The following is a 142,291-nucleotide window of genomic DNA, read 5'->3' on the forward strand; positions in this document are numbered from 1 at the left end:
GAGAGAACCTGCTGTGAGAGCGATGCCCTCTGTATTTGTATTGCGTGGGCAGGGCCGGATGAAAAGGGGGGGGGGGGTCTACGGGGGCTGCAGCCCCGGGCCCCCAGCTGTCAGGGGCCCCACTCGACCATATGAAGAAAAAAAATTCTTGAGTGTGTGTTGAAAACCAGGAAGCAAGCGAGGGTAAGAGGACGCCGCTTTATTGACGACGTTCGAGCGGCTAGCGTTCTTCGCTTGATGAAGAAGATGTCTCGAGCCTCGCTTCTCGTGCGGTCGCTGCTCGTCTTCACTTCGGTGTCGTCGTCTTCCAACCAACCAGATCACATTTTGTAACAGGCTCCGGGTCGGCGCAATAATATGGATCTGGTTGGCTTCAGCTGGCTAAAATCTTGAACCTGGCAATGGATTGGCGATTGATTGGTGCTTCCGTAGTCGAGAAGAACTGGAGACTTCATTGGAGTCATTTCCGCAGGGCTCAACAAGAGCAGGTCTTTGTTCCGGCGGCCTAATTGCCATGGTCTGTCAAAAAGGTGCTCTCCATGCTTCCATCTTGCACAAAGTGCCTCAGCCGATGAAGCTTCAGGCGCTGAAGTGGAGCATAAATATTCTGCTTTTCGTTCGTTTTCGGTGAGGACTTGTGAGGCCCGTGGACGTTCTTTGGAACATCCTCCTTTGTCTGTAGTTCTTGGTTGATCCACCTCCAAAGAAGCCTTTTCCTGCTCAAACACTGGCTCTTCAGTTGCTACGTGCGAACATGTCACTTCTTTTGAAAATTTCGCGTCTCCAGGCACTGTAAACCCAAAAGCCGTTTCCTGGGACGTATCTGATTCAGCCGTCGATGTGGACATAGTCGTCAGTTTTTCTGGTGTTGGTCGTTTCCAATTTGGATCGCACAAGGAAGTTATGTGGCGTCCTTTGCAATTCCGACATGAGAGGCTTCTTGCATTTTTGCAATTCTTGGCGCGGTGAAAGTGCCTGGCGCAGCGAAAGCAACAACCTTGTTTTCGCAATTTCGCTTTCTTTTCTTCTAATGTAATTTGAGCGCGGCAGTCTTCTGTGAGGTGGTCGTTTGATTCGCAGAGAAGACATCCATGGCGGGATATCGTTAACGTTATTGCGGAAGAAGAACCTTGCATGTTTTCTTTGACCTGGTTCCGGTTGGTTTTGTCCTGGCAGGCATGTCTGATCCCGTCACTGGTGAAGTGATCTCCCGACTTCGCACTTCCAGGTTCAAAAGTTCAAGTAACTTCGATACTTCACCAGCCTGTTCTTTTCCCTGTGCTTGTGGTGTCGTTAACGTTAAATGGTTGAACCTGAGCACGAGCTCATAGGGCAACTTCTGCAATAGTGCAGTCTTCAACATAATGCCGTACGACTCAATATGTACTCCGAGGTTCTTAAGTGATCTAACATGAGTGTGTACACATTCATGAAGCGTCTGAAGGTCGCTCAAGTCTTCGCAGGAAGTCACTTTCAGGAGGTTTAGCAGTTTGCTCATGTGGTCGTTAATTATGAGGGTTTTGTTTCCAAAACGTTGCCAGTATGTTCAATCCCTCGACCCGCTGCCTCCTCCGACCACGAAGACGACGAGGCAGTAGTAAAAGGGACGAGAGCTCGTGCATCGAATCTGGCAGGGAACGGTTCGGAAACTGGCAGCATAACCAATAAACAGTTTGCTTACGCCTTGAGTTTCGCTTTTCGGCACTCGTGGCTCAACATTTTTTGGTGCCGGCACGTCGTTTTTTCTTCCGCGGAGGGCCACATTCAACGTGGTCTGCCGTTGCACCGGTTCCGCTCCGGAGGCGGCAGCCACCGTTACAACCACGCGCGCCGGCGCAAGAACTCTGTCCAAGGAGGAGATCGACAAGTTGCGCGACGTGTCGCGAATCGTCCCGCGCAAGTACGCCCGGGGTGTCAAGCTGGAGTACACGTTCCCGCAAATGGAGCTCGAGTAGCGGATCAGCTACATGCGCAAGGACTACGCCAAGTTCGGTCGCGCCACGGGCATCAACCCGGGCATCATGTGGCCGTCCAAGGAGGAACTCGCAGACTTGGTGTACATCGAGAACAAGTTCTACCCGACGCTGCAACAGTTCGATGGCTAAGGGGTAGCTGTCGTTAGTTGTAGGCAATCCGCTGATTACGCCTTGCGCTTTCCCCTTCAGGTAACTGCGAAGATACTTGAATTTGTCAACGTCTATTAGGCACAGGTTCTTATGTATCGTTGACTCGAACTGGTCTCAAAATGCAGGCCACCGTATGAATTATCCGTCAAAAGGTTGGATCTCAAGTTTGGGCAATTTAACTTGAACTCGTTCTTGAGGTGACGTTGCGGCCTGTACCACACCATTAGTCGTTAGAGTGCATGCGGCTGGAAGATGTCTTTCAGCGCGGAAGACCATGCGTGCAATAGAATCTCTGTAATCTTCTACAGTTGCCAGTTCATCGTCTAGTTCGTCATCGGGAACGAGGTCCTCTATCTCTTTGTCTAGTTCAGTTAAAGCAGCCTCTTTCCGTTTAAGCATATGAAGTTGCTCAGCCAGCTCACCGGTCGGTAGTGGAGTCACCTCCATCATGGACTTCATCTCGCTGATGACCCTTGTAGTCGAGGCGCGAAGCACATTACGCTTCCGTTTCGGACGATCCATGATGGGGCTCGGTACGTAGAAATGGCTCTGGCGGGAGGTGATTCGATGCGCCGTTCGTGACCGTTGTGTCCTCTTCAATGGGCCTGCTTCTTCGGTAGGGGTCTCCAACGGTGTAATCCTTTCATCCTGGTCACGGCACCAAATTGTTGAAAACCAGGAAGCAAGCGAGGGTAAGAGGACGCCGCTTTATTGACGACGTTCGAGCGGCTAGCGTTCTTCGCTTGATGAAGAAGATGGTGGTGGTGGTGGTTCCAGTGAAATGGCGCGTACCCACTTAGGGGGATTGGCCAGGAAATGGGCGCCTTACCGAAAAAAATTAGGTAATTTTTGAAGGGAAAGAAAAAATTTTAATTATTACGATGGATTAGCAGTAGATGAGATTAGAGAAATAAAGAAAAAAGGTAAAAACGAACACCATTTAATGAAAATTGGAAGTAAGAAACAAGAAGAAAGTGGTACAGACGAAGCAGTGAGCTTGGCGCGCATATTCTTGACAAGAAAATCCAGTTCAGCTAAATGCTGTCTAGCACGGCAGACGGCCTGATTCCAGGATGAATGAGTGCAACGCACTGCAAAGATCCCCGTGGCAGAATCCCAGTTCCTTCGCCCCGAATGACAAAATAACTGTAGCAGACAGCGGGAGGTTTAGCCGGCTGCATGTACTTTCTAGGTATCTTCGTCTTATCGAGGAGAACCGTCGGCAGGAGAAGAAGAAATGGTCGATTGTTTCCGGTTCTTTGCAAAAGGCGCATAACGGCGACAGGGCCAGATTAGAGCGGTGTGTTAAGTTCGGGCTCCGCATGTAATTAATGAAGGCCGCCGGTGGCCCATGTATTGGCGTCGCCTCCGCTGGTGGCTACTTTCCCGTGTCCCTTTCATGTAGCCGCGCGGACGCCAAGTTCGGAGCCGCGGAGAGCTGTTGTGCTCGTCCTTTTGTGTGTCAAAGGATGGGGGCGATTAGCCTGAGTGCCTCTGTCGCGTCGAGGGTGGCAGGGTCATTCGGCATAACAAGCTGACGGGCGGCCAGATGATCGTATCTCTTAGTGTTGAAAGCGCGCGCGGTGTAAGTTTGGAAAATCTTCGACTCCTGCGGTGGGCGCTCTTCGTCGACGGGTCGTTCGCCTCGACGATGGTCGCCTCGGCTGGCGGCGTCTTTCCCCGTGGTCTGTTCAGGTGGGCGGCGGCGCCCTTTAGTCTGGGAGGGAATTAGCAACCCTCATTGTCCCGCCGCTCGCGCAGACGCACGCTTCGTGGGAGGCGTCGCGCGGAGGGAGGTCAGCCGCGCGGGGACTGCTCTGGGCCCTCGGCTTGGCTGTTGTGCAGATGCCGCCCGCTGAACGTAATGTGTGTCCACTTAGGCCACATATGTACTGTGTTTGCTTGTCGGGTGCTATGGCGTTCGCGGGAAACGCACTATGAGTGTGTAAGAGAGAGCGTTAGGTCACGTGACCGCAGGTGGGGACATGTATGTGATTGGCTGTTTCCTGTGGCCAATCAATGGTTTGTAATAATTGTTTTGAAAGGTTTTTCTCTCTTTCTTGAACGCCCCCTTTTTGGAGGCGGAGTTTTTGCTATCAAAACCAGAGTGTTGGGTTTTGTCGGGGGTCGGTCGAGAGGGGATCTAGTTTAGCATAGATCTCGGCCGAACAGGCTGCTGCAGTCAGAGTGACAATGTAACCGTCACTCTGACGTGATGTAAACTTGGAGTCATGTAAATAATGTAAATAAACCTAATATCCAGCAAGGAAGGCAGTCCTCATCCCTCACCCGCTCCAAGCATCGGTCGTCGGTCATCGGAGCGAGTCGAGATGGTCCTCTCGGCTCGCACATCAAAAGAACATCACTATTTCGCCTCCATCAGTTCGCCAAGAAGATGGAGAGGCGAAATTTAACTGGCGCAGTCGACAGGATGACCACGACCATGGGCTGGAGCTGGTGGGGCATTCCGGAGAGACTCCTTCAACGCAAGGTTCGGCTCCGACCAACGACGAGCCAGACTCCAAGCATCGACGGGGCGACACCTCAGCGGGAGGCCTCGTGAGTTCCGGCTCAGTGCGGCAGCAGCCGCGATTCTACGGCAACGGGGCGACACCTCAGCGGGAGGCCTCGGGGGCTTCGGCCCAGGGCGGCGTAAGCCGCGGTTCAACGGGGCGACACCTCAGTGGGAGGCCTCGTGGGCTCCGGCCCAGGGCGGCGGAAGCCGCGGTTCAACGGGGCGACACCTCAGCGGGAGGCCTCGGGGGCTTTGGCCCAGGGTGGCGCAAGCCGCGGTTCAACGGGGCGACACCTCAGCGGGAGGCCTCGGGGGCTTCGGCCCAGGGCGGCGTAAGCCGCGGTTCAACGGGGCGACACCTCAGCGGGAGGCCTCGGGGGCTCTGGCCCAGGGAGCACGGCCCCATCCCGGCGGCGAGAGCGGCGCATCGGGTCCACGAGCTGCTGCACCAGCGACACTGCGACCCGGCCGAACCCGGAGCGGGCACAGGTGGGCCCTGATTTGTTTTCTCCGGGTTCACCATGGCCACTATGCTAACGGGATGTCGCGGCACCGACCGGAAGGTTAGTGCCATTGTGCTCGAGATTGAAGAGTTGAGAGCGGAGTTAGCTCTCAGGAATGCGCAGCACGCTTTCGAAAAAGCAAGGCTGGCGGGTAGCAGGGGCGCGGGTAGCTGGTCCGAATGGACAGCTGAAGAGCTTAGCGCTCAGTTAGCCCAAGGGAGAGCGGAGATCGCTTATGAGAAAGCGAAGCTCCGCAGGATCGGTAATCTCGAAGAAGACACCAATGTCTTCACAGTGTTCGTTCCATCATGGGCGTTTCGAACGCCACAGGATAGGGAGAGTAGCTCCGCCCCATGCGCCGACATAGACCCCGCGGCCGACCGCGAGGAGCCCCTCGTGGATGAGCTAATTCCGAGATCGAGCGAATCTGTCGAAGGCATGGTCATCTCGGAGGAGGCGGAGGTAGCACAGCCGTCATGTGAGGGCAGCGGAACGGCGGGCCTAATTGTTGAGCCTGCGTGCGCGAAGCAGGAATGTGCAGGCGGCCCGCGGCGTCTTGCGCGTAGGTCGATTCCGACGGGCGCGAGAACGCGGGACGCGGGGGCAGGTTGGGCGGCGCAGGTGCGACATCGTCGTACGCGCTACCGCCGAGTAGGGTGTTCCTTCTCTCCCGGGAGCACAGGACACCGCGAGCCGAACCAGGGTTCGTGTAGGATCAGCTGGTGGCGCACAACACGGAATCAGCTTCCGTGCGACGGTCGGTGTGTGCCGCCGCGGAAAGGGGCGTTAGCGCTGAATAGTGTGCAGTGCGAGACAGGGACGGTTCAGTGTTGTTTGCCGCACACTTAGTGGTTGGCGTTTTGCGTTTTTTTTTTCTGCTGTTTTTTTTATGTGTAGGGTTCGCTCCGACGAGCGTTATTCTTAGTTTTACCTGTATTGTAGTTCTCCCCCTTGATTTTAGTTTTTTTTATTGTGCATGTGTAGGTTGCGTTCAGCTGTCGTAAGTCGTGTGATTTGCGAGAAGCGCAGCCTGGCGGTCTTAACGCTGTCTTCCTGAGGAGTAGAGCCGCTGTTACAGCACGGTAGGGAGTTTACCTTTGGGGTACAATGGCGAGTGCCTTCCTTTATTTGCGCTCGTTGGCATATGGTCATGGTGGGCCATGGAATGTGCAGGTAGGGCCCACTTGTGGCGCTTGCGTGCGAACTAGTGTCTGAAGTGCTGAAAAGTGAACTTTCAGAACATCGCATGTGGACAGCAAATGAACCGCAACCGGGATGAACAATCTGGTGCATTCTGAAAGAACAGGCGTCTGCGAGTGCGTGAAGAGGCGCTGAACTTCCTTAAACGTTTTTTTTTATTTGTACAGGAGTAGCCTCTTTTGGTACGTTTGGGTTTTGTTCGGGTGTTGTTTTTTTTCTTTCATTAGAGTGAAAGAATGTTTCTACATGCGCTGAACGGTTAAGGATGGATGGTGTCATTCATCCAGTTGTCAAGTTGTAACATTTATACCCTTCGTGGGGTTGGTTGCCTTTAATGGTAGAGGGTGCCACGAGTTTGTTCTCACGGGCCCTGTAGTTGAGCGTCTTCGTTTATTGTTTGATGTTGCGCAAGCCATGGCTAGGCCAAGGCACTGAGTATGCCGTGTTGTATCCGTTTTTGGTGCAGTGTGCCGGCGCTTTGTGCTGGTTGGGTTGGTGTGTAGCGGGTTAATTTTTTTTTATTGTTGTATTGCATTGTATTTTGTAGTGTACCCGCGTAACGGCTTGAGCGCGTTTCGTTTAGTTCTTGCTCTGCAGTAAGACATAACGTGCAGTGAGAGTTAATGTTGTACGTACAGCTAGTGTACGGACAACATTCTTAGTGCGGAGGTGTTAAGTTCGGGCTCCGCATGTAATTAATGAAGGCCGCCGGTGGCCCATGTATTGGCGTCGCCTCCGCTGGTGGCTACTTTCCCGTGTCCCTTTCATGTAGCCGCGCGGACGCCAAGTTCGGAGCCGCGGAGAGCTGTTGTGCTCGTCCTTTTGTGTGTCAAAGGATGGGGGCGATTAGCCTGAGTGCCTCTGTCGCGTCGAGGGTGGCAGGGTCATTCGGCATAACAAGCTGACGGGCGGCCAGATGATCGTATCTCTTAGTGTTGAAAGCGCGCGCGGTGTAAGTTTGGAAAATCTTCGACTCCTGCGGTGGGCGCTCTTCGTCGACGGGTCGTTCGCCTCGACGATGGTCGCCTCGGCTGGCGGCGTCTTTCCCCGTGGTCTGTTCAGGTGGGCGGCGGCGCCCTTTAGTCTGGGAGGGAATTAGCAACCCTCATTGTCCCGCCGCTCGCGCAGACGCACGCTTCGTGGGAGGCGTCGCGCGGAGGGAGGTCAGCCGCGCGGGGACTGCTCTGGGCCCTCGGCTTGGCTGTTGTGCAGATGCCGCCCGCTGAACGTAATGTGTGTCCACTTAGGCCACATATGTACTGTGTTTGCTTGTCGGGTGCTATGGCGTTCGCGGGAAACGCACTATGAGTGTGTAAGAGAGAGCGTTAGGTCACGTGACCGCAGGTGGGGACATGTATGTGATTGGCTGTTTCCTGTGGCCAATCAATGGTTTGTAATAATTGTTTTGAAAGGTTTTTCTCTCTTTCTTGAACGCCCCCTTTTTGGAGGCGGAGTTTTTGCTATCAAAACCAGAGTGTTGGGTTTTGTCGGGGGTCGGTCGAGAGGGGATCTAGTTTAGCATAGATCTCGGCCGAACAGGCTGCTGCAGTCAGAGTGACAATGTAACCGTCACTCTGACGTGATGTAAACTTGGAGTCATGTAAATAATGTAAATAAACCTAATATCCAGCAAGGAAGGCAGTCCTCATCCCTCACCCGCTCCAAGCATCGGTCGTCGGTCATCGGAGCGAGTCGAGATGGTCCTCTCGGCTCGCACATCAAAAGAACATCACTATTTCGCCTCCATCAGTTCGCCAAGAAGATGGAGAGGCGAAATTTAACTCGGTGCAAGTAATAATTTAAATTTGGCACGCGACAGCGAAAGCTAGTGAGGGTTACTTCACAAGCTCGCTACTGGATTATGCTGCACTTCCATGAGTACCGGAGGTGCTCGAGCTCCGAGTCGTCGTAGGTAGAGTCAGGCAGACTTTGGAGTAAACACAGCCTTCGGAAGCGAGCCGAAGTAATGAGGGAAATGGGTGGCAGAACCTCCACTACTGGACCGCTTAATGCCATTCCCGCCAGAGCATCCGCCGATTCGTTAAGCCAGATACCTGCATGTCCAGGTACCCAGACCAAGCGAAGTTCAAGAAGGGAGGAAGGCGCTAAAGAAGCAAGGACTCGACGTAGGGGGGATGAAGTTGAGAAGATGTCTCGAGCCTCGCTTCTCGTGCGGTCGCTGCTCGTCTTCACTTCGGTGTCGTCGTCTTCCAACCAACCAGATCACATTTTGTAACAGTGTGCTTGCTGCCCGCATCGAAAGTTGAAGCTTAAACCTCACCTTCACATCGAAGCTGACTATCTCGTGACAGGTGATGAGGAGCGGGGGGACTCTCATGTTATGGTTGACAACCTTCGAGTCCATTTCAATTCAACTTAGTATTCCTACTCCTCCTCCTTGTTTTCCCGAGGTTTAAGTACGCTGTCAATGTTCATACTTGTTCATACGTTCATACGTTGAACGTTGAACGTTGAATATTCATACGTTGAACAAGAACAAGACATTACGCAAACGTATAGGCAGAACATTAATACATAAGTGATATTTGCAGGGTTCCTTTATTAAAAATTCACGGATGTTTGTTTTTTTGCAATAGCAAATGCAATACTGCATCAGCTGCACAAAACCGTCGCCTGCTGTTGCCCGCGATCCTGGCGGCATTTGAGAAATCACACGGCGACAGCAACGAAAGGTTCCACTAGATAGGTTCCACGCTCTGCTTGGAACGCACGTGGAGTATGGAAACGTGGTTCTATAAACGTTGTAATATATAGGGTGCATCAATTCACTCACGTCTCCGCCGTGCTGCAGCGCTGGCATCGAGGAACCCGGCCCGCAGCAGTGGAACGGGGTAAATTTAAATTAACTTGAGGAAACCTCTAGTGTGTTTACCTTGGGAGGAGCGCGACGGAAGAGGAACAGAACGAGAGGTGAGCGGGAAAGCAAGGGGAGGCCCCCACGAACAGCTGATGTAAAACGCACTTATTTGCGCTGGCATTGGCGGGCACGGGTAACCAGTTTAACCAAGTTGCAAAGGTGCACAACTCAAATAACCGTCCGCGTACGCAGAAGCCCCTCCAATGGTGAATCTAATATGGCGGGGGCGACTTCCTTCGCCTCCCCCACCTTCAAAATTGGCATTACCCAGTAAACGACGCGTGCCACCCTTCCCCTCCTTCCTGAACTCATCATCATCATCCGCCGCCGCGACCGGGGCGGCCAGTCGGTGTGCGGTCACGAGGGCCGGTTTTTTCCTTTCGCTCTTCACTTGAGAAGTTCACGGATGAGACAGCTGCATGTCGCCCTTCCGGTGGAAGAATTTCACACGACTCTTCACCTCACCACGTGCCTTCGCGAAGGTGATTTTGCGGAGCGGCAGTGTGTGTCACGTAATTGGCGTCCAGGTCAGCGCTGGTCGTCAGTTTCACCCACAGCTCTGGGAGAGGAAAAGGGAAGGAGTTTACAGGGCTGATTTCTGAGCACACCCGACCATGATGTGGCTAACGGTGAGCAGTTGAGAGCAAAGTCTACATTCTGCGGGGTATGCGGTTGAATATAGTCAAACGAACCGAGGCATTCTCTTTCGTACTCCATCCACGCGGGGAAAAAACGAAATGAAAATAAAATAAAGGATTCATAAAGATTTCCCATGTTATACACGTGAGGCAGTTATCTTGCCGTAGAACCAATATTCCCGGCGGTACATCTACCGCGAAATATTCCACGTAGTGCGCAGCCGTGCGTATTACCGCTGTATACGTATACATATGCCGCAGCATGTACACACCGCGGAATTTTGGGTGAACTAGTGCGTGTGCATAGCTGAGCGAGCGACGCAGGCGGAATGCGCCTGCAGGTGTCGCAAGACCTTGCTCCTTGCTGTTCGCAAAATTGTGACGCACGACACGCCAGTGCATACGAATAAATTTCCAGGCGTCGGGCACACCATAAATGCAGGGCACCGAATACCTAAGCAGGCTTGTACTGCTGAGTACGCGCATGGTGTCGCAGCACGTGGAATCTCCTCGCAACACGTATACAAGCGTAACGGATTGTGACTCTGCAACTGTGCCGATAAAATGCCTTCGCTCTTTTCTTCGTTCCAGTGGAAGCATTTCGAAAGTTATCGCTCGCACAGAGCCGCACTGTGTGATTTGCTGGCAGCAGCAATATTAATATCATCTGCTCCGCGTTAGTCGCGATTTTCTTTCAAGTGGCCATCGAATGCGTTTATTGCTGCGACTGAAAAGACGAACGATTCATTTGCAGTAGTAGTAGATTAATGAGCGTTTATTGACATAAGGTTGAATTGAGGGTAGGGATGTGTGTTCAGCCTCTTTAGTCGTAGAGATAAAAATATATTGCTGGTGTGACGTCATTGAAGCACGCCAACAATGGCTGGGCGTGCCGAGAAAAGAGAAACAAATGAACGAGTTTCAACGTTGCACCTCATAAAACAGCATAACAGTTTGCTTGAATATCTGGGGGGTACGGGGTCTAAAGAGTGGGCGCGCCTATTGAACACGCTCTAAAAGCATTTAGGATGTTAAAAAAAAAAAGTGTTGCGGGGTCCATTTAAAATGTAAGCGACGCCTGCCCTCGCCGGACTTCAAGAAGGTGCTGCGTCTGCAGTGATGCCGCGGTAAAATCCAACACGCAGCGGAATTAAGCTGCTGCACCCACTCACGTTGCTTGTTTTCACCGAAAGTGAACAAATAATCATCACAACCATTACTTATCATCGTCACAGTAAGCCTGTTTGTGTACAGGACGAAGGCCTCTCCGACAGGCTCCCAAGCGCTCAGATCCTGCGCTGTCTGAACTCATTCATTGCTCCCGAATCTCTTATCTCATATCTTCTTTAGGTAGTCTGTTTCCCCCATCTACTTATATAGCCCCTTCCTGTGGCGTAGCCAGAAATATTTGCTGGAGGGGGGGGGGGGGGGAACGTTATACCCTGCCGGTAAAAAAGTTTAAAAGAGATAGTGTGCGTGCAAGCAAAATCTTATCTTTGTTTTCCTATTTTATTCCTGTTTTTACATTTAAATTTAATGTATAGATGAAGCGTGTAAAAAGCGTGAGCAAAAAAAAGGCCAAAAGGGGGGGGATGCACCACTTGAAAAATTTCAGGGGGTGGATCCTGACACCGACCCCCCGCCCCCTTGGCTACGCCCCTGGCTACGCCCCTGGCCGCTTCTCTCGGTAGCCATTGTTACCCTGATATACATAAGGTGCATTGGTCGTCACTTCTCCGTCTTACGTGCTCCGCCCGACTCCTCTCATTTCCTGCATGCGAGCTAGGCAGTCTTCCACCCGAGTTTTTTCCCCACGCAAGACGCTAAGCTGCTAACGCAAGACGCTAAGAGAACAACCTATTGCAGAAAGACATCCACACTTGGGCGAATTCGAACTGGTTGGATATCTTGATGGGGCAGCGCAAAAGACAAACACACACGAGGCAAGAGGTCGGCGCCGCCCTGTGTATATACCTCCTGCATGCCTCGTGTATTCGTCTTTTGCGCATGCCGCAAAAGGTCTTTTGTGCGTTTGTCCTGTATTTGTCTTTTGCGCAACGATCGGCCCATTTTTGACGTCTCTGCTCAGAATCCCGTATTTTTTTAGGAAATTGTATTCCTCGTATTTTTATGCACACAGGAGTTAACGGAAATTGTCGGAAAGTGTAAAAGGGTAAATAAACTTACTTTTAATAACAAAAATAGCGTTTGGAACGTGCGAAAAGCCGTAGACGTCGGCTGCTTGGAAGGGGGAGGGGGGGGTCGGTGGTCCCTACTGAAATATTTCGGAGGAGAGCTGTGTACACTTCAGTAATGTCCATTTCAGGGCCCTTTTAACATCCATGTCGTCTGCTTTCAGCCAATCAAAGCTTGCTCAAAATACATACCCTGAGACGGAAAAGAAATGTTATAAAACTGAGTTTACTCCGCCCAGGCTAGAATAATTCCTGTGGGAGTGAAAGTCTCTTCGTGGCAGGAGCTGCAGGTCACGATGGTTCGCCTTTCCACTGCGCGAAAAACGGGCGCGTGCAGCTGCCCATGAATGCATGGTGGACCAGTTCCTCTTTCAGCCCGATAAGCGATGTACAGTCATGCACGACTGAAATACGAACCGCGGAACGTACGGCCGAAGATACCGGTGCCGTCACCTGGCAGCGAACGCGGAAAAGACACGGACATGCGCAGTTCCGCAAGCATTGTGTGGGCTGGGATAATTACTGGCAGAATTCTAATATTCACAAAAATTAGGAAGCAGCTCCAACCATTCTATAGGCCAGTTGCGGTTGCACAACAATGTTGGCGGCCTGATTTTTTCGCTTTTTTTTTTCTTTCGCAGGCGCCTCATTGCTTGTAGAACCGGAGTCGCGGGCAGCCCTGAACATGATTTCGGGCGTGAGCCAGGTGTCTATCGTTATTTTCTCAGGTTACTGCACCACACGTGCAAAGATACGTCGGCAATGTGACGCCGGCACAGACGGTGGGCGGGCGCTCGTGTGCGCCGAGCACGCAGTGCCCGCAGTTTCCTCGCGCCGCAACGTGTTTTCGGCGCTCTTGCTTTCAGGGACACGGCGACAAGACAAGCACGGGAGCGAGCAGACGCACCCTCGCTCCCGACATCTCAACTGCGCATATCCGTGTCTTATCCACCGCCGCTGCCAGGTGACGGCACCGGTATCTCCGACCGTGAGTTCCGCGGTTCGTGTTTCAATTGTCCATGACTGTACGTACAGTCTTTGTCAGAGTTTTCTAGGCCAAACCAGAGTCCTCCAATGCTTTACTCTGGCCAAACCTAAGCCTTCCGGAACACAAAGAATTCAAAAAAACAAGCTTATCCTTTAACATCGACAAAATTATTTTGTGAAAGGTATTTTCTTTATCTTTCCGGCATAAAACGTTCAGCTTAGCTCGCTAGAGACGTAAGCTTGTACATTGAATTGTTTGCGGCTTGTGCACTTTAGTCTTGGCCTAGAAAACTTTGACAGAGACTGTTCGTGCTGGTACAAGTTTTTAGTTGATGGGTGGACGGGAAAACGTTGCAGGGGTGGCCCGCCGCTCAAAGTCAACGAAAGCACGGGTAAAAACACGACACCGGTCCTCATCGGCCTCCCAATCGTCTGCTTTGGCTGCGACTGAGCGTGGCGCTCGGGTATCCGAAACTGTATCGAGACGCAGGGGAGAACTCCCTTCATAATGGAAACCTCAACGATGCCTCCGCAGCACGACAACCACCGTATACAGCAGCAGGCTTGCCGGCTGTCACCTTTTATGGTACGCGCACTCGTCTTTGACATGTGGCATGCGGATGTGATTGCTCGATCGAAGGGCTGTTTTTTTCTCTTCTTTTCATTCACAGTCTGCTCCGCGCTCGAAGCACCTGTGTTTTGAAGCATTCAACGCGCCGAAAGGTCTGCGCCCAGCTGACGTTATACAGACGACTATAATAAATATTCACAGTGTTACAACAATTAATGAGCCCGTGGTACAGGACGTACACATGTGGTTACTTGCTTGATTTGAACGTGTTTAGTATGATGAGTGTGACATCCCTAATAAAGTTACGTAGGCCTAAGAATCTGATTTTTATTTAGTTGTTATTCTACAAAATGCAGTACATATATAAAAAAAAATCCCTTTATATATAAAGGTATATTGTTTTGCAATAAGCATTCTACGCCCGTACAACAGCTTCCAGTGTAAGGCCAATCGAGTTCATTCTGTGCAGTCTACATCAAATCTATACACTTACGGTAAGTGTAGCGCAGGTCTTATCCTAAAGAAAACGACAGGCTATGAATCATGCATACAGGAAGCGTTATATCAGTAGCCATAATTTCAGCAAATACCAACCCTAAACACGCAGACATCACGCACAATAACAGCGCTGTTAACGGCGAAAATAACACGAACATGACAGGATGAATTCTTACGGAGAGCGAAATAATCCAGCCATCGGTATTTGTCAAGCCAAGCCAGTAGAAAAAAAAAATGCCAGTTGACATTTCCTCTTTTGTTTTCAGTCTCCAAGTCCATTCGTAGCTTCTATCAGGACTCCGGGCGGACTCGAGAAGCTGGTGCTTTGTAACATCGCCAATGTGGTTGACATTTCGATGCGGCGCAAATGTCGAGCCTGCTGTAATGAATTCTCCTTTGGTGTTCCGTTAGGAAAGGGCATACTTTTTAGCGAACGTGCAACATTAGGAAAGGACATAATTTTTAGCCGACGCGTGCGCTGCCATTGTTCAGCCGGTTGTTCAGCCGCTGTGCCATTGTTCAGCCGGTACATACTGCCGGTTTTAAAGCTAAACGATAAAACAACCCTTTTCAGTGTATGCTCATTGGCGGCTCTGGAATGTATAGGGCGCATAGAAATTTTGTAGTTTTCGTTAGTGACACGGGGGATGATATTTTTGTTGGGAACCCCCTTGGCCAACCAGAAAGCAGGGAGCATTGGGAAATTGTACAGAGCCGGCATGACCTTCGATCGGGCGTGGGTCGATGCTCAATGAGTCAGCATTTTGTTTCCCAAAGTGCACCAAGAAAACTTGCGTAATGGCATGGCCCGGCATACAAAAATACTGCAGGCTACCGTGTTTGTACATCAAACGTAGAGTAACCGCACAGCTAAAGCATTCCCTTATTTGACAGCGACCGTGCTGTGCACTGACTGAAGCATGGTTTCAGGCTACGATGCATGATAGGTTGAATAAAAATTGAAGCGTTGTTCACGGTGATGATTCCTCGGTCCTTTTTCAGAAATTCCTCCACGCGGAAGAGAAAACATCTTGGAATGTACTCAATTGTGGATTCACGCAAAATCACATCAGCGCGCACCCGTGTGGGGGGTGGGGGGAGGGGGGAGGGGGGGGGGAGAGGAGGGCAAAGGTGTGCTGGTGCTTTTGAGAGGGACTGTGGTTTGTAGCCTGTTCTTCTTTTTTAAAATTACGACATTCGTTTGTCACGCCAGACTGATTGAGCAATGCACCCAATTGCGCCTACAAAACTTCAAAGAAGGCCAGGAAGAGTTAAAGGAAAAATCTACAGGAAAGGCACGCTCGTTTCCTTGCCACCAGTACGAAAGTTTTCCACTTGCGCACGCTGCTATGATAATTTTAAAATTTAGTGTAACAATAGATGCACGCGTCTGTATGAAACGCCGTAAGTGCAGATAACAGGCACACCATGCGACAGCGGCTACCTCACATGGAGTAGCGTGCTTGTAAAAGCAAACTACTAAAACTGCAGCGAGAACAAATATATTTCGAACTCTTCATGTTGTGACACTAACTCTGTCCCGAAACACTCTGAGTAACCCTCTCCAACAATGCGCATAATAAAATATTTAAGCGTTTCTATGAGTTGAATTCATGTTTTCCCTCATTCAACGTTACCTATCCGCTTCATTGCAGGCGGTTCTTTCAACAAACAATTCAAACGCAAATACCGCATTCGACTGACTGATTGATTGTGGGGTTTAACGCGCCGACGCAACGAAGGTGATGAGGCGCGCCGTAGTGGAGGGCTCCGGATTAATTTTGACCACCTGGGGATCTTTCACGTGCGCCGAAATCTCGCACACTCGGGCGTTTTTGCTTTTCGCCTCCATCAGAAAAGAAGAGGGGGGGGGGGGGATGATACTAAAGCCCAGCCAGCCCCTTCCCCCTGGCTACGCCACTGGTCTGCGCGGTGGCCGCAGTGTTTGAATGCGTGAATTTATCCGAGATTTCCGGATATAAGTTACCATAGGCCACCGGCAGTGGCGTAGCCAGAAATATTTATTGGGAGGCGTTATACGCCGTAGGCAAAAAAAATAAATAAATAAATAAAAAACGTACGATTATTAGGAATGTCGGTCGAGATCCGCTTTCGCGATCGTATTATCCAATTTTTTGCAAACTGACTGACTGACTGCAACGGCTTACTTGCACGAATGCTTTGCTCTGTGGACAGCCAATGCACTCGCCATTTGTACAAGTGCGGCACGCACACACACAGCTGGCTGGCGCCGCATCTTTTCAAAGTGCTACGAGTTGTGCCGCGCCTCCGCCAGATGGCGCCACGGGTCCCGCGACCGAGAGAAGACGCAGTAAAACATCCCCCCCGCGAGGGGCACGATCAAATGCAGAGCATTTCCGGGGGCGCACGACGTTAAGTAGTTTGTTACGTTAATGTTGTTGCACTTGTGGCAACTGCTGACGAGAGAGCGCTCGTCAGCAGTAATTTGAATGAGTCAACGATATAAGGCGCGTTCGTAGCATACCATTCTGTGTCGGCTTTGTGGCGCAGTGGGTAGAGCACCATGTACATTGCGTTCCGCCCGCAGGGTCGAGGGATCGAAACCGGGCGCCGGATAGTATTTTTTTTTATATAGTAGGGACAACGACGGTGCGGACTACGGACGTCAACGCGAGTGACATCGTGAGTTACTGAAATGCTCTGCATCTAAAACAGAAGGAAAATAAAAAAAAAAGGTGGAATTGAGGAGGGGACAAAGGGGAAATAGAACGCCGAGAAGATTTCTGGGGATGTTGTGGCACCGAACACCCCCTCCCCGCATTTGGCTTACGCCGTTCGCCATCGGGTTCGGGTAAGTATTGGTTTGGAGCTGCATTCATGCCTTGCTTGGCCTGTGTAGCGTTGAGCGTGCGGTGGGAAGCTGGGAATTCGCACCTGCTATGTCTGTAATAACTTCTTATCTCCTTGTACGAGTTGAGGGTGTCAAACTGTTGCTCTGTTGCCGCTGCGGGGAGGTGGGGGGTTGAATTGCTGTTCGGTTGACGATCTCGCAAGCAGCTGTGTGGGCCTGTTCGTTGCCCCGTAACCCTTTGTGTGCAGGAGTCCAGTTTAGTTGTCCCGTAGTTTGGTGCTCGTAGCTGTTGGAGTATTCTTGCGGTGACTTGTGAAAAAGAGAGAGAGAAACAAACTTTATTTGTCTCTGGTATTAGGAAGAGGGGGTGGCGGAGGTCCATAAGGCTTCCGCGACGTCAGCAATAGTTGATCGGAGGTGTGCTCCCGGGCCTGTTCCCAGGTGGCACGGGGCGAGGGAGTGGACTTCGCCTCTCCATCTTCTTGGTGACTGATGAAGACGAAATAATGAGGTTCTTGAAAAAGCTCGAGCCGAGTAACGATCTCGACTCGCTCCGATGACCGACGTCCGATGCTTGAAGCAGGTGAGGTATGAGGACTGCCCTTCGCGCTGGATATTAGGTTTATTTACACTATCTACATTACTCCAACTATTTACATCAGGACAGCCTGACGGTTACATTGTCACTCTGCCCGCAGCAGCCTGTTCGGCCAAGATCTATACTGAACTCGATCCCTCTCTACCGACCCCCGACAAAACCCAACACTCCGGTTTTGATCCCAAAAACCACGCCTCCAAAGAGCGAAAACCCCTTTCAAAATAATAATATGAAGCATTGATTGGCAACAACAGCCAACGAATCCCACACAAGTCCCCACCTGCGGTCACGTGACACAACTCTCTCTCTCATGCACTCATACTACGTTTCCCACGCACGCGTTGCAACCGACCAGCAAGTACAAGACATCTGCAACTTAAAGTCGCTGACCGCGCGGAGTGGACACACCATTACGTTGAGCGGGCGACATCTGCTCAAAAGCCAAGCCGAAGGCTTAGAGTGGTCTTCGCGCGGCTAACCTCTTCCCGCGTCCTCGCCTTGGCGCCTCGTCTGAGCGCGCGCCGGGACAATGAGGGAGTCGTTGCTAATCCCCTCCCAAAGGGACGCCGCTGCCCGCCGCCTGACCCACGGTACAGTGGCTAGAATAGAGAAGTGTGACCACAGAACAGGGAGGATTTTAGAGAAGCAAAGGTCTAGCTTTGCCTGTAGTGCCAGAAAAAGCGTAGTGGCGGCGTCGTGAACTACCCAGTACGCCCGCTTGATGGCGCTGTAAACACGGCTTTGTAAACATGGCGGATGCTTTTTGCACAGGCCGCTTGAGCTCCTTAATAACATGGCTGCCCTCGCACGGCGGCCGCCGGCTCGCTGCTCCACGGCCGGACTCGACTCTCCTCCTCCCGCGCGCGAAAGGGGCGTCGAGTCCGGCCGTGGCTGCTCCTGCTGGCTCCTGGCTGGCACGCTGGTCGCGTGTTTACTTGCGCCGCGCTAGTGAAGTGATGTTACGCCAGGTGACCAGATGGCCTCGACTGGCACAGACCACAGTGAGCAGCAAGTGAGAACAAATCGTTTATTGACATCCGCAAGTTTACAGAGGCCAGGACATCATTTCATTTCGATCGCTGCAATTGTACGTCGCTTTCGTGACAACATTTTTTTTTTTTGCCACAACAACTCGTTCACTTGCGCTAAGATTTCGAACGAAGGGCACAAATGAAGTATTGACGGCGACAACGGTTTCCTTTGCACCGTCTTTCTAGCGGAGTGCATAACACTCACCTTCTGTTTGAAGAATCGAATATTCTGGCCTCGACAGCTGCCTTCCGATGCGGAATTTCCCACATTTGTCATTCCACAAGCACTCAATTCTCGTGTTTTGCCAGTCCTCTCAACAACTGATGGACGCAAAAGCACATAACAGCAATAACAGTCACGAAACCGGTGCTCCGCGCACATTGAAACGGTCGGCCGTTGCAGCGGTTTCAATTTGAATTGGCGGCTTTGTGGTTGCGAATTCAGAAACAAGGTGGTGCACCAGTCGGCTGTTCGTAAAAAGTTGCGTACATTTTTGCTCAACGGATGTTTGATGCGGAACTTGTTAATAGTATTTTTAAATAACACATTGTAAGCGAACTGTGTGGGCTCTTTGAGTCACGGAATGAATGTTTTGTATTCTATACCAAAAGTAACATTTTGCCTGCGCCGTCTGGTGGGCTTGATGGTCGAAAACAGCGCTTTAGGTTGGTCAAGGTTGGTCACGTGGGGCGTCGATTTTTACGCCGCCTATAGGGAAGACAGGGAACGTCCAAGCTTGCGAGCCCTGGTGTGACGAAGGCGCCGCGGCTCGCGTGCGCTTCTTGGATGCAACCGCGCGGTGGCGCTGACGCTCGTTTTCACGTCGCCCGACGTGCCGGTCAACGCCGCGTCAGTTGCAGTCCGATAAGCTCCGTGGTTTGCGACGCATTTTTTTTTTACCTCAGATTATTTCACAATTGCAGCAACTATATAATAATATACGCTTCCTATTACAGAACACGTTATTTGTCTCAAAATATATGCCGTCTTGAAATGCTCTCGCGCAAGCGGCCAGCCGGGAAACTTCTGAGTTTCGCTTCATTACAGTCGCTTTTCGCGCACAAATGTAAAGGCGCAGGCACAGCCCCCAAACAAAAAGCGGTCCGTGAAAGGGAAGTTGCAATTATATTATTGAATTCTTTGGCATGGATAGTCACCTTGGGTCACTGAATATTTACATTTCTGCACAATTTATTGGACAGTTTTCTATGCCGATTATAATTTAATGAAACGGGGTGTAGTTATCGAAATGTTACAGCAACGGCTGAATGTTTTATCAATCACTGTACTTTCCATACTGTCGGTTGTGGCTGCATTCAGCTAAGAAAACACATTAGTTTCGTGCTCGTTTCGTTTTTTTGAGACAGCAATTAACTAAAACACGATATATTTGACAAGCATAAAAGGTTTGATTGAATAAATTCATATTAGCAAAGCATAATTGACAAGACCAAAAGAAACCCCTTTAAATTCAATTTGTTTTATAAATAGGTTTGCCTGAAGAATGAAGAAATTCATATTACGATACGTAATTGAAGAAATGATAAAACCAACGGCGACGCTTAATTGACACCTGATAATTGTTATGTAAGTAATAATGAGAACAATAAATGTTTCGTTTCGCATACTTCTCCATTTATAATTACCAGAAACAATAAGCAAAAAGGCAGTTTGACGAATCCTCACCGCTCACAGTTTTTCGGAGAAAGCATTAAGATTTTATATTCACCTAATTACTCTTCAATTCCTCATCCTAATTTAACCGAACCCTTTCATTTATGCCCTGCGGTGAAATAAATGTTAAAAATGTGCTTGCCTGACTTGGAATAATGACATTTCGGTAATCTAGAGAGTTGGCGGCAATATGCGCGGGGGCGTCGTTTAATTCGTCCAGTGACAACCCTTCCATATTCGCGGCATATTTTTGTGGAGGCGCAACTTTATTTGTTTTTCCAACCTTCCCTTCCGTTCTCTCTTCTTGGGCACTGGCTTTGAGAGACAATGTGGCACGTTTGGGAAGATCGTTGGGCTCGCATCCGGCTGGAGAAACGGCATGCACAACATTCAAGGTGAGATGGTGCACCAGCGCAGCATTTTACCTTGGGTGTTGCGTTCAAATTGACGCGCGACGCTAACTGCGGATCGAAATGCTCGAGCGGCTTGTTGACTCGAGGTGTGTTGCCCTGCCACTTTAGCCACGTTTACTCGCCTTCCGACACCCCGAAAAGCAACTTCTGGAACCATGCATTTATTACCCGTCGTGCAACCAAGCACAAAACAGTGACTCTAAAGGCAGCGGCTTATCCCAGACAAAATTTCAGCACCACATCTAGCATAACTCTGACGAAGCGCGATAAAAATTAGAACGAAAAGATCGCAAAACGCGCTTGCGGCCATGTATCGCGCGCTCAGATCGACGTGTAAACGACCGCTAGCGCCATCTCGCGGATGCATGAAAGGCGGCGACGGCGGTGGCCATAGGAGCCCACCGGCGGTAATCACACTTCCCTCTTCTAGCCACTGTACCCACGGGAAGAGGCGCTCCAAGCCCAGGCGACCATCTTCAAGCCGAACGACCCATAAACGAACAGCGCCGACGCCGGCTTGGCAAATCCTCAAAAACTACACCGCGCTCCTTTTCGACACCAAAGCCCCGTGTACATGAGCCCCGTGTACATGGACGCGACGCGGGCGGGGTGAGTTGAGTGGCGGGTTCAGCTTACCTCGACGCGTCCGAGTTTATATGAGCCCCGTCCAAAGAATCGAGGTGAGGGGAGCGGCGGGGTTCACGGAAAAGGGGCTACCGTATTTTCACGATTCTAACGCGCACCCTCTTTTGCTAGAAGGTAGCTTAATATATGTGCGCGCGTTACAATCGGGCTCAAAACCGAAATAGGCTTTAAAGCGACCAGCAGCATTGCCATGCGCAACGGACACGAAGTACCCGCGAAATCCAACTCAATCCAATAAAAACAATCCATCAACACCACGTGAGTGAATTTCGGTGCACTGATTCCTCAATGGCATGCCGCATACCCTGGTCAGCTGTTGCACATTTTTTTTGTGCTTCTGCTTAGCCCCTAACGCTTAGAATTATGAAGATCAAGGCACTTGAAATCGCAAGCAACTTGAAATCGCAAGCAACTTAAGTGTTCCCCGCTATAACTTTATTTCCAGCAGCAGCTGGATAAGCAACCTTGTGAAGCGCAATTCATTTTTTGCTTCTAGAGCTGCATGCCAAATAAAATCTCCCTCTTCCAGGTACGTGGTGTCATGTCTTTCCATCTGCGCAGTACCGTCAGTGTCACATTTTTTTTTTAGAATTTTCCTACGCGAAGTTACCCACGCGCTACGATTGGGGGCGCGTTAGAACCGCGCAAATACGGTATTCTGCTCCCCGCGGCCCGCCGACTCAGCCCGACGAGCGAGCTAACCCACCCCCTGCCTCCGAGTTGACTGGACTCGCCGCGACGGCTCTCTGACCCACCCCGTCCGCTTATACATGGGGGTGTCGAGTCCAAAAAACCTGTTTATTTCGACTCAACGCGCCCTCGTCGGGTCAATGTAAACGGGGCTCAAGAGACGGCACCCTTTCGCTTCCCGTCAGCTCGTCCGAACGACCGCATACCAACAGAGATACTCGGGCTAAGCACCCCCGTCTTTTGCCACACAAAAGGAAGGATGCACTCGGCGGCCCCCAACTTCGCTTCCCCGCGGTTGCATGGAAAGAACGCAGCCTGACAGCTACAAGCGGAGGCGACGCCGATACATGAGCCACCGGCGGCTTTCATTAATTAAATGAGGAGCCCGAACTTAACAGAGGGGGAGTGTGGGGTAGGGGAATCTGGACACTCCCAAAGGGAGTGGTAGTGGCCGCACATGCTGAGCAATTAGGGGATGTGAAAATGTGGGGGGGGGGGGTGTAGACCAGCTGGGCGCAATGGGGAGAGGTGTGTGTTTGCAGAATCCGCCACATGTGAGCTGCAGCGGGGGTGAAGGAGGGGTGGGGGAAGGCAGAGTTCGGCGGGGGAGGGGGTGGTGCAGGGAAATATTGTCCCTGTAAGTTAAAAATATTTCAGAAGCCACTGGTTTGGGGGCCCCGTGGGTAGCCGTAAAAGAAGCGGTAGCCCGGAGAGTCAAAGCTCGAGCATGGTCATATACCGCCTCGCTAGCGCGTATGCCAGTGTGGGCCGGAGTCCATACCAGCGCCACGGGGTCGGAGTAGAATTGGTGAGTAGAATTTTGAGAGCAGCATGGGGGGAGGGCGGGGAGGGAATGCGTCCTTTAATGTAATTTGGAATTGCCTGCTGCGAGTCAGAGATCACATGGGACAAGGTATGACTCTGGGTGAGAGCAAAAGTAAGGCGGCTTTCTCTGCCGAGGGGGGGATGCGGTGCGCATCGTGGCAGAGCTTACGGGGGAGTGGCTGACGTCGCCAACAGCGAAAGCAAACGCTTCGCCCGCAGGGTAGGCGGCTGCGGTTGGAAGGGGCGTAGCGTGTCGCAAATACTGAGCGCGGGCCAAGCGGCGGCGGTGGTAGTAAGAAGGATGCATGTCATGAGGTAAAGTCTGTGGGCTAACGTACGGGATAGCAGAGAACCCCGGCTAGCTTCGCTAGAGAAAGTGCTACGCGCCGTACACTAGCCCTAGCGGAATCTGAAGACTCGCGCGCGCACTGGTTCGGGTACTCACACGCGGTTGGCAGACTCCGGCAATACAAAGTGAGGCTTTATCGCCTGGCAGATACAGGGCATATACCAGACAACACGACTATCGCTTGCGGGGAGACACTGGCTCCGTTTGCTCGCTCAAGCCGCGGGACTCAGACCTCGATATTCGTCATCACGGCCGTGGGAGCGGTGGAGGCATCCCTTGCGACCGATCAGGGCAGAATCTCTTCGCAGAGTCCCGTGGAGCCAACTGGGTTCTCATCGAGTAGGCACAACCGAGCCAGCTGCAACCGAGCCAGTCCGACGAAATTGCCCGGTCGACCTCCGGGCGGAACGCGCGTTCGTCCCGCAGGTTGGCTCGGGGGGAGAGGAGGTCTCCCCCGGATTGGGGAGAGGGTTGGCGCGAAGGAAGGCGACAACGTAAGGTAAAAAAAAAAAAACACTGCGCAATCTGAGATAGCCACAAAAAGGGAGGAAACACAGGACAGGCGACAAGCTGGTCCACCTTCCTCCGTGCCCTCACGCATGCGTTTGCGGCGAGCCGATTCGGCGCGTCGCACGGGGTGACGAAGAGGTCACGACTCACGTGACGCGCCGGCTGCCAAAAATGGCGGCTTCCGGCTCGCCAAAACATGTGCGGACGAGGCCACCCTAGCGTAGGGAAACAAGGGTCCCCACAAGGGCGAACTCGGATGAGGTCTCGGATCGGTGGGGGTATGGGCAGGCTGGGCTGGGTGTGTGTTTGCGGGTTGATGCGGAGGTGATGGAGGATGGGCTGGCCTGTGGGGGTAAGGAAGGGGCGGACATGCTGGGCGGTGCGATGAGCGGCGAGGAGTTCCGTGATGGTGTTGTAAAGGCCGAGGCTGGTAAGGCGAGAGCGGGATGCTGAGGGCGGGAGGAATAAGGCCGCTCTGCATATTTTCCTGAGGAGGACTTCCAGGGACTGGGTGTGTGTAAGAGTGAGAGGAAAGTAGGGGAGGTGGGAGGTGAGTCGACTGAGCAGGAAGCTTTGCACCAGGCGGAGTCGCTTTGTTTCAGTCATGCCGTGGTGCTTCTTAGCGACGCGGCGGATGGTATGAATTGTTTGGGTGGTGTAGTTAGGGAGTTGTGTGATGCTGTGAGACAGGAACGGTTTGATTGCAGGTGTAGCCCGAGAATACGAAGTTGGGTGGCCATCGTGAAGGAGTTGGATGGGAGGAGTGGTAGGGGCATTAGCGCGGGGAGTAGGGAAAACGAGCAGAGCAGATTTGGAGGGTGAGCAGGAGAGGCCGAGTGGGGTAATGGCTGAGGTAACTGCGTCCAATCCAGACTGTAGGGTGTGTTCAAGGTGTGCATCACTGCCATCGGGAACCCAGAGGGTGATACGTGCGGAGGGAAGTGATGCGGAGTAGTGTTGAGGCAAGAGACGAGGGGGTGAGATTGAAAAGGCGAAGTGGTGGCGTTGGGTGAAAGGACTGCTCCCTGAGGCGTAGCGCGGTCGGGCATTTTGAAGACTTGGGATTGGAGGGGGCCAAATCTGAGGATGGCTGTGTGGTTAAGGAAATTGGAGAAGTACCCAAGCCGACCTTGAAGCACCCGCAACGCTGGCGGAGGTGTCACGTACGCGCGGGGAGCGAACAATGGCCGGCCGGACCTCCTTTGTTCCCCAACGCGCCATCCCTTCTTTCCACTCTTCTCCACCCGACGCCAAGCGATCCCGCCGGAGGAAGCCGCCGTAGGAGAAATCCGATAGCGCGCTCCTGCATTCCGGCCCGAGAACGAGACGGGGGAAAAACGCCGCTCCCTGCACCTCCCGCCAACACGGACCGGCGGTCCCGCAGCTGCACTCCGAGATCACCTCCAGAGCGCAGCGGAGTACGCGTTCCCCGGCTCGACAGCTCGAGCCCCCGATGATCCAGTGGCGCGCCTCCCGTGCACTTCGGCGCGAGAGCGAAGGATCTCGCCTGCACGGCCAGGAACCTGCCACCCGCCTGACACGCTTCTACCTGGCCGAGGAACCGGACGAGCGCCGACGCTACCCTGGCCTCGAGACCGGTGAGGGAGCCGGCACCGTTTAAACACCTATTATTTAAACTTAACTGTTATCTGTTGATGTCCGTTCGTGTCTGTGTCTCTTTTTCCTCTCAACTCTGCGAGAAACCCACCCGAACGGGAAACAGTGACCCAGCCCGTTATGGGCTCGTCACATATGGCACGAGTTAAATTGTAGTCTGGTATAATCTCCATTGTGCGCTCGAGGCAAACATCTGGTCTATAAGATTACTTTCTATAGGAGTCCTTTCTAAGCCCACTGAGAGAAGTAGCGCGAATGTGGAATGCTGCAGCATTTTAGCCGTTGTAGTCAGGGGTTTCCCCAGGCATCGAATCAAGGGGGGGTGTCTCAATGGCTCGGGGGGGGGGGGGGGGGGTTGTTTCATAAACTAGAAAAGCTGTTTTTTTTTATCCCACTAGTTAAATAATAGACGTCTGTTAACCAAACGCTCATCCCCGTGACGTATGTTTTTCATTTTCTATATATATATATATATATATATATATATATATATATATATATATATATATATATATATATATATATATATATATATATATATATACGCACACACAGACACACCTGAGAGGCGGTGCTCTCTATTCAATCTAAGAAAAAAACAAGTTTAGAGAAATTCATTTTTTACCATGAAAGGTCCGTATTCAGTTTTTTTTTTTTAATTTCTCGCCATTTTTCAACGTATAGGGACATTTTCGAACTTGTTACCAGGGCCAGTGACGAAATTTGAGTTCTTGAAACAATGTTTAGGTAGTACACGAATTATGCAGCACTTATAAATCAGGCGTAGTACACGAATTATGCAGCACTTATAAATCAGGCACCGATTGTACGCTCCCGCTTTATTAAAACACCAGGATTAGCTTCTGTAGCGCTTCGCCTCGCCAAATTTCCCATTTTAAATGTACATGCTGAAAGAGCTTATGCAAATATTACGGTTGTAAACAAAGAACGGCATCAAATCAATGAAGAAAGTAAATTATATGTGTGTTTACTGCACCTAGTTCAAGTCAAAGGCGGCCTCAGTCGAAGTGAAAAAGGTCCATACAAGGACTGACAAGAGTGAAATTTGGGGATTCAAGGGGGGGTGTCCAGAAAACCTAGGGGGGTCTACACACCCCCTAGGGGGGGTGTAGGGAAATCACTGGTTGTAGTGGTTGTAGCCACCACCATTTTTGTGCGAAGTTTAAAATGCGCGCCGTGGAAGGGAAACGTGACATGCCAGTAGACAGCGGCGTCGGATTAAAGCTCTAAACTTTGCACTAGTGAGAAAACAATTAAGCAAACGTTTTTTACTAATAATTTTAGTTTTTAATGTATACCAAATGAGAAAAATCCCGTGATGCTTTCGACCAGCGCTGTAGCCATTCAGTCTACGCAGCCGCAGCCAGTGAGCGGCCGACCGTGTTGTGTGCGCGTAGCGAGCGCAGCCGCAGCTGGCGCGATTCATTTCCTAGTTTCGCGCCGATCGAGTCCTTGCACAGAAACTGTCCTTAAACGGGGAACATATAATGGGTACAAGGCGCCTCTAGCAGCTGGCATGATGCTGGCCCCCGAGGTATTTGCAGCACCGGCTATATTCACAGTTTCCTAGGGCTCCAGACCAAGCAGTCGCACTCATGGGTTTCGTCTCCGTCGAGGTGCCGTCCACGACGGTCGTCGCCTCTGCCAGTTACTGGGCCGACGACAGCAACTGGCTACTGCGTCTTCTCGTGAATTTGCTCGGCTACGCGACCATCATCGGCCCCGGCGCCCTGCTCATATGCTACGTGCGGAGGACGAAGTGCTTGGAAAACCAGGGTGAGTGATTGACCGCCGGAGGCCTTGGTATGAACGGTGCCGCCGGTTTCCGCGCTGAGAAAAAAAGCTGGCGGTTCCTTGGAAACTGTGTTTTCTTTTTTTCCACGCTCTAGTGGTCACGGTTGCGAGGGAGGTGACCAGCGCAGCGCCCACTTTCATTGCCCCGTTTTCCCCTAGGCTGTGCCATAAAAGGCTGCGGCAGTAAAACTCGATAGCCGTGCATGCGACGACGTCGTTCGACACCTGCAACTTTCTTTCCAGCTCGTTATGATTGCACGGCATTCACCACGAGCGAAGCGCCAGTGTCGACGCATCGAGCTGTTCTTGTAAATCAACCGTTTGCGAGTAATTGCCTCACGGGTTATTTATTTCGATTTGCCGAAAGGCATTTAAGGGCCGGTTGTACGGGTGAGGTTTTTTATTTTGATTATTCAAGCACTAATTTACGACTACCGTTTGCTTTCGTTTGCGGCGCAAGCGTGGTTTTCCAGCCTCGCGTGTGCGCGCGTGGCGTTCGCGAAAGTGACAGCTGCTGCTTCTGTGCCGGCATGTCCGTCGCGCGAGGGCCGTCGTGACGTAGCGATGGGTGGTGCGAGCTCTACAATGCTACTTGTGCAAAAAAAAGAGCTCGCTGGCTGGCCGACAAAACGTTAAAAAAAGAAATCGTGTGTGCGACGCAGACGTTTGCTTTGAATGGTACACGGACGTGGCGTGGGTTGAACAACGTGTAAAGAGGGCTCCCCTCCTTTTTCTATTGATACCAAGTTGTCAGCGATTCTACCGTATTTACGTGGAAGCGCAGAGAGAGTTTTCGCACAGGTAATCCCCCCCTCCCCCGCTTTTTTTTTGTTTGGAGAGTCATTATTTTTTGCAGCCTGCAAAAAAGGTGCGAACTTAGCCAGTTATTGTTCCCTGCAGTAAAAGTCAAACTAGAATGGCGTTAAAGAAATTTCAGGCAGCTAATTTAGGCAAGCTGCACTCAAAGGATTGACGTGCCTTTCCGGGACACCTGACATTTTGCACGGAGTCAGCACTAAGTTGCCAAACATGACGATGGGTTTTTTTGATAAGCTATCAAAGGATAAAACTATTTGCAGTGTTTTCCTCATGGGCAATTACGTTTGCACAGTGTGGGTAAAATCACCGAAGTGCTGACTAGTCGTGATTGTAACCAAACAGAATGACGTGCCAAATCGCAATCATTTTTAAGAGGCCATTTCGTGCATACACATTGTATTATATGGGCAGTGAAACTGACAAGGTTATAGTCATTAACGTGGGGCTGCCAACAGAATTTATGTGCTGTGTTCCTGGGGCAGCTCCTCTTTGGGTTCCGGTACAACATGCATCATAGCCCAGCTCTAGTTCCGGTGTGTTCAAACACAATTATGGTGTGTTCAGTGCAAGAAACTAATTAGTCACAACACACTCTGATTGAAACTCCTGCGTGCAGGTGAAATCTTGAGATTAGAAACATTCTATGACATTGGAAGAAAAGAAAAAAGCTATTTCTCACAAGATATGTACTGCAGGCTTGCGTTAGTATTGTCCGAGTTGACCATCCAAATCGGAGACACTTTTTTGAATAGTGAACACTGAACAAGCAGAAACGAAAAAATTAACTTGCATCACTCATCCACCACTCATCATTCACTTGCATTACTCATTCGCTCAAGTAACTTATTCCCTCTGAATCACTCATTCACTTGCATCGCTTATTCACTCACCCACTCCACCAGACATCACTCATGTCACTCATTCACCTAACTCACTTGGGAAGCTCTGGAAGTGCCCAGAGTTCTTGTCAAGTTACAGGAATGATCCCGTGTTTGCGTGCGATTCCGGGTTTTGCGACCCTGAGCCACAGCATCAAAGCCCCTTCATGCAAATGCCAATTGAATGCACTGCTTATGGTACTTCTCAGTGAACCACATAAGCCGAAGCACCGACATCAGAGTGTGGTGCTCTCAGCATTGAGGTGTCTGCGCTCCAGCAGGTTATTTCCAGGGGAACTTTCTGAAACATTTGCACGAACCGAGCGCCTTACAGGAGTCCCTCAGCCTGCCTGCAAGAGCAGAATTGGTTTCCAAGGAAATGAAACAATAAGTTGATTTTATCAATGTAGTTGAAACTACCCGTGAAATGCAGTGGCTTTCACGGGTACAATATGTTCTAAACTGTGTTCAGTACTGGAGTACTTGTACGTATTATGTAAAATAAATGTTGAATGTGTTCAGGTACTGAATCAGGTAACAAATAAACACTTGATGGTCCAAACTACTCAACGGCATCTTCAAATAAAAAATGAGCCGGTTCACGCTTCCCCCAGGAAGTTGTTGAAATATGAAGATGAGCCTTCGCAAGCCTGCACGCGGGCAAACGTTCTATTCTGTCTGTCTGCCTGTGCCACAGTACAGGAGCCTGTGCATGCATTCGCGCACACAAATCTGAAAATAAGTTGGACACTGTCACGCCTCATAAATGCATAAAACAAGTTGCTTCAATCACACGAGCCAAAGACTAGCCAGGATGCAACCGTTTGTTCTCTAAACATGCCGAACAAATAGTCCTAATCATTTTTGGGTGAAATAGTTGACTTGCATAATTAAGGTCAGTTCCACGCCACATATTAACGCTGTTCCTGTCATATGGCCTGGCCCCACTTGCATGATAAGCAATCAGTTTTCTTTAGTGACAGAAATGTCGCACTACGAGGGTCATCCTATCTTCTCCTTCAGTTACAACCAGCTAGTGTCCCTCAACCCAAGCACGTTGGGATCGTTAGGCAAAGCCTCAAACACTTACGGCCCTAGCTGCCACTGCTACTGGAAATGCGAGTCGCTATTATAGGCTGCTACGATGAGTGGCCTAAGACGTTTCACTCTTTGCTACCATGCCAGGTTCTGCACCGAGAAAAGCAAGTAATGTCTTTTATCATGCCACATTTTATAATGCTGTCTAGTTAGTTAGTCAAAGTATTCTACTTCTTTATATCCTAGGTTCTTAAAAAAAAAAAAAAAACTTTTTGACCAAATTCCAATCAGACATGATTCCTGGTTGCACCAGTGCAGTCTGAACTTTGTAATGCTGCACTAATCACGCCTGAATAAAAGAAATAACACCGTTTCTGAAATGTCTCATAGGCAAACATGGCTCATGGAATTCTCGCGGGGGGAGAGTGGATTTTAAATCACCATCAAAGCTGCAAAGCGCAATCAACACTCTTCTGAGTAAGTCCTATGATTCAACATACTTATTGGTATTTCTGAAAGCTGGGATTGTAAAACCACTTGCTGTGAAGTTAAGGTTTTGCATTGTGCTTTCTCACACCCTATTTCTAAAAGATGAATAAGTTACGAAATATGTGGGAGAAAAAGGTCTCAATAAGTTTGGCATTGTTGTAATTATGATACTGCATCAGATATACCCTCGGTCGTTAGTGGCCACATAACAAGAAAATTGTGTCAAACAACCACGCCTGGGCATTTTGGCTAACTGTGATGTTCTTTGCAATTATATTAACATTTTTAGTGTGCCATGATTAACGTTTATAGGCTGCATATTTACACCCTAATTTCATATTGTGTAATGGTTGTAGGGGGTGTGCAAATAGTGATTTTTGATTTCAAAGCAAATATAAAGTGAATAATGGTTTTGTTTGAACAGCTGCGAGTTTTTTTGAGTATAAGCAAATATTTAGCGGCTTACAATAAAAAAAAAACCTGCAATATCTTACGAGTGCTTCAGTAGCTGCAGCCCGAAGGGAAATCGAAGGCTTGCATAAAAGGGTTTGCAATTTTTTTCTGTGGCATAAAACAAATATACTGAGGCTATTCTGTTGCTTTTAGTTATATTTATGATATATTTTATACGGGGGCAGATGTCATCTCATGTGTTGACTTCAACCACAAGGCAATTACTTGATATATCCCAAAAAACTGCAGTTTACACACGTCTCCTTTAAAAAAGACGTAAAAGGCAGTTTCATGAACGTTCATGTTAGTTCTAGGGAGAAAACTCTTTGTATGGGGCAACAAAAGAAAATTAGGCTCAAATTTAAACACTCCCAATTTCTCTGCTTTGCACTTTACCGCGGGTGCGAACATTTCCCATTTTTAACAGTTCTTTTATATATATACAAAAAACACTTGCGCCATGAATGTCCCACATGCACGCACAAGGATCTTAATCATAATTATTGGTTTAGCAATATAAACGTGTAAAGTGTTGAGTCCAAAGTTGCGTGATAACGAAAGTTGCATAGGCAGCAAACATTGCTAGTTCTGCGGTGTCGATGTCATCTTGTCAAGAAATCATTATCTCGTTGTCTAGGAGTGTGAAATATAGGACTTCATCACTTATAAAAGCAGGAACATTAAAGGCTTACAAGAAAAAAAAATCACGGAACCGGAGACTCTGTGAGTACGCAGTTAGGCTTTTTTACCCCGAGTGCGTTTAATGGGGCGTCCTGAGAGGGCATTATCAATTTGCGATAAGGGGGGCGCAATGCGAAGGGATCAGAGGCGCTCCCCCAAAGCGGTTCCCCTCAGCCGCCAGTCACCTGTGCATGGTGGGGAAAGCCTGTCGCCGCTAGCAGAGGAAGCCGACGCATGTTTTACTACTCGGTTCGCAGGCTCTTCAAGTGCATTACGTGCACTTCCCAACTAGCTAAAACTCGTAAAAAAAGAGCACATTTTCGCATGTTTTTAGTGGGGCATTCCTAAGTTTCAACTAGGCATGATTCTATGTAACCAGATTCCATGTAACTAGTATTTACAGAACGGAAACAACCTTTCTGTAGTTTCCAACCTTTGAATTCTTAAAAAAAATATCCGAGGCTTTTAAATGATGCTCGTTGATTCTAAGCTGAGGTGAACATAGCATTGATCGCTGCGATATATGAAAGTTTTGAATATTCGCATACCTCTAATTTATTGTGCCCTCTTCCACACTAGAGAAACTTTACTAGAAGAATGTGTTGCTTAGCGATTTGGTGGGTACCTCAGGACACGATCTTAGTACTAAGAGGACACACATGAAAGGTGACAGGACAAGCACTACAGACAAAGGACAAGGCAGCACTTGTGTTGACATACGCCCTCAGGTTTGCTATAACCAGTGTCCAGCAGCGTTGGCTATGGTGCTTACGAGAGCACACTGGTCTATTGCCAGGCTGTGACGCCGTACACCACACCGTTCTGCGCATCGTCCCTTCTCAAGTGTAACCTGGGAAATATCGAACACGTTTGCTCAAAGTGTTCCACACCACATGCAACATGTGGAGGATACAGCGAGAGAAAGGATGGGGGGGTCAGTTAGAGAGTTGGAAACCACTGGCCTCACCAGTAATCCGAACAAGCTGACCCCGCCCCCTCAGAAGAGTTGCGGGTTTGCCTTTGGCCAGGCATCATAATGTTGGAGGTTGGTGGGAGTGCTCCAATCATGGTGACGAGAGAAAAAATGTGATACGATCAAAACTGTTATTGTTGTAGGCTGCTTAATTCATCTGGTTAGGAAATTTTCGTGCCTTGTCATTCTTGCTGTGCTAAAAGAAGAAAATAAAGATATATGGGATGATGCATAATCATTACTGGTATGTGTTGCGTTGTACTGTTCTTTTGTGACCATCCCATTGTGCTTACCAGTGACCATTGTTTTCTGTACCCTATTCATAACAAAACTGTTGCTGTAAGATTGCTGAATAACTTCTAAGAGGACCTTGTGTATCCATGTAAAATATTCTTGTACTTTACGCACTTTTTCTATTTTGTGTGTGTGTGTGCCACGGGGCACAGGCCCACCTAGCCAAATCCTTGGGGCTGTTGTCCGTGCCCCTGGCATTCGTAACACCAATGCCGAATGAAGTTTCTATTCAATTTGGTGTTGGCCAATGAGCTTGTTACACACACGAGCAGATGTGGGGTGGTTGGTCGATGGGTAGTAGTTTGGACACCCTGCACAAGGTACTTTGTGCGAACACGCGTGGCGACACTGCGGGTCCCGAGCTCTCGTACTGCAGCTGTGTCCAGCTGCGATGGGGAGCAGTACTGGGCCTCTGCTGACAGCGGCCTTCTTGTGGGCAGCAAAATGGCTGGCCAGAATGCCACTGTGGCCACACTGTTTGGTAGTGTAGGTGTCTCGCCGAAAACCTTGGACACACAGACAGGCAGCAAACTGCACGTTATGAGATTCCCCTTAGTTAGACACAATGTAAAACAATTGAAGCAGTTCTACTCTATGTGGAAGCTGTGAAGTGCAGAGCAGTGGCTGTGGCATCCTCTCTTGACCAGTCTCAGCATCAGCGTAGAATTGGTACCACACGTAGTTAAGAGAGGGTGCTGCAGCCCCTGAAATGGCCCGTAGGCACTGGATAGAGTTTCATTAATTTGGGGTTCATCATCATCATCATCACCAGCCTATCTACGCCCACTGCAGGGCAAAGGCCTCTCCCAATATTCTCCAATTATCTCGGTCCTGTGCCAACTGTGACCAATTTATCCCCGCAAACTTCTTGATCTCATCTGCCCATCTAACTTTCTGCCGCCCCCTGCAACGCTTGCCTTCTCTAGGGATCCACTCTATTACCCTTAATGACCAACGGTTATCTTGCCTTCGCATTGCATGCTCTCCCACGTCCGTTTCTTCTTCTTAATTTCTACTAATATGTCTTTAACACCAGTTTGCTCCCTGACCCACTCCGCTCTCTTCTTGTCCCTTAATGTTACACCTATCATTTTCCGCTCCATTGCCCGCTGAGTCGTTCTCAATTTAAGTTGAACCCTCTTAGTGAGCCTCCAGGTTTCTGCCCCGTAGGTGAGTACCGGTAAGATGCAGCTGTCATACACACATACACAATTTGGGGTTATTGGTACGTTAATTTATGGTTTCTTCCTTATTTTATATTGTGTACAGTCATAGACAAATGGAATGTGAACACGAAAATATGAACCGGAACATGCAAAATTCAAAAGTACCGTTCATTGAGGTCCAATAATGGTGCAATATTGGTATGTGTATTTGGAAAGCCACATTCCCCAACTTGAGTGATTGATTGATTGTAGGGTTTAACGCGCCGATGCAACGCAGGCGATGAGGCGCGCCGTAGTGGAGGGCTCCGGATTAATTTTGACCACCTGGGGATCTTTAACGTGCGCCGAAATCTCGTACCCACGGGCGTTTTTGCTTTTCGCCTCCATCAGAAAAGCGGCCCCCGCGGCCGGGAATCAAACCCCCATGTCCTTGTGCTCAGCAGCACAATGCCTCAGCCACCGAGCCGTCGCAGCAGGGACCAATTTCCCTGTTTTGTTTTTTAGCTAAGCCTTGCGTCATCTTGACTTGCATGGAAAGAAATGGAGTTATTTGTGTGCGGTGGTTCATATTTCCGTGCTCGCGTTTCATTTGCCCGTGAGTGTACTTCTTTGCGGCCCAGCAATGGCAACCGCTGTGGCAACGGCGCAGCACAGAGGCCGCCCCCAACAGTTTGCGTGTGAGCGTTGTGTGCCTGCGTGGTGCAGTGGGATTGGCATCGGCTTTGTAACACGAGACGCCCAGGTTTGATGCCGACAAGGGGCAGTGGCGATTTTTGTGAAGCCTCCGTTTGGGTATGTGATGCTGCATTATTGCAACGGTGGCTGGATATGTGTGGCCTCTGGATGAGCTACGACGACGAGCCAGGCCCTGAAAGTGTTCCACACCTATCTTTTAAACAGGACACTACAACCAGCTTGTGAGGAGTGCAGAAAATGGTTTTTAATTGTTCAAATTTTAGTTGACAGTTTGGCTTGCAACAATGCAAGAAAGCAACTTCTTGCTGTACATTGCATCCTTCAATACCTTTTAACCTGCTACTTTCGAGGCATTGGATGCTTCAGAACTCCTATCATGCCGTGCGTAACCTCACACCCCCTTAGGAACGAGGGCGTTTCTGAGGGTTTTCTTGTGTGTGCCGGGACCCTCACTACCCTCACAGGATCCTCATGTAAGGGGCACGATTTGAGGCTCCTGGTGCTTTGCAATTCTTGCCACTGTCATTGTCATCTCTTAAGGCAATCTTGACACATTTCGGATTGAGGGCTCTAGTTTGCTTTGACACTCCAGTTGTTTTGAGCGAATGTCTGAAGACCACCTCCTGGGGACATGTCCAGGACTCCAAGCAGCCCAAACCCGGCACATGCTCATCGGTGGACGCATGGTCCTCTCTACCAGCAGCTGTTGAACTTTCTTGCTGAGACCGGCCTATACAGAGTTCTATAGTGTGTGAAGCCACTTTCCCCTGTCACTTCACTTTTTTTTTTATCCTTCCGTTCCTTTGATGGCCTGTGGCGAAATGGCGCAATAAAAAAAACTTTTATTCAGCCTTAGTAGCCCAAGGCTAAAATCGCAGGCTTTGGATTGAATAGCCTGGTTTGGGCCAGCAATGCTACTTTTTTTTTAAGGCTTGGGTTTCTTTTACTGTACAATGTTCTTAGAACAGAATACTGTTCACCATGCACACTATCTTGGCAGTCTTGGCACAGGCACTCTTCTACTGGCCGTTTACAATGGAACCAAGAAGCAGGCCTGGGCATTTGGCTTTTTGATGTGATCACTGAGCGATATTTGACGAATTGTCCGGGAAACTAAAACTCCTTATTTGCCCCTGTCCCCGTACCTTGATAAAAAGTTGTGCATGCTTTTTGGCTGTAACACTTGACAAGTCCTTAGAGGTGTGGGTCACTGTGGTAAGCCCTGAACTTACACAAACACATGCAGGATCATTCTGCACAGGCATTGAAAAACGAAAGGGTGAAAAGAAAAGAATAGGAGGGTAGTGTATTTCACAAATGAGGTCTTTCTACAGCGAGGCCGTCAGCTTCTTGTTGGTTGGAAAATGCTGTGTCGTAAACAGCGAACCCGGGCAGGACCCAGCATTTCCTGCCAGCGAAGCAGAGTGCAAGCGACAAGCCCACTGAGGCAGTGGGGAACATCTTATGCCCTCTCCCATCAGCACGTGTAGTGGTTTACGACAGCTGCGCTGGGCATCCACTTTAGCAGGGCGGGATGGTGTCCGTATTTCTTTGCGATCTAGTGTTTTTAATTTTGAGGCACAGTGTGTTCTTTGAAGCTACATAATGTGTTGCTGCCAATGGGAATTTTTCGCCGATGTCAGTTTTTTTGTTTGTGAGCATCTCTTTTTCACATAAAAGCTGGCTGCATTGTTTGGGAATTCCAAGATAGCACACTAGGTGCGGTGGCATTCTTGGGAATTATCCTTGAATGTTGCTGAGGGGGTGAGAAGTGGAATTTGGAAACAACTTGTGCCAAAGAGAGAGATACTGGCTGTAGACCCACTGCACGTCGCAAGGTCACTGAGGCATGGGGGCACTGGTGGCAGCTGCTGCGGGCAAAACAGCGGCGCCTGCAACCCTGGGGGAGCCGCAACAAGTGCCTGCTGCTTTGTCAGTGAGTGCGAATCATGCACGTAGGCTATGGCAGGCGAAACCAGGGAAGAAGACTTGCCGGCTGTGAACCTTAAGCACCCTGTCCCACACCTGACATTTTGTCATCCAGCCTGTGAAGCCCTGTTTCCCTCCTTCGCGATTCCACCCTCTGTTACTGGTGTGGACCAACACAGGCAGCCTAGTCTCTCTGTTACGGTATCGCCGTAGACACACGTGGTAACCAGGTTGTTAAAGGCTCCTCTCTCCCTTGTGCTTTGCCGATGACGGTGGTGCAGTTGGGCCCGTGAGCCGAGTGCTGCGCCTGCTGGTGCTGGGCCACGAGCAGGAGAGCAGCAAGCCCAGCCTGGAGCTGGGCGGCCGCACCGAGTCGCCCCGGCCCGCCCGCTCCCTCCTCTCCGAGGCCTTCGTGCTCGCCTACTGCTTCCTCGGCCTGCAGGTAATCAGGGGGCCCCGAATGAAGCAAGAAAGAAAGCCCAATGGGGGCCGTGCTGAGTGGTGGGAGCTGCTGAATTGGTACACTTGCGATGCTGAGAATGCTATCGCGCTGCCCTTGGCACGAGTACGCAGTTAGCACAGTGCTTACAGTGCCAATAGTGCAGGAATTAGCATAGCCTCTGTCCTTGTAGTACATCTGTACACACTATGATTTTTGTAAGGTTACAAATTCCGAGTGGCGAAAAGAGATTGGCAGAGCTTGTGCAAGGGCTTTGTCGGAAAGAGCCTAAGCTAAGCTAAAGAGCCTAAAATGAATGTATCTGGGTATTTTCTTGAACTGAAGTCCTTGAGAAGACTGGCTGCGGCTGGCAAGCGCGACCACACAGGCTGCCTTGCCACTGCAGGCTGTACATCCTGCTCCAGCTTAGTTCTGGGCCAAATGATTTACAGGGGTGAATGGGAGAGCTGTTGCCCCTCCCTACTAGGACGGTACATGCATGTGTATAGCAGTGAAAGCCCAAGATCGCCAGCACACTGTCTAGGGGCTGGTTTCAGTGTTCACACACTGGTAGATTGCGCGGTACTCTCCACATATTCTCCTAGGTGGCAGCATTGCATAGCTTTCTAGCTTTCAGTTTGCGAGACCCGGCGTCATATTGTGAAAAAGTCTGAGGGAGAAGGGGTAAAGAAATTCAAACTTTCGTAATATATTTTTGAGCTAACCAATCATTTATTTTTGAATGAAAGCTTGTTTCGGCAAGTTTGTGTTTGGTGTGCGATAAACAGCCACCGGATGGCACCAAGTGTACTGCAGCACTTATGTCTGCTTAAGAGACTCGGTGACTTACTGCGTGGCACCGTCTGAGCTTTTTATTTATTATTTGGATAAGTGCCCATAAACAGCATGATTCCCTCAACGTGGTGCACAGAAGAAAGGAGAGGAAAGGGAGCTGTGTACAGTGGAGAAACAAGAGCACAAAAAATGGAAATAACAGCATTGCCCGTAATAGAACTATATAAACAGAGATGTCTTCGTTTGTATGGGCATGTTACGCCTGTGCTCTTGCTCGCATTACCTTTCAATAAACAGGATGGCAGCTTGACGGTCGCTTGTCGCTTCTTTTGGCTCCTTGCAAAGCTGCTGCAATCTGTGGCCGTCACACATTGGACATGGTGCGCACTCCATGAAAACTAACAGTTTGATCGTGTGGTTGAAAGAATAAACACTGTGTCGGAATTGGAGAAGAAAGTACCTGGCTTCCCAATCGTGCTCCCCCTCCCCTGATCCCCCCCTGTGGTGCAGGTGTCGTACCTGACGTGGGGCGTGCTGCAGGAGAAGATAATGACGCAGCGGTACTACACGGTGATGCCCTCGTCCCCGCTGGAGGACGGGGGCCAGCGCTTCGGGGACTCGCAGTTCCTGGTCTTCGTCAACCGGGTGCTGGCGTTCTCCCTGAGCGGCCTGTACCTGCTGTTCAGCCAGCAGCCCCGGCACGTGGCCCCCGTCTACAAGTACTCCTACTGCTCCTTCTCCAACATCATGAGCAGCTGGTGCCAGTACGAGGCCCTCAAGTTCGTCGCCTTCCCCACGCAGGTACCCCCCTTGGCCCCCGTCCCGCTCCACTGCATGCATGCCTCTCGCGACGGGCGACATGTGCTGCCTCCTTTGCTCCTCTTTGTAAATGCGAGCTGCCAGGGTGCGTTTTGGTGCAAAAGCACTATTGCCCTGCCTTTGTCGGTGTTGTGGGAAATTTGTGGAGACTGCCGTACTTTCCGGCTTATGACTCACTTCCGCTAATGGCTGACGTACAGGAGGTGGAGGGCGTTATGCAGGCATGCCACGGCCAATGTTAGGCCTAATGTCACGCTCTGCAGCCTATAGCCATAAGCTGGTACAGTGCGCAACACCCTTGTCTGTAACACCGAGTTCAACTTGAACTGGTTACCTCTCAAAACTGCGGACTCAAACTTGTCGCAAAAAACGGTGAGGTCAAAATACATGGTCAATACTTCAGAATGACACAATAGTTTTCTTCAAATGTTTTTCGGCCGAGGCAAGATAAGGCTACAAGTACGAAACCTGTGTTATGGACAAGGGTGTCGCCCTCTGTTCATGCCGCACAACCTGGAATGATGTTGCTCGGCAGGTCGTAAGGCTCAACTTGAAGGATGCCAAACACGAGGCCTAAGCATTGAACATTAGGCCTAACACGGTGCCTGGAAGTTCAGCATTGGGAACCACTACCCATTGGAAGAGGCACTCCATCCTTGTCAAGCTGCAAGACGTCGAAATGAAACGTTCCGCACCAGCGTATACCAAAAAGTTGCTGCTGCTTTTCTAGCAGAGTGATACATTTCTACAGAGTGGCGTGCACTCGCAGTGGGGGATTGGCTGTGCTGCTCTCGCACAATATTGCATGGTTGGTGCAGCCATGCCGTCCCTCAGTTTTTGTTTCTCAATTTTCTGGCGGTGCACACGAGCCCATTCTTCTGCAAATTTTCTGCTCTTGACGTAGTAGTTACAAAGCCTTGGCAAGCTGGTGTGGATCTTCCCTCTCCAATAATTCCGATGCTCGAAGTAAGCCAGGTAGGTTCTAGTAACGGGTTCCCCTCCGGTATATTCGGTTAGAAACAGCACCAGACAAAAAAAACACAGTGGGATATGGAAAGGTTAAATTGTTTGACTAAGGTGCAGTTCAGATTCATTCGATGAATAAAGGCACGAAAAATACAGTGGTAGTATCCACAGCATAAGTAATTATTACCGTGTTGGTCTGTTGGTGACTAAAAAGAAGACATCACATGACTGCATACCAATCGTAAGATGTTGACAGGCATCGAGGATGATGTCCTTGGTGCAATGCTGATGATAGATAATAGATTCTTCAGTTGTCATTTGAATGCTTGGTTGCAGTTGCGTGAAACACTTTGTGTGCAGGCCCACGTGAGGCTGCGGTATGTTGTTGTCCAACCCACCGGAATGCAGCCTTGTGGTGTGTGTGCTTGGGTGTGTCTCCTCTCCGGGCAGCAGTGTTAATGCGTATCAGCTCGTACTGCTGGGGTGTCATCGAAAAGATGCGAAGACTTGGCTGGTGCCCCCCTTGCTTCAAGGGGCCACAAAAATGGCTTACGTTGGCAACAGCCCATCGCATTAACCAGGCTCTGTGACGATGTGGAGAAAGTGCCAGAAAGCGGTTGAGGCGTTGCCGCTGCTTTATATGTTTTCTTTAATATCTCGAATATTTGTTTGAAGTTTGTCGTAGAATTGGCATCGCTATCGAGACGCAGCAGTCTGTTTACTGTACCCACCTTGTATTTTGTCTTCATGGCCCCTTTCATTGCCTATCCTACTGCACCTCGTTTGCAGTGAATGTTACCTGGCTATGCCAAACAGGCTATCCCAAACGTTGGTTTCATCAGTGACTTTAAAAAAGGGCAGACACCTTGCAGCAGCAGAAAAAAAACAAGAAGGGGGCCGATGTTTCTTTCCCCCTGAAAGTATAATGATGCATGCCACATTCTTCACACACTTTGCTAATTGTATGAAACTGGGTTGAACACTGCTCGATTTCTTTTATACCAAACGAGAGATGTGACATTCGAACAACAACAAAAAAGGGGTGAGGTTCCCCTCTGGTTCATCACAGTGGCTTGCGCGCAAAGCTTGCTGCTTCCTCTGGGCCGGCCCGCGTGCAGGTGCTGGCCAAGGCGTCCAAGGTGATCCCGGTGATGCTGATGGGCAAGCTGGTGTCGCGCAAGAGCTACGAGTGGCACGAGTACCTGCTGGCGCTGGCCATCTCGCTGGGCATGGGCCTGTTCCTGCTCTCCCGCTCGTCCGGCGCGGCCGCCTCCTCGTCGGCCGCCGCCAGCAGCAGCAGCAGCAGCCTGTCGGGGCTGGTCATCCTGGTGGGCTACCTGCTGCTGGACAGCTTCACGTCCAACTGGCAGTCGGAGCTGTTCCGCACGTACCGCATGAGCTCGGCGCAGATGATGTGCGGCGTCAACTTCTTCTCCTGCCTCTTCACGCTCGTCTCGCTGCTGCAGCAGGGCGCCCTGGGGGCCTCGGTGCACTTCATGTTCCGCTACCACGCCTTCTTCTACGACTGCCTGCTGCTCTCCCTGTGCTCGGCCACGGGCCAGCTCTTCGTCTTCCACACCATCGCCCAGTTCGGCCCCGTCGTCTTCGTGGTTGCCATGACGGTGCGCCAGGCGGTCGCCGTGCTCCTTTCCTGCCTCATCTACGGCCACCGGCTGGGCACGCTCGGCATCGCCGGCGTCCTCGTCGTGTTCGGCGCCGTCTTCGCCAAGATCTACATGCGCCAGCGGGCCGGCTGAATGAATCTCTCCGCTATGTGGCGCTGCTGTCAATGTCAACAAAGCCTGGCCCCTCAGGCACAGGGAAGAGAGAGAGAGAGGCTGGAGCAGTGGAGCTCTGACTCATTTCTGACTTTGTATTTTTGTGCTCAAGACAACGCTTTAGTTCTGAACACCCCGTCGCCATGATCTACCCATCCCGCGACTGCCCAGATCGGACGAGCTTCCCCGGTGAGAGGCAGAGCCACTGCAGGGCCGAAGACGCGGCCGTAGTCGTGCCATTTCCCTCCGCGTGCGGCACGTGCCAGCCGCACGTGGAGCTCCCTTGCACCCGGTGCGAGACAGTGGGTGTGGTGGTGCCGAACTCTTCCTGGTGCAAGTGGCGCCAGCGCCCGAAGAGCTCCTGGAGGTGTGCGTCACCCAGCCGGAAGAGGTGCTGCCGCATCAGGTCTCGTGACACCAGCAGCGTGCCTGGTCCACCGTGCAGCGCCGCGTACAGCACAAACGGATCGTCGTGCGACCTGCGACCACCGGTTGAAGAACACGTGTTCAGTATTGCGAAACGCATTTAATATTTATCGTTGTTATTGTTATGATTTCTCCGATAAACTGTTCTGTGTACACTGAATAAGAGCCAGTGCTGAGCTAGCGTTTCTAATTGGCCGGCGCCCTGGCTTGTGGTTTCTGTGATGCACCACCGGTGCGAGTCAGTGTAATTTTGCGACTGCACTTGCGAGGTAGTGTGAGCTCTACGCACAACGAAAGGCTTTTGAGCACAGAGAGGGCCTGAGGATGACGCTCTTTCTAGATTTCATTTTACGCATTTGCTGAAGCACCAAGGTGTGGATTGTGCTCCTCAAACACTAGTTTTGTATTTCATTTTATGCATTTGTTAAGCCACCCAGGCGGCTCCTTTTGATTTCGGTGAAAGTCCAGGTACGAGCTTTTCAAATGCTCGTTCCAGGCTTCGTTTTATGCACTTGTTGTGGTTCCTTACCACTTGCAGACTATCCAAGACTCAAACTCGTGAGAGGTTCAGTGGAACTAGTGAGCACTGTATAAAATGTGTTATAATTATAACAAAAAGCTCGCCATTAAGCGAGCTACTTTTCTAGTGAAAGAACACCGACTTGATTTGAATGCTCCGAATTATGAACACTCCAAATGCCCGCTGAATTGAAACTCCACGCATGTGAGCGACAATAAACCGGTTGTCGACAGCACAAAGAACTGAACTCTGCAAATACTGGATTAAGGATACAAGCACACTCTGTAAGGGAGCCCCTGGAAAAACCTTGCTCCAACAGACTGTCGCAGATTATTCAAATAAAATTACGTTTTTGGTAACATGCTGTTTGTGTGATGCCAAAATGGGGTTGACCATGTAAGAGGCAGCTGAAATCCAGTTTTTGTTAGGATGATTTACTTACATTTGCACACAAGATACTGCTCTCTCGAGGTGAATCCCCTCCCCCACAACATTCAGCTTCTGGTCTTGTCCTATAGTAAATAGCTTTTTTGTGGGGTTTTGCAGTATTTACTGTTATAGCAGCAGTACCGTCATTTTGCCAAAATGAGATGACGTCTTGGGGAGAGGGGGAAAGGTGAATGTTACTCAACAAAAGTCAGTGACACAATTGGAATTGCATTGTTAGCACAAGTCCACTACATCAGTTGGAATGGTCACCCGCAAGTTTCCATTTTTCGCTGAACATATGTTCTGCATCACTAATTTCTCCCTTTCATACTTTCTAGTGCCATTTGCAGCCCATACCTTCCCCCCTCCTTTCTTTTGTTTTATATGAAGCGTGTTCTGTTCCTTAAAGGCCAACTGAACTCAAATTTTCGACAACGTAAAAATAATGTCACCTAATAGTACACATAACAAGGGTGTGAAATTCAAAATACTGCGTTTCAAAGATCAACGCGCACGACGCAAACGGCTCGCGAAATTGGCGTTTTCGGAACCGAAACTGAATAGAAAAGGCGGCCATTACCGGCGGCCGGACGTGACGTACGTGAGGGAACGGAAGCGGCCGCGCTAGCTCCGGTGGCCGCTCAGAGCCGCCCTCAAATGCGTGTGGTAGCGTCGCGTTTGGCACTGTTATTTCCACGGAAGAACTTCCACCAACGTTTGTACATGATAATGGAGTTATGCCCAATTCCGGCATCGCGTTGCTATCAATCGAGATGAAGTAGACCGTCCGTCAGTAATTTTTTTCATCAGAATGACTGCGGGAGTGGCGATTCTTGGCATTGCGAGTAAAAAAGTAGACCCTGATTTACAAAGCTACCTGATCCTACGATATCGAAAAGTAGTTTTCGTTAGCCGGCGCCTCGGAAATCACATCGATCAGTTTGAAGGGAACAAACTGCAAGCGGGCAAAGATCAATCAATATTTTTACAATGCATTAGGTACAAACAGCTTCGTGAATATCGGCCCAGTATTTTTCACCTTGCTGCACATCGAGAATCAAATTAAAAAAGTGGTCTAAAACTATAATCAGCTTCCACAGCTAAATGATGCACTAAAACACTAAAAAGTTTCCAATATGTAACGCTGTTTTCTACTTCCAACAGAGGCATGTGCTGTTGAAAACACTTTACTTTCAAGTGATCTAAATCTTACGCTCTTGAACTAGTAAATACTTCACTTGAGAATTGAACAAAAAATCTAGTTTATTGTTTAGGAGAGGAGAAGTTTCGTTAGCTTTCGCACTTCGCGAAGACGACGGCCGATATTTCTGCGGATGTATTTGTTACTATGACAAAGGCTCATTTTGGTTCTTAGCGAGTGAGGCAAAAGACGCACAAATGTCTACGTGTACAGCAACTCTAGTTAGGTCGTGAAACTCTTGGAAAGGTTTAAAAGATGGAGGTGGCGTTGGGCCAGCCCAAATATGGCCAATATTGGACGCGGAAGTGCAAGTGGTCAAGAATTTATAAAATATCTTTCTGTGGTAGGTGCAATAGAAGTGACAAATGTAGGGTAAGTGCTCGTATCGCGCTATTTGTTTCCTTGAGTAAAAATATTTTCAAGTAAAAAAAGTTTTGCTAACTCCGAAACGTTCGCAAGCGCGTGAATAGTTTGTAGGCTTCTAATCTCTTTTATTACATTGAAAAAAAAAAAATCGTGGATATTGCTACCTATGCGGTTAGTTTTAAACATGTGATGATGACGGCGGTACAGCGCGCTGGTGTAGCAGAGATATCCCGGCCGAACGCATCCCTGCAGCCGGCGTATCGCCATGCAAGTGGCCGGAGAAGCGCGAGCTTCACGGGACAGGTTACCCAACCTCCGTCACAGGCCTCTCGGAACTGGTTTCGGCGACTCTCCGCCAGGTGCATACGTCGTCTGCTCGGGGGTGCTTTGAACGAAGGTACCTGGCGTGCTCTGTGATACCGAAGCTAAGGATTTCGCCATGGTGATTTTAAGAGCATAGACTGCTTATTTGGATCAAATTTGGACAAGCAAAAATTTGAGAGCAGTCGGCCTTTAAACCTTAGGCTTTTTTTTTTTTATTTTATAGCTACCTTGCTAGAAAACGACTTACTTAGTCGCCATAGAAAGCCAAATAAAGCATATTTGCATTTGAAATCGCTCTACTAGAAGTCTGTTTTTGTTAAGTGCACTCAACCCACAGTAAAAACAAATACTATCGTTTTCGCCATAATACCTAGAAAAATTGCCTCCCCAAAAGAGGTCCCTGGCACCTCCCCAAAGCACAGCAGGCACAAATAAGGTCGCGTTGTGCATTACTTGTACCATGCATGTGCTTCCCTGGCGACAAATGTACCTTTGGAAAGGTACCTCGCACGCGTTGCAATCCAATACCGCAGCACTGAAAGCCAGGACAAACACCAGCTGTGCAAAAGCTGGTCATACGATAGCTCAACAAGACGTCAGTCTCGCACCTAGGCAACTGCTGTTTCCCATCGTGGGAGCCCATCACAAATGGTGCTGAGTACACCAGCCATGCAAGTACATCAAATAAATGAAAAACACAGTTCTTTGAAACAAAGGTGAACTGTATTGCAATTTTGTAAAACGGATTGGCTTGATCCCCATTGTATTGTATTCCCAAGGCTTGTGAAAGGGACCTACGGAAAAATCTGCACTCAAGGTTTTGTGATTGACCAATGCTACACCTGGCCTATGAGGTGAACTGCAACAGACTTCTCTGGGTTAGCTCAATGTGCAACAAGTGCTGTTCACATGGGCACTTTTGTGTCTGGCTTCAGTTTAAAAATGCACACACAGCCATGGCAACTGGGACCCTGTGCATGCAAATCAACAAAACTGTTTATGCGGCCAGGACTAAGTAATACGCAAAGGCCAGCCTTCAAATTTCTGGAACTTTAAGGGGAGCAAACTGCTCTTAACCCTTTCACCGCCCCTCCCGAGATAGCTCGTGCAACCACACACGTTGTGGGAAAAATGGGGGTTCTTTGGGGCAACCTGGCCAGTGCTCCGGCGTAGGCCACCGCACCAGCTCCTGGCGTGTCAACCACGCGGGCTCCCATGCCTACGACAGCCCATCGAGGTGCACCGATATGAGAACACAGTAGACAGCAGTGCCGAAGCACCGCCGTTCATTGGGGGAATCCCAAAGCATGCGAGCACAAGGAAGGCTCGACGGCGTTCACGAATCACCCCGTCCGGGTCATGACCGCGAACGGGAGGCAGGCACTCACGGCGCGCGACAAACAAAGCTCCCACCTAAGATACGTGTATCTGCCACCGCCGCCATGTTCCACCGAACCAGCCCCAACCGGGTCTCCAACGAGACTCTCCCGACTCCCGCGTGCACACGTTCGCACCGCACGGACCGGTGGTGCCATCTCTCGGGGGACGCCGACGAAGCAGTGGAGCGCCGGACCGGTTTCAGTGCAATGTGGCTCTCCCGAAGCGTGCGGCGTGCTCGGGATCGCGGGCCGCGGTTCTCGACGATTCCCATAGCGTCCACCCCCTGCCACACCCGAATATACTCGTGTTGCCTCTTTACCTACTCCCTGCCACTCCCGAGTCAACTCGTGTGAAAAAATCATTGTGGGCATGTCGTGCCATCTGGTGAAAAATCACATAAATGCACAGATCGTGTTGGATAAATTTTAGACAACAGGTGGAACGCATGTTTTGCACAAAACAAACATGAACTTGCACAGAATGACCAAGAAAAAAATACCCGGCAGGGAGTGAGGACCAGACGCACAAAAAAACTCGGCAGTGAAAGGGTTAAAACAGCTTCCTTTAATTGTTAAGTAAACTCTGAAGCTTGTCAGACTTGCTGCTTTTTCACCACTGATTTCGAATACGGCATTACTTTTAGAGTAAGTCAATTAGTTACCAAGATAATTACAGATAATTAGCCATTTTTGGAGGAACAATAGACAAAACCGTGTTAGTCGTAAAACTGTAATCTTTATATTTTCGAACACTATGTAACCTGGTGAGTGCAATAAGAGAACCAGTTTTTCGCTGCACTGCTTGGAACTAATTTTGCGGCTCGTTAAACTTAGGTGTTTGAAATGGGTGTTCGAAATGGTTCCTTGCCACTGGTGCCACCAAGGTTTAATGAGCCGTGAAATTAGTTCCAAGCGGTGCAGCAAAAAACTGGTTCTTATTGCACTCATCAGGGTTCATAGTATTGGAAAATGTAAAAATTACAGTTGTACGACTAACACTGTTTTGCCTATTGTTCCTCCAAAAATGGCTAATTATCTGTTATTATCTTGGCAACTAATTGACTCACTCTAAAAGTGATGGCATACATATTTGAAATCAGTGGGGAGAAAAAGCAGCAAGGCTGGCAAGTTTCACAGAGTTTATGAAACAAAGCTGTTTTAAGAGCAGTGTCCCCCCTTAACAGGCCAAAGCTACACGTGGGCTATGAAGTGCGCTTATTGGAGGGCTAGTGATTGACTGTGACCACCTGAGGATACTCGGCAAAAGATGGACACACGGGCGTTCTCACTCTTCGCCTCCACCTGACGACCAGCCACTGCAGCTGGGATCGAAGCCATGTCCTTGGGCTTAGCCTTGGCCACTGTGCCACCGTGGTGGGTCCTTGCGAGGCACTGCCAACCTTCTAAGCCAAGGCAGAGCACATTCTGTGCTGTGCTGCTCTTAGTTGTGCGTGTGGAAAAATGGAAGGCCTGCTGCTGGTGTCACAAGTCCACTGTCACTACAGTACCTAATCTAATGCGTGTATGACTGCAGTTACATAAGTGCAAATAGACAATGTCTTATTTCCGGGGAACTTCAGTAAAGTTGATGGGCAGCACAATTTTTTCACTCTCTGAGTATTAGTAAAAAAATGATCAAGTCTGCAAGTGTACTGATCATTATTTTCTAATATTAAGGAACTCAAGAGTTGCTAACTGCGAGACCTTCGTTAGTGAATGGACACCGCGGCTGACTTGTTTCAATGCTACCATGCAGCTGTGACAGCTTTTGAGACGGTTTTTCCTTTTTGCTGTGACAATGGTGTATGGCAGTGGTTCTCAGCCATGACTGCCCCGGGGACCCCTTTTGGGCTTGCGAAAGTGATGGGGGACCCCACGATGGAGCATATGTTGTTGGGTGTCATAATGTCAGACAATTTCTACTTGCAGCTTACGTAGCCCACACACTTATTCGATGCCCGCCTTTTATGGTTGACGCTAATGACGATGCGCACCATGTTAAACAATCTGTTCTTGAATTTAAAATTCTTCTAAACACCTATATATTGCCTCTTCTGTGTATGCTTTTTTCCTTCTCATAGCTGGCTTGTCGTGCAAAAAGCAGTTGTTAAAATAGGTGCTACGCGGAGAAACTAAACGTACATGTAATGCGACAAAGCTACATTTTTTGCATTGCAAGAAAGTGCTGGCAAAATCGAGAAAGGCTTTGAGTAAAAGCTTTGAGGTAGGCTTCGTGGACCCCTCAAATGCTCTCGCGGACCCCCAGGGGTCTGCGGACCCCCATTTGAGAATCACTGGTGTATGGGGACATGCTTTTTGGTTTCAGCCGCGGCGGCCGCTTTTCTGATGGAGGCGAAAAGCAAAACTGCCCCTGTGTACGAGATCCCAGGCAGTCAAAATCAATCCGGAGCCCTCCACTATGGCGCGCCTCATTGCTTGCGTTGCGTCAGCATGTTAAACCCTGCAACCAATCGAATCACACAGTAGATGCTTTTGCCATGTCAGATAAACCAGCACACACAGAGATGATCGGTGATGTCGCACCTGATGTGGTAAGCACACAGCATAGGGCAAGTGAACCAAATTCACCGTCCTTGCATGCCCTGTTGGGTGCCACCAACAGCATGGCCGGTGTGATGGGGAATCAGCGAACGGTGACGCAGGTTGTCACAGCTGAAGGCTACCAGCCAATCGGAATTGGCGAGTGTGGGCTGTACATGGTCAATGCAAGCCCCTACAAGGGTGTGCTTTCGTTTCGCAATCCTGTTGCACAACGATGGTCCGAATGATGCGACTATTGAGCATTAGCGCAAAGCTGGTAGGAGATTCTGCATTATCCAGCTCATAGTCCCCGCGGGTCATCACGGAATTTTTACTCCTCTCCTCAGAACTTTAGGCAAAGTTTTAAAGGGGCACCGATTCTGATCGGGATAAATGAGCTGGTCGAATAGTTAAGCAACAACTACCACTCTTTCTTGGAGACTGTATCTGCTGTGTTCCGAAACAGTGAGACGTCCCTAAAGGCATTGGCTTCTCCCAATAAAAAAGCCGAAGTGTCTGGTTTCCTTACACGTTTCTTTGTTGAGCTCTACCACACCCACGAATACTAGGTACATTTTTGTTCAGCTTGAAAAGGCACACCAATGCATTTCACATGACCATGCCTCGTAGGTAGCTTCAGGTGACTAAACATTCAGTTTTGGTGAAGACACTACTCACCTTAGAAGCTGTACCTCACCATGATGTTTTTGTTTAATCAAGCGTAATGTCCCCCTCTTCTAAGAAGGTCCGAAGTAGCAAAACGCTGATAAAGTAATTTAAATTGACTACACCATTACTGGTTACAGGCATGGCATAGGACAGAGTATGCCTTCTAAAGCAGTTAACTGTCCATTAAAATTAAATTTGAGGAGTGTTGTATTACACCAATCAATACCTTCATTTAAAGTGCGGTTTGTTTTGAGGTAGGTAAGGTCTGTCACCTGATTTTTTTGTAATACACCTATGCTCTCCCAATTTTAACATGACTCAGTACAGCACAGTCGAAAAAACTGTCAGGATACTCCGCAGTTCAAAAACAATGACAAAGGGCATCTTAATAAACATGCCAATTTTGTGCTCCAAGACTACGACAGTCCTAAAGGTCTTTGCTAGACATTTCAAATGCTTATGGTAAAGCCCCAATATCCCTTTTTGTTCCATTTTGATTGTATCATCAAGCAACCCCTGCCATTCGATCTGGAAAGAATGTGTATCTAATTACAGTGTACAGTCAAACCTCGTAACGAATTCCGTACAATTTATAATTTATTTTGCTACATTGGAATTTGCGGATAAAAATTAGGGGTTCAGCGCATGAATGGATCCTGCAAGCAAAAATGTGATATGCATACATGGCTGGCACACTGACCCCGCCATGGATGCCACTCATGCGATGCAGCAGCCATGAAGTGAAACGGAGTTCCAGCGACTGCTTCTAACTGCTCGGTGAAATGTGACACGATAGGCAAACGGTTGCTCATGCAAGAAAGAAGCTGATAATGTGGGTGAAAACTGCACTAAACGTCGTATGCGCTGCTTAAAAAAGCGCCCATCAAATATCCGCCGTGGTGGTAAGCATAATCGTCTCTGGTGGGGCAGCCGGTTGCCCGGAGCGCTTTGAAGTTCCCGCCTAAAGAGAGCGTGCCTCCCCATTGGTGGAAGTCCCCAGGCTTCCCCCACTGTCACGTGTGGCGTGAGTTCTTCTCTGGTCGATGCAGAAGCTGGCGGCGGCATGGAATCGCGTATGCGGGCATGAAAATAACGCGCGCGAGGCTCATAGCGATCCATACTTAAAATTGCGAATGCTTCGCTGCACGCTCGCTTTGACGACGGAACCCATCAAGCACGAGCAAATGTGAATGAAAGACAACGCCACGGCATGTGGTGGCGCAGATGTTCGCTAGTGGTCGTTCTGTAAACAATGCTTTCCAGGGTCACCAAATCCTAAACAGTTGGTGCCATATGCAGTTTGTCGGGAATGCGCTTGTAGGCACTACGCTCGCTCACCGACTCCGTGGCTCGCTGCATCTGCTGCATTGGGCGGCCCGTGTCGCTGTCTGCGATTTATTAAGACCCCGTTTGAGCGCTTGCGTCCCCCAAAATCTACTTTTACAAACAACATTCCGTGCCTAATTGTCAATGAAACTTCGTTACAGTGAAATTTTGGAAAATGGGACTTTGTTACACAGAGGCTGAAAATACATGGTGTACATACATTTAAAATTACAAAAAATTACACGGTTCGTTACATAGGGGGTTTCGTTATGCTGAAGTTTGTTGCATCGAGGTTTGACTGTGGCTACCAACACAGTGGGTGCGAAATGGGCCTTGCCGCCAAAAGTGGCACTCTCTGAAGCTCCACAATTTGTCCCCCACAGAGTCTGTTCGAAAGTAAGGACACACCAGCTTAGTGGCATGGTATTAGCTTTCCTTTCTGCACGTGCTGCCAGCAAACATCTCGGACAGTTGACTTGCTAACCAGTCAGACTCAACTGAGAAAACGCAACAAGGTGGAAAGACATCACGTTACCCATCTTAATAATTCGAGAAAGAAAAACCGTGCCAGAATGTTGAAGGTGCGGCTGCACGCTGGGTTGCCGTTGGCACGAGAATCAACGCAGAAGCGTGAACTGGACGGTGGACATACATTTGTTGTGACGTAGTCTTGCAAAAATTGTCCGCAAAATTTCTCCCTCTTGCACACTGAGCAGCCTGGGCGTTGTACACACTGCAGCACGTGAAAGTTTTTCCTTGCGGAGAATATACACATGGCTGCAAAAGTTGTTAAAGTAACAAGACACCCAAAGGATGGGAGCTTCCTGATGACTGAAGCACTCGAGCTATGAAAACGACATGACTTTGCACACCATGACGAGGGAATCACTTTTCCGTGGAGGCCGACATGCAAACAGGCCAGAGGTTTTACTTGGAAGGAAACCACAGCGCTCTGCACACACACGTGTTTTCTTGCATTTCTACACTTCCACTTCTGCTCAGCATTAACTGCAGTCTGTACCCCTCTCAACCATTTCCCTCGTATACCTCTCACAGACCTACTTCACCTCTATGAACACGAGAGAGAAAAATGCACGCATCTGTCGCCAGAACCTGTTGCAGTGTTGCCGCCAACACCGGTTGTACTGCATCTCTGCGACACTGCGCAGTGAAGTAAGCCTACCAGCACTACTTCCTGCAGGGAGACGGCCTTCGCCACTCCCAGCCACAGACAGGGTGGACTCACGTGTTGTTGGTCAGGTAGCGGAGGCAGTGCTGCCACACCTGGTCCATGGCCTCTGCCGGCCACTGGAGCATGTGCTTGCGCCCCACAAGCAGCACGGAGCGGCCCTGCTTCACGGCATAGTGCTGCACTGCTCGCAGCAACTGCAATGCAGGGGTGATAAGGATGACAGCGTGAGGAGGCTGCATTCCTACACCAGAAGACCAGGAGCGCTCAAGAGCGCCCAGTTCGCACTGCCAAGTCGAGCAAGAGCAAAAGCGGGACGCGGCATCTCCTTCGCTCTCAGTGTTTGCGAAGCAGCTGCCGTCGATTGCTGCCTCTGGACTGCTGTGATGATGGTTCCTTTCAGTGGCATGTACCCTCTCAAGGACAGAGCTGACCACACTCGGTCTACTCACATGTGAATGGTGCTGGCAACAGAGTTCCTTATTATAATGGTAACAATAACAATAATAATAATAATAGTGGTAACAACAACAACAAATACAACAAAATTTCTAGAAAAAAGTGTACTATAACAGGTAGTTATTGCCAGAAGGTACTGCTAGGCTCACTCAATCCTGACATGAAATCCAGTGGGATGGAGTGTTGTTCGACCAGATCCAGGGGAAATCCCCAGGACAGATATCCCCACAGTTGCCAGAGTGGATGCCAAATTTTCTCTCTCAGCTGAATAGAGTTCAAATCTGAGGCATTCCAACACCCACGATGTCAAACAGTCGTTTCTCAGTGCCAGATTTTCTGGGCTCTTAAAACTGCTTTTGGTTCATGTTTGGCTGCTTAGCCGGTCCGTTGGGAGGGTATGTTGTACTTACAAGCAACAACCCAGACAGGTTTGTGTGTTTAAATGCTCGTCCTAAGCTTGCGTTTCCCTGACATTCAACTTCACGGCCCATCCCCCCTTCCCCCCCCCTTCGGTGGCATCCAAGTGCTCCCTTCACAGACAACAACACTTGGAAATTTGCAGGCTGAAACGCTCTTGCGAAAAGTACTTTCGCTTTACATTAAGCACTGCCACGTCCACCTCTGTAAAGCTGGCTTTTCCTCATTAGGGACACGCTCGCGGCAAAGCACCCTTTAGAGGATATTTTACAGTTCGGACAGTGCGCTACCAAGGTAGCCACTGATAAACAGCTCCTGCTGAAAACAAGCACACGCATGCAGTGTATGTATATAGACACCCACTCCAGTAAATTCTCGGGAAATCATGCATGCAGGGAAAAGCACTAGCAAGGCACACAAATGTTGCAACGGAATCAAGACATCACACCATATCTTTTTCTAACATCAAAAAACAAAATTCCCAGAACCCATCCAAGTAAGTTTTCTGAAGTAGCCAGATCTTAGTTCCAGAGCACCGTATCTCCCGCCATTCTCACCCCAATGCCGTGTACGTCCCACATACCCTGACCACAACTTTTCAACGTTCCATATTTTATCTTCACTGCACATGAACAGAACAACCTTCCTGCCAACATTGCCACCATTACCAGTAATGTCAACTTCAAGAGTGCCATTGAAAATGCTTATCTCGACTAATCGCCTTCTTTGTGTACGTTGCCATGCTGCTGATGTGTTTGCCCACCCCTCATGTAATACCCCTCCAGGGGCCTTTGGGGTACTAATAAATAAATAAATAAAATAAAATAAAATAACCATACTGCTATTAGGCGCTGCAGCAAAGGATCCAGTTCGATGTCTGAAAGTCGACTACTTGGAATAAAAAGGGCACAGTTTTTCAATTTTCATTCATTTACACAGTACTGCAGACATAACTCCCGATCAGGAGATAACTGGATAGCCACTTGAGGAAGTTACGGGGAACTTAGAGGAACCCATTACTACTTCCCTTTGGTTGTGCACGCATGGGGTGAAGTCAAACAGGGCCAAGCAAAATTGGCCATGCTCTAACAAGGGGTGCAACAACAAGGTGAAGGAACCAGATGCTGTGTCCTGTCCCTTGCTCACTGTTGGGACACAGGCGAGCAGCACCACCACTCAGAGCGCAGTTTCCACCACAGCAGAGCGAGCAAATTGACTGCGGTGACCTGCCTGCCTTGCCCGTTCCTCATTCCATTATTGTCATCGTCATCACAATAATAAATCACCTCCACTGCAGGGCAAAGGCCTCTCCCAATTTGCTCCAGCCACCCCTTTTTCGCAGAGCACTAGACCATTTTTTTTCGCTCCAAATTTCATGACTTCATCCCTCCATCGAGCTAATGGTCTTCCCCTGCTTCTACAGGTTTTCCCGCTCAATTTAATCTAGGTGCCATCCAATTTAATCCAGGCGCTAGCCAATTTAATCCAAGTGCAATCTCATTTTCACCACACCACACGCAACGAAGTCTGTAAAGCTATGTTTAATTTCCCACAAAACACCCCTGAACAACCTTCTGGCAGTTGGATTAATTTGCTGGCCCCTGGATTAAATTAGATGGCACTTGGATAAAATTGGCTGGCGCATGAATTAAGTTGGCTGGTGCCTGGGTTAAATTGCATGGCGATTGGATTAAATAGAGTGGGACAAGCTGCAGTCCAGCCCCAAGGTAGCTGCCCAGTTGCCCCGGTGGTCCACCTTCTTGTTCGCCCGTTCTTCTCATTACGAGGCGCCCAGCCCCAGCCCACTCCTTCCCTCTCAACTCGTGCCCCACCTGGCGGGCCTTGTCCATGGGGCTGGGTCCCGCCATGAGGGCCACATTGAGTCCGTCCAGGACCACGTCATAGGCTGGGGCCTGCGCCAGGAACTGCCGGAAGTGTGCCAGCTCCCGGGGGTTGCTGCCCAGGTAGGGGTCGTCACCCTGCAGGCAGCGCTCGAGCACGCCCCGCCGCAGCTCCTCCCACTCGCCGGCACTGAGCCGGTCCGAGTCGAGCCGGCAGCCGCAGCGGCTGCAGCGGCCGTCCCTGCCGGTGGGAGCAGGTCAGCGGGCTGCAGGTGGATGGCAGCGAGGGAGGGAAGGGGAGTGCGAAAACACCGGATTCCGGTTCTTCTGCAGGCAAATGCCTTTCACTGGTGGCAGAGAGTCCTCAATCACGACACGTGCAGTGCCGAGAACTAATTTCGTCCTGGGTCCATGCACACACGCTGACATGGTGAACATGTTTGGAATCTGTAGCTTTACCCAGTGCCGATACACACATGGCAGGGCACACATAAGTGCAGCGGACAAGAAAGAGCAATCCGAGAACCCATTTCGAAGTGCTTTGTCTTCTTTGAAGTGGTTTATATGTTTCAGTGGTAACCCAAGTGGTTTTCTGCAGTGCAGTAACACTGCTGGCGTGCTGACATGGCAGCTATGATTTATGAGCACCAAGGAGGTGAAACACATGCTTCATTTGATTCAAACGATTGACATGCCAGAATAACTTTCATGCCAGTTTCAATGCAAACTTTAAAAAATGAAAAAGAACACAGACGAAAAAGTGCCCACTGCACTGCCCCTATGACCTCGCGAAGCTCACAAAACTGGTGGCCACTGAAAAAAGCTACTGCAAATGTGAGTGTGCGATTGTATAGGCGCCTCTGGTTCAGTTTGATCAAGCGGCCTTAACACACCCGTGTCACCTCCTCTTTTCTTGAGGCCACACCAGATATCTAGCCCCCAGGAAAGTGATCAGGGTTGACCCTACAAAGGTGCGGAACTTAAAAATCTTAGGTTATGCAAAACTTTTCCCTTTTGATAGCAAACAGACCCACAAAACTGTAGCTGTAATTTTCAAGTATGAAAAGAGACGTTATAAATACGACTCCATGTTTTCGGAGTTTATTTTTTAGCAAGAATTCTGTATTTATTGCAATTTGTTGATTCTATGAAATCTGGAGCGTTCTCAATACTCCAATATATTTGATGAAATGAATATGAACATGAACACATCGCTATACACAAAACACATTTAAATTGCCTGGAAGGTATGAATGCACACACAGGCCCGCCCCAGTGGCTCAGTGGCTAACGCGTTGTGCTGCTGAGCACGAGGACGCACATTTAATTCCCGGCCGTGGTGGCCGCTTTTCTGATGGAGGCGAAAAGCAAAAATGCCCGTGTGTCCGAGATTTCAGCGCATGTTAAAGATCCCCAGGTGGTCGAAATTAATCCGGAGCCCTCCATTACGGCGCGCCTCATTGCCTGCATTGTGTCGGCGCGTTAAACCCCACAATCAATCAATCAATGAATGCACACACAATCACAAACTCCTGGATACAAAAATGGCTGCGGCTCAGCCCAGCTAACCCTGGATACGCAAAGCGAAAAGCACTTGGTTAACCTTTGGTTCAGCTGTAATTATTATCAGGTGGTGACTCAACCATGGAGAGCACGTGCGCTAAGCCGGAAATGCCAGTGGCAAGTAGCGCATGCGACGGCGGCGGAGCTCAGCGGTGAAATCAAGGTCAAACCGCTGGCGACAACAGAGCTCGGCTCGACTTGGTTGGTAAAGCTTTGCTTTAAAACATCCATGTGTGCACATGTTACAACCTTGGGGCTCGTTGTAACAGACGCAAGCATATTTAAGGATGTTTCCGTCGATGCTGGAAACATGGTCCTTTTGACGTTTGCACTCAAAATTTGGGAGCGAGCAGCATCATCACGCAACAAGAAAGCACTGGGCACTGTGCATCTCTAAAACGACAAGGCTTCGGCAACGTTGATGATTTTTCGTAGTTCGAAAACTCACTTTTGAGCTGGCTCAAGTCGCTAGTTTCAGGAAACACCAATTTAAAAAATGGGTGCCGAGGTTTCGAATGCAAGGGGCAGCTGAAGTTTCCCATTTATTTACACAATTTGAAAGTGTGCCAAAACAGGGGAGATAAAATACCCCTTTTTTCTCAAGCGTGCTGATCTTGAAAGTTGGCGCTGGCTGTTGGCCATCATCGCCCATATGTGGGAATGGCCAGCGTTCTCGACAAGTTATCAGACATTCTACTTCTACCTTAATTTTTTTTTGTCAGTGCAACCCCTGCATTGGGTGTCTTCCAGAAAAACCTGAGTTGTAGGAAATATTACTGGTGAGTATTTTTTATTTTTATTTATTTATTAATTATTATTTTTATTATTATTATTATTTTTTTTTTTTTCAGATTTATCCGGAAACAAGGAGCTCTGCTTTTAAATGAGGCAGACTGCCAATATCACCATTTTAGCTCTCTGGCCTGAGGAAAACGGCGCAAATAAATGTGAAACTAATCGAAAAGCTGCCAAAGAGTTCTGGTTGGTTTATGCTACCGCAAAATAAGTCTGGAATCATCACAATCATCAGCCTCAATGCTGTTAGGTACTGGTGAAGTAACACCAACAGCTTGAGCTTAAATGAAGACTGCAAAAATGTTGGCAACAGACAAGCGGTATCTGCTGTAGGTGTGAGTGTGCACTTGAGCCAGGCAGCCGCATTAGCTACACTCACCTGGAAATTCTGGCGCTGCCACTCGTCCAGCCAGCTGGGGCCCACCTGCAAAGCCCAATTAAAATGAGCAACCTTGCACGTTCACCAGACCAGGGGCTCACAAGAATGTTACCGCAAACGACGTTTTGGGACTTGTTTGTTTAGGTTTTGTTGCCAGCGCACGGTCACTCCTAGCTATTTTATCCTTGTTTCAAGGGGAACGTGCGTTTGTTCATTTTATTGTTACTCCACTACCCCGCTTGATACCCTGCATGCAACCCTCTCATCACTTGCCAACGCTGTTCTAGGCTGGTTGGCAACGTCCTCAATCTGATTAGTAGTTTCCAGAAAGAATTGCATCTCAGGATAAAAGCACGCAGATGCAACGACACAGCGTTCGGTTCGCTGAGGCTCGAGTGTGCATGCCATCTTGTTGACTGCCTCTTCGACATTTTGGTGCTGTTTTTTGCGGAACACAAGTGTGCTTCAATAAAGTTTATTTACCACAGGAACCTTTCTTCATTCTTGACTACGTGACATCATTCTCACGATACCTAACAAGCCATCAAGTATGGCCAACACTGCCCCCCTATTCATCACTGCCCATGGTACACTTTATACTGATGGCCCTTGAAGCGTAGGGTAAGTTTACTGCACTTCTGAAGCAACACAAACAGTAAATGTAGACCTGGGACAAACAGCACAACAAGTGTGTATGCAAGCACATTTACGCTGAACGGGGCGGGGGATAGACATTACGGGGAAGCCTGTCCCAATCTGAGTTGCTTGTGGAACTCTAAAGAGCAGTTTCCGAGAATGCCCAAATTAAATAATTATATCTGCAGCTGTGCAGTGTAAAGCGATAACTAGGGTCAGGATCATCAGCCGTATCATTTGCTGCACTCTACTGAATGTGACCTAGCTCTCTTGTTTTTAATCTACTCAACTTTTTTTTTTTTTTTTCATTTACGAATGAATCAGTTCTGTCTCAGAACATTCTTACAGAGGCAAAATTTTGATGTAATGTGTCATCTGGTCCGCAGTTTTCTGTGTCGCAACAGGGGCACCAAAACAGAGAAGCAGTTGTACCCTAGACGTACCATTTTTAAATTTTATGGCGTGGCACAAATCAGGCTATTCCCAGTTTTCATTTTCCTTAGTCTTGACCTTTGAGGCCTTGATGAGAACTCTTCAGGTGCAGCAGGAAAGCTGCCACCTACAATGTCTTGGATGGAAACTTCCACCACACAAGTGAAACACCGTGCTTGGATATCTCCGGAAATATCCAGTTTTCTCTTTTCCCCTGGTTCTTGTCCCCAGCCACAAAGTGGTGGATTGCAGACCTACGTCTTTTTACCACATGCAACAAATTACATTGATCGAGGCTGACACTGACAGTCTCTCGGCCTTCACTGCGCTTAGCACCCTTGGTCACAAGTCCCCGACTCAACTTGTCGTAGAAGCCAGCCAGGTCAAGTGCAAGTGCCGAAGGCACTGGCCCCTTGCTTTGAGCCAAGTGGGCAAGTAGCCGATCCACTAGCCGACGTCCTTCGTCAGGTCGGTCACTCTCGGCCAGTGTGGCCGCTGCGCCGAGGCAGGCTTCCAGGGTGGCAGGGAAGACACGCAGGGGCGAGGACCCCCACAGGCGTTCCAGGCACTGCCAAGCAGAGGCATGATCGCCGTGCGCAAAGGCTGCGACGGCGACGGCGTTGGTCGCTTCTGAAGATGGCTGTGGCTTGTCGAGAAGGTCGGTGGCCCTCTTCCACAGGGGCGTCTGGCAGAGGGCCCGCACCACCAGGTCTCGTGTCGCGGCATCCAGCAGGCCCCCACTGTAAACATCATTATCTTTATGTACTTGCACTCTACCAGACAACAGCTACTCCAAACCGACCACGCCCTGTATAACCATGCCTGCCACGTCAGCCGCTTTCCAAGGGGAGACGCCTGAGGCATGTCTGCCGGCGCATGCCACACCATGGATCAGCGGAGAAACTAGGGGTCCTAAACATGGAGGACTGCCACCTTGTGAAGGCTGCACAAACCCCGTAAATCGTTTCATACAGTTTCCATGAGGGGGCGCTGCCCAGCGGACAGCACTCAGGCTGGCAGCACGCGCAAGGGCTGGTGAGTGAGAAAGGGCAGGAGAGGGCAACGGGAAAGTGGTTGTTTCACCATTTTCAGCTGATGCGAAAGGCAGTGTTGTACAGGTGGCATTGGTCCAAACAAACCCCAGTCCCTACCGTTTATGTCTGCCAATAGTCCCACCAAAATGACAATAAAAACCAACCATTGGCTGTCCTCTGCCAGATTCCTAGTCTGGGGTCAGTCACAAACAGCTCTTTTTCACCAACATTGTTTCCCACTCGTCAATGTCACGTTCTGACACCCACTCGCCTCTTGGTATTCATGGGTTTGTTGGTGATCACCATCATCTTACCATCCACTGACCAGCTCCGGCACGCTGAAACACTTCCAATGATCTCCAAGTTCAGAGACAGTCTTATGCATTTTTTCCACTGCCACTGCCCTCATCTTACACCTTAATGTCCTCACCTTGCACATAAATTGGACACCCCGTCATCGCACCTCTTGGCATCTGTGCATTTACCGCAGTGGATTCCCATCAATTTTCTGTCCTACACATCATGCATTTTTTACAATTCCACTGCTTTCTATTAATACAAACAAGATTGTCCTCAACTCAAGTTTGATCTAACAGATAGTATGATAGTCACTTTTTATCGCTAATTGATAAGCTTAACGTCTTTTTTTTTTTCTGTCAATTCAGTGCTGGTTTAACAAAGTTTTCCACGAAGAAGCTGTAGGTGTAGAAGATTTTTCAAAGCTTTGATGGGGGCTAGTGTTTTGAAACCAAACACTATGCCTTGCGTAACTCCTAAACTTTGCACTAAGTGTAGGGGTTCGCTCTTCGATTGATCGTAGAAGCCATGCATACAAATGTATTTATTGTTAAAAAAATGTTGCATGCATACTCGTCAGTTGGGCTAAAATATCTGCATATGTTGCTGATATGTTTTGTTTATGGGCTCTAGGAAATACAACAAACTTAAAATGCTACCCAGCCAACCACTGGCAGCGGGCAGATTTTTTTTTACTTTGTGGCCTTCTCCTGGTTGGTTCTTGGCCATCATAACCACCATCAGCCTTGTTTAAATTAAATTTCTTTCAGGCACCATGCAGTATTTTAGATTAGATCACACCTTGTAATCCCCAGGGGCTTGAGCCCAAGCATCTCTATCTTTCCAAAGTTTTTGGCACCATCCTTGTTTTCTTTTTTTCTACCAGGAGAAAAGCAAGTTTTAGGCCCATTTGTACAAGCCAGTGGTGAGAACCATCAGCACTGAAGACTACATTTGTCGATCCAGTTTTCGATTTGTCGATCCAGTTTTCTAGTTATGAAATCTACAGTCTTCTAAACAGCAGATGGGATAGACCAGAGTATGAAACCTGTGATCTTCTTAATGTGTCTAAGCACCATTAAAGAAGTGCTGCATTGCTATTGCGCCCACTCTTATGCGTTCTTTTGTCCAAATCATTTCCTGTTTGCACAAAGGAGCCATCTTAATTGCCAATTTAGCTTAGTGCCAAGACCGGCCACCGCGGTTACCTAGTTATTCCGAACCAAATGGAAACAAAAAACGTAAAAAAGAAACGTGGATTCAGCAAACAGATCCTAGCTAGTAGACAAAAACTGAGTTACGTCTAAACGTTATTGGTTTGATGGAATCTTTGCACGTAAGGTCAGCCCAAATGAGCTGGCAGTTCACGTGATGGGGCAGCAACACCCTGTACTTCCTTTTAACAAGTTTTGTAGAAATACATGCTGCTAGTCTCTCACTTTTCCCGCTATGTCGAATTCTTATCGATCCATATGTGACATAAAGTTTGGCTTAGTTATAGAACTTTTCTGGGGTATTTTCAGGCTGCTGTTGAATTATTGACAGCGACTCCCAGTGAACAGCTTGTCTGAGTGGCTTTTCTTTTTTAATGTACGAATGCACTCAGAAAAACTGAGTTACAGAAAATGCCTTCTTGACTTTTCATTTTTTCGCAAGGGCTGGCCGCCAAAAACTTAGCTTTGTGGCCGATAAAAGCGCATAGGAGGTTATTCTCACAAGCCTGCAGTCAAACGGTACCAAGAAATAAGGCACGACCTTGGGTATTACAGGCCAGGCTTGCTCATGTGAAAGACAAATGACTCCCCTAGTGCCATGTGCTTTATTATTGCTTTGTTGGTTTAGTGGTTAATGAGTTCTGATTACAGCCCAGACAATTGTCATGATCCCAGAAAGTCTTATCGGCATGTCCAGCCACACAAGAGTGGGACGCAGTTTGCTACATATTCTCCCGGAAAGAAATACGCTAAGAGCGTAGAGAGTATGGGCACTCTGTCACAAGTCCCTTGACATGACGGATACGTCGAAATTTTTGAACTGACATCAGATCAGGGAAGCACTGCCAAAAGAAACAATTTGGTTCCTGCAGTGAATCTTCTCCAAAGGGTCTGCCAAGGACTATATATGGCCAAACTCTAATAAAGTAACGTCTACCCTGAAACGACAATCAAAAAGCATGAACATTGAAGCTTAAAGTAAAGCAACGCTCAGGTAGTGACGGCATGTGTCAGGTTGTTGCGAGTTATGAGATGTACCTTTAGTCGTCATGCTCTGGAGTTCGTTTTATTCCGTTTTGTTTCCCCGTTTAATGCATGAAGCAGGCAACAATTAACACAGCCGAAGTTTTTTGTGCAGCTACAGACGCTGCAACGACCTAGCGCCAAGGATTGTTTGTCGAACGAAAAGAAGGCCAGCTGTTTGTTGTTTAGAGTCGCCACCGCCTTTCCCCCCCCAACGCACGTGGTTTCGCGCAAGGACGCGGCCAGGTGTGCGATACTACCTTGACTCGAGGATTCTGCGTAGACACGCGTCCGCTTCCTGCTCGGTCGAACAAAGCGCCAGGTAGTGGGCGAGGAAGGTGCGCGTTACTCCTCCGCCCGCGCTTTCCACGTACTCGAGCAGAGATTGGGCAAGCGCGCGGTCGCGCTTGGCGACCAGGCACCCCACGAGCTGGTTCCGAAACGGAGACCGGCTGGGCGAGCCGTGCTGCCGTTCGAAACTCGCCCATTCCGCGGCAGACAGCGGCCGGCCGCCGGCGTAGCCCACAATTTGCGCGTAAAGCTGCTCCGCTCGATCGCTGGCCGGACGGACGGGCTTCTTTCCGCACGCAACCGATGCCAGCCGCGCGAAACCACGCCGCCAGGCCGCCGCCATTCTCGTTTTGAACTGCGAGCACGCCTCCTACCAGGAGACGGACGCCGTCAAAAGTATTGCAAAACCACAGAAGCAACCGTTGACCGAACGTGGCGCGAGAGACACATTTTCAGGTTTATTTTTTAATTTCGTGCACGGCCTCGAAATCTGGGCGAGCAGCCGACGGTCCGGCCAGGTTTCAGCTGGCGCCTGTATTGATCGCGCTTGCCCAGCGAGAGAGGTGGCGGGGGCGCGTCGCGTCGCCGCGTGCAGGGCGGGGTCGCGCCATCCTGGAGTCTTCCTTCCTCCTCTCCCGTACTACCACTACGGAAGCTCATCACCATTGACGGGAGTGGCCGGATCGCGGCGGCCGGATAGTCAGAGCATTGGACTCTCTTCCGTGAGCCGCAGTCGGATAACCGCGTCCCAGGACCAACGGTAAGCTGCTTCCGCCGTCTTCCTCCCGGACGCAAAACGCTCGGCCGCCGCGGAGTCGCGTCTCGCTGCATCCCGCATCAAACATGGCGGTCGTAGGTTTCACTCTCGGAGCAGACCGCTGCCGCAAAGCGAAGGCTTGCGCCAGCGCCGTTAGTGCCGGCTCCCGAAGGTGCCAGATGTTGTTGGATCCCGGCGCGCGTGCGGTTGGCGGGGCGTCGGAGAATGGGGTCTTTCGCACGCGGTGACTCGTTCGCCGACGCCCTGCCGACCGGGGAGGGTTAGGACTGCGGGGTGAGGTTCGTCGGCCGTGCGTCCCCGCACCGCCACTCGATCCGGGTGGGGGACGTCGAGAGCGCGGGGTTTGACCTTGGCGTCGTCGGTTCGCACGCAGGTCAGCATGACCACGGACATCTCCGTGGGGATCCGTTGGGACCCCAGCACGGCCAACGCCCAGGAGATGGACGACTACGACTACGACGGCGGCAACAGCTCGTCGCGACTCTTCGAACGCTCGCGGATCAAGGCCCTCGCAGGTGGGCGCGGCTGCCCGACTCGCGCCAGGAACTCGCCTCACACGCGTTCCCCTCCTTCTTCCCCTGTTGTCCCCCGCAGAGGAGCGCGAGATGGTGCAGCGCAAAACTTTCTGCAAATGGGTCAACTCACACTTGGTCCGGGCCAACTGCCGCATCACTGATCTCACCACCGACATGCGAGACGGCAAGATGCTCATCAAGCTGCTCGAGATCCTCTCCGGAGAGAAGCTGGTAACGCACTCCTCGCTCTTGTCCATCCACCAATCGTTGGCGTGACTACTATATGTCAGCCGCACGTTCGTATGCATGTATGCGCACGGAGGCTCGTAGCTAATTAGGAACACCGAGCGTCATACGACAGACGTCATGTCAAAGAGCCGTTGCTGTTCTCTAAAACGAGCTCTGCGCTGTTGCAAATGACACGAGGTTGGACAGCTGTTCTCCTGACAAATGATGTGTGCATGCACTACAGGAGATGTCACGATACCCGCAATGACCCTTGGGGTGGGTCAAATTATGTGCAGCGCGGGGTTTCAGCTGTCTTTCAACCAAAGTGATTTGCCCTTATTGCGTTGTGTCACCTTAACGTTTCCTCTTTCCAGTAATGACTAGTAGCTTTGTGCTTTGATGGAACGTTCTCGCGCAGAGCGTATTCACATTTAGAGACATTCGAGGGACTCCGGAGCCCTCCACGACGGCACACCTCGTAGCCCAGGCGCAGCTTAGCGTGGTGAACCCCCCAGTAGATCAATCAATCAGTTATGCGGGTGTACCGGTAACGAAAGCAACCCAGTTGGGTTGCTTGTATCCTCCTGGCTGCCACCAAACTAGTGATTGTTCACGAACCCATTTGTGGTGCCGCTGCCCGCTTTAATTTCTTGCATGCCCCAACGTAGCTGGGCTGTGGGATCGGATGCTCCGTTCATCAGCATACAATAGTTTGCGGCGTCTATGCACAGACGAAGTTGGAAGAATGCTAGGCTGCAGTTGGCGGTAGTTTTTTCGGGCAGAAGCCCGGCTTACGGCAGCGTTTGCTCATTTCTAGTGGCGTGCATTGCGTATGCGTGCTAGTCACCTCAGCCAAGAAACCTCTGAGCATTCGTAATGTTTACTCAAAGCTGAGGCTGCAAGCATGTTGGGGTTTACAAGCTTTTGTAGTTGCAGTTGCAGCTAGGAACTAATGAAACCTAAAGATGGCTGTTATTGTATTGTTGATATCGTGTGCGATAACTGTTATAGGATAAGTTGTTACATTGTGCCAAGGTTGTGACAGTTGTTACTGATTGGGTGTGGCACTTCATACTGTAAAAAAAAATACCAAAAAATGTTTAGAGCAAGCTTTCTCTTCATTTTATGTAAATGCAAAAAAAAAAAGCAAAACAGCACATTTAAGAAAGTTCATGTTTATTGTACTCGTGTTACGATCGATTTGAAGGAATTGGGAAAATCTGTTTACCTCGCAGAAAGTGTGCTTGAGGGTTTTTTCTTTTTGTGGTGTGCGAGAAAAAGTATTTTGCGACAGGCGCCTACGTAAGCTAGTCTGGTGAAGTAATGCCAGCTAACTTGGCCGCTGTTAGTCATGAGGCACTTCCAGCACAGTGGCCAGCCAGTAGGATAATGTAGTTGAAAATGCTGTGTTGAGCAAGCAATTGTGTTCAAGAGTAATTGTGTCAACATCACAAGTGCCTGAGTAAGTTATACCCCTGCTATACGGGCGTTTCAAAGGCGTAGAGTCAAATATCATTTGGCTAAAATGAAACCTTTGAGCTGGAATGCGATTTGAGTCGAGGAGCACCACCAGCAACCTTTGAGGTTACGAAGTCTTTGAAATGCAAACGCTCGTACTGTTGGCTGCAGTTTCTGCGTGCCATAATTACAAGTGAAACTTGTTGCTTAAAGAGCACAGTTTTAATAATTTTTCACATTTTTTTTTTGTTTTCTGTCACCGGCTGTACAATTACAGGGTAACTTAGCGCTTCCAACACTGGTGGTGTGGGAAAAAAAGAAGTGCATGTTCTGTGCGCATTTGTAGGTTGTTATGTGTTTATCACTAATAATTGTTTTTTTCTGGCGCATTTTAAGTCTAAAATTAAATGAAACGGGGCTGTAGTGGGGACACCAAAATATGGGCGGCAAACGTGGAAACTTTCAACTGTCTCTTTGAGGATTGTCGTGTAGATCAGTGGAACTCCTTCCCGATGAAATGGCATTTGAAATTTGGAAGGCCATGGTGCCGGCTTTCAAGCGGATCCATACTCTTGAGTGAAGTTGCCTTTCGTTGTGAGGGCATAAAGTGTCCCTTGAATAGGCGCGGGTGGTCATCAATCAGTCGGCGGTTTCCTGAACTGAACTGTTACGCTGTCGTCCTCACCAGCGTGAAGTTGGTGGGCGACTAAAAAGGGGGCAAAAGCGCGCGCGAGCGCAGTGTCGCCTCGACCGTTCCCGTTCGTTCACTGTGCGTGCGTGCAGCAAAAGCCGACGAAGGGCAAGATGAAGATCCACTGCCTGGAGAACGTGGACAAGGCGCTGACCTTCCTGAAGGAGCAGCGCGTCCACCTGGAGAACCTGGGCTCGCACGACATTGTCGACGGCAACTCGCGCCTCACCCTGGGCCTCATCTGGACCATCATCTTGCGCTTCCAGGCGAGTCGCGGGGGCAGCACGATGCTTTGGAGTATTATGGCACGGCTGTTTTATTGCCGTGTGTGTGCCACTGTGAACAGTTACCAACTCGCCAATTACTCTGGCTTTTATGCGCATTGCACGGGGAGTTTGAGGTGCAGCAGAGAAGGGAACAATCAGTGTACGACGACATCAACCGCTGTTTGACAGAGATTGATGGACGATGGGGGAGGGGGGTTGACAACACTGTAGGAACTGTTGTACGACAAAGGAGGCGCGGGCAATGCACGAAACAGCCGTGTAACATCCAGTGGTCGCTTGTTCTTTCTACGGCAGTGCCAGTAGCAGAAAAAAATGGAAGTTGGTTATGAAACAGTTTGGTTTTGCATGGAAGAAAGTAGGCCAGCAATGAAGGCGGTGCTTAATCAACCCAAAAGCAGTCTTGGTAATGCTTGTGGCGTTACGCGTTACGTTTGCTGTTAATGGAGTTTGATAGAGGGGGTCACATTGCTGTTGGGCCTGTTATTTGCTGGTAATGACCAAAAATGTTTTGGGGAGCGAGGCTAGTGTCTGAACAATGGAAAAATTTTTTCATTAACATAACTGTATTTCAGTAGCTGCTAGAAGCCAAACTTTGGTGAAATAAGTGTGGATGCGGCCCTATCATTTATGATTCACAAACTTGCCACGGACTGTCTGAGATGCGATCCAGTGCCCTTTTCTCTCATATACTCTTGGGGTAAGCAGAGTCGTTGTACGATCCACAGTGACCCTCAGGCTGTTAGTCGTACAGCTGTGAAAAGAGTCCTGCAGCGCTCCTCGCACTCTCATGATGACTTCACCCCTCCCACCTCGGCTATTGGATTGGCCCCAAACAAGATGAGCAGCACTTGGCAGTTCATCAAAAGACAAGTGGCAAAGGTCTGGTCGTGGGAATTTCAGTCAAGCGCCAAGCACAACTCAAGGAAAGAAAAGGATAGGAAAGGCGTGCTCCTGTCTTTATTCTCTCCTCGAGTTGCGCTTGGCACTTGACTGAAATTCCCACGGCGGGTGAAGCACCAGCCACAGCCTGATTAAAGGTTTGGTCTCCAGTGGTGCGAGGGGGTATGGAAGGGCTGAGAACTTGTCGCCAGGCCAATTTTTTCTTCAGCAGTACCTAGACTAGTGAATCGTTAAAAAGGTGGGCCAGGTCTGTCATGTTCATGCGCTCCAACTGCAAAAAAGAGGGAGTTGGTCCATCACAAAGTCACCCTCGTGGTGAAACCTTCAGTGGAGTGTTCGCAAGTGCCCTCGTCCCCTTCCCCCTTGGCTCACTGCCGTCCCCCTTTGTGCAGATCCAAGACATCACCATCGAGCAGGTGGACAACCAGGAGACCAAGTCGGCCAAGGACGCCCTGCTGCTGTGGTGCCAGATGAAGACCGCTGGCTACCCCAACGTCAACGTGCGCAACTTCACCACCAGCTGGAGGGACGGCCTGGCCTTCAACGCCCTCATCCACAAGCACAGGTCAGCGGGGGGCCCAGGGGGCGATGGTTCCTGGGACGTGTCTCAATGACCCTTGGCTGATCATTCGAAATGCCATCTATACAAATATGTACCGTAACCTGATGAACCTTCAACTAACGAGGTTTTACATAGCTGTCAAGGGCATTTTCTCCATGTCTAACGAAAACAGGTCACCTATTTTGGGGTCTGAGAACCCCGCGCATGAAGACCACATTATCAGCCTGTAATTGGAGCTGACTTCAGGAAATCTGCTTTTATTGCATTTTCTATGAGAGATGTGTAGCGTAAAATGGTGGTACCACACAATTTTTAGAACAACTTCTGATTCGAATATCTGCTGTACAGTGTAATCCACTTAAACAATACCGAATATAACGATATATCGTTTGTAACAGTCAAATTTCTTAAATTTCTCAATTTTCCCACTGCCCCTGTGTAATTCTGGCTGCCCGGAAGGTGTTTTGCCACAAAAATTTGTCTGAAAGTTTGATAAAAGTAATGAAACACATTGAAGAGAACAACGGGAAAACTTCTCACAAGTTCCGCAAATGGAGTGGTGTGGAGAAATCCGCGAGGGGGCATTACACGCGGCCTTCAAAATCGAGCACTATAGTCATTGCTATCGCAGAGATAGCGCCGCCTAAGCATAGTGGCACAAATATTTCTTGCGGCGAAGCAGCAAATCCATTGGGATTTCCGGCAGGGTTTCAAGGTTGGAAACTTTGTGGAAAAATACGGGCTTTCGCAGTCGACAGTTTCAATGATCATCAAATCTGGAGATTTCTTCAAGAAGGCCCGCACCGGAGGCCACGATGACCAGTAAAATAAGGTTAGAGATCCCTTCTACAGCAATGCTGAAGAGTCTCTCTACCAGCGGTTATTGACTGCTCGCGGCTGGAATGTTTGTGACCAGTGCCCCAGCTCCCATGTCTTCACAAAATGCCCTGCGGTCCATCTAGTTGCCGATTGGTTTTGTGCACACTCAAAGGACTGCCACAGGTGTGCAGGCAACAATTCGAAATGACGCGCACAGCAACTGTCAAGCTTGAGCTGCCGCTCAAGCAAGCGCATATTTCAGGCTTTCGTTTGAAGCATAGCTTAATAATTTTCTGCTTATTTATGTACTCCGTAATAAAGTGTTCTTTACCGCGACTCGAGCAGTTCGACCCGATTCATCCGACCTGGTGAGTAACTATATGAACATGCAAAGGGGAGTATGTGTGCTTTTTTGTTTTGTTTTGGTGGTCCAGATATAACGACAGTTGGTTATAACAGTCAGATTTTCTGGTTTTGTCAATATCACAATGAGTGGATTGCATTGTGCAAAGTCGTATTTGAAAGCAAAAACCACTTCATTGAAGGGCAGGAGCACCCTTAGTAGTGGCACCGTTCGCATTGTAGGACTCTGACCACTGCAGTATTTCGCCCTTGTGCCCACGTCGGTCCAGTCTATGCCATTTTGGTGCGAACCTGTCGTGCGTCGCTTCTTCCCGTGGTGCAGGCCAGACCTGATCCAGTACGAGAAGCTGTCTCGCTCCAACGCCATCTACAACCTGAACAACGCGTTCACGACGGCCGAGCAGAAGCTGGGCCTGACGCGGCTGCTGGACGCGGAGGACGTGTTTGTGGACAACCCGGACGAGAAGTCCATCATCACCTACGTGGTCACCTACTACCACTACTTCTCCAAGATGAAGGCCGAGACGGTGCAGGGCAAGCGCATCGGCAAGGTGGTGGGCTCGGCCATGGAGAACGACCGCATGATTGCCGAGTACGAGGGCCTCACCTCGGACCTGCTGCGCTGGATCGAGGAGACCATCGTGGCCCTGTCGGACCGGCACTTTGCCAACTCGCTGGTGGGCGTGCAGCAGCAGCTGCTGGCCTTCAACACGTACCGCACGGCCGAGAAGCCCGCCAAGTTCGAGGAGAAGGGCAACCTGGAGGTGCTGCTGTTTGCGCTGCAGAGCCGGCTGCGGGCCAACAACCAGCGGCCGTACACGCCCCGCGAGGGCCGCCTGCTGGCCGACACCAACCGCGCCTGGGAGCGGCTCGAGAAGGCCGAGCACGAGCGGGAGCTGGCCCTCCGCGAGGAGCTCATCCGCCAGGAGAAGCTCGAGCAGCTGGCCGCCCGCTTCGACCGCAAGGCCGGCATGCGCGAGACCTGGCTGGCCGAGAACCAGCGGCTCGTGTCGCAGGACAACTTCGGCCAGGACCTGGCCTCGGCGCAGGCGGCCGCCAAGAAGCACGAGGCCATCGAGACCGACATCCTGGCCTACGAGGAGCGCGTCCAGGCCGTGCTGGCCGTGGCGCGCGAGCTCGAGGCCGAGGGCTACCACGACGTGGACCGCATCAACGCCAGGTCAGTGCTGCACGCCCAGCATGCTGACTTGTGAGGAGCGCTGAGCATTCTCGGCCTACCGATGATGCGCATCTTTTCGGAGGCTTTTTAAAAAAGGACTTGGAAACATAAATGAAGGCGATTAATAAGACTATGGTGGTGTTTGGCGCAAAGTGTTTGTAGGAGAAGTAGATGAAGATCTTGGTGAGAAATATGGTCCCAGTTGACGCCTTGACAGCGCAGCATCTCTGATAGAGGCTGGGTCATGATCGTGCTGGTTATTCCGCTTGATAAACCCCACTGGGCAGCTCCTTACGATGAAAAGAGCGGTGACACGCTGCTTGGTTTCCAAGGTCGTGATCCTGCTTCCCCTCCGTGTTGGTGGAAAGCAGGCTTAGACCAACACCAAGATAGTTCAAACCAAAACTTGCATGGCCGTATTGTTGAGAAGTATGTAGAGGGCGGCCAGCTTTTCGTTCATCTTGTCGCGGTGTAAAAAAGAATAGTACAGAAGGAAAGTAAGCCCAAGACACTGTTGCGACGTCCTTTATTGCGAGTCCAACAAGCTTAAAAAAGTTTCAGTATTGTCCCGAGCAATATAGGTTGAGTTCGCAAGCCTGGCACTTCATAGTTTCCAGAGTATAGTTGTTCACTCGCACCCTTATCGCGTCTCTCGATGCTGTCGCAATCCTGATGGCAACCACTGCCGATGGGCTCTGTCGTGATGTCGTGACTCCCCCCTTCCCCCAAGCTCTTGGCTGCCCGTTCTTGCTGCAGCATAGAGGAGGAGTGCCCCTTGACTGCGCATTCTGACGGCGAGCCCTCCCGCGTGTGCAGGAAGGACAACGTGCTGCGCCTGTGGAGCTACCTGCTGGAGCTGCTGCGGGGCCGGCGGGCGCGGCTGGAGGCCTGCCTGCAGCTCCAGCAGGGCCTGCAGGAGATGCTGTACATCGTGGACGCCATGGAGGAGCTGAAGGGGCGGCTGGCCTGCCCCGACCTGGGCCAGCACCTGATGGGCGTCGAGGACCTGCTGCAGAAGCACTCGCTGCTCGAGGCCGACGTCAACGTGCTGGGCGAGCGGGTGCGTGCCGCCATTGCGGGGGCCGCGCCCGCCGAGGACCCCGTGGTCGCCGAGCGCGTCAAGCAGCTCGAGGAGGCCTACGCCGAGCTGCTGGCCCTGGCCACGGAGCGCCGGCGCCGGCTGGAGGACTCCAAGCGGCTCTGGCAGTTCTACTGGGACATGGCCGAGGAGCAGGCCTGGATCGAGGAGAAGGACCGCATCCTCTCGTCGCTCGAGCTCGGCCATGACCTCACCATGGTGCACCTGCTCATCTCCAAGAACAAGGTGCGCTGCTCCCTGCGAGCACCAGATAGACCATTTTCTCCTCGTGAGAGCTCTGTGGCCCAAAGAGTGGAGAGGGCACTTGGGTATATTGCACTTGTGGTCACTCCAAAGATGCAAGCAGCCATGGAGTTGCCGATTGGAAAAGCTTTAAGGCTTTACCAGTGCAGTCTGTGGCCTTTGTTCTTGTTTTGCGCCTCTTGTGGACATTACTTTTGATTGAAAAGATAATTATGAGGACACAATTCCCACTTTTTCTTTTTTATAGTCGCCCTTTGATTGGGCAAAAGGCAGTCGTTCTTGCCACTTCCCTTGTCGACTTCATGATTGTCACGGCCACGCTTTGTGCTTGAGCTTGATTTGCAGGCTTTCCCAACGTTCAGTCAAAAAGGATACGCGTGCCGCCTCTTCCCGAGTGAAGGACGTCTCCCTCCCTCCCCCTTGTCCCAGGCGATGGAGGATGAGCTGGCGGCCCACGAGCAGCAGCTGCAGGCGGTGATCCGCTCCGGCGAGTCCCTGGCGGCCGAGGGCACGCCGGGCTCCGAGCGGGTGGCCGAGCGGTCGCAAGAGGTGCTGGCTGCCTGGGACCGGCTGCGCGACCTGCAGGCGCAAAGGGCCGAGCGGCTGGCCAAGGCACTGGACTTCCACCAGTTCTTTGCTGACGCGGACGACGTGGACACGTGGATGCTGGACACGCTGATGCTGGTGTCGAGCGACGACGTGGGCCGGGACGAGGCCAACGTGCAGTCGCTGCTCAAGAAGCACAAGGAGGTGATGGAGGAGCTCAAGAGCTACACGGCGGCCATCGACGCGCTGCACGCGCAGGCCGGCGCGCTGGCCGAGCGGGAGTCACCCGCGGTGCTGGAGCGGCTGGCGTCCATCGACCGCCGCTACAAGGACCTGCTGGACCTGGGGCGGCTGCGCAAGCAGCGGCTGCTGGACGCGCTGTCACTGCACACGCTGCTCAACGAGGCGGACGGCGTGCACCAGTGGATCGAGGAGAAGAACAAGATGCTGGACAGCATGGTGCTCACGCGGGACGCCGAGGACACCGAGGTGGTGCGGCACCGCTTCGAGGGCTTCGAGCAGGAGATGAACGGCAGCGCCTCGCGCGTGGCCGTGGTCAACCAGCTGGCCCGCCAGCTGCTCTCTGTCGAGCACCCAAACGCCGAGGAGGTGCTGGCCAAGCAGAACGCGCTCAACCAGAGCTGGGCCTCCCTGCGGGATGCCGCCGAGAAGAAGCGCGACGGCATCGCCTCGGCCCACGGCGTGCAGACCTTCCACGTCGAGTGCCGCGAGACCATCGTGAGTGCCTTGGGACAGAGTTGCCTGCCTTGCATTGCCAACTTCTCTCCCCCTGGTAGCAAAAGTGGGGTTCCAGGTTCAGCTCTAGTAATTGTTTTTGAAGATTTCCACCTGTCTGTCTGCGCAGGCACCATGGCTGCCTGAAATTTGAATGCAGAGACAAAGGTGGTTTGCAGGTGCAGTTCAGTTACGGCTGAACGGGCATTGTGTAAGGTTACACCATTCGTTTTTGGTTCTTGACACACCAAGGGGAAGTATCTTCTGCGCTGTGTGAGAGCGGATCATGGAAGCATAATTGGGACGGACAACTTTTGAAGCTGTACAACACAGCATAAAATTTAAAAAAAAAGATCTACCTTCCTCAATGTACAGTCAAACCCGGATATATCGCATTATTGTTCATGTCGATCAGTCTGAACATCCTCTTGGAAATCCCATGCAAAAGTATAGTGCTGTTGTACGCGTGTATCAAATTACCAGTCGCGGACACATTCGACGCATCGAATGCCACACCGCAAGTACCCCTTCACTGTGCTGCTCCTGGTGGGATGGGGGCGACGATGATGATGACTTCTTGCGGGCGTTGCGGCGTTCGGCGAGAAGGAGGCGGGGTCAGCCGCGTCACTTCAATGGCCTTCAACACCTGCTGGCATGGGGATGGGGGCACACGCATGGTAGCGAGAATGCGGAGAGTGATTGGGTGCGAAAGGCATTAAAGGAGGAGGAGAAAGCAACCGGAGGCGCTCGGTTTCTGGCATTTTTTTCTGTGTGCTTCAGCGCTTAGGTTACCAGTGGTGGCTAGCGCAAGGGGACTGATATGGCATGGGCGGCCTGGTGGATGTTTGTTTTGTCCGTGGCACGCGCTTTGGAGCCGTGGTCCCGGAAAAAATAGAATTTTGATTTAGCGATGAAAGCGGGCATAGCTTGGGGGGCACAGGTTTGTGAAGAGATGTTGGTTGCAAAGGTATTCGAAATTTTTCGCAGCATTTTTGAGCGAAATGCTGCACATCAAAACTGACATAAAGGCGAAAGCAGCATGGCCACGGCCCGCCGTTCCAGAGCATGTTGTGTGCAAAGTGGCTTCGTTGCACAGCTCTATTAAAGAGCTGTTCAGATACCAAAGACGACGGTGCTGAGTTCCTCAAGAGTGAATTTAGAGAGTTGTCGGCAGTCCCATGCGGCATCCTGAATGACACAATAGCACAGGAGTTGGGAAGTGCCGACGACAATGTGCAGGCTGTGGTGGACATCACGGATGCCAAAGAAGCGCACCCTGCTAGTGGCCCTGACGACTGCAGCCCAGCTTGAGTCAGTGCTCAGATTTGCCGCTGTTGTGGCACAGCAGGCAGCGCCAGACTTTCTCATTTGGACGGCATTGTAAGCTTGAAGACAGGTTGGTGAACTTTGTGATGCAGAAGGAGAAGCAAGTGAAGCTCGCAGGCTTTTTTGCATTAAAGTGCGGTGGTCATCGCACCGTGGTTCGAATTTTCTGTGCTTTGAGGAACAGATCGGTTAGCTGCCACTTGTCACAATCTCGGTAACCTCTTAGTGATGTATGGAGTCATCAGATAATCTTCAAATAGGCATATTTTATATTTTGAATTATGAAAAATTTTGTGATCCCCTTGGAGTTCAATGTATCCGGGTTCGACTGTAGTACAACTTTAGCTCGAAAGATAAAGTGCTAAGTCTAAAATCTACAAATGCCTCGAAAGTAGTGTATTTATAGGCCTGTTGGGAGACAGATAAAATTTACCAGGGCTGTTCTGTACAAAGATTGAAGCTAGAATTAAAATAAGTGAGCTGGAAACAGTGTCATATTTCCTGCAAAACTCTTGTCCTGTCAGCGTGACGTGACCGAAAGAGTCCAGGTGAGTCTGAGCGTTCTTTGTTGCCTCGCAGACATGGATCGAGGAGAAGACCAAGCTCCTGCGAGCCACCGAGGACCTGGGTGACGACCTGACCGGCATCATGACCCTCCAGCGCCGTCTCTCCGGCATGGAGCGCGACTTGGCTGCCATCCAAGCCAAGGTGAGCCTGCTGCTGCCAGCACTGTTTTGACTCTCGTCGCACAACTAAGTGCGCATGATTGCTGACGGTGGCTCTGCCTTGCAGCTGGACGCCCTCGACAAGGAGGCCGAGCGCATCAAGCAGGAACACCCCGAGGTGAGGGCCTTCTCTGATCCATTTCCAGGGCAGTGCACACACACCCTGCATTCATTTCACAGTCATGGCTGAGTTAACGCTGGGGTCGTTTGAGCTGCGCGGAGATTTAGCTTTAAGGGCTAAGCGTGAGCTTTCTTTATCCCTTCACCTTTCTTTCACCTTGAGCCAAAGTTGGGTCATCTTGAGCTATGGACCAGTGATGCATAGTTTTAACTTGACTGGAAAAATTGCTGCGAGCCAGTGTTCTCAAGGAGAAGCACGTCTTCAGTTCAGTCCATCTGGGTGGATTGAAGTGGGTGTGACGGAACAGCGCGGAGCTTTCTTGAGAGAGCGTCGGCTGAGGCGCCTTCCGTTGCCCGTGCAGGAGGCGGAGGCCATCCAGGAGCGCATCCTGCAGATCAAGGCCGTGTGGGAGCAGCTGACGCAGCTGCTGAAGGAGCGTGACGCCAAGCTGGAGGAGGCCGGAGACCTGCACCGCTTCCTGCGCGACCTGGACCACTTCCAGGCGTGGCTGACGCGCACGCAGACGGAGATCGCCTCGGAGGACGAGCCCTCCACGCTGCAGGAGGCCGAGCGGCTGCTGGAGCAGCACCGGCTCATCCGCGGGGAGGTGGACAACTACACGGAGGACTACGCCAAGATGATGGAGTACGGCGAGCGCATCACGGCGGACGCCGCCGACGAGGACCCGCAGTTCATGTTCCTGCGGGAGCGGCTGCGCGCACTGCGCGACGGCTGGGCCGAGCTGCGCCAGATGTGGGAGAACCGGCAGGCGCTGCTCTCGCAGTCCCTCAACCTGCAGCTCTTCCAGCGGGACGCCAAGCAGGCCGAGGTGCTGCTCAGCCGCCAGGAGCACCAGCTGGCCAAGGACGAGAGCCCCGTGAGTGGGGGCATCTGGAGAGCAGACACGCTCCCCTTGTTATCCATGACGCGCAAGTCGTGGCTCCAGGACGTGTGTGTCACGTGTCTCCACAATTCTGCTTCGTTATTCTCGTTTGAGCTGGAATGGTACTCTCGTCCTTGTTTTTTAACCCTGGATGCGCATCTCCTGAAGTTGGGGACATGGGCATTAGGGTTAGGGAGCAAGGTCACATTGTAGCTCGGGTGACAATAACAGTGGAATTTGAGAAATACAGGATGCCTGTGCCCTGAAATGAAAAAAATGTGCACCACGAATTAGCGAACGTGGTTGAGTTTTACCATCACATACACATGATTGCGAAAGTAACGTTTATGCCAATCTACAAACTCGGAGTCTTCGTACTCGTGGGTTCTGGGGTTCCGGGTCGACCTGTTAGCCCTCTTCTTCATTGAAAACCTGCATCAGAAGTATCCCACAGCAAGAAACAGAGAAGCTTTCATGAATGTGCTGCTGAAGGCATTTTTTGGAGTGGGGGTAACTTGTAAAGTTCTGTCGGGTAACTTGACTGTCTCTGTTGGATGAGCAGTGTTTTATGTGTAGAACAGCCAAGAGACTGCCTGGGGAGCAACACTGGGGTAGATTGTCTGCTGTATTCCTGAAGGACCTTTTCTCTGAGGGAATTTCTTGTGAACAAGCCTCGATCTGTCTAGAACTGGGAAGTCTCTGAGTACCTGTGTTCAGTTGCAGCTGGAAGTGAGCGGTGCCCATGTGGGCTCCCACCCTGGTAGTTTCACGTGCTGCTCAGCGTAAAGGCATGCCAGCTTGCCCAGTTTGCCATGGTGTCCTGCCGCAAGGCTTAGGGTGGAGGGAGAGGGCGAGTGCTTTGCTTACTGAGGGGAGACGTGTGGGCCTCTGCAGACGAGCCTGGAGCAGGTGGAGGACCTGATCAAGCGGCACGAGGCCTTCCTCACCACCATGGAGGCCAACGACGAGAAGATCAACGCGGTCGTGCAGCACGCCCAGAGGCTCTGCAGCGAGGGGCACATGGCCTCGGACAAGATCCGCAAGAAGGCCGACTCCATCCTCGAGAGGTCAGTTGGCAGCTGATGGCATCTTCTTGTGAGGTGCCCCCCGCAGCGTACCAACATGTATAACGGACCGTCATTACTGAAGTGGGCAGTGGGAGCAGCTAGTGTTGCCTCTCTGAGGTTAGTTTGCGGTGATGCCATTGTTCCCAACCAAAAAAGGGTTCACTGAACTCCTTGCCCTTACAAGCTAGGTTGATATGCTTCGAGATGCCCTTACAAATTGTGGCCCCGTTCATTGGTTCTGTAATGGGATCCTCGTGGGAACTATTATCATTTGCGGCTCAATTGATGCAAGTAGGTGTGGAAAGGGTACGGTCAAGACAGCGGAGGGACTGCAGTGCACAGGCTATCCATCTTATGACGTTGGTGTTTGGACCCTTGCCGTGGGTGGGCCCAGTTTTCTTTTCCTACGTGCTGACGAAGCGCGGTGCATTGGTGCAGGCGGGACGCCAACCGGAAGCAGGCGAGCGAGCTGATGGCCCGGCTGGCGGACCAGCTGGCGCTGCACCAGTTCCTGCAGGACTGCGACCAGCTGTCCGAGTGGGTGCAGGAGAAGAGCATCGTGGCGCAGGACGAGACGTACCGCAGCGCCAAGACGGTGCACTCCAAGTGGACGCGCCACCAGGCCTTCGAGGCCGAGGTGCAGGCCAACAAGGAGCGGCTGGAGCGCGCCCAGCAGGCCGGCCGGGCCCTGATCGCCGAGAAGCCCGAGATGGCGCCCCTCGTGGAGCCCAAGCTGCAAGAGCTGGGGCAGCAGTTCGCCTCCCTGGAGGCCACCACCCAGGAGAAGGGCCAGCGGCTGTTCGACGACAACCGGCACGTGCTCTACGAGCAGACCTGTGACGACATCGACTCGTGGATCGACGAGCTCGAGTCGCAGGTGCTCGTCTCGGAGACGGGCCAGGACCTGGCCTCGGTGACGCTCATCCTGCAGAAGCAGCGGGACGTCGAGAACCAGATGGCCCAGAAGGCCCGCCAGGTGGACGCCCTGCAGGGCCAGGCCCACTACCTGGAGAAGCTGGACCCCAACCGCGCCGAGGACCTGATCGCCCGCCGGGCCGTCGTGGAGCAGCGCTTCGAGAAGCTGCAGGCGCCCCTGGAGCAGCGCCGCCGGGAGCTGCTCAAGAAGAAGGAGGCGTACCAGTTCCGCCGGGACGTGGAGGATGAGAAGCTGTGGGTGGCCGAGAAGCTGCCGCTGGTGCGCTCGCCCGACCGGGGCTCGTCCCTGTTCGGGGTGCAGATGCTACGCAAGAAGGAGCAGTCCCTGCGGCACGAGGTGGACCACCACGAGCCGCGGGTGGCCACCATCTGCGAGGACGGCCGCCGGCTGGCCGCCGAGGGCCACCGGGACGGCCCCGAGTTCGAGCAGTTGGCCGCCGAGCTGGAAGAGCTGTGGGCCGAGCTGCGCCGCGCCCTGGACGCCCGGCGCGAGGACCTGCTGGTGTCGGAGAAGGCGCACCAGTACTACTTCGACGCCAGCGAGGCGGAGGCCTGGATGAGCGAGCAGGAGCTGTACATGATGGTGGAGGACCGGGGCCGCGACGAGGCGTCTGCGCAGAAGCTGCGCAAGAAGCACCAGAACGTGGAGGCCGCCGTGGACGACTACGCCGACACGGTGCGCCAGCTGGGCGACACCGCCCGCCGCCTCGTCCAGGAGGGACACCCCGACAGGTGGGCACCCAGACGTTGTTTGTGACACCAAAAGCAGCTTGAAGGGCACTTGTTTTGCTGCACTGCAGTTTGGAGCGACATTAGATGTTGGGAACTTCTTTGAGCGTGTTCTACCACATCACTGAAAACTGCTCATGTCAGGTTTGCCACATGCTGTTTGCAGCCAATGACACTGTTGTTGGAGCAATGTGATCTGTCTTATGGGGACATCGGGCTTCTTGCCAATGGAACTTTATCTTGTCACTGGCACTATTTTCCCACTGCACGAGCTAGCCGTGCTTTTGCATAAGCAGTTATCCAGTTTTTGCAGTGGCTGGCATGAGAACCAAAGTTTAATAAAATGGCCATGTATCTAGTTGCATTGCTGTAAGAGATGTCAAATGATGATAGCTTCTCTACTGCCTTTGCCACACAATGCCCCCCCCCTCTCTCCTCCACTCCTTCCCTCCCATCCACTCACTCCTCATTGTCGCCCTCTTCAATCCTTGTCGTGACCTCTTCCTCCCTCCGCCCCCCTCGCTGCCTTTCCCGTTACCGTGCAACACAGAAGTTTTGGCCAGCTCGTGATGAGAGCAATATCGGCAGGGTAAGAAGGGCAAAAGAATGCAGACACGAGGAAGGAACGTGTCGGCAGTGCCGGTCCTGCCCGTGTGCCTCTCCTTCTGGTGCCCTCGTTCTCGGTGCTCTTTACCGTGCCGCCGCTGTCCCTGTGTGCCCGGGTGACCGTGTTCTGTCCTTCCCCTGCCTTGCACCCCAGTGACCAGATCACGGTGCGGCAGTCGCAAGTGGACAAGCTGTACGCGGGCCTGCGGGACCTGGCGCTGGAGCGGCGGCAGAAGCTGGAGGAGGCCCTGCGGCTGTTTGCGCTGAGCCGCGAGGTGGACGACCTGATGCAGTGGATCGCCGAGCGCGAGGTGGTGGCCAGCTCGCAGGAGCTGGGCCAGGACTACGAGCACGTGACGCTGCTGCGGGAGCGCTTCAACGCCTTCCGCGAGGAGACTCGGGGGACGGGCGAGGAGCGCGTGCAGCGGGCCTCCCAGCAGGCCGAGCAGCTCATGACGGGCCCCGACGCCGCCCAGGCGGCCCAGTGGAAGGACGCCCTGCAGGAGGCCTGGGCCGACCTGCTCGAGCTCATGGACACCCGTGCCCAGGTGCTCGCCGCCTCCTGGGACCTGCACCGCTTCTTCCACGACTGCCGCGACATCCACCAGCGGATACTCGTGAGTGGTGCCTCACACCTTAACCAGGGATGACCAGAGGGGAACAAGGAGTGGAGTTGCAAGGCTGCACTGGTGGGGAATGACTGGAGTGTAGGGGAGAGGGACACATCTCGCTCACTGCTGAGAAGCAGGGTTGTGATTGTCTCCTCACAACGGCCGGTGGTGCACCATCGACCGGTTCATTCGAATCCCGTCCTCCAGGAGGCAGTGGCACGTCGTCATCTGCTGCGGGTGTCCCCTGTCAGGAGCGAGATCTGTTCTGCTGCTCTTGGGGAACCGGGGCAGATGGGTTGCTTTCTCTGCCTTTGGGCTAAGATCAAAGTGCACAGTGTGGTAGAGTGGCACGACCCTTGCACTGTAGATGCTTATTCTTCCGCCGTGGGGTAACGGTGTGTGGTGTCATTCAGCAGGGTGAGGGGTGGAGCTCTCCCTCTTCTTGGCAAGAGCGAGAAGAGTGGGTGCCATCAGCTCCCTGACTGACAGGAGACGTGTGCGTGCGTGGGAATGCATCAGTCGCACGTCGTAATGCTGCCAGTCCTCACCCTTTCAACCCTGACCCCTCGCCTCGCAGGAGAAGCAAAACGGCATGTCGGAGGAGCTTGGCCGGGACGCGGTCAGCGTGTCCAACCTCCAGCGGAAGCAGGCCAACTTTGAGAACGACCTGCAGACCCTGGGCTCCGCCGTCGAGGGCATTCGGTCACAAGCGTCGCAGCTGGGCGCCGCCTATGCTGGCGACAAAGCGCGTGAGATCCAGGTACGGTTTCGCTTTAAATGAAAGCTGCGCTATTCTCATTCAAATTACTGAGGTCAGATCGAGACCGTCAGAGCACCTACGGTGCTGGGCGTGGGGCTAATCCAGATGTGGTCTGCTCGTGAAGCTTCATGTAAAGTGCGCCACAAATATCAGTGTGCAAAACAGAAGTGCAGGTTGTGAGCACTTTCACTGCTGAGGTGCTCCATCTATGCCAACTAATGCGGTGCTGAGATGTAGGGCTGTGTGAATACTCAAATATTCAGATACGAATTGAATAGTACCTCCACAGATAATTCGATCCACTAGTCGAGTGTCTACTGTTAGACTTGTCCAATAGTCTAAGACATTTTCCTAATGGGCTGGCTGGGCAAAAGTGAGATGTGTCGGTGCACGCTAATGTGCTGCTGCTACACCGTGTGCTCATTCATTCTCCGTATGCTCGGCAAGCTTCATCCAAATCTCGCTTTCGATGAGAGCGCCCTCTAGAGGCCGTAAATTTTGTCATGCAGCATGGAGTAGGTCGCAATTACACCAATAAAATCTGTCCTCCATGCCATCAACTCTTGCCGCCATGTTGAATTGCTCGAACGGGTGTTTACAGGTTAGGGAAGCTTCCGGTAAAGAATTCATTGCTGCTTTTGTTGCGTTTTTGACAGTGCCTCTGTCAATTTAAAAACAAAAGAGCTTCTGGCAATTTTGCGTGCAGTTGTATGTTTATTGCATTCTCTTTTCTTTTTTGTTTAAGTTTTACAGCACCTAACATAGTTTTACCTTTGTTGAACTGATGAGCAGTCAGTGCAAGCTATGGCTCTGCCGCATATCTTAAGTTCGCCACGGGCTTCTGAAGGGCTGTCTCATTGTGTTCTTTGATCGTAGTGCCGTAGCAGGCTGTCCTTAAACGGAGCAGCACAGATCCGTGCACGGCAATGGTAGTGTGAGCTTTCCTTGCACAACGTATCATTCACGCTTCACGCTCGTCTTGTGCTTCGAGAGAAGCACCTTGTTGTGGTCCTAGATGGTGGTTCTGCCATGTTTTTGCGTCATATTATTGATGCCTGCCAAGTGCTTGCTTCCGAATTCGAAGGTGCTGTCTAGTCGTTGCCTATTATTGCAGTACAGCAACTACAGTGCAAGTTGTTCAAATGTATGTCGTTCTCGCTCCGGATTCCTGATGTACTAGTAGTACTTCATAGTGGCTTCGCGACTGGACTGCTGCAAATGAGAGTTTAACAATTTGTTTTTTGGGTCGTAAAAAGAACGTCATGACTCCCGAACATGTGAAGTAGCTTCTGTTTTTGCACAAAAACCTGTGGAAATTCGAGGCCTGCAAAGCAGAAAAAAGACATTCGATATTTAATTGGATATTCGGCTTTCTTTCTGATTCGATTCGATGTTTGATTCGACAGCTACTACTTGGTATTGGCACACCCCTAGTTTTAGGTTGTTTGGCATGGTTGAGCATCAAAGTTCCCTGGGGGATCTGAGCTTATCATCCTTGGCTCTTCACACTGTGGGTGCCTGTGAAAGTGCAAAGAAAGCCCCCCCGTCGTCGTCGTCGTCGTCGTCGTCCCTAATGGCGGGCGGGCGGGCGTGCGGGCGCAGGCGCGCGAGGCAGAGGTGGTGGCGGCCTGGCAGCGGCTGCTGGGCTCGTGTGACAGCCGGCGGGCGCGGCTGGCGGACACGGGCGACCTGTTCCGCTTCCTGAGCATGGTGCGGGACCTGCTGCTGTGGATGGAGGAGGTGGTGCGCCAGATGAACAGCTCGGAGAAGCCGCGCGACGTGTCGGGCGTGGAGCTGCTCATGAACAACCACCAGAGCCTGAAGGCGGAGGTGGACGCCCGCGAGGACAACCTGGCCGCCTGCCTGGCGCTGGGCAGGGACCTGCTGGCGCGCAACCACTACGCCTCGGGCGAGATCCGCGAGAAGCTGCTGGCCCTGAGCACCCAGCGGGCCGCCCTGGGCGCCCGCTGGGACGAGCGCTGGGAGCACCTGCAGCTCATCCTGGAGGTGTACCAGTTTGCGCGCGACGCGGCCGTGGCCGAGCACTGGCTGCTGGCCCAGGAGCCCTACCTGCTCAGCCAGGAGCTGGGCCACACCATCGACGAGGTGGAGCAGCTGCTCAAGCGGCACGAGGCCTTCGAGAAGTCGGCCGCCGCACAGGAGGAGCGCTTCGCCGCCCTCGAGCGACTCACCACGGTGAGTGAGTGCGGGATGGGGCAGGCAGGGCACGGGTTGCCGCTGGCTGGGCTTGCGGTCGATCGATGTCAGTGAACCTTGGCTGGCACTCCCTATGTGATGATGATGATGATGATGATTTCTATTGGTCTCCCCTTTGAAGCTGGGTGATGACATCTCATCTTACCAAAAAGGACTAATATAATCATGTTTTACACTCTTGGTTCAATACTAGTGCTGCTTAGGGCAGGTACTAAAGCTTATTAGGCCCAAAATACTTTTTTCCCTGTTACAGGTGGTAACTGTCCTAGGCAATATTCCCTCTCTGCTTTTCGTCCACCAGCATTCTAATCTTCTTTTCGTCCCCTCGACAGCCTCGAAGTTAACTTCCTCTGTGATACCCTTAAATCCTAGGGCTTCTGCAAGCCCTAGGATTTAAGCTTATTACTCAAATACTACTCAAGTTATTACTCAAATACTTTTTTTTTTTTTTTTCCCCCGTCGACCCTGGGAACAATCGACCCTGTGGGGTCACAGTTGGCTAAAAAGTTTGACCCTCGAAGAGTTGAGTGACGTTTTTTTTTCTCCGGCATCCGTTTTGGCCAGTCATCAGGTGTGTTGCATGGGGAGAGACATCACAATCCAACTGCTTGCTAAAAGGATCGAGACCAGAATTGCATCTAGGTTAGGCCATTCATCCATGAGGACTGGGATCTTGCCTTCTTGTAGTCTCAAACAAGTGCTTTGTATTCCAGCCATGGACACAGTTGTTATTTTGGGACAATATATGTACTCCCCCACCACGTAAAACATACACATTGCCGAGGCACATTTCTTATGTAAAGGAGAAGGAATCAACTGAGACGGTGTGTTAGAAGAAGACTAGCTAGGTTGTTTTGCTACCGTTGCCTTTGTTAATACAGTTAAACCTCGATATAACGAAGTACTTGCGGGCAAAAATTTCGTTAAATAGAGAATTTCGTAAAATCGAGGTTTCGATTTTACAGTTAATTTAACCAGTTATTGAGGTTTCAAAACCTTGCCCATCGCTCAGAAACAACTGCTATGTAGTTACCTCTCCACTTAAAGCGAAATTTGTACTAAAACTGGCCGCGAAAATTGTGTGAATTAACAGCTTCAACACTTAGGCAAAGGAATTCGGATACCCAACAGTAGTTCGTGTCGTCGTAAAACCGTCGCTTTTTCCGCAACACCTCATTAAATATGATAGCAGACTAGGTTTCCACTTTTTCTTTTTTTCATTTCAGTCACTACTAAACGCCGCTGTTAGTCAATTGAACCCGCGTCCATGCCCCGTGAACTTCACCCCGGCGAGATGCTGGTTTGAAGTTACGCCTCTTTTCGTCCGTTCAGTGGTAGGTAGGCTTAGGCGCGGCGGACCAACAGCGGAAGGGTACTATAAAGCTTTTGAAAGACTTTTTTCATGCACAAAGGCTCTGCAGTATGGGCGCGTTATACAACCACGACACTCGAGATAAAGCCATGATTGAGAGTTGAGCGGAGTACACACGGACCGCTTTACTTTGTGGAGCAGCGCTTACGTGCTCCCGCTAAAGCGGAAAGCTTACATTAAATATCTTCTGGCCAACTTTGATTAAGCAATTACTTTTATGCCCACTGAGCCCTAAAGAAACCGATTTCTCCTCATCGCAGCTGTCTAATGAACACGTTTTGACCACATTCGGAGAGCAACTTATTGCCACCAGCACTCGATGTTCAAGCCGCAGCGAAGAAGTCCGTAAGCAGTGCTTGGCGTTTCTTGACCAGGGTGGGCTTTACGTGACGCTTGTATGCTGACAGCGCTAACAAGGCTTGCTCTTAAACATTCGCGTGCGCCTGCGTGCCTCCGCAGAACGTCGATGGCATCCATCACTTCGGTGGCCTTCGGTTTCACCGACACTTCCTCAGGCTCTTGTTCGGAACACTTTTCTTTACCTTGGAGTGCTCATGCTGCTTATAAGACTCACCTAATGATGGACGAACAAAATATTAATGTGGTTATCAGCGAGCACAACCTAGAGCAGCAGCAGCACTGTGAGCAAGGACGCATAGAAAAAAACACTTGCTTCGGCAGCCTAAGCATAGAGGGCGCTGGCGTAAGCAACGATGGAGACGTCAAAATGGTGGACGCACTATTAAACCGTCCATGATAACTAACGGTTTTTGAGCAGCTACTTTCATCGCTTTTAATTGTTGTCAACCGCATAATTCACCGCTTTTCTTTCATTTTGGCCTTTTAAGAGTTAATGTGAGTACTGGGTGTTTTCAATGTAGGCTCTGAGAGGCAAAATAAAATGTGTCTCGACCGGAATTTCGTTCTTCCTTTCTCGCCATGACTTCGTTAAATCGAAAGCGCCGCACGAAATTACTTCGTAAAATCGTGATAAAAATACATGGATTTCGCAAAATTTTGATAGAAAACTTGAAAAAATTCGTTATATCGCGAATTTCGTTAAATCGAGGTTCGTTAAATCGAGGTTCAACTGTACTGATCGCATTAGCAAATTTCTTGTGGGTAGAACGCAGTGTGGGACCCTCTGTGCTCCGTAGTATCAGCAGTGAGTTGTTGGTAAGTTGCCTCTACGCATTTACTGAGCTCAAATGAAGTTGGCTGCGTGGAGTAAAGCTTGAAAATGTATGAATTTTGCTTATCGGGGCATTTTAAAGGCTGACAAAAACCTTTAGGTTCGAATTTGATGTACAGCTCGGCACCAAAACCTTTATGAAAAATGTTGGACCCAATTTTACACTGGGGGCTCTGACTTGCGACTGGTGTTTTCCGGACAAGCCCTGCACAAAGTTTGTTCGCAGAGTGGGATCAGTGGATCTTGGAACGTCAGCGAACCTACACTGGTTTAATGTATGCTTTAAAAGTCACCTTGATTCAAAATCACCCATGCGGTAGTATTTTAAATGGCATGTGTGCTAAAGCCTTGTTCTTAAATCGGCCGTCTATTCCCAGGCCTTCCCCATTTCAAGTCAGAGTGCAAGCTGAGCAACTTGGGGTCTCATTCCAAGAAACTTACAAAACCGATATTGGAGGTCTTAATTGCTTGCGATATGTCCTCGGAAGATTTTAGCGAAAAGAATGTGCTCAGGGAAGTGATCTCACAACATTTTTTGTATTTACAAGACAAGTACCCATACAATTGTTTTAACACAGATGCCCCGAAGTCAGCTCCCGCTGTGTCATGCGCCACTCATGGGCCGAACTTTAACCGCACAAAAACAGTGATCATTAACACGAGCATTTTTATGGCGGAAGCACGAGGAATTTTACTTGCAGTAGCCCACAGTATGAAAACCAAAACACAACAATCAATTGTTTTTATGGACTCTTTCAGCGTTGTCACAGCGCTGAAGACGGAGAGCTAGTGGAAACTTGGTTCTAAATAATCTCATCAAATCGATAGTCTTGGCCTATTCTGAAAACATCCAAATAATAGTTTGCTGGGTGCCTGGACACAGTGGCATTCTGGGGAACGAAATTGCTGATCGATTTGCTGGTGAGGCTGCACCCTGAAGTGGCATAGACATGTCACAGGTCCTGTATCAGGACATGAAGCCACTTCTACAAGAAAAACTCTGGCAGCAATGGCAACAGGAATGGGATGAACAAATGCTACAAATGATTTAATAAAACCACAGTTGAGTTATGGCCAACTGTGGCTTATAGATACGCCATACCCCTACACCATGGTTTCTCAAAGCGGGTTCCGCGGAACCTAGGGGTTCCGCAGGCCCCTCCTCAGGGTTCCGCGAGCCACTGATAAATTTTCCCTGGTTCCGCAGTCGCAAAGTCTTATATGGTGAACTTGAGGTGCGATCGATCTAAGGAACCTTCTTTACTCACACCCGAGTGTCAGTAAGCACATCTCGGCGCATAACAGAAACGCGCGAGCTGCGCAATAAATCTCGCCAGCAGCTTGTAGCCAGTCAGACTCCGAAAACGGGCCACGTGGTTACACTATTGCACTTGAATCTCGGCCTTATATTACCCCCTTCCGAATTTCTCCTGTTTGGAGATAGGTGCCGCTAGCGTACGTATTCGCGTAAAGTCGACGGAAAAAAAAAACGATACCCTTGCTTGCTTTTGAATTTATTGCACGTTAATGTAGCATGAACGGAATGAAAACTGGCGGGAGGGGGGGGGGGGTTCCTTGGCACTTAACGGAACTTAGTAGGGTTCCCTGGGACCAACATGCTTGAGAACCCCTGCCCTACACCCATCACTATTTTTAGCAGATGAACCTATGTTCCCCCTGAATCACCTTTACATTTGAGATATTGGATTTTAAAAACTTATTACCTACTGTGTGTAATTCTAAGATGGTTGCCAGGACCTTTGCATTTCCTGATAACACATGAGACATCAGGCTCCTGGAACTCTTTACGCCCTGTGGTTGACACCATTTCATCATGAACGTTCTCACATTTAGACTGAGGGCTTCTTACACCCCATACCAATTATTTATTTTTTAGCTTCTTCACATATATTCCAATGGAATTTTACTGACTGAAAGGCCACTCACTTTGACCTGACACTCTTTGGCCTCGATGCCCTTGTGCCATAAACACGTGCATAATAATAGTAATAATAATTTAATTTCTACCACTGTTTGCACCAGCACCAAAAGAAATTGACATTGGCTAGCACAGCAATCGGGCATGTAAAAATAAACGTGAGCTACCAGTTTTGTTAATTTTAGCCATTGAATATGTGTAAAGGTAGTTGTGGCTTGCATGGTATGATGTTGCAGAAGTTAATGTCCCAGGTTTCTAATATTCCTGGATTTTAGGCACTCAAATTTCTTTTTTTTTTTTTCAAGGAATAAAAGCTAAATGCAAAAGTCAGCCTCCCCCATTCTAACTTTTTACTTCAGGTGAATCTAAGCTCATTCAAATCACTTTAGCACCTTTAGGGGGAACTTTTACCTTTGTGTACCACTGTTGGGCCCTGGCCCAACAGGGTTACACAAAAGTGAAAGTTCAGTGTTGGGCTGTGGGTATGCACGGGTGAAAGGTGAAAGGTTGCACTGTCGTCATGCTTGTGACACCATGTTTGCATCACGCATCGCACTGGATGCCGCACTTCTAAGGTTGCAGTTCTCTTCAAAACATCACAATTTTGCTGTTGAATTTAGGCAGGGGTCAAGGATACTGTAAAACAGGTATGCTGCCAGCGGTGTTGATGTTGCTGCGCAGAGACACCAGCAAAACGGGGGGGCCACCACCCATCGCTTTGGGAGGAACTGAGGGCAGGAAACGGGAGATTGGCCCCGAGGCCGCCAATTTAGCCACCCCTCGTGTGTTGTGTTTCTGTTTTTAGCCTCCATGACGGGATCCCATAAATGCAACAGGCCTCCGCAGCAGGGAGAAACAATTGGCTGAATTGGTTGAGATGACTTTTTTTATGGAGCTACTTTAAGCACTTATCTGGGGCGCTTGTTTTGGAACAAAAAGTGGTACTGAATTTTTTGCTTTTGCTTTTGTTCTTCTGTGTGTGCTTGTTTAGCCGGGGTCAGTGCCCTTTTTGGGCAACGTTAGTACTGACCCGAAGGGGGTCGCAAAGCAGCTTCTCTTGTAGCAGCCTCTCCAAAGTTGGCAAATGGCTCGAAGTGAGCCAGAGGCAATTGTGTGTGATTTGCAAAGAGCGTTCTCTTCAGGACGTTGTCGCATAAATGCGCTGATTGTGTAATGGTGTTTCTCAAGCTGACGCCTGTGGCCCTACATAACTGGATGTGCGCTGTTGCAGGCAGCTGAAGGGAGAGCGTGAGCAGATGAAAGATATTGATCAATCAAGGTCAAGTATATGGCGTAATAAGTTGCTCGGTGTGGTGTCATGGACGTATTGTTAAAATGAAGCAGTGTGGTGATTTGTTGCTTTTCTAACGAACTTGATTCACGTTGTGCTAGGTTTTGGGTACGCAACGTTGTACAGTCGCGTGCCTTTTCAGGTTCTGCCGTAGCATGGTTCAGTGCTAGAAGTTTGCCATGCGATAGCCTCTTTCCTTCTACCTTTGTTCTCTTCACAGCCGTGGACGCAACAGTACACAAAGGGCAATGTGCTCAAAGTGTATAGATATGTACTGCAAAAGGAGTGCAACATACAGATAAGCACAAGGTGTGGTGGTGCGCAGGGTTTTGCACTGACACCACTGCTGTTTGTAGCATTCCGCCCTGTGTTTTGCTGCTGGCACTGTAAGGTTTTGCGAGTCCTTGCGGGGCTTACTGCTCCCTCTTTAGTGGGGAATGGCTGTTGCGCTCTGTTTGCGAGCGTCATCAGACGAGGGAGGCAGGGTTGAACGGGTGGGGACTGCCCCTCCCCCGCTTCTCAGCTCGAGCTGAAGGAGCTGCAAGGCATGGAGGACGTCCAGGAGCGGCGCAGGGCTCTGCGCAGGCTAGACGACCACCTGCGCAGTTCGGGCATCTATGAGCCGGTGATTGCCTGCCAGCTGCGTCGGGCATGTGCGGTACAAAGCCCAGCTGCATCGTGCTTCGTTTCGGTGGCACAGACATTGGAGCTGCAAAGGAGGGGCGAAAGTAGTGGAGGAAAAGGCTGATTTGGTTTATCTTTGCACTGAATACTGTCACAAATACTGGCTTAATTGCTGCGGCTGGGGATGGTGTTTGGTGGCCAGTTGCTGGTGGATATCAGGAACACTTTGGTTTAGGAATTGGTCTTCTAGGGATAAATTACAATTTCATCCAACAGCAACAAACACAGAGCGCGTGTAGAAACAATCCGGTTGAGGTCGAGGAACAGTCATGGGCACATAACAAAAAGCAAGTTCTTGAGTGCAGTTTTTGTGTCTGTGCCATCAGAAACGTGTTGGCCAAACTACCTTAGTTGTTTCGAGTGCTGTGTGGATCGTGTTCTTGTCCAACTAACGGGGGCTTTCCGGCCAGTGCCAACCTGAAAGAGAAACTTCGTAATGCAAAGCAGTGAAAGTCATGACAGAGGTCTGTGTGTTTGTCTAGCACATTATCTCGCAAGAACAGGATGCAGGTGCTGGCTCCTGTAACGGAAGCCTGGGGAAGAACTTGAGTGCATGCAGGTGTGTGCATTCCACTAGAGAGACAACTGTGTACGGACTCTGAAAGGGGCAATTGCTGTAACGCTTTTCCGACTGGAAGCAATAAGGCCATGCTTCTCCACAACAGGAGTCTGCTGCCATTTGTAGTGGCACTGAATGGCACCCCTTTGGTTATGCCTAGACTATTTGGTCAGTGACTCGCACAAGAGCAACTCGAGCAAGCCAGAATTGTAGAAACGGGGCGGATATTGCGGTGTTGGTGGTACTCGGTAGCGACCGCTGAGAATCCAGTGTTGTGGCTAACTCGCCACTGCAGGAATCGAAGCCGCATAATTTGCCAGGCTGCTGAGAGGTGCAACAGACGGGAAGAGGAGTTAGTTGAGGGAGACTTGACTACTTTTTGTTTTTTTTTTCGTTTTTCTTTTTTTCTGAGCCGTTGGTGTCATGCAGCAGTAGTGGGTGTTGGCACTGGCAGGGTTCCGTGTGTGCAGCTAGCATGCCTTATGAAGCGCACGTCGCCCCAGACAATGCTGCTCTGAGGTGCTTAGGCAACACATTGCACACTCGTGGGCGGCATTGTCGCGTGGCCTTGTGAAGGGAACCCGTTCAGCGTGTGGATTGATTGTCTTGTTTCTGCTTTTGCGCTAACGAGACATGGACGTTGCCACATTCCCTGCCAGGAATGTGGGGGAACATTTGCATACGCCCGCTATTGTTTCGCTTGAATGAGAATGTGCCTACTGGAAGCACGGTTGGATTGGCTGTGTCTGCCTGCTGTACCTCGGTAGGGCTGGAAATGGCCAGAGTATGGTTTTTTGTAGTGCTTTTTTTTCGCTTCACCATTTCTCTTTCATAACCGGGAGGTGTGGCGAGATGCGGTCTTCATGAACATGCGCTAAGCTTGCATGCTAAGTGCATTATGTTCTTGACGTTGGCCTTTTTAAATTGTGTGTGCAACGTTGGAGGAGTGTTGCCTGGGAAAAAAAGTTGCACTGTGGATTTGGAATGAGCACTTTTTCATCTTTGCCCCATCCAGACCTGTGTGCACCGTACCACAAATGAAGGCGAATAGCCTACATGTGCAATCACTTTACTTGGCACAGGAAGCTTTTTGAGAGGTGATCACATTTTAGGAATACATCCGTAAGATATTGGTTTCTATTGCAGTAAACACGAAGTTTGAAGTTTTAGCTTACCCGTTATCAAACGCAGCCTGTATTTGATGGGGCATTAGTTATTCCTGTAATTAGTTATCAAATACACCGTGCATGTGATTGGGCAGTAGTTATTCCTTTTGGAGAAACCTGGTTCATTTAGGAGGCCTGTTTTTTAAACAATTGCCTAGCGCACTGAATGTTATGTGTTACTTGGATCGAAAGCTGTAGTTTATAGCAGGTGTTTAACAATGTTTTCTTAATGGGGAGGTTATAGGATAGGCTTGAAATTGGCAGTTGCGCCAGAAGATAGAAGGCTAGACAAGCTGTGTAAGCAGTGAAGCAGATTGGCCTTCAGAAACAAGTCACCCTGGCTAATCGAGCAGCGTTTATTTTGTGGTACTTGCTATTAATCAAGTTTTGCATGCAGCAACAGAATGAGTGGTGCTGACTGCATGATGGATTCATGCATCACTTACATGACTGGCATGGTTGACACGTATAGTTTCCCCGCTTGTCCTGATCACCGCAGATTTGCTGAGAAGATATAATAGTAGTGGCTACTGTTAGCAATCCGCCAACTAAGTCTGTTACTTATCTCATCCTAAATGCATACGTAATTTACTTTCACGGTAATGTTTGTTAGCAGCAACCCGGCAAAAGTAGCAATGTAAGTGTGGTGGCTGTTGGTGTCATGTGACAAGACTAGGCCCTGCATGCTGCGGTTTTTGACTTGTGCCGCAAAATGGTTTTTGCTCACTTCTGGCTTACTTCTTAATTTTCATGCTGGTTAGTGAGTGCAGGTTATGAGTAAGCATTGCGCAGCCGTTTGTTGTTGTTTAAGAGAAGTGTGGTGCATGAAAGCAAAATGTGTTGAATAATGCGGCTATTTCTGACTGTTGTACTGACTGGAACTGAGAGATAGATGATGATTTGAATGTAGATGAATAAAAAGGAGGATCAACAGCCAGATCTGTGTGGGAGTAGCGTGTCGTACAATTCAGTTATCACCTTGTGGATATCACTTTGCAGTATGTTTGAGGATTGCTTTGTAAAGAACACCCGCTTTCACTCTGAACTATGCTTTGCCTCAAACCACACAGAACTGCCCACAACATCTGCACTTGCTGTGTGCAGTTTTTTGGCAGCATAAAATGAACTCTTTGCTGTAATGAAACCAGATAAAGGGGGAAGATGGTGGCGTGTCTTTCAATGTAAGTCCCATCCCCTGAAAAATGAGATGGTGATGGCAATGGCACTACTTCAAAAAAAAAAAAAGGATTCTCATTTATGTAACAGTTTGACTAAATGCTGATGCTTCATAAGCTAAAACTGCTTTTTGCGCCACGTGGGTAGTGAGGTCACTTATCTTTGCGATTTGATAATCCATTTGATCTGTCAAATTTTATCTGTTTGACTTTCTTTTTTTGATTAAGGGTAGTTTGCAAACCTGAAAAGCACATGGAATGTTAATGCCTCCAGAAACCTTCCTAGCCAATTTCCTGAGCACCCAAGTTCTTGAACTTGGGTGCTCGGACAGTGGACCCAAGTTCAAGAACTTGGGTCCGATGTTGAGTATTTAAATTTTACTTAGCCAGAGTTGTGCTAACTTGAGGAAATCAGCAAAGGGCTGCTGACACAACACTAGTTGTATTATATAGCTGAGAGAAAAATGAAGTGAAAGCAATTAGATCGCATTTAAATGTGGTAAAAAGTTATTCCGCAGAGGATGGCCGTGGATGTTGTAAGGCACCACACTTCTTGGTAGCCTTTCGGTCAAATGTTTCTGAAACGACATGTGGCACTTACAATAACAATAATGCTGAGCTGCTTCTCACAAAAACCCATTTGACATCTTTTTTCCCGTGCACTTGAGCTAGAGCCAAAGCTAAGTGCGTGTGCATGTTTAATTTTATGGCTTCTTCTGCTACTTTCACAGCGAAAGCGGTAGTGGTTGCATTATGCCTGCAGCTCGTCGCTCAGGCACGCAGTTTAAGAAGGATTGAGGCGATGACCCTTGTTGCTTGTTTTCCCTGAAGGAAGCATCCATGTGCTGTCCACGTTGAAGTGTATTTTATCAGTTTTCTCGGGTGGGGACCATGTGTGCTGGACGTACCTTGAGCACCCTCTGTCATCATACAAAGAGCACCTCTGCACGCTTTGGTGTGCTGGGGATGTCATAAGTACGTTATTGGGACGTTGTGTAACCATTGTTGAGACGTCTGGACGTTATCTGGACATTATCTGGACGTAATCAAGCGCAGTGTCATCGCTTTGATCTTTCTTGGTCCTCACTCGACCTGCATGTCTAACGTGCTCGGAGTCGAGAGGGCCGTGTGCATGCGTTTGTCGGAGCTCGTGGGCCTCTCCAACAACCGCCCCTTCCTCCCCCCCGGTGGCAGTTCGAGCTGAAGGACATGCGATCGCGGGAGGAGGAGCTGGAGAGACGGCGCCAGGAGGAGGAGATGGAGCGCCTGGCAGCCCTGCAGCCGCCGCCCACACACGAGCCGTCTGCCCAGGACAGGTCAGGGCAGTAGTACTGTTCCAATGCGGGGAGTTCTGTCGGGGGGTGTGGCCGCTGCTGGCCCACTGGGTTGTATCCAAGCCAGTCCTATGCTGGCGCAGTTCCTGGTTTTCACTCTTGCTTTTGTCGTATTTATGAAGTGTTACAGGGTGACTGTTTTTATTATTGTTTTTTTTTTTCCAATTCATTTTCAGCGTATTACTGTAGAGCCAAAGAAGGAACAGTTCTTATCGCTTCACATGTTGGCAGTTTGGCAGTACTTCTCAGCTGACAAGACATCTCAACGGCGATTGCTGTAGAAGCATTTGCCATATGTACCGGCAAAGTTACCGCGCTCGTTTAGTGGGCATGCACTCTTTTTCTACCCTTGCAACATAAATCCATAGCCCATTTTGGCTTGCCTAATTCTGCCACATGCCAGTACGTTGTTGGTTTGAAGACATTAAATGCCTCCAGCTCCTACCTCTTCCATTGGTTACTATGGCTGTCATCTGACCCCTTCAACAAACTGATGGCGTGACTTTGAACAGTGCACATGGACGACATATTATAGAGGAAACCTCCGGATAAGCGGTTAGATGTTTCAGGAGACTGCAATGCATGGCACACTTCCCAAAGCAGCAAGCTTTCTACTTTTGGCATGTTCACTATACTGGCAGGTAGGATTGTGTTACTGTGTTCGTAACTGGGCACTACTACAGTCTGCACCTGTTACAGCGGACCCTCGGTATCTCAAAAAATTCACCATCCCTTCCTAAAGAAAGTTGAGTAAAGCGCGATAGCTGAAAGTGCATCCAATCAATCGTGAAACCCAAATCAATCAATCAACCAATCAACCTTTTGAAGACCCAAATCGCAAACGGAGAACAAACCCATGCGACGATTTTTTGCACGCTGAGTAAGCACATCTGTGAACAATCTATATGTTTACAGATACATGATAGATATGAGATAAAGGTTCACGATTGATACGTGTATTGTCTTATCTATAGATAAGACAACAGTTCCTTTTCTGCAGTATTCGAGTAACCGTTCTGACACAGTGGAAGCCCGGCTTCACGCACGTGCCGTGTGTCCAGAGGTCGTATCAGAGCTTCTCGGTCACCCGCCGCGGTGGCCCAGTGGCTAAGGCGTTGCGCTGCTGAGCCCGAGGTCGCGGGTCCGATTCCCGGCCGCGGCGGCCGCTTTTCTGATGGAGGCGAAAAGCAATAACGCCCGTGTGTACGAGATTTCGGTGCACGTTAAAGATCCCCAGGTGGTCAAAATTAATCCGGAGCCCTCCACTACAGCGCGCCTCATCGCCTGCGTTGCGTCGGCGCGTTAAACCCTACAATCAATCAATCAATGGGGCTCTTCGATTTACCGTCTCGCGGACTCACCGCGGACTCCCCGAGAAGCAGTCCGGCATTCGATTTTCCCATGCATCCCTATGGCTCCGGGAATTCCTCGGACTACCCGCGGACTATCCGTGGTGAGCCCGAGATGGTAAATCGAAGAGCCCCAATCAATCAGAGCTTCTCGGTCAGTTAGCCTGCCTGTAGGGAATTGCGTTAGCTTTTTTAAAAGAATGCCATTGGTCCCACTAAGAAAGTTTCGCTTTAAAAATGTGGTCTGTATTTGAATTATGCTGTGTCTAAACAGGGGGTGTAGTATATATAAGCATGAAGTGGGAAGTGTGATGAGTAGTGCATGTAAATGCTACAGACAATTTATTCTTTCTGCAGGCCTGTAGCACCTCGGAATAGCGTTCACGCGGGCAAAAAAATCGCCCAATGCTGTTTTTGCAGCTTAGCACCGCTGCTTAGAAAGGGCCTAGCATGTGTGGTCGAGTGCATACAGATGCACGCTAAGCTGAGCAAATAAAGCAAGAATGTAATTGGGAGAAATTACTATCGAGCTAATAAAATAAGTCTGGGCCAGCAAAATTACCCAAGGGCCAAACACTGCGTCAGGGGTAGATCTTACCCAAAGCCATTCATCAACCAATTCAGATCACTGCCTGACGTTCCCCAGAACTGCTCTGCGCATTTTTAAAGAATGCATTCTGTTCAGTAAAACAGCTGATACGAAATAATCTGGCGAAGGAGGGCTGTGAAACCCAAGGCTGGGCCAGTTGAACTCTGCATAACCAGTGGCAGATTGCGCACAATGGACAGGAACCATCTCCCCTTTGCCTGAGGCAATTCTTACTCTTTTCATTGAACGGAATGGAAACCGTGCATGTGCAGGAATAATGATTGCAGAACTTCACTGAACCTGACCTCTTCATTACCTAATTAAATAGCTGTGGGATGAGGGCAGACTCGACCTCCGGGTGTACCACTTGACGTATTCGAAAGTGCAGTTGTTCAATCTCACTGCAGCCACGTTTTTGGCAGCGTCTGTTTTTGACGGTGAAGTGACTGTCTGCCTAAACAGGCCCATTCTTCTGGCAATGTTGACCTATTTTTCGCCATGTCCGACTGTGTTAATTATGCTTAGTTCATCTGACAGTGACATTAACTATTCTGCCACTGGTCGAGAAAAAAAAGGTTCACCAGCACCAATCGCACCGGTGACCCCGTTGTGAACCGACAATGTTGCCAGGCATTGTAGTTTCTTCACCAAAATGAACAAAGAAGAAGCATATCGGGTTCTGGCCCTGCGGATGTCTGCTATTGACATTGAGTCAAAACAATCTTTGCCCAAAATTTAGTCTACTGTAGTCGATAGTCTGCTATAGCCGGTTCCGTTATGAGTTAAGTAAATTTCATTGAAAATGTGTGGGGTTCAGACCAAACAAACAAACAGAAATTGTCCATTGTAACTGGAAGTCCTTTGTTGTGGGATCTGCTGTAACGAGTGTAGGCTGTAGTGGCTTTTGCAAGACTTCATTTCATGGCTCTGATATAAGGTGCTGCATTAAGCGAACCCACTCCCAAACAATGTGTCAGTTTTTCACAGAAAGGTGCACTTGCAATGCGAGTAGACGCAGTATGGTTCATATGATTGGTGGATGGCTGCGTTCGGGCCAAGGGATTCTTACTTCCATGCATAATGTCTGGTCATTAGTTGTAATTGTTTTAGCTGCTAGGCCGCATTAAGCTTCTTGCCTGACAAACTCAGCTCCATTAAATGGCCAAGCTCTTCGATAAGGGGGACCTCTGATGTTCACCGGCCCTGAATCTGTGTTATTGAACGTCGCACGTGTGGGTGGCTCAGGGTCGACGCCGAAGCTTCCGCGGAAGCCGCCCGAGAACCCGCAATCCTGAACGGCGCCGAGAGCGCGGCAGCAGCAGCGCCAGTGGCAGCGGCGGCAGCAGCAGGCGATGGTAAGCGGGAGGGGTCGGGGTCCGTAAGCCTAACCGCTGCACGCGCACTTGCTGCCTCACCAGCAGGGAGCCCCCGCGCCACGGCGGCCGCCGCCGCGTCGCCCGCCAGCCCCGGTCCGGCCGCTTCGTCGTCCGCACCGAGCAGTGAGTGCACGTGCCGCAGCCTTGCATGGCCGCATGCCGTCTGTGCATGCTAGCCAGCGAGCCTCTCTCCCCCAACCCCCCACCTGTACGTGCATGGAACAGCCCCGCCCGGCAAGGTCAAGCGCTCGCGCTCCAAGTCTCCTTTCGGCAGCTGGCGCAAGAAGAAGCTGCCCGTAGAGGAAGAGACAGGTCAGCACGTGTCTGGCATGCAGCCGCCGGCATGCTCTCCCCTCCCCCGTTCTCGTTGTGTGGCGTCTGTGCGTGTAGTGTACCGTGCACATTGATGTTAGTGCGGAGTAGGTAGTGTGGGACAACCTAGAGTGCGAGCTAGTGCTGTGGGACACCGACCTAGAGCCTAGGAACGAGCGGGAAGTTGTGGGATCAAGCTTACGTTTGTTTGGTTGTGTTCCTTCTCGCTTCTTATCGTTCCTCGTGCAGTGCCACTTTGTTTTATTGTGTTGTTTGTTTGTTCTCACTGGTTTCAGCCAGTTTTCTCATTTTAGTGTCTGTGTTTGTTCAAACCAGCTTTGCTGAGTGAGATGTCACATTATCATGCTGAGAGGCGCCACATTTTCGCACGTATAACCCTCACCCCGATGCTGCACCCGCTGCAAAAATCAAGGAACAAATGGACTTGTTGGAAGTCTTTGGGAGAGGCAGTCATCTTTCTGTGGGCATATATAGGCTGTGGCAATGATGGTTATGGTGATAACAAAATGAAATAATATTGTGTTACCCCCATTCCATTGACCACATATTGCAGTCTTTCAGTCTTACAAACAAGGAGTACTGTGAAATAGGGTTACGTGTACTCGGATAACAAAAGTTCTGATGGCCATCAAACTTTTCAGCTTGTCCCTTCTACCCCTCCTCTCTATGATGAATAAAGAGGTGACAAGAGCTGTATTTCTGCACAGCATGGCACATCTGCCAAGCTGATTACTTGTAGGCAGCTGTTGCATTGTAAGACGTTCCCCTCTGTGCTGTCTGCTCCTTTTTGACGCTCTCATCTGCCCAACAGCGTCTTACCTAGGAACAGCTGGCTCTGAAGATAATGCTACGTTCAAAATTGAATGGCAAAACTTCCATTTTTCTTTGCATTTGACAATATGGTTCATACGGTAGAGCAAAAGGAAGAATGCCGTGACGGCTGTGACATGTAGGTAGATGCGCATTGCGTTGAAGCTGCACGTCGAGGCAAAATTTGCGCACCCCACCTTTGCAATTTAACATCGTCTATAACTGGTGGGGGTTATATGTGCGAAGATGCAGTAGTGAAGTGATTATGTTTACAGTGCGTGTTTTGTGTTCTCATATTTTGTTTGCTTTTGTGTTACGGGCATCGCAAATGTTTTGTTGCGTTTAATTCTCCCCCTCCTGTGTTTGCCCACCACTGCTGCGATCATTGAGGCTTCCAGTGGGATCAATCAGTGTGCAGTTTCAGTAATTGTAGCTTACAATGCCCTTCTGGTTTGTCGGCCTACTGGCTGCTTGCAGATGCAGAGAAGCTCAGCTTTAATTTTTGTGCATATTACTTTGTGATTCGTGACACCTGAGGCACCTGTGCCACAGAGTCTTTGCTCCAGGAGCAACTAGGAAAGACCTTGCACGGTATGCTGCCAGCCGTCCGTCAACCCATGTGTAAAGACGCCTGACCTCCAACTGGGACGGACGCCGACGCATGCTTCTTATCCCCAAAACACACTCTTTGGTTTGCACTTTACTTCAGCTGTTGTATTTTTTCTGTCTTGCAAAACTTAATTGGCCTGGCTGCAGTATCCTCGAAGCCTTTCCTGGTGTGCCGAGCTCCGTAAATGCGAAGGTCAAGGGTCAGTGTCGAGTGCAGGGAGGTCGGTTGAACTAGCTTGCACTCTAGGGTGTCCTGGCCAAAGGGGCAGAGAGGGGAGCGGTTGGCTGAGTGTGTGTCTGCTGTGCCTGTGGCCCCGGGTACAGAGCGGCCTGCGGAGGACGAGTTTGAGGGGATGCTCCTGCGGAAGCACGAGTGGGAGTCCACCACCAAGAAGGCCTCCAACCGGTCCTGGGAGAAGCTGTACCTCGTCATCCGGGGGGCCACCCTCGCCGTCTACAAGGACCAGAAGCACTACCGACAGGTCAGCCGCCCGGGGAGGAAGGCGCGTTTGTACTCCGCCGTAAACTAGCAGGGTTACGCCACATCGGTGAATGCGGGGACATCTAGACTCCAATGTCGTATAACCGCCGGTGTGTTTGGCAAATATCGGCACGCTTCGGTAGGACATGTCTCTACTTGGCGCGGAGCACGCCGGACACACCGGCCCATGTCGGCCCAATATCCCAGAGTGCACCTTGCCAGACCGCCTGGACTGGTCACACGTGCATCCGCTCGCTTGCCCATGGCTAAACTGGGGCAGGGGCTTGACAGTTTCATGAATTTTACAACAGTCTGCACACAGCCAGCCAGAGAGCGTGCTGGCTACCATCTATCTGTACAGGGGTAGAAATTGCCGCTGGTGCAGCCTAGGCGACGGGCCATTGCCGGCCGCGCGGATGCTTGCCAGTCTGCAGGAAAAGTCTGAGTATAATTGCGCCTTAAGGCATTGTGCTGCTGAGCCAACGGGCATTGTGGGTTTGATTCGGGTCGCAGTGGCAGCTTTTCAGATGGAGGCGAGAAGCGAAAACACCTGCGTGTCGCGGTTTTGCCGCACATGAAAGACCCTCAGGTGGTGAGAATTATTCCGGGGGAGCCCTCCACTATGGCACGCCTCCTCGTAGCCTGGGTGTAGCTTGGGCGTGTAAAACGCCACAATTTGAGGGCAGTGGGCAGCAGTGGGCTTGGGCTCGTCCGAGGGAGGAAGGCAGGGTGGGAGTGACACATCAAGTGAGGCCCGCACACTTGACTCTCTGGTGGCAGAGGCATAGTTTCACACTGATACATACCAGGAAGAAAACTGCCGCTCAAATGCTGTGCTGCAATAGAAGCAGACAGCACTGCATTTCTGCTTGGCCTGGCTTCTTGTTCGTCTTGCGTGAAGCTTTTAAGAAGTGCCTGACAAATAAATCTATTAAGCATTACGGTTTCGTATTGGTAGAACAACTTCGAGTAGTCTTTGAACAACAACATTATTGTGGTTTCTGTGCCCAGAGATAACTTTTGAGCTTATTCCGTACCAATTAACGATGGGATGCATCTCTGCGGTACATGACGGCACGCTCGTTGAGCTGTGGCTTGTGGAGACGTTGGGATAGATTTTCTTCCGTATGTGTTAGCATGAAACCCTGCGGGTGGAGGAAAGGCGGGGACGACTTCCTCGGCTGTGCGCTTCCACCAGGAGTTCTGAGCAACTGTGCTTACACAGGCTTTGAGGCTGCAGTTGGTGGTTCTTCCTCTGGAACCACGGGGGGCATAGCCGTGTTCATGACAGTGTGCACGCATGCACCCAGGAGCCCGAGGGCCACTACCGGGGCGAGACTCCAGTGGACCTCAGGACAGCCACTGCCGAGCGTGCCACTGACTACACCAAGAAGAAGCACGTCTTTCGCCTCAAGTGGGTGCCCCCCCCCCCTTTGGCCGCTGCCGCAGTGTCTCCTTACACGCATGTGCCCAACTGTGTTTGTTCTCTTCCCCCCAGGCTTTCCAACGGGGGCGAGTTCCTCTTCCAGGCAAAGGATGAGGTGAGCCTCTTTTTGTTTGCATCGGTCCCCATTTCTTGTGTTTGCTGATCTCGGTGCCAACTTGGTGCAGTATTTGAGCGTGGCGCATCAAAGGAAACTCTGCATGGAGGAGGTGTGGAAATGACGACGGACAGGTTACGCAAGGTGCTTCAAAGTCGGGGCTAAAATTGGCGAGCTAAGCTCACCCCTTACCACCTTTCTCTGTCCCTCACTTGCATGCACGGGCTCTCCTCGCCCTCTCCTTGGAAATGGCATTGGGCCGTGGTTGTGGCCCAAGGGACAGCTCCTTGCCGAGCTCCTAAAGGGACAAGTGGGCCCCGACAAATGCTTTTGTCTAACCAGTTCAGATTGTTGTGCCAGTGGCTTATTTGTTGTGCAAGCCTGCGTAGCTTTTTCTTTTGCTGCTGAGCATTGCAACATGCTTGCAGCAAGTGGGGGCACAATAATAGTGCTGCCACGGCCACTTTATGCTTTAATTTCAGCAGCTTCTAACAGGCTTCACTCTCTCTTTGCATTATGTCTGACTGATGATATTCAACTTTTCTAAGCAGCTGTTGTGTTTGTGACTGGTCAATTTTCTGTCGTGTGATGTTTTGTCACACAGCTCTTTCAAGTTTTCTTTCATTACTTGCACAAAATGCTTAGCAACAGGGCATCACCTTGAAGACACGGTACTTCTTTGTTAAGTGCCGTTCTTTGCTCCTCACTTTGTTATTTTGGGCCACTGAATATGGAGTTCTCGTGGGCACCTCTTTTATTTTTGTTTTGCAGCTTTTCAAGGGCTCCAGCTGGTATTCGTGCTCAGCTAACGAACACTAATTAACAACTCCACATGTTGACAAGTACACCAAAAAAAGCTTACGTCATTTACTTTTGTGCAAGTACAGTTGCTTTTTGGTTTTCTTTTTGACCTGCTTCAGGAGACCAAAATGTGCTGGCACCCACCAGCTCAAAGCATACTTTAGTCTAAGTGGTGGAGTTCCAACTGACCACATTTAATTGAATGCGGGGAAATTGGGATTTCTGGCAGCGGAAAATTGTTCCTATTTTTTACGTTTGATGAGGACTGTAGTGCGTGAAGACACACGCAGGAGTGGCTGTTTAACCTTCGCAGCCCTGTTGCACTTTGTAGGCATTTTTTTTTTTAATTTAATGTTTGCTAAAATTAATTTTTATCTAATCAGTTTGGTAAAGTGCCATTTTATAAATGTGGCTAGACTTCGGCTGTACTTTGTGAACATTTTAAAAAATATTCAAGCTAGTACTAGTGTTTCCTTACCTGGGGCCTAAATTACTGAGCAGCCATGGTACTTGGTGTGGCGTGCAGCTTCCAGCTCCAATGTCCGTATGGGACGACTGCCGGCAAAGTGGTGTGTGTACACTGGACAGTGGCTCTCATTAATGTAAAATGTGGGCGGAGCTGGCCTGAGTTATTTGAGTGCCACACGCATATGGAGTCGGGGGCACTGCCCATCCGTTGTGCAATATGCATTCCGGTCCGTTGGGTGTGGTGCCACTGTTGCCTGTCTCGCAACATTACGAGGGATGAAGTGCGCTTGCAGCTCTTGCGGCAAGTTTCACCGTGTGGTTTGTTTGCGAATGGCTTTGCTGAGAGGAACGGAGACGTTGGTGTTTGCTGCTGTGGGCTCTCTCTTCCCCCTCCCTTTGCTACAAACTCCGGGAGCTGTAGTTGAACGATTGAAGTGGCTGTGGTTTTTGACAGTGGGTCCTTACCTCTTGGGAATGCAAAGCGGGCTGCTTCCCTAATGCTCGGTTTGCCTAACTTGCGGTTTTTGAATGTGCATGTTTTGCCGCACCTTTGCTATTTCCCTATGATAGAATGATGAAAAGAAAAGAAACCCAAGGTTGCTGCCTTTTCTGCTTTTTCTTCTTCAATTTGTTAGAATGACAATCCCACCTCACTCCCTTGTTTTTTGTTGTTGTTGTTGCTGTTCTGTGAGGGGAAATGGGAAAACTAGTAGCGGGGGGAGACCAAATGGTGGCTGTTGGTTACTGCTGCCACGAGAAAGCTGCACTTCTGTCGAGAGTAGCGCACTGGATTAGCTTGCGTAATAGAGTTGACATTGCGACCGCAACAGTGCTTGGCAGACTAGCGGGGTGTTCCCCTCGAGCGAAGGGAAGCTGCCCTGACGCCCTCCCTGGGGTTGTGGTCGCAGGAGGAGCTGTCGCAGTGGCTGCAGCAGCTGCAGGCAGCCATTGGCGAGGCCACGGCGGGCCCCTCGCGGGCGCAGACGCTGCCGGCCGAGCGTAGGGACGAGCCCCGCAAGCGCAGCTTCTTCACTCTCAAGAAGAAGTGAGTAGCCTGCTGCTAGGCCACGCTGTGGTTTCTCTCAGCTACTAAAGTCTGTCTTTTGGTGGGAACGGCTGATTTTCTTTACCGCTGTTGGGTGGCTTTTTCTGCGGCTTTTGGCAGGGTGTGAATCGAGGCCATTTGGTGAGCTTGTAAAGTTCAGCGTGCTTGGAATGAAATGTAGCTTTTTGTTCTCCCACAGCAAAAGGAAAAGTGGTATTAACTCAGTTGTTATCAGCTAATTTGGGAGAGTTACTCGTGTGAGGGGGAGCGGTCTCACATCCTAAAAGTTGGGCTTGACAACGTGTTGTTGCAAAGGAAAGTTTGAAATCCACCTTGACGCAGCCGTACGGCTACAAAGGAAAGCTGTACAGCTTTCTCAGAAACTTCGCAGTTGAAGAAAAATTCGTCCCGGTCCAGGATTCGAACCTTTCCTTTGCAGAAACTTGCTCCACCTTGGGGATTTCCCCTAAATCTGGTCGATTAACGCATTGTCGCATTGACACTGTTCACTCGCGTCACAGTGCGGCAAGTGCCCCTTGTGGGGGTGTGGACAGGTCATAATAGATGGCATGCCAAGTGACCACTTAAAATCGGTGGATGTTGCTCCAAGCTTACACGAGGTGTAAATACTTTATGCTTGAGCATAAAAGAGACGTACTCACGTGTGGATGTGTTCAGTGCTGTGACGCCGTGTCCGTGTGTGTTTGTGTGTGTGTGCAGCTAAGTTACGAGATGGAGGACCATAGCCGGCAAGCAGCGGCGCCCCTTACCCCCATCTCACCCCCGCACCACCAGCTGTTGACTGCCAAAGTGGTTTACGTGTTGTAGCAGCTCGACAATAAAAATCGTTTCTCTCTCTCACCGGGGAGCCCGTGCCTGCCTTGATTCCTTCGTCCGAGCTGGGGCAGCTCTGCGGCCACGTTGGGTCCCTTGCTTTGTGCTGTGACTCCAGAGAAGGGCTGGAATCAAGCCCCCGTATCCGAGCATGCTTTCTGAACTAGCACTGCTACATCTGCACAGATAGGCACACAACATGAGCGCACACAAACTTGCCCCTGCTTCCGTAAGTGTGGAACTTTCATAATGAACTCCCAATGCGTAATTCAGCTTGTTGGCAGGTTTGCCCGTGGCTTGCAGTATTGTAAACTACTGTCTCAAAAGTGGCTGCCATCCTGCCCTGCGAAAGTGGATGTCCAGCGAAGCTGTTGTAAACCACTACACATGCTGATAGAGAGAGAGAGAACAACTTTATTTTGTGCCCGGTGGGAAAAGGAAGAGGTTGGAGAGGAGCGTATGAAACGTTTCTCATTGTCTGGGTTTTTCTGATTGCAGAGCCTGATGCGTGCGCTCTCCCTCGAGTAACATCACTTTTTGAGAGCAGCTGCAAATCTAATCTTTACCAGGAGCACATAGGGTGGGGGGGTGTCCATTCGAGGGCACCTTATCCATCATTCGGTTTCAATGCTTGTATTGGGGTTTTCTTCAAGTGAGTACTGAGCTCTATGTTGTATGCCTCGCAGCAAAGAAACACTGTGCTGCTGTGGCAAATGCTGGGTCCTGCACAGCCTGGTGCATGTGCTCGGCGTCTTTGGTGAGAACAGCTGGGTCCTGCCTGGGTTTTGTTGCTTACAGCGACAGAAAATTGTGCGATCAATGAGAGGCTAACAGCTTCGCAGCCTCTCATTGGTCGCACAATTGTTAACCGTTGCAGTAGCATTTGATGATTCGGGAAAACCATCAAATAAGTTGCTTGTGCATTTTATCTGTACCAGCATTGGCAGCAAACAAGAACACGGGAGCTGTTAGCCAAATCACTAGGTGAGGCTTCAGACGCCACTACCGCTTTGAAGTGCTCGGAAACTACTCGCCTTGAGGACATCGTTGCACCATCTGTGTGTCGCCGTTACGCGGCATGCTAGCGCACATTTTCTCCGCTCGTGCAACCACTTGCATTGAGTTGGGGTCTCCACAAGTGCTCTACACGCAGTTCTAATGCGTGTTACTCAAGGAGGATGTCAGATGAATGTATATCATCTGGAGAAGCAAACTAGGACTCGTCACTCCCGATGTTGCCGTGGCATCCTCATTGTTTGTTACCACCCACAGCTTGGCGCAGCCAGCGCCCTGAAGGACTGTGAAACTGCTTTTACTCTTAGGAAACGTGGGCTCCCAATTCATCGTAAGTGCTTGCCAAGTGCATTCCTGACAGCATGCACAACCATTCTAGAAATGCACTTGCAACAAAAATGGAGGTTTGCTGCCCAGTGGTCATCTTGCTACGTGTGCAGTGCACATAGTGCAGGTTGCATCATGCACTTGCCCCGGAAGCTTTGTAAGCGCTGTTCAGCTTGAGGTTTATCTATGCTTTGGTGCAGGGAGCGACCTCTGTCCATTTTGTTTACTCCTCAATTTGCACTTCTCATGTTCATACATAGTCGCGTTCACTTCTGTTGGTTTATGCACGCATTATCCTTCTGATCGCTTATCACATAAACATTCTGTGGAATTTGAGCAAATGAGGCTTTTTTTTTTTTTTTTTTTTTTCTGAAATGAGCCCGATCCACTTAACCTGAATTTGAGAAACAAGCGGAAGTTGTTGCCAGACTTAAATGCAACGCCGTCAAAGCTATCATAAGATATATTTTACATGGCAGCTAGGGGAAGGTTATGACACAAGTAATTAAAATTTATGCCATGAATTTGAGAAGTATTGGGGTGATAAGTTTGGATTTGGCACATATTTAATTTATTTATTTTGGATAAGTGCCTGCAAACATCATGATGCCTTCAGCGTGGTGCACAAAAGAAACAAAGGAAGGGAGAGGAAAGGAAGATGTGTACAATACAGAAAGAAGAGCATATTTGAAATACTAGTTGAGCCAGCATACTTGCGAAAACTTTATTGAAATGGAAAGAGCAAATTCCAGGTGCTGTGTCACAATTAAATCGAGGCACATTCCTAATTGTCACAATATAGTAAACGGGGACAGGGCAGTGCACAATGGCCACTTGCACATTTTCTCCACCGCTAGTCGCATTCTAGACGCTGTGCAGCAACTAGGCAAAACCACCATCCTAACTCCGTTTAATTCATAGAGAAATCGCTGGAAAGTGGCTGGTGAGTTGCCACTGCTTCTTCTGTTGCCTTTGGCATCTCAATTATTCGTTTGAACTTTGTGATAAAACTGGCATCAGTGTTATTAAGACAGGTAGTCTTTTTAATGAACTGGACTTGTCTTCATGTTGAGCAGGCCGTTTCATGACTGCTGCATTGTGGTGCACTGGCCGTGTCAATGGGAACAGCGCTCCACGAGGCTTGGGCAACCATGCTGCACTTTCATGTCTGCATTGCTTCGCTGGCCTTGAGCGTGGCTCTGCTGTGTTCATTCTCTTCCTGGCGTACTTCTCTCTATGCACTTTTGCTCTCTCCCGTTCCTGGTGTGGGTCACTTCCACATTTTGCGCCCCCCTTCTTGTAACTTTTTGTCGACCTGGTGTACGGATGCGCATCTAAACACCTGACGCGGCACGGCCAGGGGTAATGACGTGATTTCATGCGGTTCTGCAACAGGTGGTGGGAGTCGTTTGGTTCTGGAAGGGTGCAAAAAATGTCCTCTTGTGTTTTGCAAAAAACATGCCAATTTGAGCGGACCTCAAGCAACATAGAACAGAACACGCCAGCTGTGGAAACCAGTTTTACAGGCAACAAAATGACAAACGGGGAAGGTGAGAGTCGCTTTTACAGTCTGTCGCCCGCGCAGGCAGGAATTTGTGGCCTTGCCCGAGGTCACGGGTTCGATTCCCGGCTGCGGCGGCCGCTTTTCTGATGGAGGCGGAAAGCAACAATGCCCGTGTGTACGAGATTTCGGCGCACGTTAAAGATCCCCAGGTGGTCAAAATTAATCTCGAGCCCTCTACTACGGCGCGCCTCATCGCCTGCATTGCGTTGGCGCGTTAAACCCTACAATCAATCAATTTGTGGCCTTCCAAATTGTTAGATTGCATTAGCGGAGCTTACCCAAAAGCCTGTCGCAAGGGACACACCAACACACAAGAGTCGGTGGGCATTGTTTACAGCTACTGTTCAAAGGGCACCACAGGGCAACAGGAAGCGAAGGGTATAACGTTACGAGGGACGCCCATGTTGAGACATACAGCCACCAAGGAAAGCTACACAGCCTATTCAGAAACCTGCAGTTGAAGCAAAAGTTGTCCTGGTCTGAGGCTTGAAAATGTCGCTACAGCCTACCGACGAAAGTTGATCTACCAAAAGAACTGTCGAGGGGTCTAGCTGCTGGTGACGCTAATTGACATTAACTGGGCACAATAAAAAGGATTCAGCATTTCTTTGTTGAGCTCGTAAGCAAAGTTTGGAACCTACAGAAGCAGAGGCGAGAGTTGGGAACTAGGAAAAAGCGGTTGTGTTGGTAGTGGAGGCTAGGTATGTGCAGGGAGCTTCACAGAGTGGCAAGAAGTCTCCGCTCTATCATGGATAGGCAGTCCCAGGATAATGCGTGGGAATACACCCAAAATAGTATCCTGGTATGTGTCAGTGGAGCAAGTTTCTAAGCGTGTGGCTGCATTCGGATGCCCAATTACTCCTTCACCAGAAACTCGCTAAAAGAATATGTGGACATGCTTATTTGCCACATAAGTACATCCCGGGTCCACTGCGTGTTAGGTTTTGCGGCAGTATTCGAAGTGCTGCGAGGAGAGTGTTCTAAAACGTAGTCTATATTTTCGCAGTCGGTGCCTAACCCTTTGAGCCCCGGATTTCTCATTTCAAGTGAAAAACGTTTTTCAGTGTTTTGTATAAGGGGGCAGACTGGTCTTAGAGCTATTTTTTTTATTTACCAACCAATTTTAATGAAACTGCACTGCGTTATAGAGTTTTTTGTGCTGATTTCACATCTCCTATTAGATTTTTTGTAAGCTGATTATATTTTGAGTTAATTATTGATTAATTGCCATTATTTTGGGACACAGTTACAAAATAACCACTCAATGCAGAATGGCAATTACCATGTGGCTAGGCAGACAAATGACTAAAGAATACAACATAGGAAGAAATTTTTTGATTTAGCTATTTTTGGTCGTTTTACAACACAGGGAACTTCGCTTCTCCCGTGCTCTGCCAGAAATGGCTCGCAGGTGGTGCCAATTGAACACAATAATAATTTTCCAAAGCCTCCATTTAAAAAATTTGTTCCCTATATTGTATTCTCCACACATTTTGGTATCAGGAGCAAAAAGAATTAAAGTTGTACCTGCTCTGGGTGCCAAGATATCTGTGGATGAAATGCTAGCTTTGCATTGCAAGAAAAGTGCCGTTTCACCATCGAATTCTGCGCTAACTGAGCTGTAGAGTGCACTTTAAAATGCTATTATAATATAATAACAACAAAATATGATGCCTTTTGATGAGGAAATTTACAGGCTGTTAGAAAAATGGCCGTGGAGGCCAAAAATTCCATTTTTGAGAAAACGCTTTTTTTGACCGTTTTTCGGCCCCAAAGACCCAACTGTTAAGTTCAGGGTCCCGTGAGCTTTATCAGCCTGCCTATTAAATCTGGTGGTGAACCTTATGGGGTTCAAAACGTAACGAAACATTTTAAAGAGTGGAAACGAAAAATTGAGCTAGTAGTGCAAGTTATTGATTTACAGACATTTAATTAGGCCATTGGGCAATCAAAATTTTTAGTTTGAGCATTATAACAGCCTAAAACAAAAAAAAATAGACTCTCAGTAAGCTCCACTAATGCATTCTAACAATTTGGAAGGCCACAAATTCCTGCCTGCGCGGGCGACAGTATCTAAAAACAACTCTCACCTTCGTTAGATGAAACTTTGTCTGGTCAGGAGTCATATTTGAGCATAATCACTGCAGATGAGTTTGGATGACACTGCTATTGTAGCAAAAGAAAGAAATTTGGCTCCCCACTTTTTCCTCGAGTCGCTGATAATTCATGCCACACCGCATACTGCCAACCGGACTGAGGGCAACGTGCCTGCAATCTACTCGAGGTCATTGTGCCGTATCTTGGGCATATCAATTGACGCTGGCAGCTCGCCCACTTCACTGCGGACAAGGAGCCTGTAGGGGCTCCCAAACATCAAACATTGTATTTTGATGTGGTCAGTGACTGCGATTTAACACTCCCAAATTTACAGAGCTTTTATCCAGCCAAGATTAGTTTTGTCACACCTTGAGTTCACGGGAGCTTTCTTGCGGCATGCATCTATGCAAATACGCAAGAATGGTCATGTCTATCACAAGAGGCCTCCTTGAACTATTCTGCAGAAAGCTGGTTTTGGGTCTCAAGACACGAAGGAAAACCTTGTGTGGCACCTTCCATTTAGTTTCATTAATGAGATGAAAAATTAGCAGTGGCCATTGGCTTACATTGGTCGTTATGTGTAGGTCACGTCGTCAAATTCTTGGAGCATGCTGATGTGTGTGTGTGTGTGTGTGTGTGTAGGGGAGGGGGGGCACCAAGTGCATGCATTACAGTTAAATGATTACATATATATTGAATTTGAAGGTGATTGCAAAGTACTCGCGTATAATCTATAATTCTAATGCCAGTTTAATTGTGCCGTGTGCGCTTGTTGTACCCGAGGGAGGCACATCCCCGATGCACCAAGTGCAGTAGCGCGGTTTTACTGCTTCCAAGGGTCAAGGCTTTGCCAAGGCTGCGATTCAGCTTTGCCTTCAGTTCTAAATAGCCTTTGGTTGAACATTGTTGTTTCAAGCACGCGCTGTTTTGTATATCCTTTCATATTTTGTTGTGCAGTCCAGGGTTATGTCACGTGTAATTTTATTTACACGCAAATCACTTGTGCTTCGTTGCAAGTCCCCCTCGACCAGCTTTTTGAGATTTGCTGAAGCTCTGTACAATGACACACCGGCAAGTTCACGCACATGTGCAAAGAAGTCCACACTTGCTGCGAGAGGAAGCTTTCAAGACTGCGCTATCATCGGACCACATTGCAGGTCAGTGAAACACTGGCCCGTGGCGCTTTTCATTTCTTTCGAGCACTGTGAATGGGCTAAGACTAGTGCTGATTACTGCAATGAAGGGTTGCACAAGTACCCAATGCAGCCACGAGTTGAAAGGCACATTGGCATCATGTTGCCCACTATTGAGGATGCATGTGCCCAATTTGAGAAGCTGGGAGTCAAGTTCTTCAAGAAGCCTCTTGAAGGTGGGTGGGTTGGACACAGAACAGACCGTTCAGGTCTCGGCTCAAATTTCAAACCGGCTTGATTCCAGGCTCGTGCACAACTGTGCTTTTCATCGGCTCTTGACAGAGGAAAGCTGAAGGAAAGCTCGCGGGTGACATGATCGAGCTATGTTCAGCAGTTGTAGCGGGAAACTGTCTCCACGTGTACCAGAACTGAGCCTGTCAGTTGTTGCAATGGGTAGTGGTGTTCAAGTCTGGGCAGCAGCTGCGTACGCTGCATGCACCAGGCTGTTAAGTTCATTTTCTTACAATGGAATGCTAACACAACAGCCATCGCCCCTGTTTGGTTACGTAGAACACGCATGCTGCAGCTCCAAACCAGAAGTTAACACAGACTTTTGCATCGTGCTGCATATTGCCCAGAAATTCCAGGTGCTGAAATATCGTTCCACCTATAGGGGTCCAACTATCTTTAAAATTCTTGGTTCCAGTGTTGAGGATAGGCCCAGCGAATGTGTCACAGATGAAACGCCTTCGGTAAGGGGAAAAGCACGGGCGGATCCAGGCTTTTTCTGAGGGGGGTCAGCTCCTATCAGTGATGATGATGATGATGATGATGAGGAGGAGGAGGAGGAGGAGGAGGAGCAGCCTTTTTTTTCACCAAAATTTCGGGGAAGCAAAAACATAAGAAATACAACGTCATCAATTCACCTTTTTCTGCCACCTGAGTGGTCCTCTTCTTGGAGGTTTAAATTCAAAAATTAAGGCAGGGGTCTGGACATCCGGATCCCCCTCTGGATCCGCCAATGGGGAAAAGAACTACTATACAGTCGAACCTCGTTGTAACGAAACCCCCAATGTAACGAACCAGTAAATTTTTTGTAAGTTCAAGCGCATGCACACTGTGCACTTTTAACCTCTGTGTAACGAAGTCCCGTTTGCCAAAATTTCAATGTAATGAAATTTCATAGAAAATTAGGCACGGAGAGTTTTGGTTGTAAAAGTAGATTTTGGGAGATGCAAGTGCCGAAACGCGGTCTCGATACAACGCGAATGGCGACACAGGCCGCCCTATGCCGCGAGTCACGGAGTCCGTGAACGAGCGTAGTGCCTACAAGCCACTTGCCTACAAACTGCGTAGGCGCCGCCGCCGCCGCATGCCGCCGCTTTGTCCTTTGTTAGTGTTCGCTCGCTCTTGTTGGGTTTCGTCGTTCAGAAAGTGCGCGGCAAAGCATTTGTGGGTCATGAGCCTTGTGCGTATGTTTTTTTTCACGCCCGCGCGTGCGATTACGCGCCGGCGGCAGCTAGTTCTGCCACAACCTCCTTGGTTCTGCCTCGGCCGAAAAAACCAACCTCCTTGGAAAAAACGACTTGCGCCGCCCGCGGCAGTGGGAGGAGCCTGACTTGCGCCAATGGGGAGACGCGCACTGTGTGGCGGGGGATTCGTAGCGCTCGGGCACGGCCGGCTCAGGACCCAGCTGAAAAAAACCATTGGCCGACCAATTGGAATTCCAATGGGTCGGCCAATAATGTATTAGGCACCCATTGGCGTCCCCATTGGCCGGCCAAATGGGCGACCTTTTGGCCGTCCACGCCAATAGGTCTTCCCATTGGCCGCCTACTTGTTGTACTTTTAGTTGGTTCTATCCAAACCTAATCTTCTCTGGCTCCCATTCGAATGGGAGCCAGAGAAGATTAGGTTTGGTACCGTGGAAGATATTTGATGGACGCTTTCCTAAGCAGCGCGTATGACGTTGTAAAACGTCAAAACGTGAAGTTTTCGCCCACATTATCAGCTCCTTTCCCACATGAACAACTTCGTTAGACCCTCGTATTGCGTTTTAGAGAGCGGTTAGAAGCGGTCTACCCGCACCGCGCAGATAGTTTCCGCGGCTGCGTCAGCACGCCTGTGGCTTGGGCGGAGCGTTTTTGAGTGCAGAAAACAGTCCAATGCGGTTCCTGCTAATGGCCCTGTAGCTCCGCCGGCGTGGTGCCCCCCCCCCCCCCCCTTTTTTTAAGCGAAGAGTTCCATTCTGGCAATCATACGTAGTTTAAGCTACCTGCTTCGCTTCACGGCTGCCGCATCGTGCGGGTGGTACCCGCGGCGATGTCAGTGCGCCAGTCGTGTATGCGCGCCACGTTTTCGCTTGCAGGTACCGCTTCACGCGGCTATTCCTTAAAGGAGCCATGAAGAGAAAACACAAGTTTGCTTCATTCGAAATATTGCCTCGTTAGAACCATACTGACACCACTTTTAACACAAACTTCGCTCAAATAAGCTACATAATTAGGAAAAAAAGGAATGACCATGCGACCCACCAGCTCATTTCCCGCAACAGAACCTATGATGTCACACGAGAATGCTCTGCGATTGGCGAAGGCCGGCAAAAGCAAACGCAAGTTAGGCAGGGCTTACCAGTTTGCATAGTGAGCTATATGGCCGTTAAACATACTGCACATTCCTTTTATGACACTAAGAACGGTGGAGTAAACGGTTGAAGTTCCAAATAAACACGCAAGCGTGTACGCCAATGCGTACGAAACTACCGCCAGCCGAACTCGACTTCTCGCCGTCGCCACCGTCGCGCAGACGAATTTTCGGGTTCGAGGCTCTTCGGGGCCAACGAACCGTCCCAGCACGCACAGCCGCGACCTTGCTTGGTATCGTAATCCCTTCACAGGAGGTTGGCCGTCATATCGCCACCCAGCAACGGTAAAAATAGAAACGAGGGGAGTAAGGAACAGCAAGCAGCGACGAGATAGTGACAGTCGTGGCAGTTTCGGAATGGTGTTGGCTTGCTGCTATTGTTAGGAGCTCGTTTCCAGTTTACAACCACTGAAAGCTTCAGTTTGTTCGAGTACTTTACAATGAAATTTCGTTGGTACGTTTTGAAATGCCCATGTAGTACGGGCAAATCGTCGAGGGAGTGCGTCATCCCCGCCGGTGAGGAGATCTCCTTTCATGTGCTGCCCAACGACGAACCTCGGTGAAGCAAGTGGCTACGTTTTGTGAACTTTGCAAACGGAGGAGAAAGAGAGCTAAAGGAAGTACGAGTGTGCTCGCTTCATTTCCAAGGAAGTGATTACGGCAGGGACCCTTACGTTAGCTCACTCCTGGGACATGCTGGCGCTCGTCGCCGACTTCGTCAAATCGCCGTCAAAGCGCTCTCACCTTGGGGGAAAAAAATACCGTACACACCGCGCCTTGACGCTCGTATCTTTCTGGTCGAAGCAGGGAGCTCGCGCTAACGGCTTTCCATACACGACACCGGCCAACTGGCATAAGCGATACTGCTACTGAAATTGAACTATTATTAACCGTAATAATAATACGGCACATACGTACCAGTCTGTATTCGTCCGTCGCGACGGGGCTGACGGGGCAGCGTTGCCGACGGCTGGCCGTTCGTCTGTTGTGGCTATCGCGGAATGGTCGCTTTCAGGTACATCCCCGTATCCCACAACTCCTGCTGCTCGTGCACTTAGAAGCATTGAGCGTTCAAGTGGTGTGAGGTTGTTAAATGCAAGCCCGAGCTTCTCGGCGAGAGTTTTGTTCTCCGGATCAGGCGATTCCATGAATAGGGCTGCGGGTGCACAGACTTCAGTGATTTCCCTACACCCCCCCTAGGGGGTGTGTAGACCCCCCCTAGTTTTTGTGGACACCCCCCCTTGAATCCCCAAATTTCACTCTTGCCAGTCCTTGTATGGACCTTTCTCAGTATCGATCTGCGCATGCGCGGGCTGCCCGTCTGCTATTCTTGGCAGTAGCCTCGGGCAAAATAAACAAAAGTGCGCCCCCCGAGTTTGCTGTTAGCGTTGCACGTATTTAGATCGACAGCTCGTGTCAACAAAAAAGGCTTTCAAAGGAAAGGGGCAAAGTGGTTTGAGGCTGACCACGCTGCGAGCACATTGCTACCAGCCAGGGAGTAGCGAAAAAAAAAAAGTAAAGGAAAAGGGGAGCTTCAACGGCCGCAGATTAGTCACGGAAACTTTCGCCTGCTGCCGTGACATTCATATGAATGGTACGGGTGACGGGTGGGTGCGGGAGCAACTGCAGGACGAGAACATTTTGTGCACGAGTTCTCCGAAACCCAGATATTTTCGGGGGTGTGCTTTACTGCCATGTCCTTATACGTTGAAAAATGGCGAGAAATTAAAAAAAAAAACTGAATACGGACCTTTCATGGTAAAAAATGAATTTCTCTATATTTGTTTTTTTTTCTTAGATTGAATAGAAAGCACCGCCTCTCAGGTGTATATAGAAAATGAAAAACGTACGTCACGGTGAGCGTTTGGTTAACAGACGTCTATTATTTAACTATTGGGATAAAAAAAAGCTTTTCTAGTTTATGAACCCCCCCCCCCCCCCACCCCTTCCCCCGGGGCCCCCTTCAGAGCCATTGAGACACCCCCCCCCTTGATTCGATGCCTGGGGAAACCCCTGGGTGCACTAGGTTTTACTAGACTTGAAAGTGAACATTTCGACAGACTTCTGTCTGGTTGGGAAATTACTGAACTGAGATTTAATTAGGCTCCAACCAATACAATGCAAAAAAGGCAAAAACCCGACGTTTCGAAGCCGGCTCGGCTTCTTCTTCAGGGGTGACAGTGGCCGGGTTTTTGCCTTTTTTGCATTGTATTGGTTGGAGCCTAATTAAATCTCAGTTTAGGTTTTACTAGTATTTTTAAAATGGCCGCCGCCTCGGTTTCGGCACGAGTTCCGGTTCCTGTTTGATTCCCGCGTGTGGGTGCTATATGGAGTCGACATACTAAGTATCTGTTTCATGGACCGGCTCGTATGACGCCATTGTTCACGTCACGAAATGTACAATTTAGCGGGAGATTTAAAATTTTGGCTTAAATTGCCTTATTTCTCAGTGAATAAAGCATCATTTGCGTTCGGGAAAGCGCTTAGGGTACTATGAAACACCTAATCTTTCGAATAAAACAAACTTTTGTTTTCTCTTCATGGCTCCTTTAATTTTAACCGCGAATTTCAATGTAACGAAGTAAATTCCGAATTTCGACTTCGTTACATCGAGGTTTAACTGTATTTACTTTAGAATACACACAGCAGACGTCTGATCACTGCCATCGTTCCTCATCATCCTCTTCTACTCACATTTACACTTCCCTTCTTTCTCCTCCAGGGAATAAAGTTTCAACAGCATATTCGCTCTTTCTCCGCGTCCTTTACAGTGCAGGAAATGCTAGCGATTTGGCCATAGTGTCGGGGGATGCAAATCTCCGGCCCGCCGCTGTTCGTGTGGGGGTGATCATCCTCCCGCACCATGCAGTGCAGAGGAAGTAACTTGCTGCCTGTGTGGCAACTCTCACCCGGCGGACTACTCAAGGTGTCCGGTTCGCGAGCAGGAAATGGAGATCCTTGAAGTGACTGAGAAACGCCGGTGCACGCGGAGTGAGGCGATGACAGTGGTTCGCGAAAGATTGTCCGGCTATGCCTCAGCAGTTGCCCGTGGCTCTACACTTGTTGATTCGTCTCTGGCTGAAATAATTGCCTCTGCAATAGAAAAAAGCCAGGCTAAAGTAATGGACAGGTACATGCATGCCATGACAGAACTTTTGGCAGCTCACACATCCCATGTATCCCAGACTGTGTCTGCATTGTGCGGCGTAGCGGTACAAAGCGATTCAACAGACGGGTCCAGTTCAAAAGCTGCAGGGTCACTAAACCAGCACAGTTTTAGTGAGTCAAATCTTTCGGAATCGCCAGGGGCCCCACCACCGCTGTCTTCTGGATTTCCTCCAGGAAACAGGTGCCAACTTGTACCTCTAGGACTTTATGCCAAAGGGCACACTATCGCAAAAAAAAAAAAAGTCATCTCTAAAGCCCTTCAGTCCCCTGAACTTCCGGAGCTCAGTCAGCACTCACCAGCCTCTCCCCCTAGTGTGCCCCCTTCGCCTCAGTCCTGCTCTGGACGTGATCCATCTTCCTCCAAAATCGTTTTTGCTGCAATCCTTCAATATTCTTCCTGAAAGCAAACCTAGTGCCAGTTCTTTGAACTCTCCGGTGGACATGGAGTATCAAACAGTTCCGTTTAAAAGAACTGGATCTCCGACTGTGGGCTCACTGGAATCGTCTCCAAAACAAAAAGCAAAGAAATGTCAAGGCGTTCCCAAAACAAACGACATCTTGGAAGCTGCGGTGGCGGCCGTCAATTCATCGTAATGTAGCTTCGGGTACTGCAATGGAATTGCCGCTCTGTCATGTCAGCTCTCACAGACCTTGACTTCATATATTCTCCAGAGAACAACCAGACATTGTTGTACTGCAGGAAACCTGGCTGACTCCGCGTCGGCCATTTTATTTTCAGAATTATCGGATAATCCGCTTAGATCGACTAACTATAAAGGAGGTGGATTGTAATTCTCGTATCATCGCAATTTTGCATAAAGCCCAAGGTCATTTGAACCCATGTCTGTTGATTGTGAAATTCTAGCAGTTACATTTAGCCTGCCTGGGTGTTTTGCATTTTCTCTGGTTAACTCCTATTTTCCGGAAGGCGTCATTTCCACCTCTCTTGTCGATGCTGTTTTGTCATCGTGTGAGAAGCGCGTTATTATTTGCGCGGTGATTTTAATTCACACCATGTCTCTTGGGGGCTTCGCACATATATTCCTGTGGCAGGCGGCTGAGTGGTTGGATAAATGATAACAAAATGCATTGTTATAACTCTGGTTCAGCAACATTTTTTCGTTCGAAGACTACTTCAGTCTTAGGCTTGACTTTTTCAAACTCCGGCAATATCTCTTCGTGGTCCACTTTGGATCACGCCACAAGTAGTGACCACGTGCCTATTGTATTTGAGATAGTGTGCCCTTCCAGGTCCCCACGTGCTCGTATGATTCGGCACACCAAATCACACGGTATGCAAAACAAAGTAAATGTTAATCTCTTCTATCCGGTAACGAGGTACGCAGGGCAGTTCAAGTTACATCCATCATTTCGGATGCTGTTAAGTCTTCTCAATTTATTATCTCTACATGGCAATAGCCCGTGGGGAATGAAGATTGCGGGCTGGCGTACAATCAAAGGCAGGCGGCTTGGAAGGTAGTTCCAGAGTCCTTCAATGCTTTACTGGTCACGAAACTGCTCCGTAACTCAATGGGAGAGCTTCATATGCTGCGTTTGGCCGCCGCGCGGTGGCGCCACCCTCTCACTGAGGTCACTCCTCGGGCGGCGTTGCGCTGGCTCGAACGGCGGAGCCGCGACGAGTTGTGTTTGTTTTGTGCGGAAAAAAATGTAACGTGCATATCGCGCTCTTGTGATGCGACTTAAGTAGTGCAACGACGATGTCGAACATGAGTTTCGTCCCGGGATGTCGTTCCTTGTACAACGATACCACAGAAAATGTTTGCTTGTTCTTTTGACCGAGCGACGGGCAGCTGTGTGACAAATGGAGGGGCGCCATTGCAAGGCAAGCAACGGGAGATTTCAGCTTCGATTATAAGTGTGCGACAGTGTGTGGAAATGCACTGTGTGTGAGAATGGAAAAAGCAATGTACCCTTTTGAGAGCATCGTGGACCTAGAATTGTACAAGGCTAACTTAAAGCCGGATTTGTGTCATATCAGTCAGGTTGTAGCGGTGCTTCATTGCCTGTTTGCAAACTTGTATTACCTTGCGCTCAGGATCGCTTGTAAAAAAGCTTTGGGACGTCCTTGTGGTTTTACTTTTCATATTTCCTCGAATTATCCCTTAGGGTTCGTTTTGTTTGTTTTGTAACCGCGCGTGGCCGAACTCCGCGCAACTCCGCGCAACTCACTTTATCGACGTTCATCTGTTCAGGTAACACTGCGGACTGCTTCTTCGACGTTCGTGTTTCATTCTAGTCTTTTGTAGTGCAGGAGATCGCTAGTTCGCTGCGTTCAGAAAAGCTTTGCGTCGTTCTTGGCTACGTGGCAATATTCTGTTTCCTCCGTGTGCTGCACATCGCAGCGCGAAAAAAATAAATTTTTGTACGCTGGTCCACGCTCTTTTGTTTCCCTTCGTAACATTGAAATTTTTTGTTGTGTGTGATAAAATCATTTTCATTGTTCTTTTTTCGCTTTCTATTTTTGCAAGGATTGCAAAGCGTGGAAATGGAAGGACACACGGTGCAAGATATACAGGGTGTTTCAGTGAACACTTTAAAAAATTCCTGAAGGTAGGCTTTTCAAGAAAAATAGGAATTCTCTTAAGGAATAAGCTATCAGGTTCGGCGGACGTCAGCAGTTATGAGAAACATGCGAATTACATAGTTAATTAACTAAAACTCTGTAATGAACTTTTTAATTAGCAAAGTTTGATGGTTATTGCCAATGGCGAGTTTGTAGCCACGGAGACGACGATAACGGACCAGTTTTTAAAGCAAAAAAAATGCACTCTAGAGCCCTGCAGCCCGCAAAAATCAAGCTTTTTTTCCCCGTGAAACCGAAACGCAGCGCACATGGTGCGCCAGAAGTCTAGTGCAAACGCAACATCCGCTGATGACGTTTGCAGTGACTGTGTCGCCCAATTCAAAAAGGCTCTGGTGATTCCCCACGCTAGGGAATCAGCTGATATAAACTCCATCGCCTCTTGTATTTTTTCAATGATCAACCCTCACCTTATACCACGGCTAGCGTTAACTTTTGTTTCGTTGGTAGGCGCAAGAAAGAGGCTAGCCATTGCCCACAACACGGTCGCCCGTTTCGGGAGTCCTAGTGGGCGTTGGCGACAGTTTTGCTTTTCTTTTTTTTATTGTCTCAACCACATCTGACGCGGCTACCAGACGTGCAAGATGTGAAACGTCACCATCCGTTCCTTTTTTTTTCGTTAGGTTTATTTGATGTTCGTTTATAATCGCTGCGTGTTAGAAAGCGCATCAGACAAAGGAAAGGTTTGTTTGCTGGGCGAGGAGGGCTTTCGCGGCTGTGGCTGCTTGCTGAGGCTTCCTAGCTAGGGAAAATTGCACTTACATTTCGAATTGGCCGCCACATTCATTGAAACACGTCACCAGCCGACGTTGCGTTCGCTCAAGACTTTTAGCGCTCCTTCAGCGCCAAGTTTCGTTTTTGAGCGGAAAACAACGGCAGGTTTTTTCCTCACGCTACAGGGCTTTAAACACCGACTTTTCCGTTGTTTTAAAAACTGATATGAAATCGCCTTCTCTGGGGCCACAAAATCACCATTGACAACAACCACCAAACTCCGCTAATTAAGAAGTTCATTAGTAGAGTTTAATTACCCACCTAACTAATGTGCACACCCTTGATACTATCTGGCGTCCGCCGCAGCTAGCAATCTCCTTCTGAAGAGGGTTTCTTTTTTTCTCGAAGAGGGTATTTTTAAGAATTTTTGAAAGTGTTCGCTGAAACACCCTGTATCTCTTCGTGTTTTGATCCTTAGCGTATCTGCAGCGTTTTTAGATGTTTTCAAGTATTTACACACTCATCGAAACGACAATACTGTTGGGCTATCTGTTTTGGCGTTCTGTGCATTCCAGAGCAATCAACGGATTCATTAAGCGTAGTCTGAACGACGCGTACTTGGTTTCTTTCAGTTTTTTTATTGTATTATCGATAGGCCCGCAGCAGTCCGTGATTACACAGCTACCGTATGTGTGGTATTTACAACTTTGCTTTGCTTTGTATTGCTTTAAGAAAAGAAGCAATATAGATTTAAAATACGTAAACACGACGGCGCAGCGCTTGTGCCAGAGCACACAGAAGCCGTTGCCGTTCGCGGCCGAAGTTTACGGTAACTTACTTGGAAAAATAAAACCCCATTGAAGGCAGGTGATTAATACAATAACCGGACTATTCATCGCTAACTACTACGAAAAAAAAAACGCAGTTAATCAGCGCGCAGACACCAAAAGCAGCGAGCGTTTGCACGCCAAGAGCGGGCCAATACGCCGCACGCGCGGCGGCTGGATGACCTTCGTGCGGAGGTGGCGCCTGTAGCGGCGCGCGCGGTCCCTATATGAACCGAGAGCCGAAGTTTCGTGACCAGTAAAGCATTGAAGGACTCTGGTAGTTCTTAGAAACCAATGCCCGTCTAACTGGACCAATTACAAATTTGCGGCCGCCATCTTCAAACGGACAGTGTCTAAAGCTAAAGAAGACCATAACACCCAGACGTTTGCCGCTCTCTCAAAGCCAAAGAATAGGCAATTGCTATAAGTTTCTTCGCTCGAGAAAGGTGCTACAAGAGCACTACAAAGTCAACTCAGGAGTCTATTGAAGCTCTCGAACAAATTGCACAAGACCTAAATCCCGATTTTCTTCTGTTTTTTCCGCTCCTCTTATCAGTCAAATTTCTAATGTTGGTTTCTACCCAGTGACTGAAGTTGTTTCACAGCTGTCTGTAGCTGCTCCGGGGCCAGATGGCATTACTGTGCCTATGTTACAGTTCTTATTTGAGGAAACCCCCAACGATTTACTCAACATAGTAAACACGTCGCTGAAAAATAGCTGGATACCTCTCTAAGATAGTGCCATTGCTAAAAAACGAATGGTTAGGTTATGTCCCAGATAACATCAGGCCGATTTCCTTAGCTAGCAACTTCGTAAAGCACATCGAGAGGATACTGCATGGGCTTCTTACGCGGTTTCACGAAAGCATGCATAGGATGTTAAGCCCCACCCAAATTGGCTTCAGACCCGGGAATTCTATTTGGAAGGCTCATGTTGACATTGAAGGCCGCGTTAAACTAGCCATTAGCCTAAAACACGTAAGCGCACTTGTTACCCTGGATATAACAAATGCCTATGACAGCGTAGAGTATACTACCTTAATGTCACATCTAGAGAGTAGCGAAATTCCACTATACATTCAGTCCTGGATTGGTGCGTTTTTAACTCTTTCGCTACCGCTGGAAAATTGACTAATTTTAGGGGTCCAAGAAAACATTTTTTTTCCTGCTAAAAAATTGGTTAGGCACTAATTGCAGGAGCACAAAATGCAGATTATTTAACGGCATTTCCAATAATACCAATTTTTTAAAGGTTTTTATATATCACAGTTGTGACAAAATATAAAAACCAAAATTTTTGTCAAGTTGTCGAAAAAAATGACAAAAAATGAGTTCTGTATATCAAACCACCGGTAGTTGAAAAAAATTAGAATATACATTTTGTAGGAAAACATTTCAAAAACACGCCCTAGAAAAAATGTCGACTTGCGCGGAACAGTTTGTCAGATATAAAAAAAAAAGTTAGCATGCACGGTGCTCGTGTCATGCGGTGAATCCCAATCTCCAATTCAAAATGTGCAATTTCGGGTGGTTTCCTGGAATAAATCTGGCGGTTTGTCATTATCAGAGGCACCAATTTGCCCCCGCATAACGTAAAAACATCTTGTCAATGGCTGACTTTGCATTTACAGCGAGCACAATATTTGGGACAAGCACGCGATGCGGAAAAAAACATGCATGAAGTTGAAAACGGAACGCCATGGCTGATGCTTGTTGTCGTTCACGGTCTCTCAAAACATAAAGCTGAGCTTTATTATCATCTTCTTACTCGCAATTGTAGCCTTGCTCGCAAAAATGAGGTACGATGAGCTAGAATCGTGCCCTGCGATCTTTGGCCGAGTAGCAGTTGCGCGCTGAAAAAGATCAGCACAACGAGCCTCCTCTATTGCAGCGCCACCTAACATTTTTCAAATTATCTCTATGTCAGAGACTCCGTCCGAATAGACAGTTAAATCATCCTCCCTGTTCTGTGGTTAAATCTGTGGTTAAACTAAGCAGCAACATTAGACACCCGGATATACCCTCGCATGGAAACGCAACTGGAAGGCGAACAGCTGGCAGTGTAAGGCCGGTTTGAAGCGCTGTCCTTGGCGGAACAGATATCTGGCGACTGGGTGTGACCTTTGACTTGCATCTGAAGTTCTTATCGCAGAAATCGGGTTAGGGTGGGGGGAAATCAGGAGCGCCGTGCTTTGTTCGAGGATCAGTCGCGGACGCTTCAGGCGCCATGGCAGGTAGCCTTGAAGTTGGGTAACTGCGTAGTAGCAGTAGTAGCGCTAAATATGAATTTCACGACGCAGAAACGAAACCGAAACTGTTGTAAACTGTTTGCGAATGGTCCTGGGGTAAGTAGAACTACCACAGTACTTAGAACAACGTGCGCAAAGGCAATAAAACTGCCTAAAATCATAAAGTAGCTTTGCAACCAGGCACTGCTTGACATTTTCAGCCGATTTCTGGGATTATTACTGTCAGAGCGCGAACCTGACGATTGAAAATCGTTTGTTAGTTCCCCATTCACGCCCTGATAGCAAAAAACAAGCGCTGGTGCAGAGTAATTACGAGCTGCACGCATTCTTCGTTGGTAGCTGTGACGCGCGATGACCACGCCCCTTTTCCACACCCAGGTGATTCAAAAGCGTGTCAAAAATCACGTTTCCGTTGCAAAAATGAAAACAAAACTGATTTTGAAAGGCCATTTTCTGATCTAACTCCGAACAGCTTTACTTGTTCGAGAAACGCCTGGAACGCTATAAAAAGGCGCTGCCAAAAGTATCTATCAAATTGATCGATTTTGATAGGCGCGGTAGCGAAAGAGTTAACTGGAAGGGCGTTCTTTTGTTCGAAAGATGGCATATCATCTTCGCAATATCAGCAGTTTCGTGGGGTTCCTCAGGGATCAGTCCTTTCTCCGGTTATTTTTACTATTTTTCTCAGATCAATTCCGATTATGGATGGTACATCAACTTACGTTTATGTCGACGATATTGCTTTTTACTCATCGGGCAGAGACATTCATGACTTGTGTCAACGACTACAAAGCTATCTGTTCGCCCTATATAATTGGCTTAGCAGGCTGCATTTAACACTTAATGTGGGAAAATGTGCTGTTTTAGTATTTCCGGTTACCATATCCCCATATCATCATGCCTATTGTACCGGCAGCAACCCATCCCTCAAGTTACAGAAATTAAATACCTCGGTATAATCTATGATGACCAGCTTACATGGCGTCCTCATATTAAACATGCTGCTGCTAAAGGAGAAAGAGCTGCAGGCGTGCTCCGCAGGCTATGTAACCACAAATTCGGGTTGCGTAGAGACACAAGTCTGTTAATGATATATCGGAGCTGTGTTCACCCGGTATTAGAGTTTGGCTGCGTCCTATTGTGTTGCGGCGTACAAATTAAATCCCCTATTTATCGTCGAGAGAATGGATTTGCGACTCTGCTCAACTAGCCCAACTAGCTAGCCCAACAACATGCTTTGCTGGACTCTGCTTGGGATTGCCAAAATATGTCGCTAACCCTATTTTACACCTTGAGGCTCGACTTCATCCACTGAAGTATAGATTTCAATTATTGACCGTATTAACCTTCATCAAATTGTTTGACTCCCCGCTGCATGACGCTCAGTCGATTTTCCGCCTGAGGCCTGATCTTTTTCAAGCCATTCAGTGGCCGCGGTTCCAGAGCCCCCAGATGGATCTAGTACAGTCATTGCTTCAGCCACTTAACGCAGACCTTTTTCGGCTCCCCCCTCCTTGTATTAGTGTGTCATCTGTGGAAATATACTTTGATAATATCTTCCCCCAGTATGCAAAGATGTTGCCGGCCCGAATCCTCAATGGTTTGCTGGAGGATCATTTGTCAACCATTCATTCCCATATCGTCATCGCTACCGATGCTTCGCAAAGTGATGAGAAGGCTGGAGTCGGGATATTTTCCCAGACCCTCGATTGGTCCTTTTCAATTAGGTTACCTGATTGCACTCCTATTTTCTAGGCATAATTATTGGCAATGATTTGCCACTTCAAAAACTTCAGCATAGATTTTCGCATGTTGTTAATTCTTTCTGACTCCCTCTCTGTGTTCCGCATTACCATCCGAAAAAGATTCTTCAATTATCCGCACATTCCGGTCATTTGTTCCGCATCACCTTTGTGAGGTTAGGCTAGTGTGGGTTCCAGGACATGCAGGAATCTCATACAATGGAGTGGCTGATCAATTAGCCAGTATATCTCTTGGTGGCCCTGTGGTCGTTCAATGTCCAAAGGATAGCTTTTTATTGGGGGCATGATTTAGACGTTTACAACTACTCCAGACTTATCAGCAAGACGCCCTTCTCTAGGGATTATAGCCACCTTCGTCGTGCATGGAAGCCGATGTTTTGTGAATCAAGGATATGCGAGGTAGCAATCACTCAACTTCGGTGCAAAATTCCCCCATTAAATTTTTATATTTATAAATCTGGCCTGGCTCCATCTCCGCATTGTCCTTTTTGCGACGAACTAGAAAATATAGAGCATTTCCTGTTTAACTGCCGCAGCTTCTACCCAATGCGACGCACGCATCTGGAGTCAACCTTTAGACGCCTCCACCTTCCGCCATCTACTTCCGAGGTGCTGTCATTAGGCGCTTCCGCCCTAGGAGTCTGCCACAGGGATGTTGTGTCCGCCTTTTACTCGTATGTTGCGGCGACAGGCCGGTTTTCCTGCCAGCCAGCTAAGCATTTCACATGTTAGTTTTTCTTCCTGACTCTACTTTCATATTATACAAATTAAAAAAAATTCTTTTGTGTATTTTCTTTTCTAAATTTTGAGATCTAAAAAATTATAGGTCACATCTTGATTAGGTACAAAGCTTCTTGGCCAATCCCCCGCGTGTGTATGTGCCATGATATGAGGCAACCAACTAACCATACGCCTTGCTAAGGGAGATGCGCGTCACGGGGAGATGTTCGTCCTCAGCACCAGTCACCGCGCGTAAAAAGTGCAGTACTTTGGGAATTTTTGCCGACGCGGCGAGACAGCATTTATAATGGCAGGCTCAGGCACATCGTGCATAGGAGAGATGACGGCTCCGATGCCCATCTTGACTCGGCCACTCCCTTGCGCGCAGTCTTGGGGGCGGAAGAGATTTCCTCGTTGCGAGAACCTTTTTCCTTTTTTGTCATTACAGCAACATTTATGTGTTAACTTACCCAAAGATAACCCCCCCCCCCCCCCCGCTTTCTATGGTCAAATGCGATCACGGAAACAAAGAATCTTCCCTCGGAAGGCCCAAAATGATTCCCCAGTGTTAGCCGAACGGAATGTTAGCCGAGCAAGGAGAAAACAATGACGGAAATGCGTACTAGTAAGTAAGAACCTCAACCGAGCAGGGCGCCGCACAAACGTATTGTGGCAATTTCGAAATGTACTTATGTACACGTCTGTACCAGACTTCTCGACTGTATTTTACCGGTGAATCATATTTGGTTTCACATTAATCCCCGAGAGACACCCAATAAGAAAAGGACACTTCTATCTAATTAGAATTTACACACTTGCGAAAAAAACTTTTGCAGTGGCAGCCCCTTAGGGGGGAGGGGGAGGGAAGGGCAGGGGACCCCGGCTGAGTGGGGAGCCCGGCTCGCTCACGTGCTCCATGCTCTTCGCTTGCTCGCACTTGGAACGCCATCGGGAGCTCCTCACACTGGCAGCTGCAGCAGTTAAAAAAAATTACGCCCACCTCCCCTCGCGGGAACCTTGGTGTGATGCGACGCTGAGGGGGGTTCAAGCGCAAGCGGAGAGCAACCGTCGACCGAAAGGCCCCCGGAGAGCGGCACACCAGTTATATGCAGCGCGCCCGAAGGAGAGGAGACCGCGGAAGAGAGAGTTGCACATGCGCCGGCGCCAGTGTGTCTGCCGCGGCTATGACGCAACACAATCCAACACAATCCATTTTAATCCAATCCAATCCAAATCCAATTCAATCAAATCCAAGCCAAGCCAAACCAATCCATTTGAATCCAATCCAGTGCCCCTCGCGAGAGAGGGGCATCGGAGAGGAGAAGGGGTGAGCGGCGGAGAGCGCAGCTCGCGCGGCGAGGAGAATGGGGGAGGGGCGGACGACAACAACGCCGACGACGCTGCATGGACAAGGCGAGTGAATGAGATGCAGTCGCATCTAAAAAGGAAACCCCCTCCCTTAAAAGTAACACAGAAAACAAGCGCTATATAAAAAACACAGGACGAGGCGTGGACGGGACAAGCGCCACGCCTCGTCCTGTGTTTTTTATATAGCGCTTGTTTTCTGTGTGACTATGAACCAATACGCCCAAACCTTTTCCCTTCTGAAGACCCTTTGAGTAAGTTGGTTTTCCTGCATAGCATTTTGGGCATAACAATGCAGGCCGGGGTTTTTGTTTCTATATTGTTTTTCTTGTTGTTTTGTTTGCCTCTTTAGTTTTTCTGTCGCTACAAACAGCACAGTCCAACCTGCATTGGCCTGTGAGCTTGTAGACGAAATGGCTCGTCCCATCTAGCCTTTCCTTGCACTCGATACGTGCAGGCGGGCCCCACTTTTAGATGCGGAGCATCTCTTGCTCGGGGGGATGTCACTTGTCTGTGCCCCGTCCGCAGGGCCTCTAATGATGATTGTGGCAGGATGCCCCTAGGGATTGGCCAACCAAAAAATCCATCACGAGATAGCTTCGCGTTCAACCACCGTGGTCATCTTCCCGTTGGGGAACCGCTGAAGAAGAAGAAGGAGATTAAGAAGACAAAGGTGCGAAGAGGAGGGCGTGTGCGTTGCTCTCAGCCGGTGCACCAACGTCAACAACCTTTACCTCACCGACGCTTAGATGCGAAGCACCTCTTGCTCGGGGGCATGTCACTTGTCTGTGCCCCGTCCGCAGAGCCTCTGATGATTGTGGCAGGATGCTCCTAGGGATTGGCCAACCAAAGAATCCATCACGAGATAGCTTCGCGTTCAACCACCGTCGTCATCTTCCCGTTGGGGAACCGCTGAAGAAGAAGATTAAGAAGACAAAGCTGCGAAGAGGAGGGCGTGTACGTTGCTCTCAGCCGGTGCACCAACGTCAACAACCTTTACCTCACCAACGCTGACGGAGACTACCGATTCTACCACAGAGACGACAACATCGACAAGAACATGATGGACGAGTTTCGGCGCCTCGAGAACAACAACAGCTTGCGTTCCTTTGCCACCGGTGTGGACCCGGACACGGAATTCCCTCTGGCGCTACTAAAAACCAGATCACTCAACATAACGGCAACACACCACACGGAACCCCCATGATGCTTCGCATCGTCATCAGGGTTCCCCACGGGAAGATGGTGTAAGTTTATTTGTCTTGAGCCCTCAGCTCAGCCACCAGCTGTTGGGTAAGGTTGCGGCGGTACTGCAGGTTTCGCTGCTCTTTCTTGCCATTATAGGGCCATGCGAGCCTCCAAATAAAACTATTGACAATGGGAACCTATAGATGCCAGGCAAAAAGCTTTCGCCACCATTTCATTGTCTTTCGACAAAATGCATAGCTCGCAGAGTAATGATCCGCACAATGCTGTCTCCATTGCCATCGTGGTCTTCGCACTAACTAATGGAGGCACGCAATTGTTTTCCTCAATGAAGTCATCATTGCTTTCACTAAGTGCACCACCTTAGCAAGCGGCCATGCTCCTCAGCGGACAGCGAGCCTGTGAAAACGCTTAGTATCCAGAAAGCCCATGCTGAACATTGTGATATGCCCTAGGACAAAAAGAAGAAAGCCCCAACAAACGAAGTTTATTTATCTCTGAAGAGATGGAGCGGCACATATACAAAGAGCAGGTCCTGCAGGATGTCTGCGTAGCCGTCCATTCACGAGTTATAAAAGGAAAAGCAGCAGTGCATTACGGCGTCAGAAGTGCATTCAAATCTAATTCATAAATCAACATGCCACCAGAGATTTCATTCCACAGTGCCCCATAGCCAGGGTGTCGAACCGGAACCGAAACCGGAACCAAACCGAAAACCAGAACTAAACATGAATTTTCGCCCGAACCGGAACTGAACCGGAACTGTATGTTTTCCGCAATTTCCGTAACCCGAACCAGAGCGAATTGAAGGAACCATTCTGAACCGGTTCCGGGGCTTCAAAACTGTAATTTCCAGTTTTCTATTATGGTGCCCTACCTTGCGTTTGAATATATTTTTACCACTTGCCTGACAGCACCATAAAATATTTTACATAGTCTGCAGTTCCACGACCCATCAGGTTCTCTTATTATTATTATTACCCTCAAATTAATGTACGGTTGTCCGTATATACTATCAGTTTGCGTTAGGTACTGCAACATATCATGGAATATTCTTTATGGTTTCACAGCGCGTCTCGTCGCCTGCGTTGCGTCAGCGCGTTAAACCCTACAGTCAATCAATCAATCAATCAATCAATCAATCAATCAATCAATCAATCAATCAATCAATCAATCAATCAATCAATCAATCAATCAATCAATCAATGAATCAATGAATCAATCAATCAATCAAACGGTTTGCTTTCAAATACGACTTCATGCAATGCAATCCACTTATAATGATATTGACAAAACCAGAAAACCTGACTGCTATAGCTAATTATAGATTGTTGTCTGTTTTTCCGATTCGTAGAGCTGACCATTGTGTGACTGGAGTGTGATAGCTGAATTGATATCGCAAAAACTAATAAGTTGCCTTAACCCTGAGAAACACCAACGCATGAATCTCATCGCAGTGAGGAAACTTTTGATACGGACGTTCAGTCACCTTGATTGTGGGTCACCTCATGCTTGCTCTACAGCGTACAGCCGTTTAGCGGCACACCCAGGGTTTCAGCGTCAAATTATCTTACGGGCCTCCCCTAATTAAAACCGATAAGGCTTGTAGCCTGGGCAAGTTTTTAACAACGGAGCTGCAAAGCTTGAGCTCTGTCCGTGCGGATCGTTTACAGAAAACTGCAATTTTAGAACGTTTCCATTTATATAAATTTTTTATTACACATTTGCAGCAATACAATAATTTTAGAGTTCCTAATACACAAGCTTTACAATCCAGAAATATCATTGCAGCGTTTGGACTACAATTGCATATTTTTTTCGAAGGTGGTGACCTACCTACTTCTGAACCGTCTTGTAAATTTTGGCAGTAAGGGTGGCCAGAATGAACAGTCGCTCTGCCCGGTCAGAGAACTGCCCGTTGCCCGGCTGGGCCACCCCTGTCGGGAAAGGATGAAGATCCTCCGGGGCCGGGGGTGGAAGCTGGTGGTGCGGCGGCACATGACCACACGGGTGGTACCGCGGCGGGCACAGTCAGCACCGGCAACATCGGCCACAGCGGCAACAGTGGCACGAACAGCAGCGATGCGTTCTTTTCACTGTGAAGTGAACAGGAGAAACCGGTTAGCGGCATTCGTTCTTACAGCATGGGAAACGTTGAAGCGACACTGAATGTACCTGGACCTGAATGTGACCAGTGGGCTTGTTGAATTAAGCCAATGAATCGCCGTTACTCCAGCAGTTTTATGGGACAATTGAACGACATGTTTAACCGTTGGCACCTTTGTCCCATCATAAACAATGACACTGTTGGTTTTCCTATCGTAGGTGCAGGTTGCGTATGCCTTCGATTCAAATTATCTGCATTTATGGAAAAATTTGTGGTGCCTATATTTACGATTTTGGAGGCCTAAAACATTGCTTTGACTGCCTATATTTGGCTCCTAAAACATGCTTTAATGCCTAAAAATCCGGCGTCTACTGATAAACCTATATGTCGCTTGCATCTCGCTTTGGTAAGTTGAAAGCCAACTAGCTCTGCAACAGCTCTGCAACTTGCATGCTGAAAGTGTAAGGCTTTCCCCCACATGTAAGGGTTTTCCTTAGGAAATGATGGCTTCAAAGAATGCATTAATGGTCAAAAGAATGGACATTTTCCTTTTGTCCCAGACTTCATCATTGGCAGCTGCTACATGCTTGCTCCGCTCACACAAGCCAGCCTCAGATATTGGTACAAGCTGTTGTCAAACTCGCACAGTTTGAGTAGAAGAGCTCGTCGTTGTCGAGTATTCTGGAAGCAACCACAGGGCATGCCAATTGTTGACAGTTCGTAATGAGCCTGAGTGAACAGCATCAAGAAGGCAGCACAACCGAAGGTGATGCTAGCACAACATAAATGGGAGGTATTTGCATAGACTTACAAGAATTGACAAGTTTCATGCCGGCTTTGATTTGACCTCTATAAATATTTTATGCCCTGTGTACAGCAAAATGATTGCAATTTCGACAAGTAACGCCAACCTGTGATATATTGAAATCCAAGGTTTATTTCTAGCACAAAATAAGCTATACATGTTAGAGGAGTAAGAACTACAGGAGGAAGCTCTCGCAAAATAAAAAAAATGCAACTTTTCAACAAGATATATTCATTCGTGAGCAGTGACGGTAACTTCTTGTGGCAGACTTCAGAAGCATGGCGTGTTCCCGTGCATCCCCTTGTCCCTGTCTCTTGCCGTCAGCCAGGTTGCCCCATGGCAGCAGGATGCCTGGGAAGAACGTAATGCACTGTGTCACTCACAATACGTATAAGCATTGAATAGTAAAAGTTAGCAGCACACTCAAAGACAGCTACTTATTTAGGGACACAGCCAGATAAGCTGCGTGTATCAATTCCAACATCTGCTTTCGATCCAAAGCAAGTATGTATAAGAATGAAGACACCTGTAATCTTTAATCTTCACCAGCAGTTTTACTCAGCTTAGAATGTACTCCCAAAAACACAATATTACTACCAAAAACACAATAGAGGCATGCATGCATGCCAGCCAATTGGTCCCATAAAAGAGAAAGCAGTGCGTGCTCTCGCAACAGCAAGCCTTGCAGAACAAGCCACAAAAATAGTAGTGATCACCCAAGTCCTGTTATACATGTAGCCGCAGACTGCAGCCCCGAACCTGCATATTGCCACAGTCAAATGTCAGTATAACGAACTTCAGGGGACCGCGGAAAATTGCTCGTTATTCTGAAAGGTCGTTGTTGTGAAAATCGCAGTAGTTAAGACAAAAAAAATATTTCAATGCCTAAAATGACCTACCTGTACAGCACTGCATCCTTGAAGTCATTTTTCACAAAAAAATGCACAAGTTATCATAAACAATGCACGTTTATTTAAAGTAGTTGGCAATTCTCTTCTGGTGCGTGCAGCACAAGCTTCCTGCACGAAGGACTCCAACTCTTCCATATTCCTGTGGACTGACTCAGTGGCCGTGCGGTTTTTCCCCGGAAATGTGCGGAGTTTACGTATGCTGTCCAGCACAACCGCAGTCGTCATTGCTCGTCGCAGTCTTCGAGTGCTGCCGCGGCAGCCTCAGATGCCTCGTCGTTCATGCCGTCCTCGCTGCTTTCTTCATCCTGAACGCTCACGCTCTGGAGAATGTCCTCTGTTGTCAGCTCCGCTGATGACCGTGAAGATCCAGCAAGCCACCTGAGCAGCGGCGGAACGTAGAAAAACTTGGGGTGGGGCGCGAATAGCGCGGCCGCGGCTTTCCGGACGGAGGAGGCCACCCATGCCTCATTTTTTTCTCCTCGCCTTCTTTTTCTTTCTCTCGCATCGGCTCGCGCAAGGCGTCCTTATGTCTGTGTTGCAAGGCGTCCTCTTCTGCGCTGCGCCTTGCCGTGTCGTCTGCTAGCATACGGCTCCGGTTGCCGCGATTGTTGAACGGAAATCACGACGGAATGCGTCTTCGCTGATGATGGAGTGCGATGCTCCAGAATCCACTTCGAAAACGAGGTTCACGCCTTGAACGTGAAGTTCAACCAGATGCTTTGGTGTCAAAGGCGCAGCCAAGACATGATTGAGGTCGTAGCATTAATTGGTCTTCGTGACATGGCTCGGTATTGCTCGGAATGGGTGGAAGGACGGCGTGTAGCTTACCACTGTGAGGTCTAGCCATGTGGTCTCTTACCTTTTTCTTCATGCACGCCTTCTCAATATGCCCCACCTTCCTGCAAAAACGGCAACGTGATGATTGTTGTGCGCATGAATCTGGGCTCTGCTGCTCGTCGCAGCGGGGCTTGTCCGATGCTGAAGTCTTCTTCGCAGCGGCTATGTTCATCTCCGCGACGCTGCCTTCGATGCTCTGCTGTTGCAACTTGGCACTTTCGGAGCATAGAGATATATGTCCAACGCCTTTTGGAACGACAAATCTTTTTTGGCGAAGAGACGTTGTTGCAGATAGGCATCTTGCAAACCGCAAACGAATTTGTCACGTAACATGACATCGAGGGGGAAGCATTGTGGCCTGCGGCACCGATGCGGCTCCTTGCGATGCGTTGCGACCAACAACGGTGCCGAAGTTGCACTGCTCCTCTAAAGTTTTAAGGTCGATGACGTAAGCCGTGAGCGACTCGCCTGGTAACTGGTCGCGTTGTTGGAAACGACAGCGACCGTAGAGTTCAGAAGGCCTGGGGTCGAAGTGGTCTTGAACGCGAGAGACGATCTCCTCATAAGGAACTTCACTCGGTCTTTGGGGTGCCACCAATGCTTTTACCGTCTCGTACGTAGTCGGTCCGCAAAGCGTCAGCAAAACGGCACATTTCCAAGTGTCCTCCGAGACGCCGTTGGCTTCGAAGTAGAACTGAAGCTGCTCCGACCACGAAGCCCATCCCGTACCCGAAAACTCTTCGATGGAGCCGTGCGTCGTCATGCCGCTGTAGGTCGATGCGTCAGTTTTAAAACTGGTCATCCTCGTCGCCAATGTCAAGTCTCGATGGTCGATGCCGTCTATTGAGGAAGCGAGACAGAGTCCAGCCGCTGGCTGCGGCTAAAACATGGCGTCGGAACAAGCAGCCCGCTCTCGCACGAGGGACGTGAGCGCGTGAACCCCGGGCTACGTGAGCGCGTGAATGCCGAGACCGGCACATGTAGCAGAGTTGAGCTTACCAGCAGGGCTGCTACTGGACCCCAATGTCAGGCCTGATTCGACGCGAGACGATCTTCGAATGTCGTAACCGCCTCGCCCTTCCTATTTCGTGCTGCTCGCACGGCGCTGCTTCGTTACTGCTCACCAGTGCCTCCTCCATGGCTGCACCTTCTTCTTGGTCATGGTACTGCTCGTATTTTCAATCGGCTTAATCTTGCACCTTGCTGGGGCACTGGGTTTTCAGATTCTACCCTGACGCTCAGGGCAAAATCTGAACCGACATACGAGTCAACGTTGAAAGATTCATAAGCCGGTGTAGATCATCATCATCATCATCGTTATCAACAGCACCATCATAATCAACAACACACCTGCAATTGAGTGTGCCAGTGCTATTGTCGTTTGGAGGCACTACGCTGGGCCACTGCCGCAAGGACGTGTACAAAGTGCCATCCGCTTCTTCACAGATTTGCACAAGGAGTTTGCCCACCCTGTGGTGTGCACGGCCAGACAGAAAGGCGGCCACCCTTACGCGAGTGCGCCTGCTAACGCGCCACCGGTTGGGCGGAGCAAGCTTCGTGACGACGCAATAAATAAATAAATAATGACAGGTGTGGCAGCAAGGAACGACCAAACAAGCAAAATGTCGCACAACAACATAAAAGGCACAAGACACAGAAAGAATATGGACACAAAGGGGCTACAAAACACACACAACAATGTCCATGGCGCACCGCGAGGGTGGAACTAGGGTGAGCTCGCCAAAAGAAAACGCACATACCGGCGCTCTCGGGATTCCTCTCTGTCTCGGGGCAGAGGCTTGCGCTGGGCCACCGACACGGCAGCCTGAACGATGGACGTACAATGGCTGGAAGTCCTCACGTGCATTGCGTCAGGCTGATCAGTGGTGGTATACAGCTTTGAAGGTGTACAGAGATATACAGCTTTGCTGTGAAAGTCTTGTGTCTTAGAAGCGCGAAGCGTTTTAGCAGTTCTAGCGCAAGGCATTGGGAAACGAGTGTTCCGTGTGTGTGTGTTTTAATACGCCTTACGTTCTAGCGCGAGGCGTCGGAAAACGAGTGTCCTGATGTTTTAGTACCGTGAGTACATGAAACGACAGGAGACACCGACAGCCCGAGCCCCTAAGATGGTTCGCTCCTAAAAGAACCTCAAGACCACCCCGCACGAGAAACGAAAAAAAAAAAAAAATCGCAAGAACCGCGATTTTTTTTTTGTTTCTCGTGAACCACGGGAATTACGGAACCGCGATTTTTTTTTCATTTGGGTTTTCGTTTGACTTCGTTAGATCGGGTTGTAACTGCATATTAGTTATCGATAGGTTCCATTTTCAAGATAAACTAGGCTAAAGATTTGCCGCTGTGCGACCCGCGTCGGCCATGCATCTGCGCTCGCGCCGCCCTCTCTATGTCGGTGCTCTAAGCGCTCGCGTGTGACTCTTGTCCGGCTCCCTGGTGTGGAGTCAGAGGAAACTTGTCTTCTGTTATCGTATTATGGACCATGACTTCGCTGGACATCCACCTGCCCACAGTGGAATGGCTCATGAATTTGTCTCGACATTTGTTTGAGCTCTTAAAGCCCTATAAAGAAAACAAATAAATTATGGAGAGAGAGAGAGAGAGAGAGAGAGAGAGAGAGAGAGAGAGAGAGAGAGAGAGAGAGAGAGAGAGAGAGAGAGAGAACAGACTTTATTGTGTTCAGGACCTAAGTCCAGGTCCTAATTTCAGTCTTCAGTTCACCGGGTCCACGTGGTGCTAAAGAATGTTCGTGCGGATCCGGTGCACATGTTCACAGATAGGTTCCTGGGCAGCCTGGATGTTCACTGTCGACGGGGGAGACACCCAGAGCTCCCGGGAAGTGATGGAGGCGAGGGATGGGGCGAGAGATGGTGGGGTGAATTCCCAATAAGAACGAGGGATGGATAGATAGTATAGGAAGAACAGGTGGGGCAGGAAGGATGGCCATGGAGCCGATAGATGCGGTGAAGAATGTGATGGAAGGGGAGTGAAGAGGCATGAGTCTGCCGAGTTAAAATTAGCCACACGAGTTAAACGTGGACTGGAGGTTGGGTACAGGGAGCGTGATAGGCGCTGGGCCTGTAAGTGAGAACGGCTAGCGGCGCGGTGCTGAGTGCGAACCGTCGGCGGGTGGTACAGCGTTGGCCAGGACATGGGCGGACCGGGAAAGGTTACTCGGGATAGCGCGTTTGCTGGTGCAGATTCGGTCTAGACGCGTAAACAAGCCTCGTTCGGTTCATTTACATCATTAAGCGGGTCCAAATGGACGTTGCTTATTACCTTTAATGTGAGCACCCTAACTCTGCTTAAACTCCTTCTCACAAGGCGTTGTCCCTGTATTTCTGCGGGCATGTGCCATTATGTGCGTCTAACAGAAGCAGCTCACCGAGCTACAGTCGACGAATGCATCATCGGTGCACCTGACAGCGAGCATTGGTTGCCAGTGGCTATAGTAGTCCAGCGCTTTGGGTCGACACCGACTGAAAACTGCGCTGTCTTGTTTCAAGTGGAGAACGTCTCTTGTGCACACACAGGTGAGCAGTGCTGCACAAAGGTTTGGAAGTGGCGTCAGCCTGAGACTGTCGAGATCAAGCATAAATAGAACATTCCGGAAGCGTTAGCTTGCCGATCCCAAACACTAGAATAAAGTGTTCTCATCTCACTCTAAGGCTGCGCGTGAGTACAGCTCTTGTCATGACAAACGTCGACACACTGATTGGGACTTTCTTTCGAAACGCCCTGTGGCATAACGATAAATGAATTCGCAGTTAAACGCACACGTTGGCTTCGTGTATAAAGCCCAGTAGTTGTCTATGAAAGTGTCCATGAACCCAGCGCTGCAGGCCTGTAGTGCGGCCAGGGTGGAGGCTGGTTGCAGGAAGGTGCCCTAGTCCGATTCGATGCAGTCCCCGGCAGGTCCACGGCAGATGCTGCACATTCACTTCCTCCTGTCTGGCGCAGTCGCAGAACGGGCAGGTGGAGCCGCATGGGCCGCGGCACTGCGATGGTCATGAGACACTCAGACGGCGTAAGGGCCATTCCAACACGTATACCCTTCGTAACGCAACCTCCTCTCGAGTAAGGTCACCAAGGAGGTTAAATTACACGGGGGTATGTGTGGTGCTTGTGTGGGGCGCCGGAAATCATCCTTCTGTCGTGCCATGTTCCCTGTACGATCTTCGGGAAAGGTGGCAGTGGCGACATCATTACACGGGCGACTATGGTCAGGTCTGCCTCCGTATCGCCAGGTGCAGCTAAACGGATACCATTCTATGCGGGCATCCACATACGCGAATGCCGTTTCCGTGTTTGTGCCATATATGCTTCCGTCTGGCGAACATTTCAGGCGTGGTCACCGCCCTCCAGATCCAGCAGCTAGTGCGCTTCTAGCATCCGCTTTTGCCTCTCGCTGCAAGTACCTTCTTTCCCGCCTTTGACACCCCACCACCTGTCTTTACGATTCCATACTGCCTACCGGACCCGCCGCGGTGGCTCAGTGGCTAAGGCGTTGCGCTGCTGAGCACAAGGTCGCGGGTTCGATTCCCGGCCGCGGCGGCCGCTTTTCTGATCGAGGCGAAAAGCAAAAACGCCCGTGTGTACGAGGTTTCGCCGCACGTTAAAGATCCCCGGGTGGTCAAAATTAATCCGGAGCCCTCCACTACGGCGCGCCTCATCGCCTGCGTTGCGTCGGCCCTACAATCAATCAATCAATCAATCAATCAAACTGCCTACCGGCATCCGCCGGTTTATTGCCCACAGGCAGCATAATTGGGCCCCTTGGAAACTCTTTGGAAACTCTTGGCAACCATCGATCGACCATGCCAAGCTGCGCACTGCACCGGGACCTGCATGATGGCATTCCTTGAAGCTATACAAGAACACAGAAGGCAAAACATTTTACGTCATACTTGAAGCCATAAATACAGCAGGGACTTCAGACGCGATTCCCGACTCTTGACGTCACGAGGAAATACTTGCTATCTAGGGTTGCCACGTGCCCGGTTTTTGACCGGCCCCACCAGTTGCTTAGACAGCGGCCCGGTTGTCGGTCCGTATACCTAAAAGCGGCCATCATTGGCCGGTTTTTTGCACATCGTGCCGCGATTTTTTTTCGTTTTGTAAGCACCAGTTCAGCAACTACGCCGGTAAATATGTGTTGATAAGCTGCACAAAGACACGTGAGCAGAGAAAATGCACGGGCGAGGGCGCTCCCTGAGACAAAGGGGGACCAAGGGGAGGATTTCAAGGTGAACATTTTGACAGACTTGCGTCTGTCAAAGGGCTTTAACGCGCCGACGCAACGTAGGCGATGAGGCGCGCCGTAGTGGAGCGATCCTGATTGATTGATTGATTGATTGATTGATTGATTGATTGATTGATTGATTGATTGTAGGGTTTAACGCGCCGGCGCAACGCAGGTGGTGAGGCGCGCCGTAGTGGAAGGCTCCGGATTAATTTGGACCACCTGGGGATCTTTAACATGCGCCGAAATCTCGTGCACACGGGCGTTTTTGCTTTTCACCTCCATCAGAAAAGCGGCCGCCGTGGCCGGGATTCGAGCCAGCGACCTCGTGCTCAGCAGCGCAACACCTAAGCCACCGAGCCACCGCGGCGGGTCGGATTAATTTTGACCACCTGGGGATCTTTAATGTGCGCCGAAATCTCGTACACACGGGCGTTTTTGCTTTTCGCCTCCATTCCCGGCCCGGCCCGCGTCTCGTACACACGGGCGTTTTTGCTTTTTGCCTCCAATCGAACCCGCGTCCTCGTGCTCAGCAGACCAAGGGGAAGGGGGGGGGGGGGAACAACACAACGAAATGCCGCCGCCACGGTCAGCAAATGCGGTTACTTTTCACTAGAGCACATTCAGAGCAAGAACCTAAGCCTCAGCCACTTTCACTGCAAACATTATTTTGATTCCCCTCTAGGAAAACGCTACAAAAAATGCAATTGCATGTCAAAAAACATGGTGTATTTTTTTCAACAAAAATTCTATTTATAAAGATCACGCCCCCAATCCTCCCTAAGGACCGTTTTTTTTCTCAAGGAAAAAGGAGGCAACCCTATGGCTATCCCGAAACACGGCAAAACACCAGACCGTACTTTTCACTTTCGGCTCGGCCAATAGCTTGCAGCGGCATCATCACCACAGCAGCGCCCATCACCAACATCGTCTACGCTCCTCCACCACCACCACCACCACCACCACCATCATCATCATCATCATCACCATCATCACCTACTGCGGGTGCTTTCGTGAGCAGTCCGAGCCACGCGCGGAAAATAAAATCGGGTTCCTGTTGCGGCAAAACGTATGGTGCCGTCTCTCTCGCCACGGCGCTCTACAAGCTTTCACCCCTAGCGCATGCTAGCTACACGTCTTACTTTGTGGCTGGAGCGATATGCCTGGCGTACATAATCCTGAACCAATTGAATTCCGGCCAAAACTAGGTGTCGAAGACGGACTGCAGCATTTTTCTGATATGGTCTTGATCGGAGGATGCTCTCACCGGATTCTAATTGTCTTATCAATGGATATTAAAAACGCCTACGACAATGTAAGCCATGAAGCGGCTGTTCAGATCCTCGTTTTGAATAAAGTAGTAGTACGAAACTTTAATGAGCCATAAAGCAGAAGTGGTTCCCTAGTCCGGGAATCCAAGTGATGACCGGGCGACTGTTGCCCTAGATGCCAGAAGTTGCTGGACGTCCAAGTGGTCGCTGGTGATCAGGTTCTCCCACAGATCATGGAGGGGCAGGAATGGGTGTGAGGTCGGGGTCATGCGCACGCTCTGACAAAATGTGGACTAATGTCCCAGGCTTTGAGCAAAAAGTGCATTGGGCGGGAAATTGAGTGAGTCGCTTTGAGTTGTTAGTCGCTGTCACGGAGCAGGAATTATTGAGGAGGCGAAACAGGGCCTGCTCCGGCGGCGCGATAAAGTCACGGCGCCGGGCACGGCGCCGACGCGCCCTCTATCGCGAGGCGAGAAAGGAAAAATGCGCGAGCACGAATTCCTAGAAGGCTCGCCGGTTCAAGGCCAGTCAGTACATAGCCGCCTGCCGTCACGGGTAGACGACTCCGACGAATCCCTCACGCGACTGGAGTTTCATTGGAGTCGGTTTGCGGCGGAAGAAATCTTCGCGTTTCAAACATCGTCGTCGTTAAACGAAGGAACTTTGATTTTTTCGAACGCGACACCTACAATTAAAAAAAAATACACGCGGTTGAGAATCTAGGTATGATCAGTTCCAGTGGATGGTGTTTCTAATCCTTTATGCTATTAGTTCATATTTAGACTGTCCTAACTTCCCCGCCCTGCCTGTGCAGCATAAAAAGCGCGCGCAAATCTGAGAAGCCCGCGAGAGGTGAGAGCGGCGAGAGTGAACCATGCACTCGTGGCGAGAAGGCGGCGTCGCCAGACGTCGTCTGTCTGCCCGGGATTCCTTGGCGGTACGGCTTGTAAGTATGGCAGTATTTATTAATAACTGCTGCTAAAGTGTCTAGCACTTCTATTTATCTATAGCACAGCAAGAAATCTGGCATTTTTTACAATATATGCGATGATATTACAATTTTTGTGTGTCGAGTCCGTAGAAGAACAAGTTAACTATGTATGGCAACGCGCCTGACGCGTCATCTTGTGCTGCTCCGCGAGCTGCATTTCCTCCTCGCCAAAGAGTGACATTAACGCGCCGCACGCCCGCGCTGTCCCAGCCCAGCGGATTCACCTCCTAAAATACTTCTTTCTCCGTGGTCGCTGTGCATTCGTGAACTCCTTTCATCGGTCCCGCCCCTTGTTTGTTCTCTTGGCCGGGAAGCTTTTGGAGACCCAACTTCACTTTGCATCGGGATGTTCCACAGGCACTGTGTTGGCTCCGGTATTGTTCAATATCGCCTTGCTTCCCTTAGCTTGGCGGTTGGCAGCGACAGTGTGTGGTCCGTGAACCCTGACTCTCTCTACAAGAAAACGGGCTACGGCGTTAAACATGACCGATTCCTGTAGGCATTGAACTATCGGAAGAAAAACCTCATACATAGTTAACACGCATGGGCGCCGCTGACTTGAGAAACGGCTTGTAGGGTAGTTTATTCAACAATCTTTAGACGAAGACCGAACTTTTCACGGGCTAGGCCTCGACGTTGCCTCGTCTGCAGGTCCGCAGCTCATGGGCGAAGAGTGCAAAGGAGCGCATGCTGCACGGACAATACACCTGAGAGGTCTCATCGCAACGAAGGCTGACGGGTCGCGTACCATCATTGGTCGCCTCCCTGTGCAGTCCGTGTTGCAGCCGCCCCTCCCTCGTGTACCATGCAGGCTTAATTCCACCAATTCACGATGAGGATCGCCTCTAAGCCATTAATCGGGATGCCATGCGGGCTAGTACTGGACTACCCCGAATGCCCCGATACCAACTCAGCAGGCTGAGGCCCAACTCAACAGACTTACGAGCTGGTACACCGCTGCCTCTCTGCCCACGCCTGTAAGGTCTCGATGATCGGTGCAGCCGCTGCGCTAGCCCGGTACATAGGATATGTGTACCAGGTACAACCGTGAAATTTTCAGGCATTCCTACGTGGCAGCGAGTACAGACAAGACAGCAAACCAATCGGTCGCCTACGTCGCTCGTACTTCGCCAGGCCACGGCGCAAGTCTCTCGCCTCCATATTGGGTTTGTTTATGTTTTGCTTTTACCGCCCGGCTGCGCCGGTCTGTGTTATCTGTATGCCAAAAGAAGCGCGTGTTCCATTCTTTCTTACTATGCCGCATGTATTATCTCTTCTGATAGGGAGAGCGTTCCGAACTAACGTGAACAGCCTAGAATATATTCTTTGTTCTGGATGTAATTCAACGTTTCCAGAAACACTCGCGCCCAAAGATAAATTGCCGTGGAGCCGACGCCGCGGCATTCGATTCGCCGAGATTCTCCTACGCATGTCACTTTGTTGACTGCTGCTTCGCCGCCTGTGTATTCTTTGAGTTGTTAGGGGAGCACAAGTTCGCTCCAATAAACTTGCTTTTCCCTTAAAGGGACAGACAACCGATTTTTGTCGCGTATATGTTCTCTAGCTCATATGAAAGCCAGCGTTTTATATAGCAATATAGCAACCACAAGCAATTTCTAAACAAACTGGCGGAAATAATTTTAATTTGGCAGCAAACTTCCTGAAAACACAAGCATATCGGGCCAGCAGGCGCCGCACCCTGATTGGTCCGTTAAAATGACGTCACACACACATTAACCGGATGTGACGTTTGATTTTTTTTTTTTCTCTCGCCAGGGCAGTCATTTGGCAGCGTGAGTTCAGAGGTCGGTCAGGACGGTTCTCTGTACCGTGGTTCATTGTTAGTGCAACGCCAGGCAGCCAGGTTCGAGTGATGTCGTTACGCGGAGTTCTAGTTGGCGACAGCCAACTCAAATTCATGTGCAGGTTGCGGCTGCGCTTGTTGCCGTTTGTGGATACCTGCACATTTAGCTTCGGTGGCCACAACACTCCCCGGCTGTCCGAAGCAGTGTCGCGCTTGCGTTGCCGGCCGGCAGATTTCGCCGTTCTCTATGTTGGGGGGAACGATTTAGATCGGACCGGCGCAGATCCGCAGCGGATATGTGACAGCATCAAGGTGTGTACAGAGGAAACCCTCGCACTATTTTGTTTGTCTGTGAAGGCGGGATGGACTTTAAATGTCGCCCTATTTGTGTTGTAGGCCCTGGTGACCCAGCTGCAGCGCGAGGTGGCCCCTGCCGTGTACGTCTTCACGGTGCTGCCTCATTGCTTCCAGTCGGCAAGCGCGAGTTCCACTCGTCGCTTGCTGAACAGGAAGCTAACGGCCACCCTGAAGCGTATGCGGGACGTCTACATACTGAACGCTGAGGTAACAATGGACGAGCTCGTATAGGCCTACGTGTATTGTTTTGTTCTCTAGTGGCTACGTATAACTATATTTCTAACGCTGTTTTAAAAAATTAGAAATTGTACACAACTTTAGCCAGTTTTGCGTGGAAGTATGTGTATAGAAGGTACCATTCTGTTGAGAAAACATGTTGACCGACCACGTGCTTCGCCTGCGACGTCGCTGTGTTCTCGAAATGCATGTTATCAAACTTGCCGTACCCCCTAGCGTTTGCACTGAAGTACGCTTATAGAGTCGGAAATAGGAGCTAAAAGTCCCACTTTGTATGAAACTTTGGAGAAGTCCGCCTTACAAAATTAGTAATGGCAGAGTGCCACTAAATGTTTGCTACATGGTTACATTAGGGTCCGAATGTCATTTGACTCAAATCGGGTGCTTCGAATGTCATTCAGCATCCCGTGCTACACTACAATTTCGATGGCATTTGAAAGTTTTCACAATTGCTCGCCGTGCTGTAGTGGCACTGTTGTCGCCCCGTTCCGTTTTCGTACAATAATACAACGATGAAATGTAGGAGCAGTCTAAGGCAGTAAAATGATGTCAAATTAGAAGAGGCACCGGTTTTTACTCTAGTGTGGCTGCTGTCTTGCGTGTCTTTTTTTTGGGGGGGGGGGGGACTGACCCACTGGTTTTGAAAGTATTAAAATTAAATATGACTGTTTCATATTTTAAGTAAATCAGCAGTGAACAAAGTTCCACAAACAAATATTTTGTTTGTTTTACGTACGGCAGTAGTATATTTTTTATTGCCAATCGAAGACGCTGCGTGCGAGAGTGCTAAAAATGGCATTTGAAATCCCAAATGTATCTTTTGGTGCTTATTTCGCTCGAATCTCATTTGAGCCGAATGTCATTTCAAAACATAGTGTAGCAGGGGCATAAAAAGAACTTATTTATGGCAGAG

The 142,291-nt window shown here is 49.7% G+C and overlaps 3 protein-coding genes and 1 pseudogene across 10 annotated transcripts; 3 read left to right on the forward strand and 1 right to left on the reverse strand.

The window, feature by feature from the left end:
- Window positions 1-237: 237 nt before the first annotated feature.
- Window positions 238-2,105, forward strand: LOC144148639 (uncharacterized; annotated as a pseudogene).
- A 24,551-nt stretch (window positions 2,106-26,656) lies between these two features.
- On the forward strand, window positions 26,657-42,630 carry Sll (adenosine 3'-phospho 5'-phosphosulfate transporter 1). Of its 2 annotated transcripts, XM_077681609.1 has the most exons (5): window positions 26,657-27,094; window positions 30,238-30,324; window positions 36,810-36,970; window positions 38,273-38,563; window positions 40,666-42,630. In XM_077681609.1, the coding sequence occupies exons 1-5, from the start codon at window positions 26,914-26,916 to the stop codon at window positions 41,302-41,304; spliced, it is 1,359 nt and encodes a 452-aa protein (XP_077537735.1). In that variant the 5' UTR covers window positions 26,657-26,913; the 3' UTR covers window positions 41,305-42,630. The 2 variants fall into 2 exon arrangements, with proteins under 2 accessions (XP_077537735.1, XP_077537736.1); XM_077681610.1 differs by lacking the exon at window positions 30,238-30,324 and having other exon boundaries at window positions 26,659-27,094.
- Window positions 41,407-62,422, reverse strand: Mldr (mitochondrial ribonuclease P catalytic subunit). Its single transcript, XM_077681608.1, has 6 exons — window positions 62,046-62,422; window positions 58,580-58,957; window positions 57,150-57,194; window positions 54,404-54,653; window positions 51,753-51,892; window positions 41,407-41,804 (listed from the first exon to the last, which is right to left on the reverse strand). Exons 1-6 carry the CDS (start codon window positions 62,417-62,419, stop codon window positions 41,474-41,476), a joined length of 1,518 nt encoding a protein of 505 aa, XP_077537734.1. The 5' UTR covers window positions 62,420-62,422; the 3' UTR covers window positions 41,407-41,473.
- Window positions 62,423-62,697: 275 nt separating this feature from the next.
- Window positions 62,698-103,436, forward strand: Beta-spec (spectrin beta chain). 7 transcript variants are annotated; one of them, XM_077681602.1, is made up of 26 exons: window positions 62,698-62,836; window positions 63,228-63,369; window positions 63,449-63,600; window positions 65,839-66,012; window positions 67,326-67,498; window positions 69,000-69,857; window positions 70,674-71,181; window positions 71,629-72,483; window positions 74,386-74,514; window positions 74,599-74,649; window positions 75,014-75,529; window positions 76,430-76,602; window positions 77,041-78,270; window positions 79,028-79,490; window positions 80,062-80,244; window positions 81,847-82,440; window positions 88,779-88,880; window positions 93,034-93,155; window positions 96,357-96,466; window positions 96,530-96,610; window positions 96,713-96,799; window positions 98,564-98,721; window positions 100,031-100,134; window positions 100,219-100,261; window positions 102,439-102,575; window positions 103,296-103,436. In XM_077681602.1, the coding sequence occupies exons 2-26, from the start codon at window positions 63,234-63,236 to the stop codon at window positions 103,297-103,299; spliced, it is 7,143 nt and encodes a 2,380-aa protein (XP_077537728.1). In that variant the 5' UTR covers window positions 62,698-62,836; window positions 63,228-63,233; the 3' UTR covers window positions 103,300-103,436. The 7 variants fall into 7 exon arrangements, with proteins under 7 accessions (XP_077537728.1, XP_077537729.1, XP_077537727.1 ...); XM_077681603.1 differs by having other exon boundaries at window positions 96,533-96,610; XM_077681601.1 differs by having other exon boundaries at window positions 96,357-96,610.
- Window positions 103,437-142,291: the final 38,855 nt, after the last annotated feature.

Source organism: Haemaphysalis longicornis, unplaced genomic scaffold (assembly GCF_048455015.1).
Source record: "Haemaphysalis longicornis isolate Haplotype H1 unplaced genomic scaffold, Haemaphysalis longicornis Haplotype H1 scaffold_8, whole genome shotgun sequence".
Lineage (NCBI taxonomy): Eukaryota > Metazoa > Arthropoda > Arachnida > Ixodida > Ixodidae > Haemaphysalis > Haemaphysalis longicornis.

Coding starts and splice junctions, on each gene's coding strand:
- Mldr (XM_077681608.1), bottom strand. CDS start 62,419: ATGGCGGCGGCCTGGCGGCGTGGTTTCGCGCGGCTGGCATCGGTTGCG. Junction 58,958..62,045: donor CGCAGAATCCTCGAGTCAAG/GTAGTATCGCAC, acceptor TGATGTTTACAG/TGGGGGCCTGCTGGATGCCG. Junction 57,195..58,579: donor CTGGCTGGCTTCTACGACAA/GTTGAGTCGGGG, acceptor TGGGCTTTGCAG/GTGGGCCCCAGCTGGCTGGA.
- Sll (XM_077681609.1), top strand. CDS start 26,914: ATGGGTTTCGTCTCCGTCGAGGTGCCGTCCACGACGGTCGTCGCCTCT. Junction 27,095..30,237: donor GAAGTGCTTGGAAAACCAGG/GTGAGTGATTGA, acceptor AATGTCTCATAG/GCAAACATGGCTCATGGAAT. Junction 38,564..40,665: donor TCGTCGCCTTCCCCACGCAG/GTACCCCCCTTG, acceptor GCCCGCGTGCAG/GTGCTGGCCAAGGCGTCCAA.
- Beta-spec (XM_077681601.1), top strand. CDS start 63,234: ATGACCACGGACATCTCCGTGGGGATCCGTTGGGACCCCAGCACGGCC. Junction 69,858..70,673: donor GTGGACCGCATCAACGCCAG/GTCAGTGCTGCA, acceptor CCGCGTGTGCAG/GAAGGACAACGTGCTGCGCC. Junction 79,491..80,061: donor ACATCCACCAGCGGATACTC/GTGAGTGGTGCC, acceptor CTCGCCTCGCAG/GAGAAGCAAAACGGCATGTC.